At 32.7% G+C, this 117,129-nt stretch overlaps 8 protein-coding genes across 15 annotated transcripts; all 8 read left to right on the forward strand.

Annotated features, from left to right (window-relative positions):
• The first annotated feature begins 5,744 nt into the window (after window positions 1-5,744).
• Window positions 5,745-8,513, forward strand: LOC145328926 (uncharacterized). 6 transcript variants are annotated; one of them, XR_013882734.1, is made up of 4 exons: window positions 5,745-6,043; window positions 6,341-6,424; window positions 6,662-6,918; window positions 7,201-7,263. XR_013882734.1 is itself a non-coding variant. In XM_080172881.1 (4 exons), exons 1-4 carry the CDS (start codon window positions 5,778-5,780, stop codon window positions 7,503-7,505), a joined length of 435 nt encoding a protein of 144 aa, XP_080029007.1. In that variant the 5' UTR covers window positions 5,745-5,777; the 3' UTR covers window positions 7,506-8,513. The 6 variants fall into 6 exon arrangements, 2 of the variants coding, with proteins under 2 accessions (XP_080029007.1, XP_080029006.1); XR_013882735.1 differs by having other exon boundaries at window positions 7,237-7,263; XR_013882733.1 differs by having other exon boundaries at window positions 6,662-6,880; window positions 7,237-7,263.
• Window positions 8,514-9,831: 1,318 nt separating this feature from the next.
• LOC145328933 (uncharacterized) lies at window positions 9,832-37,560 on the forward strand. The gene is made up of 21 exons (XM_080172892.1): window positions 9,832-10,203; window positions 10,565-10,873; window positions 13,511-14,947; window positions 15,810-16,607; window positions 16,819-17,556; window positions 18,081-18,878; window positions 20,560-20,769; window positions 21,425-22,162; window positions 22,615-23,436; window positions 24,411-25,151; window positions 25,581-26,354; window positions 26,740-27,747; window positions 27,962-28,336; window positions 28,974-29,858; window positions 30,380-30,476; window positions 30,834-30,970; window positions 32,157-32,363; window positions 34,005-34,256; window positions 34,696-34,796; window positions 36,499-36,613; window positions 37,310-37,560. Exons 1-21 carry the CDS (start codon window positions 9,873-9,875, stop codon window positions 37,558-37,560), a joined length of 11,124 nt encoding a protein of 3,707 aa, XP_080029018.1. The 5' UTR covers window positions 9,832-9,872.
• A 221-nt stretch (window positions 37,561-37,781) lies between these two features.
• Window positions 37,782-51,246, forward strand: LOC145328937 (lanC-like protein 3 homolog). 3 transcript variants are annotated; one of them, XM_080172896.1, is made up of 13 exons: window positions 37,782-37,859; window positions 38,365-38,447; window positions 39,385-39,457; window positions 45,552-45,631; window positions 46,049-46,099; window positions 46,821-46,907; window positions 47,272-47,381; window positions 47,953-47,998; window positions 48,673-48,853; window positions 49,193-49,269; window positions 49,619-49,780; window positions 50,342-50,469; window positions 50,869-51,246. In XM_080172896.1, exons 2-13 carry the CDS (start codon window positions 38,391-38,393, stop codon window positions 51,032-51,034), a joined length of 1,218 nt encoding a protein of 405 aa, XP_080029022.1. In that variant the 5' UTR covers window positions 37,782-37,859; window positions 38,365-38,390; the 3' UTR covers window positions 51,035-51,246. The 3 variants fall into 3 exon arrangements, with proteins under 3 accessions (XP_080029022.1, XP_080029023.1, XP_080029025.1); XM_080172897.1 differs by having other exon boundaries at window positions 46,056-46,103; window positions 46,830-46,907; XM_080172899.1 differs by lacking the exons at window positions 37,782-37,859; window positions 38,365-38,447 and having other exon boundaries at window positions 39,398-39,457; window positions 46,049-46,103; window positions 46,830-46,907.
• On the forward strand, window positions 51,228-66,951 carry LOC145328934 (uncharacterized). Its single transcript, XM_080172893.1, has 21 exons — window positions 51,228-51,325; window positions 51,811-52,100; window positions 52,536-52,799; window positions 52,987-53,176; window positions 53,577-53,786; window positions 54,058-54,190; window positions 54,668-54,790; window positions 55,028-55,110; window positions 55,810-55,903; window positions 56,363-56,519; window positions 57,031-57,120; window positions 57,622-57,696; window positions 58,520-58,596; window positions 59,345-59,624; window positions 60,047-60,213; window positions 60,713-60,800; window positions 61,353-61,497; window positions 62,432-62,574; window positions 63,563-63,683; window positions 64,988-65,067; window positions 65,725-66,951. Exons 2-21 carry the CDS (start codon window positions 51,812-51,814, stop codon window positions 65,796-65,798), a joined length of 2,883 nt encoding a protein of 960 aa, XP_080029019.1. The 5' UTR covers window positions 51,228-51,325; window position 51,811; the 3' UTR covers window positions 65,799-66,951.
• A 4-nt stretch (window positions 66,952-66,955) lies between these two features.
• On the forward strand, window positions 66,956-77,000 carry LOC145328936 (uncharacterized). The gene is made up of 13 exons (XM_080172895.1): window positions 66,956-67,122; window positions 67,695-67,821; window positions 68,133-68,247; window positions 68,687-68,838; window positions 69,424-69,476; window positions 69,744-69,829; window positions 70,204-70,253; window positions 71,231-71,293; window positions 72,818-72,872; window positions 73,364-73,450; window positions 74,561-74,644; window positions 75,428-75,584; window positions 76,339-77,000. The coding sequence occupies exons 1-13, from the start codon at window positions 66,962-66,964 to the stop codon at window positions 76,457-76,459; spliced, it is 1,311 nt and encodes a 436-aa protein (XP_080029021.1). The 5' UTR covers window positions 66,956-66,961; the 3' UTR covers window positions 76,460-77,000.
• Window positions 76,994-88,310, forward strand: LOC145328935 (uncharacterized). Its single transcript, XM_080172894.1, has 16 exons — window positions 76,994-77,152; window positions 77,515-77,699; window positions 80,837-80,903; window positions 81,082-81,322; window positions 81,573-81,753; window positions 82,195-82,296; window positions 82,531-82,629; window positions 83,046-83,149; window positions 83,493-83,552; window positions 84,243-84,301; window positions 84,668-84,716; window positions 85,622-85,722; window positions 86,472-86,538; window positions 87,225-87,308; window positions 87,647-87,719; window positions 88,110-88,310. Exons 1-16 carry the CDS (start codon window positions 77,015-77,017, stop codon window positions 88,219-88,221), a joined length of 1,722 nt encoding a protein of 573 aa, XP_080029020.1. The 5' UTR covers window positions 76,994-77,014; the 3' UTR covers window positions 88,222-88,310.
• On the forward strand, window positions 88,305-93,676 carry LOC145328939 (uncharacterized). Its single transcript, XM_080172900.1, has 9 exons — window positions 88,305-88,355; window positions 89,245-89,323; window positions 89,728-89,802; window positions 90,119-90,335; window positions 90,720-91,018; window positions 91,582-91,680; window positions 91,989-92,040; window positions 92,443-92,502; window positions 93,448-93,676. The coding sequence occupies exons 2-9, from the start codon at window positions 89,246-89,248 to the stop codon at window positions 93,573-93,575; spliced, it is 1,008 nt and encodes a 335-aa protein (XP_080029026.1). The 5' UTR covers window positions 88,305-88,355; window position 89,245; the 3' UTR covers window positions 93,576-93,676.
• A 393-nt stretch (window positions 93,677-94,069) lies between these two features.
• On the forward strand, window positions 94,070-114,556 carry LOC145327540 (uncharacterized). The gene is made up of 21 exons (XM_080171085.1): window positions 94,070-94,361; window positions 95,262-95,349; window positions 95,518-95,605; window positions 96,289-96,349; window positions 96,666-96,795; window positions 97,020-97,173; window positions 97,980-98,023; window positions 99,352-99,525; window positions 100,237-100,315; window positions 101,022-101,267; window positions 101,833-101,968; window positions 102,499-102,562; window positions 102,920-103,014; window positions 103,421-103,515; window positions 105,736-105,833; window positions 107,230-107,283; window positions 108,576-108,660; window positions 109,813-110,018; window positions 110,385-110,563; window positions 111,441-111,492; window positions 113,266-114,556. The coding sequence occupies exons 2-21, from the start codon at window positions 95,338-95,340 to the stop codon at window positions 113,419-113,421; spliced, it is 2,208 nt and encodes a 735-aa protein (XP_080027211.1). The 5' UTR covers window positions 94,070-94,361; window positions 95,262-95,337; the 3' UTR covers window positions 113,422-114,556.
• The last annotated feature ends 2,573 nt before the right edge of the window (window positions 114,557-117,129 follow it).

Raw genomic sequence — 117,129 nt, forward strand, 5'->3', positions numbered from 1 at the left:
TGTTGTTTAATATGTATTTAGATCTTAACCGACAAACCATACAACTTAACCATTTTTCTCTGCTATTTTAACAATTTCTAGTAGAATCATCCCTTACACTTTTCCCTTTCCTACATTTTCACTTCTTCCCCTTTGTTCATGGTCTTTTATAATCAATAAAAAGATCACACTAATTGATTCCACCTTTTCTTCTTATATAATATAACCATAGAAGAATAGTTATAGAAATTTTTTATGTAAAACTTTTTTTTTAAGTATGGCATCTTATTTTTAACAGGGATCTAAAGTGATAAGACAATGACTGAGATTTGAAGTACATCCCAGATAATGATAAAGACAAAATTACCCCTCTGTAGGTTAAAATTAGTGGTTGAAACGTTTGAACACTTAACTTAATAAATCAACCAATCAAAATTCACTAAAGTCGCCAAAGTTGTTAATCCAACGAATAACAAAACGTTATTATAAAACTTTGGGAACTAGTTACTAAACAGCCCATTGTCCTCTCTCTCTGTTTTGAATTATTTTCAGTTTTTCACACATTTTTCGTAGATGCATAGCTTGTCAGAGATACAGGGATGGGACAATTGGCAATTAATTCAATTCAAGAGATTTCGCTACAAGGCCATGAAAACCAGATTTATTCAGAAAGTTTGAAGAAAATAGAAAAGCGTTAATGTTAATCTAATTTAGAAAACTCAAAAGTTAGAAAAGTTCTAAGATAAAAATCATTTACTTTAAAATTAGGTTACCAGTACATCACAATGAAGTAAAAATTCTGTAACTTATCATTAGAAAAATCCCCCTTAGAGCATGTTCATCCCTTCTTCTATATTATTAACCACCACCAAAATTCAATATAACACAAATTCAATATTAGGGTTCTTGGATTGTTTATTTTCTTGGTCTTGTTTACTGTGATAAATTATAAATTGAATTCCTACTCAGCCCCAGATTAATTTAATTATTTTGCCATTTTTTCATTTTATGTCACCCTAGCTGTACGTACATGCAGTCTTGTTTTTATCCTGTTTTATTGTAATCAGGGGCTGCTATTCAGCCAATTCATTCCATTTAAAATTGCCGACAATTGAATATTTTCACTGAGAATTGTTTGTTAGAATAACATTCCTTTGTTTCTGATATGTATGCACTGAATAAATAATAGCAATTATTCTAACAAATTTTTCTATGTTTTTATCACTATACAATTAAATTGTTACTAAAAAGTTTAGCTTATACAAGCAGCTTTCTTTCCCTAGCTGACACTCAAATTTTCTAAACTGAATGAAACAGAGCATTTTTCAAGTATTTGACACTTAAAAAGTACATATTATCTAGGACTTTCCTAAAATTATGTTTGTAATCTATTCATGTTTTAACAAATTAAATCCTATTTTCTAAAGTAGCTGAAATAATTAATGAGGGTGGATATATTCCTCTACACGCACTTCTTTTAAAGGGAAGGACTCCTAAGAGGGTTGTAGTACCTCCCAGAATTTTTATTTACGTGAAGTGTAACTTTTTTATGTGTGCTTCGCGCCAGAGAGAGGGGACAATGGACTGTTGATTACACTAGTCCCCAATGTTTTATAGTAACGTTTTCTTATTCGTTGGCTTTACAACTTTGGGTAATTAGTGAATTTTGCTTGGTTGTTTCATTAAGTTAAGTGTTCAAACGTTTCAACAACTAATTTTAATCTACCAAAGGGGTACATCATTGGGAGTGTACATCAATTTATCGGCCATTGTCTTATCCATTTAGATCCCAGATTTAGACGCCACTACTTCGCGTAACAAATGCTCTAGAAAACAGACTATCTACATAAAATATAGAGCGCATTAATTGTAAAGTGGCTTCACTACTGATTATGTACTTTTAAGTTTGAGAGTCTTTTTTATCTAATTTCAAATTAAGACGAAATTTTGTTAAAATCTGTTTTTAAAACTTGCAATTGACATTTATAGTTTAATTATTAATTTATTAATTGTTAAGATATTTAGAGAATTTTTTACAATCCCTTCAAACTCTAATGGACCTTTAGTGACGACCCCTTTCCTCCGCCTTCAAGGACTTGTTTGAAGTGAAATGAAGGGCAATTGGGAATTATATTCTTTAGAATGTCCAATACATCGATGATGCTATGTTTGCTTGAGGCCTGTAGGAAAAAAACTGTATGTGTGCATCAGGCTAAACCTCCCCCTCCCCTTTATTTCATGAAAAACAAGAGGTTGAGGCAACATTCAAAAATTGCCTACACCCACCCCTCTCTCCCCATCTCCATGTTACCATAAAAAGACGAAGCCCAATCTGTACCGATTTTGCACCACTTTTGATTCCTGTTACGTCATATAAATGAGGGAGATGAGAGGAGCAGTGGAAAAAAACCTAAAAAAAAATGGAATCCCTCATTTTTATTACGTAACAGGAATCAAAAGTGGTGCAAAAGTGGAACAGATTGGGCTTCGTCCCAAAAATTTTTTTTGGAAGGGTTGGTGTACTTTTTTTTATCTTCCCCTCACCAAAAAAGCTTAGAAATCCTTGTGGGGTGGGGGGATGAAGGTACTCATCTACCTCTATATGTGTATTGATTTTAATACTATACAAAAAAAATTGTAAAATAATGTTTTAAAAGCGGCGTGTACAAAATTAGATTTTCTAAAGCCTATCTTTTATTAGAATATTTAATTTAAAACACTTTTACTGTTGAGTTAACTATTCCTGCAATATAAAACTATACACTTTTGATAAATTTACTGCTATAAAATTTATTTATTATTTATTAATATTTATTTGAAATATATTTCAGTCTAAATAACATAAATCATATTAATTTGACTTACATTTTGAAAGACTAAAAGATTAAAATTAAAAAATTATAAATATATTAAGTTTAGCTGGATGTTAACTGAAAACTAAAGTGAATTTTTTTTGTGAATAGACAAAAATTTTAGGGGGGGGGGGGATGGGAAATTAAAAATTTAGTAATATACTTGCATGAATTTTAATATTTTAACATTTTTTATAAAAAATATCATCATTTTAACTAAAACATCGTATACAAGTAAAGTCTTCTTTTATAAAAAAAAATGAAATATTCTTCAAACATTAATTAATAAGGTAATTTTTCTAAGGCAAAGATCCCTGTAACGACCAATCTATAATCTTTAATAAATAGCCTAAAACTATCAACCGGCCTATATAGAGTTTCGAAAAAAATTATAGCTTCTTCGGAATAGTGGTATGTGAGATCTTAACGGTCAAACCAAAAAAACTTTCTACCTTTATATAGTAGGATATCTTATTTCATAATCATAACATGAAAAACGACGACCTTAAACAATCATATAATTTTACGGGGCATTCTCGCATTGTTATTGTTTATACGCCAATTTTTAAAAATAAAAAACATAATAACTAATTATTATTTATATTTACCTTAATAGTGATATAAAATTAATTAAAAATAATTAATCACAAAATTTATCTAATTTTCTAACGCGTTCGTTGCCCTTTTATTTAATATTCACTTAATAAATCAACAAATTATACCTCGCTAGGTCAACTTTCAAAATTAAGCTAGTTTTAATATTTATATATAAAACTCTGTTTTTAATTTTAATATGTATTTACCAATAAGAACATACTGATATTGAATTTTATTTAGATTTTATAATCAGTTTTTAAGAGCTCTCCCTCGCATCTAATAACACCGTAACTTAGACTGTTACCTTTTCTCAAATGAAAAATCAAACATCACACAAATGCTATAGAGTTCTAAAGTCACTTAGTGTCAAATTATCACAGAACATTTGTATATGAATTAATTGTAATCGTGTTGTTAACTGTACACATTTACATGTACTGGGAATACGCGTGAATGCCGCGTAAGAATATTGTCAAAACAGAGTTGCCACTTTGAAACTTTTGAATATTTTCATAAATATTTCAATATTTTTTCACATGTGGTTTCGTCCTCCTTTCTTAGACTTTGGAATATATATATATTTTTTAAATTCACCCCCCCCCCCCAAAAAAAAAAAAATATTTAAATGTTTTTTTAAATCCTAATGTTACAGATTCCTTCTTTATAATATTCAAATGAAGATAAATTTAAAAAAATAATATAAAAATAAAATTACAAATAAAAAATAGCTTGGACGTCATTGCCTCTATGTTATAAAGATTACCCCCAAAGTTTTAATTTACAATTCCACCCCCCCCCCCATAAAAAAATGAAAAAGCTTGGATGTCCATGTATAAGTCTGTTTTAAGAGCACTTTAACTTATTTCTAAAGCACAAATTAAAACTTTAAATATGACTGTGTAAATCCATGTCTGACCATAAGATATCAAGCTATACTACGTGCGGTAGTGGTTAGTACCGTCTTACCCGTAATTTCAGCCTTCCTTCTTAGCTCAAAGCAATGGATTGGTTTCTACTTTAGGCTTGCTTATCTCAGTTATACTTGGGTCCAACTAGGACATTGATTTTACTTGCTTAGCCTTAAAGTTTTACAAAATTGTCTGATTAAGTAAGAACAAGCAAAATTTTTTGGGGGGATAAACAGTTTTCGGCGGCAACAGCAGTTTTGCAGCCATTTCTTCACAATTTCAATACTTTTTGTAGGGAGTTGGGGTCAAAAACGAAAGTGTACAAAACAGGGTGTAGGAAGGTATATCAATCCCCTGGCAAATTTCGATATGAAAATTTGATATAAGGGGTGGTTTCAATAAAATTTCTTCACAGTTCAACATTTTACCATATTAGAGCAACTTCCATGCCAAGTTTTAGTGTTCTATTCATGTTTTAAAGTCTTGAAGAACACATACCTTATGGAAAATAATTACATAAATGACCCCCTTTTTAAAAAGTGTTAAGATAATTGGTTTTAGTTTTCAGAATGAAAAGAAATTGCTAGGGTATATTTAAAAATGTATTTTCTTTTAAATATTTTCAAAATAATGAGTGTAAAAGCTCTATTTTAAAGATTATCAGACTTTAAAATTCTTAAACTTTAGTCGTCATTTTTGAGAAATTTTATGTATAAAGCAGTTAATTTAAGAATTAATATAAATAAATAAACTAGTTTTCTTTATCTTAAGCTATAATTTAACTTCAAAAATTGTTTTATTACATGTAAAAAATCACTATAAACTTTGGGAAAATATATCGACAAAATGTGGCAACCCTGATTTTTATTGGATAAATTTCTTACATAGCAGAAATCCAATTAGTAGTGATTTAACTCGCCGTGATAATGAAAATGCAAATTAAGATGGCGATTATTATTAACTCTATAATCTGTTATTTTGCATTTTCCTTAATTTTATTAACTTTCCATTGCTTATTACATGTAGCAAGATATTATTATAAAGTAAATGTGGAGCAACAAGACATTTTTTAACAAATTATTAAATATATACACAGATAGATTTAGGGAGGGGTCATCGGACTTGTATTAATGTTTACAATTAAATATTTCAACATTATTTTATATGATATATAAAAAGGTATAACTTTTTTAATCGTAACAATATAACCATTGTCTTATCCCTTAAGATCCCTGAGTATCAAGCAGGTTAAGTCATTTTTGTGTGTGAATGTGATTTTAGCTGTCTTAGGGGGGGGGGGGGGGGCAACACAAAGTACAATTGACGACCCTATTATCTACCCCTCCAAATATTATTTTAATTTTATTTCGCTTTTTGGCTGTAACTTATTCCTTAGTTAAATAATTTTTTCATTATTTCGCTTCGTTTTACAGAATTCATAATGTCTGGCAATGAGGAACCACAAATTTTATCTGGAGAAGAAAGTGCGTACTCAAGTTCTGACGGAAGTTTCGGAGAAAGTTCTGGGACAGACAACATGATGAGCAAACACGAATTTAAAACGTTGCAACAGATATGGACGACTATGAAAAACAGAGGGGAACGATTATACGCCAACTATTTACTAAAGATTGAAGGATTGGTTAAATCGGATAGAATGCATGATGAAATTGCAAAGAAAACGAAAGCAGCAATCGAGGAATCAAGGTAAAAAATAAAAATTAGTAAAAAACTAGGCCAGGAAGGTTACGGATTATTTAAGTAATATTTTAGATACCCATCTAGTTAAAAATAGAGTACATTGGTATGTCATTTGTCTCTCTTATTCCCATTCTAGTTATAAAATGTGACATATGGTTAGGTGACTAGGTCAATGGGTATCTAAAAAAAATTATCTTTTAAAACTTAGAATGTCTTGAACTGTTACAATTAGATCTCTGTCTTTAAGTAAACAACGTTAACAATCACCTAATGTTCCGCAATTTATAATATAATTATGTTAAGGTTTGTATCATACTTTCATGGGTGTACAGAAGCCGAATTAGAATGGGCAGAGCCGGACAGGAGCGATGATCCTAGTCAAATTAGGCAAGGATAATGGTCTTAGATTAGATAAAATAAGTCAGTTATAAATGACAAAAATGAAAAAAGGATACAACTTACGTTTCCTGAAAACATTAAAACCAAATTCAGAGATAAATCTTGAAATAGTTTATGATTTAAACAACCTAGGTAATTTTCTACATTTTGTGTTTTAAATCTTTAAATTGATTTGTAACAATTTGAGTTCCTAAATATTACTTTAACCTTTATCCATAAAATAAGGCGCAAGTTACAATGTTTGGAGGAAGCACTTAATGATTTCGAGGATTATTTGAACCAGAAATCTCCGCCGAGGTCTCAAAACTTCACAACTTACCCGAAACTGGATTAAGAGAGTACAGTTCTGTTATCTTTAGATAAATAGTTACCAATCGACACAAGTAACACTGTTTCAAAATCACCGTAAGATGTTATTTAAAATGTACAATACATATTCCAAGAGTATGTGTTTATTTTCAACATAATTTGAAAAGTACATGGTCAGGGGTGTATATTCTGCACGTGCACATGATTAATTTTTTTCCACTGCTGCAATTTTTAAAAAAAATTCCAGAACTCTTTATTTTATTCATATTATCCCCCCTCCTACATATTCTTTTAGTTTTTTTTCACCAAGGAGGGGAGAAAAATGGAAAAAAGTTCAGTTCTCTGAATTTTTACATTTCCCCCCCCCCTCCCCCCAGCCATATATATTTTTATCCCCCTCCCCCTAAGTAGGGTCAACCCTGCAGAATCTAATACTACACCCCTGTACATGATAGTAGATTATGTTTAAAAAATATTCTCTACTTTAATAGGTATAATTCTTTTAAATGAAAAGTTACCTACCAAAAATACAATTCTCAGATGATTTATATTTGTGATGAAAGTAACTCCTTAAGTAATATATTTGACTATTATAAATATTTATGCTTCCAAATGTTCAATACCTGGTGAATGTGATTTTGTAATCGAAATTTCCAATGCTGTTTTTTTACATTTTTATAAAAATTTACATTTTATATTAAAACTATTTAATTAAAAGTTTTGTATTTCAATGTTTTTTTTTTACAGAATTTATAATTAGAGCTTAAACGTGACGAAACTGGTGAATTGAACTTTTTTTATGTAAGTATCTATGTTTTCTGCTGTACTACATATATATTGGTAAAGAAGTGTTGATATACAATCATTTTTTTTACGTCTGCAATTTATACTTTTATACAGAGCTTGCATGATTACATGTGTTATTTTGTAAATTTTACAATGAACAAGAAAGATTACTCTTAAAAGTAGCGACGATTTCTCCGCTATTTGTTTTAACAATTTGAAAAACCTTAAACAATTTATGCCTAAAATTTGTATTTTGAATATTAAAAAACTTTTTACATTTATACAATGAATCTTTTACTATTAACAATTGATATAATTATAATGTTTTTTTGTACATCTGTTTTTGATACCATTTTATTTTACAATTTTAGATATTTTATACATACTTTTCTTTTATTTTTGAATTTCAATACATTATCTTGATGGCGTTTTGAAAATTTAAAGATTTTACCTAGGTATTAACTTTGTTATTATTTTAATCGGTTTTTAATTTCCTCCTTAATTCTTTTCTAGTCTATTAAAACAACTCCCAGTGCCATTTAATTCAAAGCTTTTGTTTAGAATGTATAGTTTATATTTTTTAAATTATCGTTGTATGTTTGTTGTTATTTGTTACCTAGGTACTATGGGCTACGCTAATAGAGGCCTCTAGGTGCCCTTAAGTTTGGGGCGGGGGAGAATGTCTTCTCCCCCACTTAAAATTGTTTTAATAGAAAAAGTTTCAGCACCTTTGTACGAAGGCAAGCCAAGTAAGTCATTCAATGGGCCCGCCTACCTGCACTTTAAAAGTTGGTGGTTTCATTCCCCAAAATAGCCATAAACATTTCCAGGACCTATGAGAAGCTGCATTGTTAAGGAGAACCATATCGGTTTAGCAGTTGTTGTGAGATCCCTCGGTACACACATAGAGAACATGCTACCTTTATATAATGATAAACTTTTAACAACTTTACAATGTAATAATACTTTTCAGAAACAAAAATGGAAGTAGATTATTTCCTACGCGTGAGTGATTCAGAGAGGGAAGAGATACGGGACAGATCCTGCAAAAGTTTAGAAATATTGAAAGAGGATCATAAATTCCCAAGACTAATTGCTGAAATTCTTGTTCAGATGCATCAAATAAAAGGAAAACTATTTGATTAAGGATAAAACATTACATAAAGTGTAATTTAATTAGATAGGGAGGGGACAATGAACAACAGCATATGCAGGTAACAAAAGTTTTATAACCACTTTATCTTTCTCGTAGGATTAAAACCTTTGGTTCTTATTTATAATAAAGGTTTTTTTTTTTTAATGCAACCATCTCGTAATCAATGCGCAAATTGCACTTAGAATCCGAATTTCGATATTAAACTTGGCATGAGTAATCCTTGGTTTGTCTATTTTCCCTAAATCCAATAAAAAGTTGTAAAATAAACGGCTAACCGCTGCCGGCTCAGCCGTTCAGCCTTTTTTGGGCTTTTGCTAGGGCAAAATTATCGATAGTAAAACAAATAAACTTTTTACAAATTTCTAGTACCAGCTGTTTAACAGCTAGAACCGACTAAATTCGGCTGGTAGAAGCTATAAAATGCCAAGAGTAGCATTTTATTAAAAAATAATGTACAAATATCATTCAAAAGTTGATTCCTACGTAATCACTGATGGATTTGCTCTGAAAATATCCAAAAAACTGCTAAAATTCTGAGCCGCCAGCCGTTACTTTTCCAACTTTTTATTCGATTTAGGGAAAATAGACCTACCAAGGATTACTCATTCCAAATTCCATCCTGAAATTCGGATTCAAAGTACCATTTGCGCATTGATTACTAGATGGTTACATTACCCCCCACCCCTTTTGAATAGCTGTTTCCAAAGTTGTAATTTCCAAACTTTTCAACCAATTAATATTATATTTGTTTCTCATCATTGTGGGTATTTATCAATTTATCTTCCATTGTCTCATCCCGGGAATGGAGTGGTTATCTTTGGTTTTTCACAACTTTAGATCATGTTAGGTTTTGTTATATTGGGGAGAGGGTAGCCCCGAAGGGTTAGGCATATTAGGAAAACTACCCCCACTGTTATGTAGCAAATAGATTTATTTAGAAAATAAGAGGGAGGGGGGTGGGGGGGCGATTCATTAGTGCTCAATAGGCGTTTTGTGGGAAACCGCCAAAATATATCTGGTGGTGTGCTTCCTTCTAACCTGATATCAGATTCTATTTTTGAATAATCCAACTAAGTTCTTATTTTTATTATTAAAATATAAATAAAATAAACCCTTTTCTCCAAATCAAAAAGTGTTAAAAAAATAGATCACTATGAAGACGGGATCATTGTTTATGACAAAATCATGGATGGATTGAATGTAGAAATGCTATCAAAACTGAAAATAGACAATCTAACAGTTGAAAAAGGCCTTCTCTCATTATTTGACGGCCTTGGGTCGTTAGTGAATGTTATGATACGTATGTTAAAAGAATACGGCGGTGGAATAGAAGCTTGCCATTTATTTTATAATCAAAGTTTGGAAACTATTATTCCGCGAGAAAAATTGTTAAGATTCAAAGGTGAAAAAAATGCACAGGATAATGAGTTAAATGAACAAATTGACGAAGAAGCAAATGATATTCAAGATAATGAAATAAGTGAAAATGTTGATGAGGGAGATGATTTCAATTTAGGTAAAGCCATAATTTATGAGGGCTTGGCAGCCGACGTATATTTGTTAGCCGCGGGGAAAACCACGCTATATAACGCTGACGGCGGCTGTCAAGCAAAGCTATTTATATATCTTTGTATAAAAAAAGTATTAATCTTTTATATTTTCGAGTTGTAATATGAAGTAGTATGATGTCGAAGTTGATAGAAGAGTGTCTTTTTGTCCAGATGACAGACATTTGTCGTACTCATTGAATTTTTCTTGTGAAAGGGCTTGGGGTGGTTTTAGGCTTTTTTTACCTCTCCAGCCTTGCCCTCTTCTAGAGTCTAGGGGCCAAGCAATAAGTTTTGAAGTAAAAAATATTGAAAGATTTTTTTATTTAGAGGATGATCCTATGGTTGAATTTGACAGTTTGGATAATGATGATCTTATGTCAGATTGTTCATCTACTGTTGATATCAAAGATAATATTATTGAAGAATATAACAATGCCCATAATGTCAATGACACAGCAATTGTTCAAAATTCGCTAGAGCTCAATAATACGGCCAGTAACAAGACTAATGAAAATGGTTTTGATATTCAGAATAAAAACAACACAACTAATGTTTCAAACACTTCAGAAGATCTGCCAAAAGATGCCAAAGAAACAGAAAGTGAAAAAATAAATGAGACACCTTCTACAATTGACGGTAATATTTTGTTTATCATAAAAATCAGGGTAACAGGGATGGATCAATTAATGATAAATTAATTTTCCTGTCCCTAAAAGTATATTTTTTGGTGTTCATTTCATTCATTTGTAGCCAGTTATTATTGAGATAAAGAAATGGTTGCTGTATAATTTATTACCACTATCTTCTCCCTCTTATTTATTAATACAGATATTTGCATGAGAAATAGGAATTTTCTATGGATACTTAGTTTAACTTGACTATAATCTGCTCTACATATTTTATACTTATTACTAAACTATGAACAAAAAAAATAGGCAAATCTGAATTTTCAGTATAGCAGCTTTATTATTCATTTGAGATGAGTTTACTGTAAATATAAAATGTAGATGCATCTTTTGTTTACAAGTTTCAACTGTTAAATTTTTATAAATCAGCACCATTGAAGCACAAGATCTCAAAAGGGATTTATGCAATAAAGGGATTTATGCATTAAGGGGGGGGGGGGTTTAATGCAACCATCTCGTAATCAGTTTTTATAAATCAGCACCATTGAAGCACAAGATCTCAAAAACAGCATTAAGGGAAATTCTGGTGAACCAAAAAGATATGCAAATCCAAAACAAATCAATGGAAAAACGATTTTTTGGCACTTTTCTTCTCTTTTAAAGATTGATTCTGATAAATTAACAATTTTGTAAGGGATTTATGCATTAAATATTATGAAATATAGTATAAAGTAGAAATTAATGATTTTTCTAAATAAGAAATATTTGGAAAAAAAAAATTCGACCCCTATCACTTTAGAGGACAGCTGCTGACCCCTAGTCTTATGGATGTAGCTAAATACATGTTAAAGATAAAAATTATCCTTAAAAGTTTACAAAAATGTGTTTTGATGTGTTAAAAAAATCCATTTTAAAATCTTGATTTTGAGGATGGTGACCTTTATGATGCTCCTACTGGTGGTGATGGTAAGCCAAATGTTATCCAAGTACATGCCCATGTTGACAACATGTCTATTAACCTATGTACCATTTTTTGTAGTAATAGCAGCCTCCAATGGAGCCTTCCGACACAAAATATAACCCGCATCTAAAATCTACTTTATTTACCTTATGAATTGGAGTAATTAAAATTGCTTTTTTTTTCTTTTTCAATACTGCTTGGCTGGAGGCAGCTATGACTACAAAAATAGGACTATAGTTTGATATATAAGTTGTCCTCATGGGCATGCATTTGATAACATTTGGCTCACAATCACCAACAGTAGGAGCATTTTAAAGGCCATCATCCTCAAAATCAAGATTTGAAAATGGATTTTTTTAACACATCAAAAAATATTTTTGTAAACTTTTGAGGGTAATTTTTATCTTTAACATGTATTTAGCTACATCTATAAGACTAGGGGTCAGCAGCTGTCCTCTAAAGTAATAGGGGTCGAATTTTTTTTTTTTAAATATTTCTTATTAAGAAAAATCATTAATTTCTACTTTATACCTACTATATTTCATAATAAGGGGGGGGGGGGGGGGGGTTAATGCAACCATCTCGTAATCAGTGAGCAAATGGCACTTAGAATTCGAATTTCCATCTGAAATTTTACATGAGTAATCCTTGGTAGGTATATTTTCCCTAAATCAAACAAAAAGTTGGAAAAGTAACGGCTAACGGCTGGAGGCTTAGCTGTTTTTCCATTTTTTGGATATCTATAGTACAAATTAGTCACGAAACCTATCTCCACACAAAACTTGTTTTCATTCCAAAACTCTATTAAACGGTTCTAGACGGTAGCTGTTGGTACTAGAAGTTTCAAAAATGGTTATTGCTATCATTTAACATGAATTAAACCAAAAATATGTTTTAAAAAGTTGATTCCTACGTAATTGATGATGGATTTACTCTGAAAATAGGCAAAAAACGGCTAAACGGCTGAGCCGCCAGCCATTACTTTTCCAACTTTTTGTTCGATTTAGGGAAAATAGACCTATCAAGGATTACTCATGCAAAAGTTTAGATCGAAATTCGAATTCTAAGTGCCATTTGCTCACTGATTACGAGATGGTTGCATTAACCCCCCCCCCCCCCCCCCTTTAATGCATAAATCCCTTTTGAGATCTTGTGCTTCAATGGTGCTGATTTATAAAAATTTATCAGTTGAAACTTGTAAACAAAAGATGCATCTACATTTTATATTTACAGTAAACTCATCTCAAATGATAAATAAAGCTGCTATACTGAAAATTCTGATTTGCCTATTTTTTTGGTTCACAGTTTAATAATAATTTAATGCTATGTTTGTTATGAACTAGGAAATACTTAATTTAAAGAAAACTGTTATTTCAAAATTTAAGAAGTTTTTTTTCTTACCTATCATTCTTTGCTGACATTAGGCTGTTTATTGCACTAGTTCACAAAGTTCTATTATTATTTGTTTGCTTAACAACTTTGTGGACTTTTATTGAATTTTGATTGGTTGAATCATTAATTTGAGTGAACAAGCGTTTCAACCACTAATTGTAATCAACAGGAAGGGTAATTTTGTGTATCTGGTTGATATGCTCTTTGCCTAAATTTTTGACCGCATTGCTCTTATTTTCAAAATGAAGCTCTATTCTATCTCCTGATAACAAACTCTAATATTTATGCTTTTAGGTTCAAATGAGAAGTCACAAGATTCTGAAGGATGGCATGTTGTCAAACAGACTGACAAAATAAATTGTTCACATTGTAAAAAGACTTTCAAACAAGAGAAAAGATACTTGGAACACCATGACAAAGAACACAAAATGAAAGCATATATTTGTTACATATGTGATGTTCAAATCAGAGGAAAGAAAAAGTTTTTAGACCATAGGCAGAAAAGTCAGTGTCATCTATTTGTCTGCAATTCATGTGATTTTAAAACAAATAAGTTTTTGTTAATATCAAATCATGTCAAAAGAACAATTCATCTGGTTCGAAATCAACATAAAAATGATCAAGAATTAAACACTTCAAACCAAAGCCATGAAAAAGATACATCACTAGATCCAAATGATTCAACAATTCATCTGGTTCCAAATCAACATAAAGATGTTCAAGAATCTTCCACTTCCAACCAAGGCCATGAAAAGGATACATCAGTAGAACCAAATGATTCAAATGTTAAAGATTTACCTGAAAGTGTAGCTAGTGATATAAATGCAGTTGAAACATCTGATAAGAACCAGTTCAATATTGGAAAGGAAGACCCGAAAAATCTAGGGAGATCATCTAATAAGGATAATGAAAATCCTCTAAATACACCTAGTCCAAAAGAACCAGAGAATTTACCCCATAAAAATCAGGAAGGTGATACCACAGAAACAAAAACCAGTACCAAACCTAGTAAAAAATCTTCTAAATACAGCCAAAAAAATCTTCAATCCAAAAATCCCAATGAGGTGAGTGACAAAGAATGTGCTAATGACAAAAGTGATATTATTGATAACAATAAGAAATTAATTAGTGAAAAAGATATTCCAACAGGTGAATATCAAGGCAAAAATTATTCCATTCATGATTTCTGTGTTAACATTGAAAAAGTAAATATAAAATCTCTTTCAAGTAGTAAACTTTTGGAAAATAACACTACAAGTACACCTATAAAGAGTAAAAGATCTACAACAAAAAATAAAGTTCACATTGAAGATATTTCATATATACACGAAAGAGCTGAAGATGAAACAGTTAATAGTGAAAGCGTTGAAGCCAAAGAACCTTCAGTACAAGAAGCTAACCTCAAGGACGGATTTTTAAATAAATTCACTGATTTTATCAAGAATATCAACAATGATAGAAACATGGAAGACGAAAATTGTGTTGACAACAGTTTAGTTTCTGAAATTAATGATTCAACCTTGAATGAGTCAACAGAAAATCCAGGAAAGAAAAGAAAAAGAAGAAAATCTTTGGAAATGTTGCAAGTTTCAGCTACCAACATTTTATACAATAAGCGATTTAGAATTGAAAGAAAATCTATGGAAAGCAAGTCTTCACATGAAGATAATGGTTTTGATGATAGTGCAAGCATTGATAATGGTGGAGATTTGAATCAGTCTGATAATTCAGGTAAGATAAAGATTGATATTTTTGTCATTAGTGTTACACTATAAATCTTTAATAGTGATTCATTTGTTGGGATAATATTGCAAAACTTTTCACAAATAGTCCACAATATGATTTTTTATCCTAGCTGGTAATATAACCTTAACAACTACCAAAAAGGCATTTTGTGCATACTCAGATTTTATAATCCATAAACCTATTTTTCATAATTTAAATCTTAATATTCTTCATTCAGTTTAACTTTGTTTTAAGATTAAAGCCTATTTTGAACTCTTGGTTTTCGATCGGCATTATCATATTGCACTATAAAACAAACTAAAATTCATACAATTTGTTGTGTTAGCGGGAAAAGAGAATGTTCTTATTAGGCTATAGGATAAACAGGGATTGAAAATATAGGAAAATATAATTCTTAAAAATAATTGAAAAACTTTAAAACAGGAGTAGAACTCTAAATTTGGCATGGCAGTTTCTTTGATGGGGTATAACGAGAATTTGTGAAATAACGGCGGCCGAACCGCCGACAACCATCTAAATTTTGTTAGCTTTTTCTCGCCAAATTTCAATAATTAATTTTCACATAAACCTTTTTTGGGTAGAGTTGGTACATGTTTTTGATATTAATTTTAAAAAAGTGCCAAGAGCTAATTTTATTTAGCTAGAAAAATAAAAGAATTTGCTGGTTATACAGGTTTTGTCGCCGTTTTTTAACTTTTTTTATCTTATACCATATTAAAGCAACTGTCATGCCTGTTTTAAAGTCTGAGAACTCATCCCTCTACGAAAATACACGCAAAAATGACCCCCTTTTCAATTTCTGTTTTAAAAATGATTAAGAATACCTACCTACCATTGTTTTTTTCAGATACGGACAACAAAAAATCTGTGAGCGAGGATAAAGGATGGCATAAGATGGTTTACAGTCATAAGGTCAAATGTGTTATTTGCAAAAAAGTATTAAAAAATGAATCTGCACACACTAAACACCATAGAAACAAACACCAGGGAGAGCCTTATACTTGTCAATTATGTGATAAGTCATTTTCTGAAAGAGATGGGTATTACAGGCACAAAATACAAAGCCATAACAAACCTTTTGGTTGCAACACATGTGACTATACAGCTTCTAAAGTAATAATGATGAAAAATCATATTCAGAGAATTCACATTGATAAAGTCCAAAAATGGGCTAGAAATAAATCAAACTCTGTAATTGAAATTACTCCAATGGGCTCAAATGAGATTGAAAAAGTTAATGAAACCTCAATTTCAAATAACAAAGCAGATAGGGAAAGTGGAGATAATTCAGGACAACAAATTGAGACAAAAAATTTAGCAGAATCAATTAAAAAATCGCCCAAAAAGTTAATGGTTAATATCAAGCCTTTGAGACTATCTGAATTGGTTGATAAAGAAGATATCTCATTCTGTAATCTTAACAATACTGTTGCAGAAACTGAACAGGCTGACAATGAAAAAGAGTGCAATATCAAAGAAAACAACACTGTATCTAAAGAGACAGACACGAATGAAGACATTGATGAACATGAAAATAGAACTCAGAGTGATATTGAAGACGATAATTACTGTGATATGGACAATACTGATAATGGAGCTAATGATGATGGACTAGATGACAATACAAGCCCTCTTGATCCTTCAGGTAAGAATAGTGAAAAATAAAGTAGCACAGCACTTTTTAAAGAGGTTATGTCACCCTCTGTGTCCCTGGCAATATTTAACAGTCTCTCTCTGTCTTTCCAACTGTCTGTCTTGTTGTCAAACTGTCTATCAATCATCTATCTTATTAACAAATCACTATCTTTTATAATCAAACTCAGAGTTTAATATTTTATAAAATGTTTTTATTTCAGAAATGAAGGAGAAAATTTTGAATGAAAGACTTGGTTGGCATAAAGCAGTTTACAAAGAGAAGGTGAAATGTTTCCAGTGTAATGAGATGTTCAAGGATGAAACTGCTCACAATGTTCATCATGAAGAAAATCATCCAGGAGAACCATACTATTGTCAATTGTGTGATGCTGTCTTTAAAGACAGGAATTTTTATTACAGACATAAGTGGAATAAACACAATAAGCCCTATGCCTGCGACTCCTGCAATTTTACTACCTGCAAATTACCACAAATAACAATCCATGTATTTTCTAAGCACATGCGCAAAACTAAAAGATCTTCCAAATCCAAGTACAATTCTATAAATTCTGATAGTAAAAAGAGAGCTAGTAGAAGAAGGTATGATTCTAATAGCCTTAAACCATCAGAAGCCAACAAGAAAAGTAATGAAAATGGTGATCTAGTACCTCTAGACGTTGAAGTTACTAAAAGTATAGCTGATGATAGACTTAACTTAAGTGATGATGTAGAAAATGAAAAGATTGTAGATCAAAATCAAACAAGTAAAAAAACTGATTTAGCAACTTCTGAAAATATGGTAAATAGAAATCAAACAAAGGATGAAATAAAGAATGTAGATGATATGTCAACGGGTATAGAAAACGAAAACTCAGAGATGAAGAATGCTGATCAAACCAATCTTGATGCATCTATTGAAGATCTGGTTTCTAATGATAATGAACAACATTCAATGCAAGGTAAATGCTAATGTTTGTTCTTTACCTTATTATTTTGTATTGTTGATTATTTTTCTTAATTTAATTCAAATTTTCCTGTAGTTTCCTTATATCCTTGTCTGATCCCTCACATCATCAATTATTTTTGAAGCAAAGCTACTTTTAAACCTACTTTGTTCCTCTGACTATTAAGCATCTGATCTACAACTTTGTGCATTAGTCTGTCAATTTTTGGACTTCTACAATGGAATTTTAAGTTTATAAAAATTGTTTGCATTAAAGATGGATTGCTAAAAATTAGTGGAAAGATTAATTTGAACAAGGAGCATACCTATATTTTTTTGTCCGACCAGTAAGTTTACAATAAATAAATTTTTGAAAATAATTTCTATGGTGGAAGTGCAGTTTTCTCCTCTGTTATTGAGATAAAAAACTCATAGTTGGTGAACATGCTATAGATCTATAGTTTTCTACTAAAAAAATATTTTGTAGTTCTTTTTTATATTTGTGCTTTGCTATTTTAATTTCTCTCTCCCTTTATTTAGATTCTGAGACACAAGATACTGATAATAATCCTGTTTGGCATAAAGTAAAAGAAAAAATCAAAGTTGCATGTGTCTTTTGTGATGAGAGTTTTGATAGTGAACATCTTCATACTATTCATCATGAATCAGATCACCCTGGAAAACCGTATATTTGTCAGTTTTGCAATAAAAAACAAGTAAACAAAAAGCGATATATAATACATAAATGGCAACAGCACATTAAACCTTATGCATGTAACTTTTGTAATTATAGATCTTACAAAATATCTCAAGTTAAAAATCATGTTATTTCAAAGCATACTAGCAAATCAAAAATAACTAAAAACAATGCAAAATCTAAGAACTCCAATAAGTTAAAAGAAAATTCAAAGAAAACTGGCAAAGTGTATAATCTTGAGTTGAAAGAAATTAATGAAGTCTTTAAGGATGACAGTGAAAAAATTACAAAAAATGAGATTAAAGATTATGTAAATTCAGAAAATGAATTAGTTGTCACTACAAGAAATACTGATGAGACATTCAAGATAATAACTTCTGATTTTGAAGAAGAGCTTAATAAAAATCAAACGGATAACAGACAAGCAGTTTTAACTCATTCAATTTTTGATACAACTAGCAAAGAAGATGATGGAACAACAAATAGGAAGGAAGAAAACAAAGAGAAAATATCTGCAAGTTGTGAGGAAAATAATAAGGAGGATGTTAACACTACAGGGGAAGACAATTTTAATGCTTCTCTTGAAAACTTGGATTCATTTGGTGATGGCTTTGATGAATATGACCAGCATTCAGACGAAGGTGAATACTTTCAATTTAAAGAAGGGGGGGGGGGGGGGGAAATTGTTGTGTTTCGTCACATGAATATGAATATTATTTTTGGTGCTACTTCCTTAGGTAGTTTTATTGATAATTGGCTAAAATCTTTTTGGATGTCAGGGATGTATATTTTCTGATAATTTCCTACCTCATTAAGCAGAGAAATTGACTGACAGTTCTTAAGCTCTTATCAGGCAGAATCGTGACATATTCTATATTATTTGAGTAATAGTGGGTGTGAAAAAACTGTTCCAATCCTGAGCTTTAAGAATCCGACATTATTGGTAATTATCTGATTGTATGAGACTTTCATAAATAGAGAAAAATTATAGGGGGCGGTATGCTCAGGAACAATTTATGAGGGCTTGCTTTGCTTCTCATGGGTGTGCCTCTAGTCATCTAAAATCAGAAGATTTATATTGTACATATAGGTACAGTTTTTTTGAATTTGGCAAATCTGGATCTCTATCTGTCAAAGTGGTAGGATTTATGCATTTATGTTAAATCGTCCTGCCCTGTTAAATTTTGTTAAAATTTTGGCCCCCAGCCAAAATATGGTTGCTTTATGCAAAAAAATGACTTATACAAAATAATTTTTCTGTAAGGCAAAAATTGCAACCACACAAGCACTGCAAAGTTTTTATAATACGCAAAAATACCTGTTTTTAAAGCTTTTGTGTAATCTCAATTTTAAAGATTTTAAAAAAATTTGAATTCTAGTGTGTCGATATAAATCTGAAATTTACCAAAAAAAATGGGGGCAGCCTCAAATATAACATATGAAGGTGTAGCAAGTATTCTTCCAATGTCAAAATTGCATACTTATTAAATATATAATAGGGTTGGGCTGGATAATTTTTTGGCTGGATACCGGATATCCAGCTGATTTCAAATACTGGATGTCTGGTATCCGGCAAATTACCGGATATTTGCCCGATATCCGGCCCAACCCTATTATGTATGTATGCAATTTTGACAATTTTGACTTTAGAAGATTACTTGCTACAACTTCATCTATAATACAAAGTAGAACGATGTCTGTCCGTCTGTCTGGCCGTCTGTCCGTCTGTCTGGCCGTCTGTCCATCTGTCTGTCCGTCTGAAGCTTAAGATCTCAGTAACCACTGAACCGATTGGGCTCTACTCTTCAGGGAATATACCTACTGGTCCTGTGATGGTTTTAAGCTATTTTTTGGGGGGGTGGGACACCCCCAACCCCAAAAAATAAAAAATACCCTCCCCCCCAAAAAAATGTTTTTTTTACTTTTTCTTTTTAAATCTAAAATACGAAAAATTAGGTTGATCAAACCTCTTGGGGCAAAGGACCTAGAGGCTAGGGGCGAAGCCGCTAGTATATTATAATTGAGACTGCCCCCATTTTTTAGTAAATTTCAGGTTTATTTCTACAATTGAAATTTTGTAAAAATCTTAAAACTTGGGATCACTCAAAACCTTAAAAAACAGTTTTATTCAGATTTAAAAACTTTGTAGTGCTTGTATAGTCGCAATTTTTGCATTACAGAAAAAATATTTTGCATACCTAAGTCATTCTTTTTCATAAAATAACCATATTTGGCTGGTTAATATCAAGCCTTTGAGACTATCTGAATTGGTTGATAAAGGTCAAGATATCTCATTCTGTAATCTTAACAATACTGTTGCAGAAACTGAACAGGCTGACAATGAAAAAGAGTGCAATATCAAAGAAAACAACACTGTATCTCCAGAGACAGACATGAAAGAAAACATTGATGAACATGAAAATAAAACTCCGAGTGATATTGAAGATGATAATTACTGTGATATGGACAATACTGATAATGGAGCTAATGATGATGGACTAGATGACAATGCAAGCCCTCTTGATCCTTCAGGTAAGAACAGTGAAAAATAAAGTAGCACAGCACTTTTTAAAGAAGTTATGTCACCCTCTGTGTCCCTGGCAATATTTACAAATATTATCTTTATTATTGTCTCTCTCTGTCTTTCTATCTGTCTAACTGTCTATCAATCATTTATCTTATTAACAAATCACTTTCTATTATGATCAAACTCAGAGAAGGGGCGTCGTAGCTCAGTGGTAACGCACTGAGTTACGGTGATGAGAGTTCGAGTTCTAGTCCCCATGTGGAAACTCAAATTTCTCAGTTAAATACATTTACGCAACTTCCCCTGGTTGTGTAAGAAGGGGATTATTGAGTAAGTTTGGATACTTAATAGTCAAGTACATAATATCAGTACTACCCTTATCCCAAGCTCCTCTTAGGAGAGCGTCATTCATTACGGTGACTTAATTTGGGACACCTGCCATACTCGGCGAGGGTGAGGTAATAATGAGTAGCTCTCATGAGATAGCGGGTCAAGTCATAATGTGCTTGTACGTGGAGCTTGATAGCCCTAGTGGCTATACAAAAGTGTCTCAGCCTACTCCATGGCTACTTAGGTCCAAACCCTAAGAGACTATGGCTAATCAATCAATCAATCAATCAAACTCAGAGTTAAATATTTTATAAAATGTTTTTATTTCAGAAATGAAGGAGAAAATTTTGAATGAAAGACTTGGTTGGCATAAAGCAGTTTACAAAGAGAAGGTGAAATGTTTCCAGTGTGATGAGATGTTCAAGGATGAAACTGCTCACAATGTTCATCATGAAGAAAAGCATCCAGGAGAACCATACTATTGTCAATTGTGTGATGTTGTCTTTAAAGACAGGAATTTTTATTACAGACATAAGTGGAATAAACACAATAAGCCCTATGCCTGCGACTCCTGCAATTTTACTACCTGCAAATTACCACAAATAACAGTCCATGTATTTTCTAAGCATATGCGCAAAACTAAAAGATCTTCCAAATCCAAGTACAATTCTATAAATTCTGATAGTAAAAAGAGAGCTAGTAGAAGAAGTTTTGATTCTAATAGCCTTAAACCATCAGAAGCCAACAAGAAAGGTAATGAAAATGGTGATCTAGTACCTCTAGACGTTAAAGTTACTAAAAGTATATCTGATGATAGACTTAACTTAAGTGATGATGTAGAAAATGAAAAGATTGTAGATCAAAATCAAACAAGTAAAAAAACTGATTTAGCAACTTCTGAAAATATGGTAAATAGAAATCAAACAAAGGATGAATTAAAGAATGTAGATGATATGTCAAGGGGTATACAAAATGAAAACTCAGAGATGAAGAATGCTGATCAAACAAATCTTGATGCATCTATTGAAGATTTGGTTTCTAATGATAATGAACAACATTCAATGCAAGGTAAAGGTAAATTTTTGAAGCAAAGCTACTTTTAAACCTACTTTGTTCCACTGACTATTAAGCATCTGATCTATAACTTTGTGCATTAGTCTGTCAATTTTTGGACTTCTACAATGGAATTTTAGTTTTTAAAAATTGTTTGCATTAAAGATGGATTGCTAAAAAATATTGGAAAGATTCATTTGAACAACGAGCATGCCTATACCTACTTTTTTGTCCGACCAGTAAGTTCACAACAAACAGATTTTTGAAATCAATTTCTATGGTGGAAGTGCAGTATTCTCCTCTGTTATTGAGATTAAAAAAACTCATAGTTTGTGAACATTCTATAGATCCACAGTTTTCTACTAAAAAAAATATATTGTAGTTTTTTTTTATTTGTTTTTTGCTATTTTTGTGCGTTTTCATCTTTATTTTCTATTATATTTTAATTTCTCTCTCCCTTTATTTAGATTCTGAGAAACAAGATACTGATAATAATCCTGTTTGGCATAAAGTAAAAGAAAAAATCAAAGTTGCATGTGTCTTTTGTGATGAGAGTTTTAATAGTGAACATCTTCATACTATTCACCATGAATCAGATCACCCTGGAAAACCGTATATTTGTCAGTTTTGCAATAAAAAACAAATAAACAAAAAGCGATATATAATACATAAATGGCAACAGCACATTAAACCTTATGCATGTAACTTTTGTAATTATAGATCTTACAAAATATCTCAAGTTAAAAATCATGTTATTTCAAAGCATACTAGCAAATCAAAAATAACTAAAAACAATGCAAAATCTAAGAACTCCAATAAGTTAGAAGAAAATTTAAAGGAAACTGGCAAAGTGTATAATCTTGAGTTGAAAGAAATTAATGAAGGTAATGAAATAGTTGATCCAGAAGTCTTTAAGGGTGACAGTGAAAAAATTACAAAAAATGAGATTAAGGATTATGTAAATTCAGAAAATGAATTGATTGTCACTACAAGAAATACTGATGAGACATTTAAGTTAATAACTTCTGATTTTGAAGAAGAGCTTAATAAAAATCAAACGGATAACAGACAAGCAGTTTTAACTCATTCAATTTTTGATACAACTAGCAAAGAAGATGATGGAACAACAAATAGGAAGGAAGGAAACAAAGAGAAAATATCTGCAAGTTGTGAGGAAAATAATAAGGAGGATGTAAACACTACAGGGGAAGACAATTGTGATGCTTCTTTTGAAGACTTCGATTCATTTGGTGATGGCTTTGATGAATATGACCAGCATTCAGACGAAGGTGAATACTTTCAATTTAAAAGAGGGAGGGAAGGGGGGTGGGAGAGATTGTTGTGTTCCGTCACATGAATATGAATATTATTTTGGGTGCTACTTCCTTAGGTAGTTTTAGAGATAATTGGCTAAAATCTTTTTGGATGTGAGGGATGTATATTTTCTGATAATTTCTCACCTCATTTAGCAGAGAAATTGACTGACAGTTCTTAAGCTCTTATTAGACAGAATCGGGACATATTCTATATTATTTGAGTAATAGTGGGGGTAAAAAAACTGTTCCAATCCTGAGCTTTAAAAATCCGACATTATTGGTAATTATCTGAAAGTATGAGACTTTCAGTAATTGAGAAAAATTATAGGGGGGGGGGGGGGTATGCTTAGGAACAATTTATGAGGGCTTGCTTTGCTTCTCATGGGTGTGCCTCTAGTCATCTAAAATCAGAAGATTTATGATAATAATATTGTACATAGTTACAGTTTTTCTGAATTTGGCAAATCTGGATCTCTATCTGACAAAGTGGTAGGATGTATGCATGTATGTTAAATCGTCCTGCCCTGGTAAATTTTGTTAAAATTTTGCCCCCCATTTTTTAGTTAATTACAGGTTTATATCGACAATTGAAATTTTGTAAAAGTCTTAAAACTTGGGATCACCCAAAACCTTTAAAAACAGTTTTATTCAGATTTAAAAAAACTTTGTTGTGCTTGTAAAGTCGCAATTTTTGCATTACAGAAAAAATATTTTGCATAAGTCATTTTTTTTTCCAGGGCGGGACGATTTAATGTATGTCCATATGAACTATTTCATCAGATTTCATTTTTCTCCCTAAAAATATAAAAAAAATCCCAGATATTCTATTGTTCATAATTTTTTCATGAGAACTATTCATATTTAAAAGATTTTTCTTATTATTCTTCAAAAATGTAAAGAAGTGTTTTAAAGTATTTATTTATAATATATGTTTTATTGAAATTTAGACAATGGGATGACAATTTCTGATGAAAATCCTGGTTGGCACAAAGCTGTTTACAATGATAAAGTGAAATGTGTCAAGTGTGATGAAATTTTAGATGATGAACAAGAATTCAGAGAACATCATGAATCCAAACATCCAGGAGAACCAATCATTTGTCAATTATGTAATGCTGAGCTTAAGGACAGAGCTGCATATACCAAACATAAATGGACAAATCATAATAGACCTTATGCTTGTGACTATTGTAAGTTCACATCCTGCAAAATTCCTTTGGTAAAAAAACATATTCTCGCTAAGCATACACGAAAAGCCAAAAAGTCTTCCAAACAAAAAGCAAGAGCTGAAGATAAAAGCAACAAGTTTGCTGAAATTATTGACAAATCTATATTAAAAGAAGAGAAAGATAATGAAATAGATATTAACAAAAGTAAAGAAAATAAAAATAAACATTGTCCCAACAATAAAGAAACTCTTAACACCAATACTACTGAAAACAATTTAAGTAATCAAGAAAAAGATTGTGATGGGCAAACAGTTGATGCTGCTGCTTCTGATGATATTAATCACCATAGCGGTAAATACAGTGATGGTAACATTGATGAAAGAACAAATATTGTAAAGTCTGAAAATAAACCAAACTTAAGACCTAAATCTAGGAAGAGTATAATTGAAGACAATTCTGACAGTGAAGATGGACAGAATGATTCTAAAAGGGACAATGATCAACATTCAGACTATGAAGGTATTTTTTGTTTTAGAATAAGTTATGTTACTTTATTCATCCCTGCATCAAATAATATCTTACTTTCCAAAAGGCTTAGGTATAATTTTTGTCTTTTTCATCATATTTTTATGATTTCTTGTCACTTGTCTTCATAAAGTTTTTCAGTTCAACTTTTCTGAATTTGGCAAATCTTAGGTGATTTTAATAGCATTGCTATATTTTTTTGGCTTAAGAATTAAAATGATTTTCATTTGTTCTATGCAGTAATTTGGTCTCTATCTTACAAAGTGGTTGGATGTATGCTTGTACTTTTGTGTATTTTTGCCATAATTTCATTAGAGTTTAATTTTTCCCCTGAAAGTATCAGAAAAATTGTCAGATGTTCTACTGTTCATTATTATTCCATGAAAGTATCATTTATTTATTGTATGTTTTCCTAAAATTTAGACAATGTGATGAAAGTTTCGGATGAAAATCCTGGTTGGCACAAAGCTGTTTACAATGATAAAGTGAAATGTGTCAAGTGTGATGAAATTTTAGATGATGAACAAGAATTCAGAGATCATCATGAATCCAAACATCCAGGAGAACCATTCATTTGTCAATTATGTAATGCTGAGCTAAAGGACAGAGCTGCATACACCAAACATAAATGGACAAATCATAACAGACCTTATGCTTGTGACTATTGTAAGTTCACATCCTGCAAAATTCCTTTGGTAAAAAAACATGTAATCTTTAAGCATACAGGAAACGATAAAACATCTTTCAAACAAAAGGCAAGAGCTAAAGATAAAAGCAACAAGTTTGCTAAAATTAATGATAGTTGTGTGCTAAAAGAAGAGAAAGACAATGAAAGGAATGTTGCTGAAGTTTTGCATGTTGAAAAAGTGAAAGTAAGTGAAGCTGAGGACATAAAAAAGTCAAGCACTAAAACTAAATCTCTAAACAATGCACCTAATGCTGATACCAATGAAGAAAATATAGACGATTCTTTGTTAAATTCTGAGGTGGGAGATGGTGATGATGATGCTTCATTTGATGATATTGCTCATCATGAGGCTGGATTTAGTGAAGATGAAAGTACAACAAATGAAAAGTCAGAAACTAAATTGAACTTGAGACCTAAATCTAGTAAGAGTTTGATTGAATACAATTCTGATAATGATCGTGACCAAAAAGATGCTCGAAGTGACAATGTTAAACATTCAGAAATTAGAGGTAAACTTTGTTTTTTCCCACTAGATCAAAATTTGTGCAAGTTGTAAACAAGAAAATTCACTAAAATCATTATAGAATTTTAAATTTATTAAATGAAATTCTAAATATACTGATAGATAATAAGTTTACAACTTTTTTGAAGCTGTACAGAATACCCAATCTATTGCAGAAAAAGCAGAATTTTGAAATGCACCCAGCTTAGTTTTTAATTTTAGTTTATTTAAATATTTCAAAAGATTTTGCCTTACCCTGTACATAAGATTTAGATATCCATGTTTTTTAGTCTTACATATTTTTCGCAAAGTAGACTTCATTTATTTTTAAAAAGAATTTTAATGAATTTTATATTTTATTTGTCAAACATTTTAATTACTTCAATTTTTAGGCTCCAAGAAAAAGGAAAAAGATTTTGGAGAAATTCTAGGTTGGCACAAAGCAAAGTATAAAGACAAAGTGCAGTGTGTTCAATGTGAAGAGAATTTTCGCAATGAATCCTTACACAACAAACACCATGAAGATAAACATCGAGGAGAACCTTACATTTGTCAAGTATGTAAAGTAGAATTTAAGGACAACAGTGTTTATAGAAAACATAAATGGACAAATCATAACAAACCTTATGCTTGTGATTACTGTAAGTTTACCTCCACCAAAACTAAACTTATGAGAAATCATGTTTTGAAAAAACATAATGAAAAATTGAAAGTAAAAGAACAAGTTAACAAACAACATGCTTACAAGAAAATTACTGGAAAAAGTAATATCATAGAATCAGATAAAGAGAAAGAAAATGATGATCTAGAAGTTTTAAACGTTGTTACAAAAAGTGGAGACAAAAATATTGTTGAATCAACAGCACCCCCTCAAAATGAAACAGACAATCTAGAAAATCCAGTAAAATGTAAACTTTGCATTCATAGATTTGCCAATAACCATCAGCTAGTTCAGCACATGAAACAAAACCATATCCAGGCCCTGATACACGAACACATTGAGAATACAAAACTGGATGGGCCACGCCTTCAAGAAGAAGGCGCTGCAAATGTAGATCAAACTGAAGTTAAAGAGGAGAGTGCTGAACAAGAACATGAGAATGAGAATGATGATGATTTTTGGGACAATGATGTTGATGATTCTGACAACGACCCTGATTTTATTCCCGACAAAGACGAGTTGAACTCCACTACTAATGAATTAGACTCTTCTTTTAAAACAATAGTATCAAAATATCCGAAGGGGTCTATGAAATGCGCCAAATGTAATTTAGTATTAAGAAATAAAAAAACTCTGTATGTTCATCAGATAAAAGAGCATGGTTACATGGCGTTCAAGTGTCCCATATCTACATGTGATGGTCAGTTTACTTCAGAACTAAGGCTAAAGCAGCACATAGGTACGTTATTTATTTATTTAAAATGAAGCTTTTCTATGATTAGGGTCGGTCCGTCCAAAAACTATTGTTGCTACTTTAGGCATGTTATTATATGATATGAGAAACTGCCATAGAGGGAATAAGTATTATCTACTCTCTTAATATTGTTTTCATTATAGGCTAGAGGCAAATACAAAAATAATGAAACTTAGATTTAATAAATTCTTTTTAACAGGTAAGCACGAGAAGGAATCATTTCAATGCAACAAATGCAAGAAAATATTCCTCGGGAAAAGGCTTCTGAGAATGCACATTTGTAACATTGATGAACCTGCGGCTGTAGAAATAGTTTATAAGAAAACAAATCACGCTGAAAAGATGGAACAACTTCTTGCAGCCCATAAACCATCTGTTTCTGGAACACTCAGTAAGTCAGCTGATTTGAATGAAACAGGAATTGAAAATGCTTGTTGTGATTTGTTACAAAGTAATAGTGAAAATGGCGCAAATGCTGGAGGTTGTTTGTTGCATTCTTCGGCGGACAAAGCCACTGAAATTACAAATGCAAGTATTGATGACAATGTAATTGAAGAAAAATTAGAGAAAACAGGTATTTTTTCTAATTTGCCTATTAAGAATAGGTTTTTATAATATATCTATAATACAAAGTAGAATGATGTCCGTCCCTTAAGATCTCGGTAACCACTGAACCAATTGGATTCTACTCTTCAGGGAATATACCTAATGGTCCTGTGGTGGGTTTAGGCTATTTTCTTGGCGGGTGGGACACCCACAACCCCCCCCCCCAAAAAAAAAAAAAATAAAATCTCCCCACCATTTTTTTGGGCAGTTATTTTAAAATAAATGGTAGTACCAGAAATACTTATGTTTTTTTTTTTAAATTACCTATTGGGGAAAAAGCCCCTAGAGGCTAGGAGTGAAGCCGCTAGTTACCTCTGGGATGGGTGGGTTGGGGAGGGGGGGGGGGGTACTAACATTGTTGGTGTTAAATGTAAAAAATAACCTGATTTGTAAAAACTAAGGGCTTTAAACTAAGCGCCAAAATATCATTTGATACAGTAAATTAACGTGGTCTAGACTCAATTATAAACATTAGAATTAACTGTTTCAACGCTCCAATGCAATGATTGAAAAAGCACTGTTTAATTCTAATCAGATTTGCCTCATCCTAACTACATCAAAATTCTGATTGTCCAAAATTAAACCTTAATATTATTTTGTTGTAGAATTTGATGATGAAAAAGGTTGGCACAGAGTTACTCATGCCAAATCCACCAAATGTTCTCACTGCCAAGAGGAATTCACAAATAAACGGAAGTTTGACGAACACCATGCAGAGAAACACCCTGGTCAACCCTGGATTTGTCAAATTTGCAATAAAGAGATACAAGATAAAAAGACTTATTACAGACATCTCTATACAAGTCATGGTAAACCTTTTGCTTGCAACAAATGTTATTATAAAACGGATCAAACATCAAAAATGAAAGATCATGTTAGATTAAATCATGAAATGTATAATGGTTATTCCATAATAAAGCTGAAAGAAAAGAATAAATGTCATCATTGCAATGAAAATGAAATTGCATTTGAAAATGAAATACAATATTTCGAGCATTATGCCCAAGCACATCCAGACCAGCTTTATATCTGTTGTGAAAACTCATTCTCATACAAAGACTATTATAAAAATCACAGGAGAAAATTTCACTCTAAGAATTTTGTGTGCGATGCTTGCAAATATACAACTCCTTTACAGGAAACAATTGAACAGCATGTTAGAGAAAACCATCCAGAAAACGAAAAAAATACATATGTACAGGGCTTTCACAAGGTTCGAGGTATTGGCGGAGTGAAATGTGGTTATTGCAATGAAATATTTAACTCAGAGTACAAAGCCAAATTGCACCATAGATCTAAACACAACGGCCTGCCAAATAAATGTTCAATATGCGAGAAAACCTTCGAAAAAAGAAAGAGTTTGATGAATCATATTTATACTGCCCATAAGAGGCCATTTGCTTGTAATATTTGTGACTATAGAGCATATAAAACGGTTAATATATTAAAGCATGTTGATAAACATAGGAGAGAAGGAGATAGCATCAAAGGCGAGAAATCTAATTTCTTTTAAGATACCCAAATAATACCTACCATATATTTCCTAGTTTTAAGAAGGTTTTATCAATGTAATCCCTTTAATTTACTAGTGGAGAACCCAGTATTACCCAGAGGGATATAAAGGGATAAGACATTGGCCGATAGATTGATGTACATCCCCAATGATGATACATAAAATTACCCCTTCTATAGATTAAAGTTATTGGTTGAAACGTTTGAACACTCAATTAACCATTGACCAACCAATCAAAATTTACTAAAGTCTCCAAAGTGGTTCTTCTTAGTGGCATAGCCAACGAATAAGAAAACGGGATAAGTGTAATAAACAGCCCATATCTCTGAATATGACTCCATGCTTTTCTTTATTTTAATGTTTTAAAATAACCTGTCCTTTCTTTAATAGCCAAACCCTTGCCTACTCTAAACTATTAATGGAGCGCAGCATCTCTATAAGTTTGTCTTCCCTCACTGACTGACTGACTATGTAATTATGATTTCTTGTGTTGTACAGAGAAGTGCGAGTGGTGTGAAAAGTTGTATGACAAGGGACCAGAATTTCCAACACATCTTTGTGATGAGATTAAAAAACAAACTTTTAAATGTGACAGGTAATTAAATTTTTTTTAGTTGCTCTGCTACTTTATAATAAAGTTACTTACATTCTTTCCAATGGTGAGTACATTTTTTTTGCAATGATGATCTATAATGGGTCCTAATTGTCTTATGATTATTACTATCATTAAACATGTAATTAGATGTTCTAATTTTTTTGGTCTTGCTGTAATACTACTAAAAAAATATTTTCTTTTAACATGAATATGAAGATCAATAGAAAATATACTTTTAAACACTTTTTTGACAATTAGTACCTAGACTTTTGAGCCCTATTTAAAACTCTCAAATCTAACATTATTGCTTGGTATGTCGAATGTCTACCTATTCTTTTTCTTATTTTACTTTTTTAGGGAGAAATGCGGGAAAATATTTTTAACAGCCGTGGAGCTTGAGTCTCACACAGAAACGCATGCAGGAGAAACTTACAATATGTGTGAGCAATGTGGAGAAAGCTTTGAAGATGTTCTTGTCTTTAAATCACACAAAGGTAAGTTTTTGGAAGTATGACTACCTATGATTGTAAGGTTGACTCAAACTTTGTGCATTTTTATCATCTTTTTTAATTCAGCAACCCTAGAAATCATTTTCCTTGAGTAAAGCAATAAATAACCTTGTGATTGCACGACCTTTTTCAGCTAGTCCTTTTGCAAATTTTTAGTGTTTTCCATTTATTTATGTTTATTTAGTGGCTGTGCCACTAGAGGCATATTGGGGCACTTGGGGTAGAGGTAGTGGGAAAGCGACCACTGCCCATTGATTTTCAATTTTAGTTTTAAAAAGAAAAGGTAAAATCGGGGGAGGGGGGGGGGGCATTTTCTAGGGGTTATTTTACTTGAGAGGGTGGTTGCATCCTGCTCTAAAATAGTTATAAACCTTACCTAGACTATGAGATACATTGTAAAGGAGAACCATATCGGTTCAGCGGGATCCTTCGGTAGACAGGAAGACATACATCATGTTACTTTTGTAAAAGGATGGATATTATCATCTTATATTTTTTTCTTTGTTTCTAACTTTTTGGGAAAAAATATTAATGTCAAGCGGACTAATAGTTTTTGTTAAAATGTTCCAGACCGTACTTTTACGCACCTAGCTATGAAACCTGTCTATCTATGTAATCAGCAATAATCTAGGATTCGAACCGTTGTCCACACATTTTCTATTATGAAAAACAAAACAAAAATTCCAATCCTCGATTAAGAAAACAAAACAACAATATAAAAATCTGCAATAAATAAAATACAATTCAAACATAAAATTATATTTTCTGGAATAGTCCCTTTCCTGGCAACGCCCCTTAAAGGGCGGTTCGTCGTATTTTTAAAATGGCTTTTAATAGGTTATTTTAGGTTAGGTTACATTGGGTTAGGTGATTGCCCTACAGGGTCAGGCAATTGGCCCTGCAGGGGCTAGAAATAGGAGAAAAAATACTTTGAAAACAACGAAGAATCGCCCCTTAAGGAGCGTTGCCACGAAAGGGACTATACCCAAACCCATATTTTTTTAATATCAATAATCAGAATCATACGAGAAATAGATACATATTTAATAATGGATAAACTATAAAACTTGAAGACATGTGGCTTTTCATTGTAGGGCTGGTTTAGGGTCATCTATGAATAGGACACTTAACATGTAATGTTAACAGTTTTATAATACAATATTTATTTTAGCTACTGCCCACCAAGAAACTACGACGAAACCCCAAAAGCGACAGCCTCCTAAAAAGACATACCAATGCGAAAGTTGTGATATGGCTTTCTCGAAACTTCATACGTTGAAAGTTCACAGGCTGGATCATTATGGAGTAACTCCATATTCCTGTGATAAATGTGAGATGAAGTTTAGTACAAAATCTAAATTGTTTGTACACAAAGCAGGTAAGACTTTATTTTTTGATGAAACTGTCTTATTAATGTTTTATTATATAGGTAATTTTAAAAATTTTATTCTATTATTTAAAGTAGTAAGGATTTTGTCTGAAGCTTTAGAAAAACTACTGAACTGATTGAGTTCTATTTAGATAAGCTTAACCTAGGCCCTGGGATGGTTTTAGGCTAATAGATTAAAGGCTTAAGATGGCTCTAGACTATTTTTCTTAAACCTTCTTGGTTATCCTTTTAAAGAGAAAGCCCTCATAGACTAGGGGCGTCGCCGTTAGTTTAAATATAGTTAGGTACTACTTAATTTAACGAAACAAGGATAGACGAGTTGCTTGAATATAATCTGGGTTATACTCATTTTAGTTGTATAATTTTCACATTTTTCACCAATGAAAACTTTTTGTTTTCAATGAATTCTCGTCATTTGAATGGCCCTTGGGTCCTCTAAAACAGTGGTCTGCAAAAAGTTTGCGTGTAATACTAGGTATTTTAAATTTTCATTGGATTTTTCATCTTGTAAGTTTCAAAAAATTATTTCTTTACGATCTATGGAGTTTGTATGTCTGTTTATAAAAGGACATTTATTTTTTTTCATTTAAAATATACAATACACGGTGTTTCAAAATAAACTGCGTTTTCCGGTTTTGAGAAACAACCAGAAGGAATATGAAAAAAAGGATTATAGGTCCATATTCTATGTAAAATTGTACATCGGATTTACTAAAGGTGTTTTTTGATATCTCTAAAAAAGCTGCTGTACTGATTGGTACATGTAGGGGAAAAATGCTTGATGTTGAATATGAGATATCAATTAGATTGAAATAACTTGTATATACTGCAACATATTGTCTCAAAAGTACAATATCAAAGTAGTAAAAGGTTGAATCAATGTCCCCCTATGAAATTTTTTACATATTTTCTTTTTTGGCTCCATGCAAAGACCTTTTTAGGTTCTTCAGAATTTAGTTTTTTTATTTCTCTATGGCAAAGTCATTTTTAGAAATATCTCTATTAATACTGTGTGCATTGACAAATAAAACAAGTCACTTTTTATTTCTTTTCAATATCTTTAGAAATAAGCAAGTTATCATGGTTTGAAATTGTTGGTAAAAAGTGCATTTTCTTTAATTACTCATGTTTTATAAGATAATCTCTTATAATCTGTCAATCAAAATTAAGAGATTAAGAGATTTAAGGGGGAGGGGCGAGGAATGAATATAAAGAATTTTAATACTAAGAACTAAAATCCAAGCAAAAAGAATATTGATTTTTTGTTTTAAAAAAGGCATTTTATATTAAGTTTAAATGTAATTATTAGACAATTTTGATGTTTATGTTATAATTTTGTTTTCAAGTAAAAAAAAAATTTAATTCAACGTTATAGCATAAAAGTCTTTAAGAATACAATAACACACACACCTTTTGAATTCTTTTTGCGCTGTTGTTTTAAAAGATTAAAAAAACACCTGTAACAAATTCGATGCATATTTTTACAGAGAATATGGACATATAATTATTTTTTTTGTACTCCTAATGATTGTTTCCCAAATCTGGAAAACGCAGTTTTCTCTGAAACACCCTGTACATAAGTCTTCAAGAAAATTAATGTTGTACCTAAAAGACTTAAAATTAACGTAGGTGTCCACAAAATTGAGGCATTCAAATGTTTTGAGTGCAACGCCGGCTTTTTGAAGAAAATTGATCGTGAAACCCACTTCAAAACTGTCCACGGATACAAGTGCAAGGAGTGTCCCGAAGAGTTCAAAAGCATGAATGATCTGAGAGTCCATGTGAAATCCGCCCACCGGTATGGATCATTTAAATGTGAAGAATGTGGGAAAGTGTTCAGTGATAGGAGAAAGATTAATGACCATAAAAGACTTCATACAGGCAGGATTAAAGGATTAATCGTAGGTTGTAAAAGTAAACAATATTGTAACACTAATAAGCCAAAATTATTATGATAATAACGTCTGAATATTAAATTATTATACTGTAAAATTAAGAAAATAGTAAATTAAATGTAGTGAATTAAAACAGAAAGCTATTTAAATAATAAAGTAAAAAGTAAAAAAATCAAGAATATAGATGTTCCTCTTTGATGTATTGTATAAGAAACGTTGGATGATAATTTTCCTGTACATTTGATATCCCTTTATAAGTCATTCCTTTCATAACATAAATTAGATATTTTGAAATATTCCGTTGAGGCTTTATAACGGCCACTTAGCGGAAGCAGAATTTTCTATGTTTTCAGCGGCTAGGTCAGGTTTCTCATTTTTTATCATTATGTTTATGAATATTCCTTTATCCCTGATTAACTACCTAGGCAAAATGAATAATATTTGTGACATCTGTGGGTATTGTTGCTATTATAAAAAATCTATGAGAGAACATATGCTCAACCACACTGGAGAACGACCTCACAAGGTAAATGCAAGCATAGTATCATCCAGTTGGATGCTTTCAGGTTGACCGATTTTTCTCGTATCGATGTCACTTTCGCCCTTCTGTTAGGAGGTCACGGGTGAGAGATAGACCATAAGTTCTTGAGAGTTTCCTCTTTGTTATGCCAATGGCTGTCTATAAATACCGTAACATCCAAGATTGGTCTACTGTAGCTCTCCTTGGTAAAGTCAAAACTTGGATTTAGCGTTCGGTCACCTATAAAGCCTCAAACTGTACTTATGTTCAGGGAGTAAGGGAGGGGACAATGGGCAATTAATTCAATATAAGAGTTATCAAAGAAAGGGCATGAAATCCAGTTTAATCCAATAAATTTGTAGGAAATTATAAAGGGATTGTTAATTGAATAATAGATTTCCATAGCGTCATGTAAAGTGAAATCACAACTTGTTTTTGATGAAATATATTGGGGTTTTTTAATGTGATTTTTATATTAAAAGATTATTGGACCCGACCAGCTGCTAGCAAGAATATGACTGCCCCTTTTTATTCTGTTTATTTCCCTTGCCACTTGCCCCCACCTCCCTTCTCCTTTCTCCCCGTCTGCTACATTCCAAACTAACACAACGAGTGTTTATTTCCCTTTCCCCCACTTCCCTTATCCCTTCTCCCCGTCTGCAATATTCAAAACATACATAACGAGTAGCGGCATTCTATGCGCAAGTCCCCAAACTCAGTCAGAAACTGCTAAATTCTTGCACATTCCCTTTAAGCCAGTCCCCAAAGTCTGAGACTCCTAAAAATTGAATATTCGATCCATTGTCCCCTCCCTTACTCCCTGACTTATGTTAGTATAGTGTAGTTATGGGATGAGCATCACTTTATCATATCCTATTTAACCTTAATCATTAGCAAACTCAGGGGTGAGTACTATGCTGGTGCCCTTTAAGCATCAAATAGAATCTTGTTGAAAAAGCTCAGGGGTTATTTTAAATAATCACTGCTTTTCTGATGTTTTATGTAATTGTACAGCTAGCGGCTACGCTTCTAGAGGTTTTTTTTGGGTGGGGGGGATTTTTTTTTTTCTAGGGGCGATTTCTCTTGGGAGTGTGGTGGTACCCTCCCTAGAAATAGTTATAAACCTTCCCAGAAACTATGAGATGCTACCGTACCCTGTAAAGTAAAACCTTATCGGTTCAGCAAGTAGCAAGATCCTTCGATACAAGCAAACAGGCAAACAAACAAAGAGACAGACAGACAGACAGACAGACAGACAGACAGACAGACAGACAGACAGACAGACAGACAGACAGACAGACAGACAGACAAACATACAGACAAACATACAGACAAACATACAGACAGACAAACAGACAGACAGACAAGCAGACAGACATACAGACAGACAAACAGACAGACGGACAAACACACAGACAAACAGACAGACGGACAAACACACAGACAAACACACAGACAAACACACAGACAAACACACAGACAAACAGACATACAAACAGACATACAATCAGACAGACAATCAGACAGACAAACAGACAGACAAACAGGCAGAGAAACAGCCAGCCAAACAGACAGACAGACAGGCAGATAAACAGACAGACAAACAAACAGTTAAACAAACAGACAGATAAACAGACAGACAGACAAACAGTTAAACAAACAGACAGACAAACAGACATCCTGTTTATTATAAGGATTTTTTTTCCAGTGCGATATATGTGGGGCAACTTTTAGAGTGGCTGATCTTTTGAAGAGACACAAACACCGTCATACTGGAGTGAAACCATTCAAATGTGACATCTGTGACAAGACTTTTGCATTCAAGGAAAGAAATTTATTGAGCACAATTATTAGGGGGAAGGGCAAATTTTGCTGTTTATTACACTAGTCCCCAAGGTTTTCTTATTCGTTGGCTTAACAACTTTGGGGACTTTGTTGAATTTTGATTGGTTGGTTTAATAAGGTAAGTCACGTGTCCAGACGTTTCAACCAATAATTGTTATCTACAAAAGGGGTAATTTTGTGTATTATCATTGGGGATGTAGTACATCAATTTATCGGCCATTGTCTTGTACTCTTAGATCCCTGTAAAACATTTAGACATTCATATTGATATACTTTTCTTTCGGTATAGTTCCTTTCGTGGCAACATCTCTTTATGGGCGTTTCTTCGTATTTTCACAGTAGTTTTTCTCCTATATCTAGCAGGCTTTAACCCTGCAGGGCAATCATCAACCTAATACAAAATAAACCTAACCTAAAATAAACTATCAAAAGCCATTGTGAAAATATGACAAAACACCCCTTAAGAGGCATTGTCATGAAAGGGACTATACACTTTTCTTGTTGTGTACAATAAGTTTATTTAACATATTTTCCAAAATATTATTAAAAGTCAAAGTAATATTTTTTTTACATTGAATTTAACTTTTTACTGTATTTGCATTAGGTATTACATATAACAAAAGAACAAAGAATAAAAGCTGTTATTTTGAGTTTATTAAATTCTTTTGTTCCACAGTTTGGTCTGGAGGATCATATCCGCACCCACACGGGTGAGAAGCCATACAGCTGTAAATTCTGTTCTAAAGCCTTCACCACTGCAAATGACAGAAATAAACATCAGAAAAGATGCCACCCCTCGTCGGATGTTATCAAGACGGAAGGTCGACCTTCTGCTAGGCCTAAGAGATCCCAAAGAAGTTTTGATGTTAAAGTTGATAATGATCAAATTGCAAGATTGTTGAATTATAATGAAGAATCTGATTAAAAATCTGTCAATTAATGATTTTTAATCCCCTATACAAATAACTTTCACAGAAATCCTTAGTTAGGATTGTGAAAAATAACTCGATTTCATATATTTGTATTCAAAAAATGTTTTTTAGTCCAGTCTATTTTGTGTTATGTTTTTTTTTTTATCTTATATTTAGAGCTTATTTTGTGATATTTCGATCAAAAATTTGTACATTTTTATAGGTAATTTGATATTTTACAGATAAAAAATGAGATTGATCATTATTTTGATAAAATGCAACTAGCACTTAAATGTACAAGTGAATATAGAAGGTAGGTATTTAAACACTAAATAATAATGATTGTGGCATTGATTGAAAGAATAATAAGATATCAGAATTCTGATTTACTAATGTTATTTGCGTAGCTACTGCATGATTAGTTGTTTTCTTTCCATTTAAGGGTTACATTTGATAGAGAATTTAAAAAAAACTAGATACTTTCAAATCAATTGTGAATGTTTTAAAATTCACACGTTGTAAGTAATTTAGGTATTCAATGCCCCGATAAGTACACCTGTTGAGCTCAATTTTAGATGGATTAACACGAAATCAAATTATTATCAAATATACCTACCTACCTACTAAAATTTAATTGAAGAAGAGACAGAATTTTTATGTACCAAATAAATGATAAGACTAGTAGCACATGTAAAACTCATTCCTATTAGCTATCATATGGTTATAATCTCCTTGTTAATGTTAATTTCATAATACAACAACAAAAAGCTACCTATCTAATCTGTTTAATATTTACTCAACTGTACTTTAACTTTCAGATACCTATTTGAAGTAATCACAAAAAATGCCAAAGAGATATTTTCTACACAATTACCCCAGCACTGGTGTACCTAAATGTGATACAGGAAAGAACTAAAGAAATTATAAATCATAATTATTTCAAAAATTTTAAAAGTTAAGGGGGGGGGGGGGGAAGTTTGTACAGTTATAGGAAATGAAAATTCGGTACCAAATTTTGCCCTGGCCGTTTGGGCTTGTTTTTATAGTTATCAACCTAATTCTTTTTGTAAGCTCTCTTATATGATTGGATCTACCTGTAAAATTTTGTAAATTGAATTTTGGGACTTTCCCTCTAGGGGTTAGTGGGGCAAAAGACCCCCCGAAACACTAAAATTTTAAGTTATGAGCTTATTTTTAAAGATATCGAGCTGATTTTTTAAATGGAACCTTTTATTACATAGATGAGTTGATTAGCAACCCCATATTTCATTTTTGCACTTTACTTCTAGGGTTTTTTGGAGTAAAACAACCCCCCCAAATACAAAATTTATAAGTTTTGTGCTTACATGCCCCTAGAGGTAAGGTGCAAAAATGAAATATGGGATGGCTAATCAACTCATTCATGCAATAATAGCTTCCATTTAAAAAATCAGCTCGATATCTTTAAAAATAAGCTCATAACTTAAAATTTTAGTGTTGGGGGGTCTTTTGCACCACTAGCCCCTAGAGGGAAAGTCCCAAAATTCAATTTTCAAAGTTTTACAGGTAGATCCAATCATATAAGAGAATTCACAAAAAGAATTAGGTTGATAACTATAAAAACAAGCCCAAACGGCCAGGCCAAAATTTGATACTGAATTTTCATTTCCTATAACTGTACAAACTCCCCCCCCCCCTTACTTTTATAGTTGTGCGCCAATGAATGGTAATTTGGTTATATAATTCCTATATCCGTATAAATATTACTTAGTGTTTAGATCAATTTAACTTGAAATTATCCTAAAGTAATAAGCAACCAGTTTTAAAACCTTTTAATTATATTTCTTTATTTTGTGGCAACAGGTTTCTGGAAGGACAGGTTGCAGGATGTAGTAAACGCCATCCTTGCTAATGAACAGAGAATTATCCAGGGTGATTAGAAATAAAAATCCGACTGATTCTCTCAAAGTTGCTATTCGAGCACAGGAACCCCTTCCACCTTAATTTGAAATAAATTAAAAATAGTAGGGGGGGGGGGGGGGGGGGTTGTACTTTGTCGTTTGTTTATATCTTATTTTTGGTCAGGTTAGGTTATATTGGTTAATGGCTAGCCCCGAAGGTCTGGGCTCTCCGCAGGCGTTAAGCATGCATAAATAAGACAAAAACTCAACTCACCCGGTCATTATAAAAAGCTTGTTCTGAAAGCAGCAACATATTTGAGATCTCCATAATACATCCATTATACATCCAATAGTCAAATAAGAGAAATAAGCGCCATCCTGATATGTAGGTATTGTGTGCTTCTTATTTGCAGATAGGCTTTGTGAGTCTTTGCAAAGGTTTCGTGACTTATTATTTTAATATCCATTTATTGATTGTTTGACTTTCACGAGGCCTTTGATAGTCAGTTGATGGTTCTTCTTGGTTATCTAAAACAAGAGAGCATTACTGATTAGCGTCTCCCTTCTTTTCAGGTGCAGGTACATTATTTTGTACAGAAATGACTTCTTGAAAGCTTGAAGAAAGTCTATCCAAGATAGAATTAAAAGTGTAGACTCTGTTTGTATCTAAATTTTCAGAATTAGCAGATAAATTTAGAGGTGGATGCATAAACGAGTTATCTGTAGAAGGTTGATGAAATATGTCTGAAGGATCTGGATCTGGGTGTTCTTGAGCATCAGAATAATCCCAGTCTAATGATGAGTCATCATCAGTTTCATCTTCATTACAATCTAATAAATCAAAAACCGTAGAGGAATGTCTTCTCTGTATAGGTTTTGATTCAGGACTTGTCTGTTTGGAGGATTCAGAACTAAATTCAGATTCTGACAGAATACCATCTACTTGGAGAATATCCTTTTTATTCTGTAAACATGCAGTTATTTTACTTTTTGCCGCTGTTTTTTGATATCGTGCGGGTCTCTCTGTTTGCACAATATTTTCAGGTTCCATTGGTTGATGAACAATGACATTTGTTTCTATTTGATATGATGAATTTGCAGATTTAAGTTGGTCAGAAGCCTTTTGTCGTTGTAATTCTAATCTTCTATCCAAATCTTGATAAATGTCTGGTCTGGTATTTGCTGTATTCTGTATCCTAATATGTGATTGGTATTCTTGATTTTTATTTCCATTCACACTTTTACAATTTTCGTTTTCATCTTCAGAATTTTCTTCAACATTTCTGATAGGATTCCAATTATTTATTTTCTTTGTTGTTACAGGTTTTTCTTGTGGAATATGATGAAAACTGTTTGTGACAAATACATGTTCACTGTTGGTTAGATACTGTTTTGAACGAATATTTGGGTTGTTGGAGTGTGGGTGAATAATTTTTTGAATCCTTACCTTTTCTTCTTCAGATTGTGATACAATATAGACATCTCTTGCTTTGTGCTTGTCAGATTTATTTTTTATTACTACAATATCACCTGGCTGGGGCTTGTGCTGTGGTTCTGGAACTTTTTCATTGTGTCTGGTATTATGTTTATCTCTTATCTGAATTTGATCTTTTCTTATCTTTTCATAATCCAAATTTAAATTTTCTCCCGTGTTCATATCACGGTTGAAATGAATCTCAAATGATGAAATTTGTCCTTGTCTGCGTAATTTATTATTCAGCCTGGATACTGTAATTTGAAGTGTTGTATTGTTTACTGGTCTCCCATCTGGTTCTATCCTTTTCAACTCCTGTTCAAGTTCTTGGCAACCCTTGTCTACTACGGCGTTGGCGTTTTTGTTAAAGACATCGGTTTGTATTACTTCAATTTGTAGTTTTTTTAAATCTGGGTCTCTATTATCAATTAATGGGCAAAATCCTTTAGCATTATCGACCGTTAATCTACATTTTCCTAATAGTTTGATAGGATTTATAGTTTCTATTATAGCAGATTTTAGTTCTTGGTGAGTTTCATTTTTGATAATTTTGGCTGCTGTTAAGCTAGAAAAATGATCACGAACTATAAAAATACACTGACCTTGTCTCCTTATTACATCTCCATGAAATTCGACTCCAGGGACTCTGACATGAGTTTCAGTTTTGTGGCTGGTTACTGTGGGTATTTTTTTCTGAGTAGAACAGAAGAAACATTCATTATATAACTTTTCTAGGGCCGGGGTTAATCCTACAGAGTAGAAAGATTTATCAAAATGAGCTTTGAGTTGAGACTTTGTAGGATGTTGTAAATGATTATGAATTTGCCATAAAACCGCCGGCAGATGTGATTGAGGTATAACAATCAGATCTTTAGTACTTGTGGAAAATTTGTTATGTTGAGAAGGTACAATTAACATATTGTCTTTATCTAATTTTGCCACAGAGCACAATCTTCGTATTTCAGAATAAATTTTACCTGACTGTTTAGTTGGGGTTTTACCAGACTTCAGGAGATATTTTGCATCTTTACATGCTTTCTGTTGGTCTTGTATGTTATTCCATGCTGTTCTGTTGTGTAATACAGATACTGGTTCCATATGATTTATAGCAGCAGGTATAATAACAGAGTCAGATTTTTCTGAAATAAACAAGCAAATAGAGCAGTGTTCAGCATTACATGAGCTTGGATGTCTTGACTGAAAATCACTACTTTGATTTTGACCGGACTTGCCACTTGCCAGTTGGACGACAATAGGTAATCTATTTATATTACTAATAAAACTTTGCATTCTTGGATTTGAACTGTAATGAACTTTTTTTATTAGTTTAACGGCATCTGCAACTGGTTTACTGTCGGGTGTTATAATAATGGGTTTAGTACATTCTTTTAATATGTTGTACTCCGAATTTATTGCTGTAGCAAATGCTAAACTTTCTAATTCACATGCCATCCATTTTGAATGATTAGGGCTCAATTTGGCACTATGAAATGCAACAGGTAGCTTTTTACCGTCTTTGATGCAATACAAAGTATGGCCTATACCTGGGGTTGATTTAGCAGCATCAACTTCTAGGAGCAGCTGGTCATCAGGATGAGGAAGGCACAGGGTCTGGAGCTTATCTACGGCTTCTGTTGCTAATCTAAATTGATTTATCAAGTTTCTATCCCATTCTATAACATCTTTAGAGTTTTTATCTGCCACTTCTAAGTCAAAAGGATTTAACATTAATGTGAGGTTTGGTGATGATGGGAGTAATGTTTTATATAATCCTAGCCAACTTCTTAGATCTTTAACAGTTTTTATGTCCTCATGTTTTGTATTTCTTAGGGCATTTACACGATGGGGGGATGGTGCTAAAAATCCACCTTGTTGCCATTTCCAACCTAATACATCTACACTACGAAGAAATACCTTGGTTTTTGACGGAGAAATCTTGATATTTGCAGCTTGAAATTTTTTTAGTATTTCCTTGTAGTTTTCCGCCGTTTCCATGGGGGTTCGTCCACCTACAATAATATCGTCAGCAATGCGGGCACATTTCCCAGCTTTCATCTCTGGACCTAATATTTTGCTCAGCATTTCATCCAGTTCTTCAGACTGACCTATGAGACCTTGACCTGACCTTTTCAAAAATCTAAGCCCACCAAAGGGTGTTGAAACTCCAAGCCACTGATAATCATCTGAACAGACATGATTTTGAATAAATCCTGAATGAAGGTCAGTAGTTATAATATAATTCCATTTACCCAATGTAATGAAAATATCTTTAGGTTTGGTGATTGTAGTAGGAATATTTTTTAAGTAATCATTGAGTTGTGTGATGAAGAATGTCTCATGATTGGGTTGAAATAATCACAGTGTACAAATTTTGCAACTATTGAAACAAATTGACGGAGGTCTCTACGCAGGTCTGGTAGGTCTTCTGCTTTATCCGGTGCTATAGCAGACAAAATTCTTTTTTCATTATTCTCGGCAGGTGTCCATTCAGAATATCTACCACCGGGAAGAAATTTTCTGAATTTTTCTTCTATTTCTAAAGAGACCTCAATGGTTTCTTTCCAGATTTCAAACTGGACATCCGTTATGTTTTCTTGAGGTAGAACATTCGGTGGATAAATCTTGATTGATGACATGTTGAGCTCAGATCTCTTATTTGTCTACCGGATGTATTATAGAGACCGAAAAGGGGGAGTTAAAAAGGGGGGGGGGGTAAAATTACATGTTTAAAATTAAGATTAATAAATAACTAAAAATCACTATATTTTTTTAAAATCACTTTAAAATTTGTCTAATTCCAAGCAAGAGGAAAAATGTTTATTTTTTTCCAAAGTTTATAGAGGAGAAATCTCCGATGGGGGTAGGAGGCTGTTCTGGTCAGAGGTGTGAGTTTGTCTCGGCTGCCACCACATAAATAAGACAAAAACTCAACTCACCCGGTCATTAGGGTAAAGCGGGGCGATCTCGGTTTTGAGGTGAAGTCGGTATTTTTTTGACCACCTTCATTAAATGACATTTTTCTCCATGTTCTAATCGACTGACAGAAAAAAACATAAAATCAAATATGTTCCTTATTAAATTGCCTACAAAAAAGTATAAAATGAAATTTTTGTGAGATGAATTTTTAGGGTACTTATTGGGTCTTAAAGTCGGACGACAAAAATTTTTTTTTTCGATTTTTTTGCTTCGGTCGGAAAAACGGTAAGTTGGACAAAAACTGGTAAGAGCTAGAGCTTAGACGTCTTCAGGGGACTTATTAAGAATCTAATAGGCTATCCATTTCCGTTTAAAACTTTAAAAAAGCTTGTATAGTTTTTTCTTAAATCGACTAAAAGTGAAGCGGGGCGAATTCGGTTTTTTCACTTTTTATACTAACTTTTTCAATTTTATATAAAAAAGTGAAATTTTCGAGAAAAAAAGTCAAATTTCTCGTACTTAGAAAAAATTTATTTTTTTTTGTAGAAAAAATTGTCCGATCTTCATAATTTTTTTTGTGAATGCTCTTTATTACATTTAGCAACTTTAACCTTTAGGGCATGCTGTAATTAAATCAATATGTCATAGGTTTTTTGAAGCTGGAAAATCGACCACAGATTTTGCCAAACTTTTCTCTTTTTTTCAACTTGATTTTTTTAGGAAATTTTGCTATTAGAACAAATTTTTTTTGGCCAAATCTATTCAAAATTGTCTGAATTTTAAGGATCAGGCCTTTAAAGTCATAAAAAGTTATTTTTTCTAGTAGTATTTTTATGTTTTTTATCAAAAAAATTTTCGAAAAAAAAAGTCAAATTTTGCGTACTTCGGAAAAATTATTTTTTTTGGTAGAAAAAATTGACCTATCTTAATAAAATTTTTTGTGCATACTCTTTATTACATTTAGCAACTTTTACCTTTTAGGCATGCTGTAATAAAATCAATACGTCATCGATTTTTCGAAGCTTGAAAATGCCCTACCGACTTCGCCTCAAGGCGGGGCGAAGTCGGTGCCGTTTTAGAGATCAATTTTGACAAACTTCCCAAAGTCCTAGGTTTACGTCCTTTTAGGACCTGATCGACTTTTCCGAGATCTTTCTACTGGTCTTGGTCCCATTTAAAAAAAATAATTTTTACGATTTGCAGGTTCAAAAAACCGAAAAAAACACCGAGTTCGCCCCGCTTTACCCTATAAAAAGCTTGTTCTGAAAGCAGCAACATATTTGAGATCTCCATAATACATCCATTATACATCCAATAGTCAAATAAGAGAAATAAGCGCCATCCTGATATGTAGGTATTGTGTGCTTCTTATTTGCAGATAGGCTTTGTGAGTCTTTGCAAAGGTTTCGTGACTTATTATTTTAATATCCATTTATTGATTGTTTGACTTTCACGAGGCCATGATAGTCAGTTGATGGTTCTTCTTGGTTATCTAAAACAAGAGAGCATTACTGATTAGCGATGGGAAAAAACCACAACTCTCATGTTTTCAAATTATTGAAAATATTGGCACAGGGAAAAAAAAAATATTTTTAAAATTTTTAAATTGATATTTCAAAATATGAAATATATTGTTTAACCATTTCCAAAAATAGTTTTAGCTTATTATAAAATTTACCTAGCCATTTTTTTGGATTTTAAAAATCTTATTATTTATTGCATCACCCTGTGTAAGATAATGATGGTGGTCTATATGTTGGACTTGGAGGAGTCGGTTATGCTCTGCGGTACATCAGTAAAATATTAAACAACAAGGCATTTAGATTTTAATCATCTGCAAGTTTGAAAAAATTGCATTTAACTTATTTCAAAGATATAATATTTTCTAAAATATAAAGTTTTGTTTCAGAAGATTTTTCAAATAATTTTAGTGATTCTCAGATTCTACCGCCGATAATATTTTTAATGATATCATTAGATTGGATATTCTTGAATCAAAGTGAAAGAAATAAACAATCGTTTTTTTTCTCATTTAAAAGTAACAGGATGTCGTCTGTAAGTATGTGTGTCCGAGTGTACCGAAGGATCACGCTAGCCGCTGAACCAATATGGTGTTCCTTTACACTTTAGCTTCTCAATTTAGGGCTCCAAGGGGTAGTAGAGGGGGGGGGGGGAGGGTGTTAGCTGCAAAATGAATAATAAACTATTTCTAAATTTAATCTAAATTGAAAGGATTTAGCTGGTAAAGCAGAGCAATATCTCGCTACAAATGCAGAATATTATAACAAGGAAGGGATAGAAACATGGTTTATAAAAAGACTAATGGAAAGGTGGGTTGCGGGCAAATTCCGTAAAGGTTGTGTGCTTTAAGTTGAAAACAGTAGTAGAACGATACAAATTTATGTTAACTTTTAAAAAAAAATTGTTGTCCATAGTTCTTTTCAATAAGAAATACACATATTTAGTGAATATTATCGTTCTACTACTATTTTTAAGCCTTAAAACACACACTTTTACGGATTTTACTCACAACCTTCCTTTCCCTTTTTAAAATTATTTTATAAAGTAGAATTAGGTAGGTAGGTATGTATACAAATTCTTATAAAAGTCAAGTTTATATAAAATATTCATAGTAAATAGGATTTGACAATTTATGTTTTAATTAAGCTTTTATTATTATTTATATTATTGTCACTCATCCCACAAACATTTAGTTGTTCTTGTTTTTAAATATAAAAGAAAATACCTACCTATGCAGCTTATAACAACAACGAATATTTTTTTGATCACGAAACTTATACGTGATCCTCAGCTGTCGTTGGGGGCCAACACTTAGTAAAACTGACGACCTTTTTTATCTGCCCCCTAAATATTATGTTCATTTCGCTTGTCGGCTTCCTGCTACCAATGTAATGAGGAAAAAACTTTTTTATCACTAAAATGTTTATTATGAATCTTCGTGGACCTTTAAAACAAACCTATCTTTCTTACTATCCTGTATGTAAACAAGGCTAGATTGCGGGCAGGCGACAGAGTTGGTTTTCTGTTGGGTAGCTCTGGTATTTCTGCGGTACAGGCTGTAGTTGCAAAGGTACATGTGTGTGAGTGTGAGTATGTGTGTGTGTGTGTGTGTGTGTGTGTGTGTGTGTGTGTGTGTGTGTGTGGGTGATTTGATTAGGTATATAAATTAAATTGACAACCTAACACTATTTGTTAATGCTTTTAAAAGAGAATATAATTAAAAGATACTAAGAAGTACCTAACGAAATAATCCGACACTATTTAAGATATTCTTTGTATGTTAAAGGAATTTCCAAAATCTTTAAAAAGCTATTATTTTAAATACACTTTTAATAAATGATAACGTGTTATTATTTATGGTTTTCTTGTAATAAAATTTTAAGGATATTGACCTTTACCTGTTGTTAATATATTATAAATATAGCCTATTTTAGGACAGTGGAAAAGACCCAAGTAAATACCTGGCTGACTTTGGTAGACATGTAGGTGAGCTGCTTCAACCTGATCCTCTTGGCTGTGGCAGCGATGAAGTTCTTGTTGGCAGGCAGACATACCAACTGCATTTTTACTTTCATAATTTTCATAAATTAAAAATCAATATATTTTTTAATTTTCAGCGCAGTTTATATCTCGAGTCCAGAATGTCGAAAAAGCAATCTTCTCATAAAATGTTTTAGTGTTATTTTATACATTTAATTTATAACTTTATACAATTAAAGTAAAATTTAATTATAAATAACTTTGGGATAGAAATACGGATGAATTCAGGGATGTATATTCTATACAAGATTCATTTTTCCCAGGATGCAAAACTTTTCATCCCCCCTCCCCATAGTTTTTTTTCGCCAACGAGGGGGGGGGGGGGTGATTGTTTTGAGTACCTAGTCTTTATTTTGCTCATTTTTTGTTACCCCTCCCACGTTTTTTTCCCCCACGGATGTTAAAAAATCTGGAAAAATATTTTCAGCACTGATAATTTTTTCATCTTTTTTTTATTCCCACCTAAGTTTTTTCTCCCCCCCCCCCCTGTAGTCGGGATCCCATTCAGAATATACAACCGCCTTGGATAAGTTAGATTTTTTATTTATTAAGTTGCTTATGGCCATTGATTTTAGAGCTGGCTATATTCTTGGAGCTTTATGGATTAAACAAACCATTCAGGTGTGTTTAAAGTTTGAAACTTAGTGATTTTTCAATGTGTTAAATACTATCCCTAAGTCTAAAGTACATAAATTTTCAATAATTGAGTAAAGGTGGATGAATCGTTCGTGCACAGGAGGGGGATAAGGTTTACTCGAGAACCATTAGGGCCCAGTTTTCTCCAAATTACGGAGTTGTAAGGGTTCGGTGAAATTTCTAAAAGTACCCTATAGAAGCTTAAGTCTGAAGTTAGCTCGCTCTAACTCTAAGGGTTGTCGAGTATTCCCCCCCCCCTTCCCAAACGATTAAACTACACATCTAAATAGAATTCATAGGTATCAGCAAAGAGTTAAAAAGAGTTTTAGAGTGGACCTATTTTTCATAATCTATGATGTAAGTTTCAAATAGTAGCCGAGTAAATAACATTTACTGATTGACGAACGGACGGTAAAAAGGTGGAACAAAGTAGCTTTGCAAAAAAACTAGGATTCTTGAAAGAAAACGAAGTAGTGGGTTTAGTCGTATTTTCACAGTAGCTTTTCCCTATTTGTAGCCCCTGCGGGGGTGTCTAACCCTGCGGGGCAATCATTAACATTTACCTTACCTAAAATAACGTAACTAAAGCATCTATGAAAATACGACGAAACCCACTACTTCGTTTTCTTTCCATGATTCAAAAACTGTTTTATCTGTAGATGGATGGTGTATCAATTCCACAACTATACCAGATGTGTGACACAATGCTTCAATCTGGACGCAATTATGCACAAAAGGTTAAATCTCCGTCTCCCCTGATGTACCAGTATTATAAAACAGAATATTTGGGCGCGGCTCATGGGGTAGCTGGCATCCTCCAAGCTTTCCTATCGGTTCCAGGTTTCATTTTTATACCTAATATTCTCAATGAAATTCCTGTACCTATACAGAATATTTAAGTTTTTTTATATTATCTCTCAAACCCTCTAATGGACTAACGAAAAATTGTTCGCTCATTTTCAATTTTACTGCGATGAGCTTTATCCCTTCTAACTAACCTAACCTAAATGGAGCTACAAAATATAGTTTTTTTCTTAAATGGTTTGTTTGTCATATACCTTAAAATTTGTCTTTATACACTTTTATAAAATTTTTTTAGTACTTGCAATTGATACCAGCTTTTTTGATTGCTTACCTACTTGCAATGTGGCCAATTTCTAAAATGTCTATAATTTTAAGGTTATTTTCAACACAATCCAAATGCAGAAAAAGAAGTTAAAGCTGCTGTAGATTTTTATCTTTCATTACAAAATGAGGTAAATTAAAAAATGATCACTAAAACTTGTAAAAGAAAAAAAATATTCCATACGTTATTTGTAAAAAATAAATAAAAAGCCATTATTGTTTCCGTTACTTATTATTATTACTAGCGACTACAACCCTAGGCTCTGTATTTGAATAAGAAATATGCAGAAATGTAGCCCTAAACCATCACTAGACTTAGATCTAAAAAAATATTGTTAAACCATCTCGGGATTTTTAAGAAGCTTTCCTTAAAATGAATACTTAATCAGTTCAGTAGTTATTGACATTTTAAGCTTGTGACAAAAAATCTTACTACTTTATATAATAGGATATGTTACGGCAAATGTTTATTTTTTTCAGGAGGGCAACTTTCCTTGTGCAATTGATGAACTTGGTCAGAACCGACGCCACCCTGACGATGATCTTGTCCACTGGTGTCATGGAGCACCCGGAGCTGTTTATTTGCTGGCAAGAGCTTACTTAGTCTGGAAAGAGGATAAATATCTACATGCAATAATGAAGGTAGGTCCTTATTTTTGTTCAACTTAAACTTCTTAATTCAAAGATGAATTGATGTCTTTCTTATAAATTAAAGTAGCTGATTGTATAGGATTTAGATGTAGAAAACCCCTATTCTTTAAAGTTGGCTTTTTATTGCTGCGCTGTCTATGAAATTTTTCTCTGTTCTAAGTATCTTTCAGGTGCTTTCCCTTAAGGGAACTGTCGAGGAATTAAAACACTCCCCTCCCCCTTATTTAAAAAAGATATAAATTGGAAAAAAGAGGTTTGGGGTAGTTTTTTCTTCCAATACCTAATCCCTGTGGGGGGAACCTAACCTAGGAAGCCTATGCATGCGGAGCCCTAACCTTGAGGGGCTACCAAGTACCCAATATAACCTTACTTTACTGGATCTAAAATAGTAATAATAACAAATGAAAAAACTACTCCCTCCTTCCCCTTATTTTCAATTAATTTTAAAAATAATAGGTAGGGGTTTCTTTGCCCAACAAGACACTCTGAGGGAAAATGCCATCTTTTTTAGCCGTAGTGAAGTTTTTTTTGTAAATCTTGTGTTAATTGTAGGCTGGTGAATGTGTATGGAAGAAAGGATTATTGTTGAAAGGTCCCGGGATCTGCCATGGTGTTGCAGGTTCAGGATATGTATTTCTACTTCTACACAGGCTTACTGGTGACAATAATCAGCTCTATAGGTAATTCAATATCATATGTTATAGTTATGTTTTCAATCAATGCCTTATCATAATATTTAAAACTCGCGATCTTGGCTCAACACGTAGCGCATCCGCTCGTCGCCGGGGAGGTGATAGGTTCGAATCTCGGGCCGACACCGCATCATAACTAAAGACGTTAAATATGGTTCCTACTGCTGGTATGGCAGGTACGCAACATAAATAGTAAGAGTAGGGGGAATGATCATGCCCTTACGAGATAATGGTAAAAATATTATTAAACTAGTAGTGTTTTTTTTGTTGTCTAATGCTAAAGATATCTGAAAAATTGCACTTTCCAAGGGAGCCTTAAATTTGAATAAAATAGAAACATTAATAATTTTTGCAGAGATTTCACTTAAATTTGCCCTTTTCTTTTAGAGCTGAGAAATTTGGTGAATTTTTGTTCAGCGAGGAATTCCGAGGAGCCCGTACTCCTGACTGTCCGTTCAGCCTGTACGAGGGCTGGGCTGGCACTGCTTGCTTCCTGGCGGATATAACCAACCCACAACAAGCTGCTTTTCCTTTCTCAGATGTTATTTTTTGATTTACAACGAACGGAGAGACTTTTCTATTGGAGAATATTATGCTTTTACCTTTTTTCATCAAAGTTACTTACGTTGGATTTATTGCATAAAACCCAGAAAAAAACTGCCTCTTTATAACATTTGAATCTAAATACTGATGACTTTAAACCTGTGCAATATAAATATTACCTATGAATTTCTTAAGTTATTGAAAATAAATATTTGTTTCAGATTAGAATATCTATATGAAGAACAATGTTAATTTTATGAAAATAAAAGACTACAGTTTATATGCCTTAAGAGATTATTGTGTAAGTATAATATTTCTAAAAAATTAAAGAGCTATGAAATTGTCTGAAACACTGATGAATAAAAAATTAGGTATCATCTATTAGCAGACGATTTTTATAAATTGTAAACTCAAATAAAGTCGGTGTGAAAACATTTTAATTCTCATAAAAGGGTGATTGTAACAATAAATTTGTCAAAAATATTTTTTTAAAGTTTCAATGTTGGCAACTATTTAAAAGCAGGAAGGGAGGGAACATTGGGCTGTTTATTATGCTAGTCCCTAAAGTATTATAATAACATTTTCAAACTTGTTGGCTCAACAGCTTTGGGGACATGTTATATTTTGATTGGTTGGTTCGAGTGTCCAAATGTTTCAACCACCAATTGTAATCTAATTCTACAAAACAGGTTATTTTGTGTATCATCATTGGGGATGTAGATCAATTTATCGGCCATTGTCTTTTCCCTTTAGATCCCTGATTTCAAAGCGGCCTTGTGTTTTTAGAATGGATGATTACGCCATGGACACAACAAGTCCTGGAACAGATGATCCTCTGACCGCTGCTGACACCAACAGGAGAATTCCAGTGGCTGACCACCATGCCCGCAGATACATGGACCCTTTTGCCCACCTGGCCCACAGGATGGTCGAATCTTCGGCGGGTATGGATCACGCCAGGCGGTTGGCGGAATGGCTTCCGACGGCTATGAACAGACAGGCAGCGGTTAATACTAATGTTTCTGTCGAAGAGCTGTATCCTGTGGATGCCAGAAGGTTTGGGGAACAGTTTCCAGGTAGCAAAATTTATTTCTATTAAATTATGAAATTTTCAGCTTTTAATTTTTTTATTGACCTTTTAGAAAATTTGCTGCTTTTCATTATTTAAAATAAATTGAAAATAAAGGGGAGGAGGGGGTGGGGGTATTTTGAGGCACCACCACTCACATTGAGGAAAACATTGAAAAAAAGTTTCCGATACCTATTAAAGTTTAAATATACTAGTGTCTATTATTGCTTAGTTTACTTTTACAAGATAATACTGAACTGTTTACCCTATTTGTTTAAATACATTTGTAAAGAATTGCTTTAGTATTAATTGATACATCGTTCTAACCTTTTCTTTTATCAATGAAGACATTAATTGATAACTAATCTTTTTAATGGATTTATGAAAGGTTTATGTTTGTGAAATAAAAGAAACCCGCAAAACTGTATTATATTTAAATTAGGGGTTACAGCCGCCTCTCCCGCGGCCAGCGCTGCTTTAGCTGCCAAAGACAGAAGATTTGTTGACCAAGCTGCCGCGTTTCAGCGTCAGTTTAGACAACCACAAGACCAACAACAAGCATTGCTCGCTTCCACAAACCCGAGATTTACTGAACAACTACATCAGGCTTCCACTGTTAACAGTACAAGATTTAATGAGAATCAAGCTGATACCGAGCAAGAGAAACTTGGCGATAAAGTAGAAAGGGCGCATTCGGTTGATTCTGGTAAGAAAATACTTAGTCGTTTTTAACAATGAAAAAAAAGTTTGAAAACACATTGGCTCATTGCAATAAGTCACTTACTTCAAGAAATTTCATCATTGAGCAATTGCGGAAAAAGAATGTTTACGGGCTAAAAATGATAAACCCGCTTGCATGGCTGAAAGATTTATTAAAGTTTTCCTAATTTTAGGTAAGACGACTTTAGAAACTGAAAGTAAAGAAATTTTTTCAAATACTCCTGGTGTCCCAGAAGTAAAGCCTCAAGTACCTGCTGCTGCTCCTCCATCTGGTGGCAATAATGACAATTCTCAACGACAAAATACAATAGAGTCACAAAACTACTCACTTGATTTTAAAAGTGGGACTTTTATTAAAAATACAGGAAATTCCTTTTTATAGTTGTTTTTGAATATAAGTAAATATATTAATAAAAACCTACATAGAAAAATATTGTAGTTAACATTTAAAACCTAAAAGAAAAATGGGAAAACTAGCGTAAATGAATGTGCGGTCTTTGGTCATCCCGCCGTTTTTCATGAAAGATACCGAAACCTGGGGTAATTATTGACTCAGCCAAAAATGATTTTACCCAATTATCTTTAAAACGAAGGGAGTAGCACCCAAAATAAAATTGCTGGTATATCGTGTTATAATTACGATATCAATGCCACAATCAACCCCCCCTTCCCCTTCTTTAATTTCTGAAGATTTTCTGTGAGATATTTCTTTTACCTTTTATTAACATGGGAGGTCGAAATAATATTAAAAGGAATAATACCTAGAACCCGAGGAGCCCCCAACGCCCCAACCACCATCACCCCCCAAAGCTGCACAGACAGAGCAGGATGTCGACAATCCTTTCACACCCAAAGTAGAGGATGTGGGCGAGGAGGACCAAGTGTACCCAAAACTAGAGGAGCCCCTGTGTTTGTTAGACACTAAGGTGGAGGAGCCATCCGGGGATTTGGAGGAAAGGGAATCCCGTGCCAGGTCAGATTTGCCGTTTGTTGAGGGTTGATAACAACATAGGGCCAAACTTTTTTGTAGGCCCTAAGGCACTCACATCCCAATTAATGCAGATAATCAACTCTATGATTGTACGACCCTTGAAGTCCAAACTAAGCCTTATGTGTTGCGTTTGCTGTTTGTTAAAGCTTTCCTCTACTATTAACTTTAATGTCTTCTTGTCCGATTTCTAATCCATGAGCTTCGCTACTTATGGATGTTGTCATCCTTGTATAATAATTTTTATTTTGTTCAGGATAAATTACAAAGAATCTTCAGAGGACGAGGAGATGCCATTATCAATACGGCGGACCAGTAAAAAACACAGAAAATTGAAAAATGACGTCACAAAAATAGAAAGCGAAGACTATGATGAATCTTCCTTACAGGTAAAGTTTATTTTACTTTGTATTATACAGTATGACCATTAGAAAAGGTTTTTTGGGGGGTTTGAAGTCCTTAATACTTGGTGTATTATCAAAAGTGGCATATATTCTTGTTCTCTATACATTTCAACACCTGAATATATAAGAAAGTTTTTTTCATAAATAAACAATAAAGATTTTAGAGCTGAAGAAACTGAGGAAAAAGTATTTATGTATTATGTTATTATGTATTTTTGTCTTAATTCCATTACTTTTATAAACCTTACATATAAAAATGTATCCCAGAAAATAATTTCTAGACTTTATGCGCCTTTTTAAATAGATTATTTTGCTGATGATAGGTAAATAGATTTACACATCAGTCTAAACCTTATTAACACATGTCATTAAAACCAGGATTTGAATCATACCTTATCATTAAAATTAGAGGATATTGGTTTGTCTATTTTTTATTAGTATCCATTAAACTTTTGATTTCAGGTTGATGCCTTTCTTGCCTTATCCCAGGAGGAAACGAGTATATTACGGACAGGCCAGAAAGAAAAGTATAATAATCTTAATAAATCCACTCATCTCAACAGTATTCTAGTTACCACTCTCCAGGTATGATTAATATTCTATTATAGTTAATATTATTTTAAAGAAGAATGTTAGGTATACATACTACATAGGTTTTTTTATTTATCTAAATATCTTTATCTCATACATATTAAGCACCTAACATTATTATCATCAGTCTATTTCTTAACCAATAAATATAGGTTTGTTTTATTAAGTGTTTTTTTTAACTTTTTTTAAACAAAAAAAATATTGTTCAATCATTCAAATTTTAATATCTAGGACCTACAAACAATGAAAGAAAGATATGAGGATGGAATTCTTGCCTTTAATAATTTTTACAATTATATTACGACTGGAAGCAGGTAATATTTTAAAATAAAATTTGAATTCAATGGGTCATTTTTTTGCGTTTTTTCCGTAAAGTTATGTGTCAAATGCGCTTATTAAGTCAAATTCTTCTTAATTATAACCAAATGTCTTTTTATAAAATGGTCATAATTATTAATTATGGACAGTTTGACTTAATAAGCGCATGTGACACACAACTTTACAGAAAATAGGCGATTAATATTACCCCCTTTGTTTGGATAAAAGAAGGGCTGTAGATTGAAACATCTTGTATAATCCTTAGGTACCCTTCCCGAAGAAAACTTAGATTGTCAACTTTTCTTTCCATAAAATGTAAAATTTTTGATTAATAAAAGTTTACAAAGAATTGAGTACATTATATTAAACTAGCGGCTACGCCCCTAGAGGCCTCTAATGGCACTTTAAATATTTGGTGTTTAAAAAAAAATACGATACTTTGCAATGTTACGAAGGAGTCTCTATTCGAGGGAAAAAAAATTCGATTTAATGTGATTTCTCTTGGGAGGGTGGTATGGTGGTACCTTACCCAAAAATAGTTATAAACCTTCCCGGGACCTATGAGAATATACCCTGTTACAGTTAAGGAGAACCCGATCGGTTCAGCGGTTAGCGAGATCCTTCGGTAAAAACAAACACACAAATTGACAAACAGACATCCTGTTACTTTAGTATAAGGATATTATATTTTTTAGTTCTGAAAATTGCCACACTCCAGAACAGTTGGAAGAATTAGAATCTGGTCTGGCCGCCATGTTTGAAGGATTAAAGAAGCATGTGGCACTTCAGGTATGTGTATAACATCATATTCATCATCATTGTCATTAAGTTCTTCTTTGTAGAGCATAGGCCAAGTACAATAGTTCTCTAATCGGGGATAGTCCCTTTCGTGACAACGCCTCCTAAGGAGCGTTTCGTCGTATTTTCACAGTAGCTTTTGATAGGTTATGTAGGTTAGGTTAGGTTAAGTTTGGTTAGGTGATTACCGCAGGATAAGGCAATTAGCCCTGCAGGATAAGAGCCCCCTGCAGGCTCTAGAAATACGAGAGAAGCTACTGTAAAAAAACGACGAAACGCCCCTTAAGAGGCGTTGTCACGAAATGGATTATCCCCTCTAATCTTCTTTGGATTTTCCCCGACTTAAGGCAAGATTAAATAGTTGTTTTCTCTAAGAACAGTTTTATTAACTTAGATTCAGAATACAAAATCCTAGTTAGCTACAAGATGAAAATTGAAATTATATTTTAGGATTTCATAATGTGTAGCTACGAAGGGAAGACCTACAACCCTCCCACCCTGGAAGTAATATCAAGTAAACCTGGTAGAAAATTAAGAAAAGGAACTAAACTAAAACAGAATAAGAAGAGATCTAAAGGAACATTAGATTTAGATGTCACTATTAATGATACAGGAAAACATGTATTAAAATTGAGAAATTGTGTTTACTCGCATGGCATAGCAAGAGAGATGATTTAAATTAACCCCTTTTTCGAACCCATACTAATCCGACATTCTCATTTTACCCTGAAGCAAAATTTTACGGAGGGTTATTTCTCAATGTTTTTCAGTCCGAAGAAATTTTTCTTGCAATGTTTTTGAAAGCATTGAAAAAACCTAGAGAAACATTGAAAAAATTTATAAAATTTTAAAAATTTAAAAATATTGAAACACCTTTAAACACTGCAAACTGAAAATCTTTCAAAAACAATAAAATCATCAAAAAATAAATTAAAATGAGAATCGCTAAAACTTTTTAGTGCTTTAAAATTGATCTTAAAATGTTTTTTTTTATTATTTGAAACATTTCCTCGTTTATTAAATAAATTACTATTTTTCCTATGAAATATACCTACAATACAAGCTACAAAAGAATGGACTTGAAAATTTGCAAAATATTTAATATATGAAAAATACCTATACAGAAAACAAAGTTGACAATGAAGACGTGGATGTCAAGGAAGAAAAGAATGAGGAAAATATTGATGATATTGAAGAAAAAGCTGAAGGCAGGGCTAAAGGCATAACTAAGGAGTAATTTAATCAGGGAGGGAGGGGACATTGGACTGATTATTATACTAGTATCCAAAGTTTTTAAATAAGGTTTGTAAAAGTTTAGTGTCCGAACGTTTCAATCACTAATTTTGTGGAGAATCATTGGGGATGTACATCAATTTATCGGCCATTAACTCATCCCTTTAGATCCCTGATATTTAATACTCATATCAAGATATATCCTTAAACTATCCCATGTCATGATATATCAAGTTTCGCTGAAAAATACCAGCTGTCTCTAAGATCTTAAGCTTCAGTCCAAAAATTACCTTACTACTTTATATTATAGGATTTGTGTTTATTGGACTTAATTAAAATGTTTGACAGCCGTAATTTTTCATCAATTACCAACCACCATTATTGTCTTTTGGGTTTAAAATTTAAAGGAACTAAGTTAAGTTATGACAATATCATTTAAAATTGATTGTAAATACCTTTATTGCTCCCTGTATCAGGAGTAGAACTTACTGACTCAGTTGAACATGATATCCATGATATTGATGACGGCTCCAATGATCAGACTGAATTTGGTAAGTCTTTTTTTTATTTGATAATATCGTGTAAATATTCTTTAATTTTAAGTGCATACTATATTGCCATTTTCTGATATTAAGAAATTAGTCATATTTTTAAAAGTGTAAAGGGGTAGTTAGTTGCACGAAGTGCATTTAAACTTGAATTTAGTAAACTGCATATTTTTTCAGTTCAATAGTTTATACTTTATCTATAGAACATGTATTTGAAAGAATTTCAATTTTCTATCAGGTAGTTTTAAAAATATTAAGACTTGAAAATCATATTTTTTGTAATTATGCAACATAAATGACTTTCCAGTTTTACCAAAAACTTCATGATGACTATTTTGATAGTGTCAAATTGATTGCCATATATTGTAATACAAAATGATATATGTTAGATGGTATTTTTGTAACATATGCTTGCAATCAAACTTGTTAAATGTACTTCGTTCAACTATCCCTTTAAATACGCAACCAAACCAAACCCCGTTTTGTCGTTTGAATTTTATTTTATTCCTCTTATATTTATCAGGGAGGAAGGGGGCAATATTATTTATCATCCTTGAGGATGAATTTATATAATTATCCATTGTCTTATCTCTTAAGATCCCTGGTATTTATATCCGGTCGATTAGAGCCGGTTCTTAGCCATACTGAAAATTTATGTATAGCATCGCATTATATCCAGTTGTCTACAAACATAAAAATGTACAATCATGTAATCACAACCAGTTGTTTTAGCCCAAGCCTTTAGCTGGGGCTAAAAAAACTGGTTTTAATCCTATGACTGTTTTTTATAATATGATGAGAAAAATACCTAACTATTTCTATTTAGATGATATATCTATACCTGTAACTGTGAAGATAGAAAACGGTGAAGAAGAGTCTGATTTTGACTATCGTCCTGACAAGGTTAGCATAGTTTTTTTTAGAAGCGTAGCTTTTCTGTAACTTATTTTGTCCGTACACAAAGATTTGGGAGAAATGTGATTTTCTCGGCAAATCTTTATTTTGGTCATGTTACAAAAGACATATACATTATTTTTGTAAAATGGTTCTGGAATTATCTTTTATTCTTTAATATGACCACTGAACAACTGGACTATAACACAATTTGTCCGTTTGTTCATCTATGATTATTTTGTGCTCTGCTGCATTTGGATGTTATCGTATGATCCTTAATTTTTGTGATTGTATAAATATTCAGTTAATAACAGTTGCGCTATATATTCAAAGTGGTAGGGAAAGGCAGAAGAATAGCTAAATAACATTAAAAGACTTAAATCTGAAAATAAAATAGTTTAAATCCATGCCAGGATCAATGTGATGTTTCCCTGAAAGGAGGGAGAACTCAAAAGTTTCAGTTGTTATCGAAATTTTAAGCTACATTAAAAAAAACCTTGCTGTAATTGGACTCCTTTCTTTTTCTTTTACCCAACAAACAAGTTTATTTTAGTATAAACGAATAGTTAAAGAAACAATACCTACTCGCTTCTCAGGCATTCAAAAAATCATATATAGTTATTTTAGGCCTCAAATGTTCAACAAAGATAAATTTTGAACAGAAAGTTTTCTAACATAATTTTTATTTATGTACATTAATTTTTGCAACTGTAATCGTTTTCTTCCTTTCCTTAAAATGTTGTTTTTTTTTATTTAGAAGGTCCCGAAGGAGAAAAAAGAATGTAAGGTGCGCAAAGAGCGAAAACTTAAGAAGACAAAACTCAAACTTAAGCCAAAAAGTAAAACAGAAGTGAAAGTCAAAGTTAAGGTCAAAAAAGAAAACGGCAGCACTGAATTAGAAGAGGGAGAAATAAAAGATCCACCCAAACGGCCGATACCACCGCCGCTACCGTTCGACCCGCCGAAGCCGCTAGATTCTTACGAGTACAAAGGTCCTCTTGGAAGAGGTCAGCGTCGAGAAGAAATGGTTAAAAGAGGTAAGGACTATGTTTTTTTTTATTTTTCTCTGTTATTTTCCGTATCGCTTTGAAACCGATTAATATCCGGTGGATTAGAACCGGTTCTCAGCCATAATGAAAAATAATTTCTTGCATCGTATTATATCCAGTTTTCTACAAATATTAAAAACTACAACCATAAGATTAGAACCAGTTTTGTTAGCCCGTGTCTTCGGCATCCGCGGGGCTAAAAAATGGTTTTATCTTATAATTTTACATTTCATATCCGCGGAAAACTGTTTTTTATTTTATTTTATTTTTATTCCATTTCATAATAATACTACCTACCTATTACTCACGTATTAATTGCATTTTTTACCTAAACCTGATCCTAAATACTTGAAAAATATTTGGGTCATATCACAAAGTTATTGAAATTAATATTAGAAATTAATATTTAGAAACTGGTGAAATCCACTATTGTCCATACTGCCCCAAAGCCTTCAAAATCAAACGCGGCCTTGACGGACATTTGCGCATCCACCGCGCCACCCAGCCTCTGGAGTGTGACGTGTGCGGGGAAACTTTCAAGAAGTTACGACTGCTAGAGGACCATAAAAGAATTCACAGGAAAAAAATCCATCAAAATCATTTCAACACTATTTCATCCTTATTTAAAATCAACAGGATGTCTGTCTGTCTGTCTGTACCAAAGAATCTCGATCACACCTGGACCGATATGGTTAACCTTTACAGTGAAGCTTCCCATAGGTCCTGGGAAGGTTTAGCACTATTTTTGGTGGGGATACCTTCTTCACCCATGGAATGATAATTTTATTTCTCTCAATTGAAGGAAGTTACACCTCCCTATAACCATTTAGAATGACTTATAGATGGACGTACGCACATACTATAATATAAGTTACTAGCGGCTGAGCCCATAGCCATCCGGGATCTGTATTGAGAAAGAAAAAAACTTAAAACCGCTAGTATAATTATATTTTAGGCTTTCTGAAAAGCTTAACTCAATAGGACCAGCCTCTTTTGCTTGAAACATAATATTGATTTAATATTGTCATCCCAATGTCTCCTCCCTCCCTACATTTTAATGGATAATGATTATGGGTAGTGATGAGACGCCATATGAATGTGAGTTATGCAATAAGAAATTTAGAACCAAGAGGTCTATTAATGATCACAGAAGAACACATACAGGTTAGAATTGAGTTGTTGTTTCTATGTTTTTTATCATGTTCTCATGTAGAGGTATGAGATACAATCATAGCAGGGCATTAATAATTTTGGCATACCTTTTTTTCTTTAATACAATGGAATATAAAATCATTCTAATTCTTATACTTATATTTTGTATATACTACTACTATTTGTTTTTAACTATACTAAATTACTAATGGATATATTATTACTTGGATCTTACACCAGACTTTCATGTTCTCTAATAAAGTGAAGTTCTCATCATGCTAAAATAACAATTTTCCCTTTCCATCCCCTTTATCCCATCCACTCTCCTCCTACTGGACGAACGAACTGACCAATAAATTTATCAATTATTGTTTATGAACATTTTTAGCGAATACAAATTAAAACAAAACATTGATAATATTTTTTAGTAGGGTTGGGCCGGATATTCGGTTTGGCCGGATACACGGCCATTTTAAATATTCGGCCGGATCCCGGATATCCGGCTGATTTGTAATGCCGGATATCGAACGTTGGCCAGATATCCAGCCCAACCATATTTTCTAGACGAGAGAAGATTCAAATGTGACCAGTGTTTCATGGCCTTCCGCCAGTTGGGACATCTTAATGTCCATCTCAAAATTCATTCTGGAGAGAAACCATATCAATGTGAAGATTGTGACAAAGCTTTTGTAACAAAGACGTCCTTGAGGTAAGTTCTTCAGTGGTTAAGTGGAAGAATTACCTTTGTCCAAATTATAAATATTATAAAAGAGTTAGGATAGATAAATTTATGGTTGGGCCGGATACGTTTTTGGCCGGATACCGGATATCCGGCTGATTTTTAATCGACCGGATATCCGACGATATAAACTTTATATTATACAACAAAAATGCGTGTTAACAAACAGCCCCAAGCATTATTTCTTAAATTCTTTGAACTAAATAGAAAATAGAAGTAAGTCAAATTGTAGCTTTAGATCATAAGATATGTTTTACCCTATTTCAAATAATCAAACACCATTTAATGAAGAAAACTTTTTGCTACCTCAATATACGGTTATTCGGCCAAATATGTATCCAGCCCAACCCTAACCTTTATTTTAAATTAGGGTTCGGCCGGATATCCGGCCGGATACCAGGTATTGGAACTATCCGGTTACCGGATGCTCGGCTTATTTTAAATGTCAGAGATGGGTTTTTATAAAAATGCCGCGTTTTTTCGACAATTCTTTAGACATTGATTGATTGAACGAAGACGATATCATTTCAACAGATGTACAACTTAAGAATTCAAAATTTTAAAATAATTATTTTTTTAGCCATTTGTATAATGTCTAATACAGCTCTAAAAAGATGCATTAATTAATATGCAGCAAAAATGGATTAAAGATGATTTGTTTTTCTTCTATGAAGGCCGTTGTATACTCTGTTGAGATTTCGCGAATGCCGCGCTTGTTTCGACATGTCTAAAAAATTGTCGAAAAAAAGCGGCATTTTTATAAAAACCCATCTCAGGTATCCGATTATCAGGCCAGATATCGGCCCATTTTCAATATCCGGTCGGATACTGGATATCCGACATTAGAGATCAGCCGGATATCCGGTATCCGGCCAAAAAATTATCTGGCCCATCCCTACTTTAGATACCACAAAATGGTGCACACTGGTGAGAAGCCATTAACATGTGACGAATGTGGGCAAGGATTCACCCACAGGGGTCAACTCAAGAATCACATGATGCACCATACGGGAGAGAGACCCTTCCAATGTGACCAGTGCTCGAAAGGTAATCTTCTCTGAAAAAATTTAAGACAATATTATAAAAAAAATGGACAATCTTTTCCGTTAGAAGCGCAACAGGAATAAGTGTACAGCATTTTTGGACTAAATTTTTGTTAATAACTGCAGGACATTGGTTAATTACTTTATACTAGAGGGCTCTTGGGACACTTTTTTTGGGGGGGGGGGGGGTAAGTTAATCCTAAACCCATTTTTTATTTAGATTTTTTTAAAGAAATTTTTTTTTGGGTGGGGAAATTTTTTTCTAGATGCGATTTCTCTTAGGAGGGTGGTGGTACCCTCACCCTAAATAGTTATAAACCTTTCCGGGACCTATGAGAAGCTACCCTGTTAAGGAGAACCCGATCAGTTCAGCGGTTAGCGAGACAGACAAAGAGACAAATACACATACAGACATTCTTTTACTTTATTATAAGGATTAATAACATTGCAAGTAAGCTTTAATGGCGTATAAACCCTGGATAAGAGAATCTACGTTAGTAAAATACGGTTTTTCTGTATAATTTTTTGTATAAAAAAGATTGGTTGTTGGCTGTAAATTTGCAATTTTGTCATCAAATTCTTTGTTAATGTCTAAAGTACAAAAATTATGTCAATTATTTACGTAATTGTAATCTATATATTATTTCTTGGATATTACACCGGTTTCTCACGTTGTCTGATATCCTATATCCATTATAATTTTAGACTAATTTCAAATGAATATTTTTTCAAGGAGAAATAGTCAGCTAAATTATACCAACAACAAAATATTTCGAACAAAAAATCACCAGTTGTCGTTAGGGGGTAAAAATGACGACCTTTACATCTGCCCCCTAAGTATCATATTAGATTTATTTCGCTTGTTGGTTACACCTTATTTCTGAGAAATAGTAGAAACTATATTTGATTTAATATTGGAAATTATAATATATTTAAAAATCTTATGATATGTATAGTAACTGTATAGTGAATGTAATGTTTATATAATTAAGGTTTTATCCGTAAGATGGAGTTAGTTCACCATATGAGGGTTCATACAGGAGAACGGCCATATAAATGTGACGTCTGCTTCAATGCTTTTACACATAAACACATTCTGGAAAACCACTACAGGTATTGCAAATCCAATTATAAAAAGTATTTAGTAAGTTTTTTTATCTGAAGCTTAAGATCTCATTAACTACTGAACTGATTGGGTTCACTATTTTAAGAAAGCTTCACATAGCTTCTTATTTTATTTATATTATAATAATAATAATAATAAGAAGAAGAACTTTTATTTAATAACTCTTTCAACCCTGTTATGAGATAATCACATAGACATTTTAATTATTACATTATAACATGACGATTATATTAATATATCAATATATTCATATTTATCTAATAATTATACAGTTTTAATTATTACGGGTGAACATTGCTGATTAATTTGGATAAACTAGGTGATTTCTCTTTGGCGGCCCAGGTGAGGCAGAGCCGCTGCTGGCTGGACTGTGGTTGGTGTTGGTACCACTTTCGCCTGCCGGTACCGCCAATTGGCGGATCAAATAAGTTATCCGCTGCGTGGTTCCACCGCCTTAAATCTGCTGCAAGCTCGCCTTCTCCGCTGCTTCTGCTACGCCTCCGCATCCGTGACTCTCCATAACAACCTTTACAACAATGTTAATACGTGGCCGATCAACGAATTGATCGGCTAGCGGTTATGTGATAATATAAAGCTTTTTTTCAAGCCTCTCTGCCCCTTTAAATACAGAGCCAATAGGAATAATCATAATAAAGTAAATGGATCTCTGTCTGTTTGTACCGAAGGATCTCGCTAACCGCTGAATTAATTTGGTTTTTCTTTACAGTTTAGCTTCTCACAGGTCCTGGGATTGTTTTAGGCTGTTTTATTTTTATGAATAATTCTGGATATGGTTTTAGGCTATTTTTCTGCTATTGAATATCCATTCTAATAAAGAGTCCTCAGACGCTCGCGGCACAGCCGCTAGTCCTTATAATAAAGTAAAAGGATCTCTGTTTGTCTGGGTTTCTGCCTGTCCCAAAGGATCTTGCTAACCAATGATATGGTTCTCCCTTACAGTTTAGCTTCTCATAGGTCCAAGAAAGGTTTATAGCTCTTTTGGGGGAGAATGCCTCCACTCTCCCAAGATAAATCGCCATAAATAAAAAAAAAATAACTAGCGCTATCTTGTAAATATTTTTTGTTAAACAGCTGATCTTAACATAGATTGAAAAGAAAACATTTTATGTGCCCCTAGAAGCCTCTAGGGGCGTAGAACTACCTACCTAGTAATTTTTATTTTGTTTAACCGTAATAGAACAAAAAAGATTGATTTTTTATGGTAGTTGCTTTCTCTCGATCGATCCATCTAGCTATATCTATCTATCTATCCATTTATCTGTCTATTTAGAATCCATACCGGAGCCAAGCCATATGAGTGTGACATTTGCGGTCACAAGTCACGACAGCGTGGTGACTCTCTCAAACACAAGGGACGGATTCTTAAATATTTTCTTATCCTAAACATTATATGGATGGTTGATTGAAGAATTGGCCTTGTCGCAAAGCTGTTTTATACCTATTTAACTTAACTAAAACTGGGAAAAGAAAGTAATAATATAGAATAAAATTTGAAAAAAGGAGAAATGTTATTTAAATACACGTACAATGCACTGTGGTTCATTCTATAAATTAGAGTATCGAAAAATGTAAAAATAGTAAAAATGTACATTTTATATCCGCGGAAAGCTGTTTGTAATACGATGCGAGAAATAACTATTTTTACATTTTTCAATACTCTATTTTATAGAATGAACGACAGTGCATTGAAAAATGTAAAATAGTTATTTCTTGCATTGTATTACTAACAGCTTTCCGCGGATATAAAATGCACAATTATAAGATTAAAACCAGTATTTTTAGCCCCGATTTGCCGGAGGCACGGGCTAAAAAAGCTGGTTTTAATCTTATGATTATACATTTTTATATTCGTAGAAAACTGGATGTAATACGATGCTAGACATAGTTTTTTCGAATGGATGAGGACTGGTTCTAATCCACTGGATATTAATCGGTTTCGAATGAATACGAGAAAAAATGTTACTGAGTACTTTAGGGTAGATTGAAAGTTATTGAAGAATCCTTAACAGGCTAAGATGCACAAAGACCATGTAGCCCAACCAACACAACCACAGAATTCTAATAGCAATAGTAATAGCTAGGCCAAGGCCGTCTTTATTAAGAAGTAGAAAACAAAACAAGACGTTATTTGTCAATCAGAGATATGATTAAAACCAGTTGGTCTGGCAAATAGTTGGAATGGCACTTAAGGCTTAGGACCTAAAACAAAACTAGGACATTTTTGCCCATAATTGGTAGGTACAGCAAGAAACTTTGAACTTTAATTGTCTTCTAGTTTCATTTATTATTTTTCAGTACAAGGTTTAAGTGTCCAAACTTTTACACCATTAACTTTAATCTACTAAAGGGGTAATTTGGTTTATCATAATTAGGGGGTTTGTTAATTTATTGTCAATTGTCCGATGCTTTCATTTTCCTGATCTTATTTACTTATTTTGTGTTTTATGAAAAGTTAATTTTTGCCATTAATTGCCTTCATAATATTGTACATCATGCATCATTAAATCAATTATTTTCAAAAAGATTTAAGTCTGTTGAATAATCTATCTAATTTTGTCATTTACCATAATCTCATAAACATCTTGTAATATAATAAAACCTCAATTATTCTTTTCTTTTCATTTTACATGTTAAATTTCATCTAGGTACCTTTTAGCAACAGCTCATATTTTTTATTATATTAATTTCTGATTTTTTTAGGAGCTTTCTTTAATACTAAAAAAATGTTTTGTGTACAATAAACTTTGATTATGCCTTATTGTCATGAGATTCTCATCGCCATTATAGCTCACAATAAATTTTTACTCATTGTTTTATCTGTAAATAATATACTTATTATAAAACTAAAGTAAGCTTTTTAAAGCTGTAGATAAAATGCTTAAAAATAATGCAAAACCTATATTTTATTTGTTTTAGGTTAATTAAAAGTGTGATTATAAATCACACATAAAATGACTTTTTTAATTACCTTCCAATCATTTTAATTTTATAATAAGAATTTATTTTGTTACAAAGAATTTCAAAAATATTTTTTTTTATATTTTAAACTTTTCAACAAAATGACAATATGAATAGGTATGAATGTAATACTTTTTTTAAAAAAGAATAAAATATTATTTTCTCAAGTAGGTATCTTTAACAGTATCTATAAAATGCCAATTTGAACAACTAATCAGTATTTAATACAGTGCCCTTTGAGGACAAAAACATCATATTATAATTTTTATATCAGAATTACGTAAAAATGAGTGAAGAGGAAGAAAAATTTCCCGCCTTTTTATCCTCAACAGCTGATTATCGTGAAAAATGGCGCGAAAATGCTGCAACAAAGTACAAATCTATGGAGAAATCTTCTGTTTTCTGTGATATCATTGTTCAAGTTTTACTGGATTTACAATTTATAAGGTAATACATATTTTTATAAGAGTATTAAAAGAGTTGATTAATGATGTGTTGGATAATATAATTGTTGAAATATAAGTTACATCAAATGATATATAAAGGACAAAGTACCTCATAGAAATGTATTATAATTAATATTATAGTTTCAATTTTTGTTATTTTCAAAAAAAATTTATAACGCAGCTTTAAAGTTTTTCAGTTTATTCAGCTAACAACGTTAATATAACTTCGATGTATTTTAAAAGGTTGAAAAATGAATAGCTCTAACTAAATCAAATGGAACATTAACATATTTAAGGAATAAATAACAAGCAAATAAAAAACTCCATTTTGTTCTGCAATTATTTCTATTGTCTGTTATTGTTGCACTATTTAAAGGGACTGAATATGTACAAATTTCTCATTGATTAACAAGCCTTAATAGTTTTAAAGCACCTTTAGCTATACGGATCAACCAAAAACGTCCTATTAACAAAAATATCAATGATATATGTCTTGATTTCATATAAGAATTTTTTTCATGCGTAGTCCCTTTAAGAACTCCCCTGTATTAAAATAGCCGTATTAATTTTTAGGGAAAGATATGAGGATGGTATTTTAATGCTGCATGACTTAGGCAATATAAAAGTAGCAGAGCTTAAAGATAAACTAGAAACTGGAATGAAGGAGCTTTATGAAGGATTAAGAAAACATATGCAGTTACAGGAATAAAATTAATACCTTATACTTTTGTTTTATTTGTCCAGCTACACTATAATGAAGAGCATGTTATTTTTCGTACGTCCGTCAGTCACTTTTAAATAACATTTTTGTATTCATCACTGCAGTTTTTACCCCCTGCTATGCGCTCTCTTTTTGGCACTGCTCTCTTTTCTCTCTTTTTTTTTCTCTATCTAATTCTCATAACGCATTTATAGTATAATTAGGTACCCAAAGTGTTAAATATTAGAATACATTTAAATTTATGTCAATCTCTTAAAATTTTAAAGTGAAAGGTATAAATTTGATAATTTCAGGACTATTTATTTTCTAAATACGAATATTTTCTGGAACCAAATGGCGAAGAGGTATTTTCTCAAGAATTAAAATCTATATTGGGTCCTTCTAAAGAAGAGAAACCTAGTAATGGTAAGATTTCATATCCTTTTCTTTGGGAACGTACTTCCTTGTTTCAACTAAAAGCAAAGACATAATATTTTCAAGGAGGGAGGGGACATTGGGCTGTTTATTCACTAGTTCCCATTGTTTAAAAAACCGGGTTTTTTTTCGTTGGCTTAACAACTTTGGGGACTTTTATTGAATTTGATTGGTTGGTTCATCAAGTTGAATGTTTAAACGTTTCAACCACTTGTAATCTATAGAAGGGGTGATTTTGTGCATCATCTTTGGGAATGTAAATAAAAAAATCGGCCATTGTCTTATCCCTTTAGATCCCTGCATTATTTAAGTAAAGATTAAAATAATTTTGAGATTTTTGTCCCAAAAACACATGATTAAAAATTATGGATTTCTATTATGTTCCAAAACCTTTATGGAACTGTCATTTTATAAGTAAACTTCCTTTTAGAATTAACAGTTAAGCTAGAAGAACAATTAGAAAATTCAACAAATGGCGTAGAAGAAAAGGATTTAGAAAATAATATTAATACTCAAAGTAATGAGGAAGTTGATGATGATTTTCCTGTTATTGATCAGTTGGAAGATATCAACGATAGTCAGGCATTTGTTAATAAGAATATCATGAAAAAGTATTTACTTAAAGTTTATTAGGATTGGTTGATCGTAAAAAAAGCAAACAGAGTTTAAAAATTTACTTTTGAATAGGTGAGTGCCTAGGTATAATGAATGTTTTATAAATTTTTTTTAATGCTTTTAAGTCATTAGGTACCTATTTATTTATATCCTTATAATAAAGTAACAGGATGTGTATTTGTCTGTTTGTTTGTACTGAAGGATCTCGATAATCGTTGAACAGATCCGGTTCTCCTTTACAGTTTAGCTTCTCATAGGTCCTGGGATTTTTTATAACTTTTTTGGGGGAGGGTACCACCACCCTCCAAAGAAAAATCGCAAAAAAAACATAACTAACCCCATCTAGTGACGAAAAAGTAGTTTTTGGTGAACAGCTGATCTTAACATAGATAGAAGAACATTTTATGTGCTTCTTCCTAGAGGCCCCTAGGGACGTAGCCGCTAGTTTGTATATAAAACTGTTTTTTCCAATATCAAAAACCTTAGCTTTGATACAAAATATTAAAACTGGTCTCAAATAATGTTTTTTTTTAACAAAAATGCCTATAAAAGGGTTTACTGGATGATTTTACTGAAGAGAAACCAGACGTTAAAGTTGAAGTAAAAGGAAAGTTATTTAGATAATGATGTTAAAGAGTATTCATGACAGGGGAGTTACTCCCCATTTGTCAAACTAATTGTTTTTTTTTTGGGGGGTGGGGGGGGTGGGGTAAGGGTGAGGTTACAGGAGCAAAAAAATTGATGACTTCGCCATGCTAAATTTTAACGAATGAGGAAACATTCAGGACAGGTTAACATCCCCCTCCCTTTTGATTGTCTATGGTTGGTATTAAACCCATAGAAGATTTAAATAAAACAAAATAACTTAATGCAGACGAAAAGAGACTGTATGAGTGTGATAAATGCCATTTATCATTTAAAGCAAGGAAACATTTAACAATACACAAAAGAATACATACAGGAATTCATGTTTTCCTTATACTTAACTAGCAGATACGTCCCTTTTGTATTTAATAAGGTAAATAAGTGGCAGTGAAATAGCGAGAACTAAATCAGTTTAGTAGTTATTAAAATCTTAAGATTCAGATTCAGAAAAAGCTTTTATATAGTAGGATTGAAAAGGAATGTTTTATGACTTGGAAATAGCAGATGTTATTGCAGAAGAATCTGTAATACAAAGTAGAACGATGTCTCTTCGTCTGGCTGTCCGGCTGTCTGACTATCTGTTTGTCCTTCTGTTTGTCTGTCTGAAGTTTAAGATCTCGGTAACTAATGAACCGATTGGGTTCTACTCTATTATGTTAAAAAATGTTATCAATGAAAACATTGATTCAGGAGAAACGCCTTACAAGTGTACAGCCTGTGACAAAAAGTTTAGACAGGTATAGTTATTAATGTTATTCACATTTAGATATTAGTACCTATTACATTCATTTTCTACTGTCTAAGATACTTTAGTGTTGCAAAATCATTCCAATAAGAAATAATCGCCTAGAATAAAAATTTAATAATAAGGGGGGGGGGGGGAAGTTTTGACACATTTGCGTAAACCTGGCACCTAGACTTTATCTTTGGACTGAGAGGATAGGTTATTTGTGATAAAATCATTCTTATATGATGAATTTCACGAAGTTTTAAGTTTTTTTGGATAGGCCTCCAGGTTCCGGAGCTTCAGGCCTCCAGGTGGTCTCTGTACAGGTAAAAATGAAAAAAAAAAGTTACAGGTCAACTTATAAAACAAAATATGCATCTTTTTTAATATTATTCACATATTAGAAGAAAAAAGATGCATATTTTGTTTTAGAAGTTGATTTGTAACTTTAAAAAAATTTTCTTTTTTCATTTTTACCTGTACAGAGACCACCTGGAGGCCTGGAGCTCCGAAACCTGGAGGCCTATCCAAAAAATCTTAAAACTTCGTGAAATTCATCATATAAGAATGATTTTATCATTAATAATCTATCCTCTCAGTCCAAAGATAAAGCCTAGGTGCCAGGTTTACGCAAATGTGTCAAAACTTCCCCCCCCCCCTTGTTGTGGAATAGTTTGACCAGCCATTAGATTTCTTTGTACTTAGCTTAATCTTACCATGTAACTTTCATAAACAGATCTTAATTAATTTTTTCGATGCAAAAATCCAGTTGCATCCTGATTTAAAATATATATAAAGGATAGGTATAACCCAATAGGAAGTTACTTTACAATATAATATTGCATTGATTAAATTTTTACGCATACTTACGTAGGTAATAAATGTAAACTGAAAAGCTTTATTAATTTTACTTATCTCTTAATCGTCTTTTATATTCTTCATGTGAATATACGAACAATGCCTAATGATAATATTATTTTACTTTAGCTAAATTCTCTGAATGTGCATAAACGAACACATACGGGCGAGAAACCTTTTCATTGTGAACAAGTAAGTTTATTTATCAATCTCAGGGATTTTAAGGGATAAGACAATTGATAATGATTTGATATACATCCTCCGAATAGATAATCAAAAATACCCCCACTATGGAATAAACTATAGGTTCAATTATTTTGAAACCAATCATCAAAATTCAAAATTGAGCAAAAGTACCCAAAAGTTTTTTTACTTTATACTGAATTAGTAACTTGTTTTACTGCTATAAAAGTTATTTATCTTTAACGGGGGGGGGGGGGGTGACATGTATTTTTTAAAACAATGACAAACACTTAGAAAAAAGGCCAAAAATGAGTTACAGCCGTAATTTTTTCACACAACTATCACTTTTATTTTGCTTGTTTTGGAACTGTGAAAAATTAACGTTGGAACCGCCGCCATCGCCGTTTGTCGCAGTTATATTTTTTTTGTGTGCTATCAAATGCTACTTTACACATTGCTAAAGTCAAACTTACATAAATTAAAATATTTCTCGCCTAACAAGACAACCATACCATTTATGACAGCATACTTTTAGTAAAACCACACTTCTCTTCTCCTGCATTAGCAGCCTTCGCCTTTCCTGTCGTTCCTTATATTTGCACTTGACACTAGCGATTTTTTTAATATTGACATGTTTGAAATATTTTAAGAGTCAGATGATTGAAAAGTGTCTGATTTGGCGAAAAAAGACAAATAAAAATTCGGCGGGAAACGGCGATTTTTGGCGGGAGCGGCGGTTCAACCGCCGTTTCTTAACAGTTCTAAATTGTATCTCTTTAAGTTAAAGGGTGAGCAAAAAAATGCGTACCTTTTTAAAATTGAAATTGCGCGGCTTGTGTTAATAGTAGAAAAATACTACGCATAACGTTAGAACCGCTAAGAAGTCTATTTTTAGGAAATATAAAAAAGTTTCCTGTGCTACGCATAGTTTAGGAGCTACGTGTTAAAATGTCCCAACTGACTTAAAACATGACTTGCGAGTAAATTTTGGGACATTTTACCATCTGGCTCCTAGATTATTTGTAGCACAGGAACCGTTCTTATATTTCCAAAAAATACAGTTCATAGCGGTTCTAACGGTATGCGTAACATTTTTCTACTATTAACACAAGCCGCGCAATTTGAAATTAAAAAATGTAGGCATTTCTTTTTGCAAAATATCTTCTCTAATTTTTAGTTATATTTTAAAATTTACTCGCAAATCAAGTTTTACATCAGTTGGGACATTTTAACATGTAGCTCCTAAACTATGCGTACCACAGGAATCGTTCTTATATTTCCAAAAAATAGACTTCTTAGCGGTTCTAACGGTATGCGTAACATTTTTCTACTATTAACACAAGCCGCGCAATTTAAATTTTAAAAAGGTACGCATTTTTTTTGCTCACCCTTTACAAAAAGTGTCTTTCCCCGTTTGCATAGAATAAAAATTGTAATTAGTTGTAAAATAATGTTATTGATAACTATAAACTAATACTTTTCCTTTGATATGAATTTTTTTTATCCTTTAAAACCTAAATTGTTTTATTGTAGTGCAACAAACAATACGGGTCAAGTGCCGAGCTAAAAGCACACAAAAGAACACATACAGGAATAACTTTGGTCAAAATTTATTATTTTCCACTTTTGCAGCATAAAAACTTTGTAACTTTTTACCTTAATACTTAAAGGGAAAAACAAGGATGACAATATCCATTAAAGCGAAGCTCAAAATATAGACGGTGGGACAAACGAACATCAACACTTGTAGAGATTGTCAGAACTGAATAAACAGGAAATAAAATCAAAAGTCCAAGCACACAATTGTATTTAAAATTTTTTCAAAATTAATTAATTAGGTACCTATAGGTTAATGTTAAGAACATATTTACATTTTAAGGACATGATTAGTGATTACTTAGTTGCAACGCATTCTAAAATTTCTAACTGGTACAGAAATCACTATGCCAAGTTTGAAATCAATGGCACAATTCTAACATTCCGAAATTAACGATAAGAGTAAAGTTACGGACTTAATGACAGACCCTAATTATAGAAAACTTTCGTTTTTAAAATAAATATACCTAAGTTTTGCATCACCAGGAGAAAAACCATTTCAATGCACAGAATGTCCCAAAGCTTTCACATTGCATACAAGCCTTAAACATCATAGGATGACTCATACAGGTGAGCAAATGGATAGTTTTTATTATTGTATTTGTATTTAGTACAGTAAAGCTAGTTATAACAATTTTGATTAGGTTAAGTCCCAGGGATGCAAATTTTTATCCAAGTTAAATTCTTTCCCCCAAACTCTATTTCTATCAAATTATGAAGTTAAGGTGATTCATTGATTTCCCTAAGGAGGAGGTTGGGGGGCCCGGGGGAGTAAAAATGATGATAGAAAGATGATTGTCTGTCTGTCCGTCCCTTAAGATCTCGGTAACCACTAAACCGATCGGATTCTACTCTTCAGGGAATATACCTACTGGTCCTGTGGTGGTTTTAGGCTATTTTCTTGGGGGGTGGGACACCCCCAACCCCCCGAAAAAACAAAAAATCCCCCCCCCCATTTTTTTTGTAGGATTTCCTTGGTCCTTTTACGTATTTCGCCCAATTTTTTTTAATCACCTCTTGGGGCAAAGCCCCTAGAGGCTAGGGGCGAACCCGCTAGTATTGTACAAAATACATGTATCATGTTCTTCAACGATGGATATAGAAAACGTGGATATTGTGAGAGTCTGAGAGATTCGCGCATACCTTGAAAAAATGTTTCTCCTAGCTGATCAATATAACGATACCTTAAAACACTCCTTATGACCTTACCCTATCCCTTTACGCATTGACCAATATCCGAGAACTATATTAGCAATCTAAATTAACGACAAAAATTCCCATGTCACAATATCCAGGTATTCTATATCCATTTCTTTAACTGTAGGTGAAAAGACACTTAAATGTTTCTTCCAGGTCATTATAACGATACCACCAAACACCCTTCATTACCTTATCCCATTCCCTTTTCTGATCAATATAAGAGGACTATAAAGCAACCTAGATTAAAGACAAAAATTCCCCTGTGACATTTTTTTTTGAAAGGGTGTGCAAAAAAAAGGCGGACATTTTTAAAATTGAAATTGCTCGGCTTGTATTAATAGTAGAAAAATGCCAGGCATATCGTTAGAACCACTATAAAGTCTATTTTTTGAAATAAAAGAACATTTTCTGTGCTAAGTATAATTCAGGAGCTACGTGGTAAAATTTTCAAACTGACTTAAAACTTGACTTTACCTGTAGGTGAAAAGCCATTTAAATGTGACCAATGTGGACAAGGATTCATTCACAGAGGTCAACTCAACACACACATGAGATGCCATACAGGTAACAGATAACTACCTCCCCCTTTTTTCCAAAGACCATTGTCGTCTACTAGCAAATTATTTTCTGCCACTTGACTGTGTTAATATTCCCAACACTTTTGGTTAGTTTTCAAAGACCCAATTAAAAGGTAGTACAGGATCCTTGGGATGGGGATATACAGTTATAAATTCATCATCTCCCAACTTTTATTTTCTGAAATTCAGCCTTGGGTAGTTCATAGATACCTATAAGAAAGGTGTCTTTATTAAGTTAATCATTGAATTATGCTCTCTCTCGCTGGAAAAAGAAAAAAAAATCAATTCAATATTAACTAGGTGGGGCAGGGTTCTCCTTCTATTTCAAGACATCTAGAGATCTCAAGATGATTATTATCATCCACTTGTATGGTATGCGATACTATAACACTATTTAAGGATGTTTCCTCATAAACCAAATCCTTTCATTGCACGACCTTTGGTCTGAAAGTTCTAGATGTTCATGTTAGTGAGTTTCGCCTGTTTAATTCTTTCTATTAGTGTCATTCGCCTGGAATGGCAGTAAAAGGTACCAATTTTAACGTCTCTTGTATGAAGTGGTATGGTCAAACCCGCCACCTTCCCGACAGCAATCAGGCATGCTTTCATTTATGTGAATGTCGAGGGTATACCTAGTTTATTCAATATAATCAATTTTTTAAATATTTTTTTTATGGAAGACAATTGTTTCACTACTAAATAAATCATCAGTTCCAATTCAGATGTATAAAATGAGGGTTTTAAAAAGATATGTCTTTTCTATTAAAAGGAGAGAAACCATATAAGTGCGACCAATGTGGACGTGGATTTACACGAAGTTTTGACCTGGGCACACACATGCGCACCCATACAGGAGAACGACCGTACAAGTGTAGTTTTTGTCCGAATGCTTTCGCCAAGAAACATACACTGGCTAATCATATAAGGTAAGTAAACTTATTTGGAAATAGATTCTTCTTGTTTGATACAAAGAATATTAAGACATAAGACATTGGGTGATAAATTGAAATACATATTACCTAAAGATGTTAAAAATATTGGTTGAAAGCTTAGACACGACATGTTTGGAATCAAAATTCAATTAATGTACCCAAAGTTTTGAACGGTCGTGAAACATTGGTTACCTGTGTAAACTAATTTACAGTATAATGGGATTTAGTCCCTTTCGTGGCAACGCCTCTTATGGGGTGCTTCGTCGTATTTTCACAGTAGCTTTTCCCCTATTTCTAACCTAACCTAAAATAACTTATCAAAAGCTAATTTGAAAATACGACGAAACGCCCTTTAAGAGGCGTTGCCAGGAAAGGGACTATACCCGTATAATGTTCCATACCTCCCTGATTGATACTCTTGGCCACGCTTAGCCAAACAATTAAAAAATTAGTCATAATAATTTTTTTCTTTGATAAAAATGATTTATTTTTTGGATGGGCCACAGAAGATTGTAGAGATCTATATTTCTAGGAATAGGATAGCTGACATTGCACTGCTGTAAACTCTTTTAAAATCCATGTTTTATTGGCAGCACTGGCAGTGGCTACGGCTACGACTACGACTACGACTATGACTACGGCCACGGCTACGACTACACATTTAAAGATCCAGCTCAGTTTTGTTATATTTTTTATTTTAATAGCCGTGGAAATCTGTTTATGTTATGATAACTTTAATTATATTTAGGATACATACAGGAGAAAAGCCATTTAAATGTGAATATTGTGAAAAAGAATTTCGACAACAAGGTGACATGGCGAAACACAGGAAGAAAAAACACAGCAGTATTGTTATGTTGATATCATAAGTAATTAAGTATTATAAGATATATTTTAAGTTAAGTTTGTCACATTGCCTTTTTAAAAAAATTATTGCACTTACAGTATGATTAGGTTATATCGGAATGTACGTCCGTTCAATGGTTACTTTAAAATAGTCCAATTATGATCTGTGTGGAATGTCTAGTGACATGACCGTCACCTCTTACACATTTTTTTCAGGGAGGGTGGGGACATCGTGCTTTTTATTACCTTAGTCCCCAAAGTTTTTAATAACGTTTTCTTAGTCTTTGGCTTATCAACTTTGGGGACTTTTCCTTTTATATTGTGCTATGATATTTACATCTGGCTTGATTTGCTGTCGTTAAAACATTAGATCACATCACAAGAGTTTATTTATATCAATCTACTGTACTACAGTTTGCTTATCTATTTTTAATTAAAGTATTGATATTTTTGATGTATTTTAAATCTGAAATGCTTATTTTACCATAAATTTTATAAATATATCAACATTTTGAGACATTACAAATATCTAAAAAGACAAGTAAAAAACACAAAATTTTCAGACCTAATGCATAAAAATGGACCCTGATTTGTTTCTACCCCCTTCTAAAATAAATCTTCCAAATATTGAAGCAAAAGAAAACTGTAATAATGAGAGTTACATTGAAAATAATTTTACTGAAGATGATCTTAAAAAATCAGTATCTAATAGAAAGGTAACTTATTTTTAACTTCTTGAATTTATGAAAATTTAATGGAATAGAATCATGCATTCCAAAAAATAAATTTAAACATATTATATTCCGAGAGAGAGGGTACAATTTGTTGTTTATTACACTAGTCCCCAAAGTTTTATAATAATGTTTTTTTATTCGTTGGTTTTACAACTTTAGGGATTTTTAATTAAGTTTTTTTGGTTGGTTTATTACGTTTAGTGTCCAAACTTTTCAACCACTAATTGTAATCTAAAGAAGGGGTAATATTGTGCATTAACATTGGGGAATGGGATGTACATTGTAATGTACATCAATTTATCGGCCATTGTCTAATCTCTTTATATCCCTGTATTATGTTTCAGATTAAACTAAAAGAAAACCCAACTTCTAAATCCAAAGAAGACAATCATGCATTAGAACATATAATACAACCTGAAAATAACTCAAATGAAAGATTATTTGGTCAAGACAAAAGTAACTATGAAGATGAATGGTTGCTACATAAACAGTTTCTGTACCTGTCAAAGTCAAGTCTGGCAAAAGCAAGGTTTGTTTATTTGATCGTTAATAAAAGAACTAGTAGCTTTGCCCCTAGCATTTAAGGGCTCTGCATTAGAAGGTGTAGGGATCAAAAACCAGAAAAATAGCCTTAATCCATCCCAAGACGTATTATCTAAAATTAAAATGGCTTAAAACCAATCTGGGACCATTGGTAAGCTTCCCTATATTTGAGAACTCAATAGCTGCAGTAATGAACGAAATTTTAAGCTTTAGGAAAAAACTTACTACTTGATATATAACAGGATTTTCTCACTGTAATTTTCAATTTAAGAGGTAGTAGGTATACTTACTTGGGTATACTTGTGTTCTTTATCTTCTAGCTCCTCATCTAGAGAAATGGTTGAAGATTTCTGCTCGTTTCAATGTTGATTCATCCAGGCAATTAGTTTTTTCTTGAATTTATCTGTTGAAGTAGAATGTTTTATTTCCGATGGTACAGAATTCCATGATTCGACAATCCTGTTGGTGAAGAAGTTCTTTCTAACCTCAAGTCTTGAATTTTGCTTTACTAAATTAAGTGGTTCACTTTGATTTCTGGTAATGTTTCTGGTTGTACTATCTTGCTGGAACTTTAAACTCAAACTTATTTCTCCAATGTTGTTTGCCACTTTAAACATTTGAACTAGGTCAAACATTTTTCTCCTTTTTTCTAAGCTCCACAAGTTTAGCTCGTTAAGCCTGTCAGGGTATTCATTTGAACTTAGGCCAGATATCATTTTTACAGCTTTTATTTGAACATTTTCTAAAGCATCTATGTCCGCTGTAGTCCATGGTGACCATACTGAACTGCTGAACTCTAAATGTGGCCTCACATACTGTTTATAGAGTTGTAAAAATACACGTCTATCCCTGTAATGAAAACATCTAGTTATTTTACCAAGGACTTCTCTAGCTTTCCCTACAGCTTCATTTACATGTTTAGATGGTTTTAAATTTTGTGTAATACAGATTCCAACATCTCTTTCAGCTTCCACTTCAGTTAATTCTTCTCCATTCATAGTATATTTGTATCCAGGATTATTTCTGCCTACATGCATGATTTTACACTTTTTAGTATTGAAGTCCATACTCCAAGTTTTACTCCAGTTAAAAAGGTTGTTTAAAGTATCTTGCATTTGATTGGCGTCATTTTGGCTTCTGATTTTTTTGGCTCCTTTTGTATCATCAGCAAACTTCTTGAGTACATTTAGATTTTCAACTTGCTCATCAAGGTCATTGATATAAATTATGAACAAAATAGGTCCTAATACACTTCCTTGAGGTACTCCAGATATAACAAAGATCATGTTTGATTCAGCTCCTTTGACAAAAACAAATTGTTTTCGGTCTTTCAGCCATTCTTTAATCCATCCAGCAACTTTTCCAGAAATACCATGAGCCTCAAGTTTGATTAAAAGCTTAGAGTGGGATATTTTATCGAATGCTTTACTGAAGTCCAAGTATACAATATCAACAGGTTCACCATTATCCACATATTCAGTTATCTTGTCCATAAATTCTAATAGATTTGTTTGACAAGATCGGTTTTTCATAAAGCCATGTTGGGTTTTGTTTAGGAGGTTATTATTGTTGAGGTGTTCTGATATTTTTTCTCTTATTATGCTTTCTAACATTTTACAAACAGAACTGGTTAGAGAGACAGGTCTATGATTTTCAGGTTTCCCTTTGGCTCCTTTTTTGAATATTGGTATGACTTTGGCATTTTTCCAATCTTCGGGTAGTGTACTTGTGTCCAAGGATTGTTGAAAGATTAGCATTAAGGGATACAAAAGAGCAGGTTTTAAATTTTTCAGCAAACTAGTATTTATATTATCAGGTCCAGGAGATTTGCCAGGTTTCAACTCATCTATTTTCCTTTCGATATCTTTCATAGTTATTTTGATATCATTGAGTTCACTGTTAACATTGGCTTTATTTATATTCGGTTTTGTTCCATCATCTTCAACAAAAACACTTCCAAAATAGTTGTTTAACATATCTGCCATAGCTTTTGGGTCAGTAACAGTATTTTTTTGGGTATCAATCAAGGGGCCAATGCCAGTGTTCTTACCAAGTTTTGATTTCAGGTAGGAATTGAACTTTCTCTTCCCATCATTTCCAGTTTTCTTAGCAATGTTGACTTCGATTTTTCTCTTAGCTCTTTGAATAGCTTTTTTTGTTTCTTTGGCTATGACGTCATATTTCTTACAGTCCTCATCTCTCCCAGTTTTTTTTTTAGCTTGTAATATCTTGTTTTTTTGTTTAGTAGACGTTTAATGTAACTATTAAACCAGATTGGTTTAGAAGGATTTCTGGTAGCATTTATTTTAGGAACATTTTTGTTTATAGATTGATTGATAGAAGTTTTTAATTCTTGCCAATTTTTTTCTATATTGCCATTCAGTTTTTCTGTCCAATTAACTTTTGAAAGTTCCTCGTTCATAGCTCTATAGTCTGCTTTTCTCCAGTCAAATTTTGTGTAGCTTGTTTCTTCTTCATCTAAACCATGATTAGTTGTAATTAGAAGCATGACGTGGTCACTGTTTCCTAGTGGGCCAAGATTTTCAACATTTAAAATGTTCTCATTATTTGATAACACAAGATCAAGTATATTATTTCTGGAGTGGGTAGCAAAGGTAACATATTGGTGGAAACCCTTGTCAAGACATGTATTTAAAAAGTCTTTACCTTGGCCTTCACAAGACAGGTTCTTCCAATCTATTGCAGGATAATTTATATCGCCAACAATCACACTATCAGTAGGGACATTTTTGATAATGTCTAAAAGTTTATCACAATTTTGTTTATTTGAGCTTGGTGGTCGATAGATTAAAATAACATTAGTAGTAAAATTGTTTGTCAAAACTTTAAAGTTAACAAATTGATTAAAATCACTTTTAGGTAATATTATTGTTGTTTGTATTAGTTGTTTAGAAAATTTAAAAATGGTTGGATTTTCCGTTTAATTTTAGAATGTTAAACTAAGATATCCATTAATTTTCAACTATTTTTTTTTTTGATTGAGCACCTTTGTGATCGGTTACAAAAAGTGGTTGATCCAAACACCTCCCCCCCCCCCTTTTTTTATTTTAGTAGATCAGATGACTATTATTTTTTACTTATTAATCTAAAAATCTTCTTTAGAATGTTTAACCTTGTGAAATATGAAAGTCTTTGCGATGAATCTTTAGAAGCTAAATTTTCAATTAAGGTAAACATTGTTTGAAGACTAATAATTCATTGCATTTGTAGTATGTCGACTAGTTAACCATAGGCTTTTCTTGCCTTTTAGTGGCTTAGAAAGTCATATAAATCTAGACTAGCATTATTCGGAACATATTATTTGACTTATAAGTTTTATGCTATTTTACCCAATCGTCATATCTTAGATATTACATCACCTTCAATGGATGAGAGAAAAATATGAAAACGGTGTGAAGTTACTCTATGAATATTTAATCCCTTACAATAAAACAGAAGAAACATTACTTGGATTTACCTCAATTTTTGAAGGCCTAGAAAGGCATACAAAGTTACAGATAGAAATACTCAATAGATGTGATGATAAACTGGATGTAGAGTTGCCAAATGAACCATCTAAAGAAGAAATTAAAGAAGAAAGTTTACAAGGTTTGTTATTTGATTTTTTAAATGCTAAATTGACTGGTCATTTAATCAGTTTTTGGGTCTATGAAGAATAAGAGAGGCCTAACTTGTTTTCTAAAATGCTATACAGTCTCAGATGTAACTTTCTCCCCTCCCTTTGCTCAAATAGGACATTAAAAATCAGCCTCATATTATTAATTTGTAATCTTTCATATCTAAAACAGTACCTTTTCACAATAATAAATTTTTTTTTGACAACTTCTAAACAATTAAGGAGAAACAAATGATGAAGCTACAATTGATGACCATTGTCCTCCTTCTGTTCTTGTAAAATTGGAAACTGATGGGGAAAAGGAGCTAAACACTATTGTTGAAGAAGATAATGAACTTGATAAAAACGATATTGTTGATTTTGCTGAGGTGTTTGACTTGGATGATAATCTTGAATATAACAGGTTACAAATTTTTTTAAAAATTATTAGAATAGTATCAGGGCTCCTAAGGTGTAAGACAATTGACGAGAAATTGATGTACTTTGTACAAACTAAAGATAATTAACAAAACTACTGTGTTCTTTCTAATATCTCCGCCCCCTCTCTCTTAAATAGCATACACTGAGCAAAGATTCATTTAATAAGAAGATTGGGGAAAATGGCTGTTTGTTTATTTAAACTACAGCTCTTCCTCTCGCCCTTTTTACAAAAGAAAATTTGAGGGATGATTCAATCATCCCTTATCCTTTCCTGCAAAGATAACAAATGAAATAGCAAATAAAATTTATAGGGAGTTAATTATGAGTTAAGTACAATATTCTTCGAACTTTGATATTTGTACATCACATTCCGAAAATGTGGTTGTTTGCATATCCTAGTTATAAGCATTATTTTTTCATTCAGTGAAATTGAAGAAGATTTATCATCCAAAAAGGGACAGAAGAAACGAAAGCGAGGGAGACCACCTGGAAGATCAAAAACAAATAAAACTTCCATTGATATTAAGTAAGTATATCTCATTGTATAATAAAACAGTTAAAATAATATGAGGGTTACATTTAGAACACGTTATCTTTGTTATTGTTAATTGTAGAAAAAAGTCAGGTAGAGTAAAATTAATCTACAACCCTTGCCTTAATATTTACTTTATAATAATATAGGATAAAGCTTTTGTAGAAAATTCAACTTTGAATTCATATGTGCTTTTCTTAAGTCTAAATTGTATATAAACATGTTTAGGCACATATCAGATGAAAATCAAGTTCTGGATAGTAAAGAAAATGTTAATGATGAATGGAAATGTGATCCTTGTAAATTAAAATTTGTCGATAAAGATAGGTAAATCATATGATTTTATTTTGATATATTAGAGATGGTTATTTATCTAAAATGGTATGATTAGTTATTTAGACCTCTATAACTGTTAAGCAGTGTGTCCTTCGGACCGACTGTCGTCTATTGTTTAATAGTTTCAATACTTTTCTGACTCTTCAGTTCAACAATCTATAAATACGCATTTACTTTTTAATACTTTAAATATACCTATGTTTTTTCTTTCTTTCTCTTTTTCATCTTCTCTGTTTCTTCTTTTATCTTTCTTTTCTCCCTTTTATTCTTTCTTCGCTCTTTCGCCCTTTTTTCTTTCTTTCACTTTCTTATATTGATTTCCCCTTATGTGTAGGTTTGGTTATAATTTTATGCAGCTTCGCTTTGATTGTATGAAATCATCCTTGTTTTCTATATTAAATATTAAGTTTGTTGGAGCATACCAAAATACACAAACCATATAAATGTGAAGAATGTAACAAAAGTTTTGCAGATAAGAATTATTACAAAGAGCACAAGAGAATTCATTCAGGTATACTAAAAAACGTTTATTGCTTTCCCTATAAGTACCTTGTGAGCAAGGAAACCCCTCCCTGACCCTAACAAATTTTAAAAGGAGTTGTTTTTTATGCTCTGGGGGAGGTTCTAATGCTGCGTTGCCTATACATGCGGAGCCCTAACCCTGCGGGACTATTCTTAACTCAATACTGACCTAAATTAATTTTTTTTAAATTCAAGAAAATGATCAGCTGTGATTTTACGAAAGATATTTATAAACATCGTTTTAAACTTTTGAATGTTGGAATGAAGGTCCTGTAATATGCATTTCAATACAAACCTGTTTTTTTTGTCTAAATTATTTTGTTTAATTTTAGGAGAATCTCTGTATGATTGTGATCAATGTGGAGATAGTTTTGGAAATAGACAAAGACTAAAGGAATCATTTTAAAAAACTAACTTTTAACTCAACCCCTATTTTCTTATAATAAAGTAACAGGATGACTGTTTGTACCAAAGGATATTGCTAATAGCTGAACCAATCGGGTTCTCCTTAACAGGGTACCACCACCCTAGAAAAAAATTACCAACCCCCCCCAAAAAAATAATTTTTGAATTAAAATAAAAATTGGGTTAGAGGGGGTGATGTTCGGACCTCCCCCCCCCCCCAAAAAAAAAAAAACTGTTTATGTTTATGCCTTCATTTCCCTTAAAATGCCCAGCGAGCCAAGAAACCCCTTACAGGTGTCATATCTTCTTCTGATTAGACACTTTGAGGAAAACCGCCTTTTTTACAAAGATAAGATCAAAGAAGTGCTGTTATTAATTTAGTGCTCTTGAAGCATATTTATTGTTTATTGATTGCATATTTCTTCTTTGTATTGCTCTCTAGAGAAACTAGCAAAGAAATTGAGAATTAAAAGACTTACACACGGCTAAAAATAACTTTTTGGATAGAAACAAGGATGATAACATAATTAGATGGACGTACATTACGAATTCCTTGCACAACATGTATGTTGATTCCTGGGGATTCCTAGCTGTTTTTATTAAAAAGACATGATTTGATTGATACACACGACTTTTTTTTTAACTAAAATTAGTTTGCTAAAATGATTAAACATAACAGAAACATTATATGAAACATACAGGAGAAAAACCTTACAAATGCGACCAATGTTTTAAGGTAATTCTAGTTTATAGTAATTTTATACTTCTAAAATATAAATATACAAGTGTCTGCTCCCCTAGCATCTAGAGGCTGAAGCTGTGCATTTTAAGGAAAAATAAGTGACAGAACAGTAGACTTAAACCATCTTAAAACTTTAATATTATGTGAAATATAGCCTAAAACCGCCCCGGGACCTATGTGAAGCTTTCCTAAAAAGGAGAACTCAATCAGTTCAGTAGTTATTGAAATTTTAAGCTACAGAAGAAAAAAATCATAATACTTTATATTGGACAAACTTAATTAAAACTGACATAAATCTTCTTTAAAAGAAAGAACACAATCCGTATATTAGCTATTAATAACCATTTTTTCGTCTTTTAGGCATTTAGAAGTGCTTCAAATTTAAAAGCTCATATTCGAATTCATACAGGTCAGAATTTATTTTCAATATTGATATTCCATATTTTGGACGATTCTTTTGAGATTTTTATTCGATAATTGTTATTTATCGCATCGTATTAAAGACAGCTTTCCGCGGATACTTAAAATGAAAAATTATAAGATATAAACCGATGGGCAAAAGGCCATGGCTTTTTTTTGTGGAAAATTGTCTTTTTAAGTTAAAATGGTTTTTTTAAAATATATTTTGATTTTCACAATTATGTTTAATTTATTTTGCTCTTGTTGGAGTGAATAAATCAATATAAGCTTGGATATTTGTCTTTAGTTGTGGAAGTTTGCTTATCAAAGCTATGAAAACTTTTAAAAAAAGAAAGAGAAAGAGATTTAAACGCTTAGAATATCTGTAACGTACTTACATTAATTGAATCAAAAATAAATATAAATCTAATTTATGCCTGTATTGTGATAATATTCAACAAAAACAGTAAATTCGTAAATCAAAACAATGTACAAATTTAATCTTAGTTAAATCTGAAAGATATAAATTATTATGGCTGTATTTAAAAACCAAATATTATCAACAATCACAGACAAATAAATATTACATAATATAAACCAACATAAACGTAAAAATATATTACAATCATAAAAATCACATCTACTTCCATTGAATTATAAATTAATAATGAAATTTTACCAGCAGTTAACATTCAGCTGACGATTTTCATACAGCATGATTTAGTGCAGATACCGCGTAAAATTATTTTGTTCGTTAAATGTCGTCTTTGTATTTTCTTTTTCTTTGTATTGCTGTGACCCAGTTCTAATCAAGCAGATATTTATCGGTTAGAAGCCATACTGGAAAGGGATTACAAAAATAAAGAATTTAAGTTCTGTTTTCTGGATTTTTGATAGACTTAAAATACTTTTTAGGCGAGAAACCATTTAAATGTGATTTGTGTAGTAAAAGTTTTCCACAGAAGGCTGGTTTAGATGCACACATTCTCAGTCATACGGGAGAGAAGAAATTTCAGGTTAGTACCAAGGGAGGAAGGGGAAATTGGGTTGTTTATTACACTAGTCCTTAAAGTTTTATAATAAGATTTTCTTATTTGTTGGCTCTACAACTTTGGGGGCTTTAGTGAATTTTAATTCTTTGATTTATTAAGCTAGGTGATCAAACTATTCATCCACGATTTGTAACCTACATAAGGGTTAATTTTTGTATATCATTATAAGGGATGCATATGCACATAAATTTATCGGCCATTGTCTTATCCTTTTAGATCCCTTATTAATTGTAAGGTTTCTAAAATTAAATGACTAATGACATAATATGTTGCGTTGCATATTAGATACACTATTTGCAGTACAAAATTAATGAAAATTTTGAATTTTTATGATATGTAACTGTTATGTATAATAGTTATTTCTCGCATCGTATTATAAACAGCTTTCCGTGGACATGCCGAAGGCACGGGCTAAAAAACTGGTTTTAATCTTATGATAATAGATTTTTATATTCGTAGAAAACTGGATATGATATGATACGATTCATGAGTTTTTTAGTATGGCTTAGAACCGTTTCTAATCCAGCGGATATTAATCGGTTTAGAAACCATACTGGAAAAATGTTTATTTGTCTACTTGATAGTTATGGCTATTTGATTGACAGGCTTATTTAATCAGGGATCTATAGAGATAAGATAATGCTCAATACATTGATGTATATCCTCAATGATATTACACAAAATTACCCCTTGTATAGATTACTTTATTTTAGTGTGACCAGTGCTGTAAATCTTATCAACAAAAACATTCTTTAGAAGAACACATGAGAAGTCATACCGGTTAGGTTTTTTTTTAAATTCAACCATATCAATGGAATTATTATTAAAGATATACCTCATTCCCCTCCTTTACCCCATCCCCTCCCCTTCTACTGGATAAAAAGGCCCGACTAATAAATGAAAGGGAACATTGCAACCTAAATAGACGACAATTTTCTTCCTGTCATAATATCCACGTATATTCCACATCCATTTACTATATCCTATATTTCAAGTAGCAAAGTCTTATTGTATGTCCGTTAAGATTTGGGAACCACTGAAGCGTTTCATGTAAGCTTAACAAAGGTTCCAGGGTGGGTATTGTTTTCAATTAAAGTTCGAGGCCATTTTTATAACCGTTGACTCAACCTTTCAACACACAGTCCCTAGTTTTGAGGGGTAAAGTCAATATTATAGTATTATGTTCAATTAATTTATTAACAGATCTATTCCTATTTAGTATAGATGTATATACAGATAACTACCTGCCTTCCTTTTCCAAGGCCCTTTTTGTCTGCTAGCAAAGAAATTGTTTTTTTGCTACTTGGTTGATTTTCAAAGACCCAATTGAGAGTCGTCACAATGTTCTTGGGATGGGGACATACAGTTACTTAACCCCTTCCCCCTCCGTATTTTACCCTAATCATTTATTAATCTGGAAATATTTATTTTCATATTGTTTAAAATGAAAACATGAATGATTTTAGGCGAAAAAAGATTTAAATGTGAGATCTGCTTTAAAGAGTTTCTCAATTATTCCACTCTTGTTCTACACATAAGAAGACACAAAGGTTAGACTTAGAAATTATGAATCATGGAATTCGGGCATATTCAAAGTAGCTTTTCTCCTATCTTTAGCCCCAGCGGGGCATTCATTAACATTTGCCTAACATACCCTAAAATATCCTATCAAAAGAGACTGAGAACATACTACCAAACCCGCTACTTCGTTTTCTCTCCATGATCCGAAAATATTATTTTTAAAAATTTAACATTTCTTAACTATTTATGCTATTGAACTAGATTGCTAATACTTGTATTGATTTTTGCTGTATATGTAAAAAAAATTGGCATTACTAATTTCGAGTCTCAATGCTAATTGTGGATTTATTACATTTAATTTTTACAGGAGAAACCGCTTACCCCTGCACCTTTTGTACAAAAAGTTATGTACGTAAGTCAGAGTTACAAGTTCATTTAAGGTTTGTTTGTTTCATTAATTCTTGATTCTCAATTTTGATATTATAATATGAAGGTAGTTATATTCCCTTTTTAATTAAGTTTGAGTTATTATCTTTAAACTTTTTATGTAAGATTCACTTTCAATTTATCAAAAAGAGGGGGAGGTGAAGGCGGGTGTGACACTTTATGAAACCAAAATTAAAAGTTAAAGCAACCCGTCTAAAAACGGAAATACAGCATGGCGGTAGATTTTAAGAGGTACAATGTGGATTCGTGGAACTATGAAGTAATGGCGGTGGACCTCTACTCTCGCCAAAAACCGCCATTTTCCGCCAAATATGTTTTGCCTTTTCTTGCCAAAATACCTAATCAATTTTGAATCATATCTTTGTCTAGTTAAAATTGTTTAGGTCTCATACTGGCGAGAAACCATTCAAATGTAATATTTGCTTCAAAGATTTCACCAGAAAAGATATCCTGAAGAGACACATAAACCAGCATCATAGCAATACTACTCTGTGATATTTATAAAATTTATACAGTATTTTATATCAGTATTATGCTCAAAAAATCTATTTATTTTTTTACAAGTTATTGTATATTTTCAGAAATACTATGCATTAATATTCGATGACTGAAAATATTGTTTAAAGCAGGTAGGTAATGTTAATAACATTTATACTTGTTTGTTTATTACTGTAGGTCAGTTTAGGTTAGGCTATAATGGGTAGCCTAATCTTCGCAGGTGTTAATCATTTAAAAAAACGACCATCCCCCCACCCTTCCATATTTTCAAAAAAGTATTAAAAAGGTGTGGAGGGGGGGGGGAGTTCATTGCTGGCAAGACACTGTGCGGGAAAGCACCAATTATTTAACAAAAAAAGATTACCAACATTTTCCTGAATTTGTGTTCCTTGAACAATACAAACTTTATACCTACTACTTACAAGTCTTGTGTCCAAACCCTATTAAACAAAATCTGATCATGACATTAAACTTTCCCAAACACGTAAAAACTTTTGTTATTATCCAATTAGGTACCTTCAATGACTTTTGTAAAAGCATGCTATAGTAAGAATAAGAACTCAGACATGTTTTCTATTATTAATTCACTTTAGTTGTCTTCTATTATAGCTTTTCTTATTGTTCACAGGAATAATTTATCCTTTTATTAAAGTAATAGTATCTCCGTCTGTCTGTGTGTACCGAACCGAATAGCTGAACTGATATAGTTCTCCTTTACGCTGTAGCTTTTCTTAGATCCTAGGAGAGGTTTACAGCTATTTTTGGGGAGGGTACCACCACCTTCCTAAGAGAAATCGCCAAAAATTAAATACCCAAAATATTTCTAAAATCCACCGTATGCAAGGTTGGCATATCGGGCGGGCGGTTTTAGACCGCCATTTATCGGTCCTTTTGGGCAGATTTGGAAACCCCTCGTTTTGGGGGGTCAAAAAAGGGAAGGGGGTGAAAAAAGGGGGTCGGCCTATATCATCGTTAATCCAAAATATGACCACTGACATTTTCAAATATTTTTTTTTCTAGAATGGAATATAAAGAGGAAAAGGGAAATTTATTTCTGTCTATGTCTCCTGAAGAATTAAATTTCTCTAGATCTGTTCAAAGGAAATACACCAATGGCTTTAAAAATAATTAAGAAATAGTTAATGTTTAGGAATAAGTTAAGATTTAACGAGATAGGCAATTTATGTTTTATTTCTATATATTTCATGAAGACGATTAAATTAATCTGTGCCCCTTTCTGCTCTTAATAAACAAAAGCTCCCAAAGCTGGAAAGATAGCAGTATTTTTAAGAAATTAAGAATAGTTATTTCTCGCATCGTATTAACAGCTTTCCGCGGATATAGAATGTACAATCATGTATACCATTGGATTACAGACAATTTTCCACAAATAAAAATAATAAATGAATACCAGTTTTACATTTTAATATCCGTTGAAAGCTGTCTATAATACGATGCGATAAATAACCATTTAATAAAATTGAAGCCATTGATTATTTGAACAGAAAAAGTTATAATGAGCTTTTTAAGAATTATTCCGGATCTGAACCCACCATCCTGTCTTTGAATGAACTTCAGGTTTGTTTATTTATTATTTAACAGTGAAGCCACCTTATAATTATATAATGTGGCTTCTATGTGGGCCTGACGATTTATAGATATAATAACGTTCAAAATATTGATATACATAATTTTTGTTATTTGTGGATGGTTTTAGGTTATTTTGATTTTAGCATTAGGATGGTTTCAGGCTTTATCTAACCCTTCGTACCCCCTTTAATGCACAGCCGCTGAATGCTAGGAGAGCAGCCGCTAGTAAATATATTAAATAACTGAACTACCTAGTCATATACAAGAAATGCACCCATAAGATATAATCCATATACATATTTAGAGTATTAAAGAAAAATATGAAGACGGATTGATATATTTTTACAACATCTACAAAACATTGAAAACTGAAGAACTTAAACATGGCTGTGATTTGTTATTTCTGGGGTTAAATCAGCTCATTCAACTACAAAACAGATTAACTGAAGAAATAAGTTTGAAAGAAAAAACTGAAAACACTCGGAAGGAAGTTTCCAAAAAAGAATTTTTTTTATTAGAAGGTAAACAGAATGATTGTTTTCTCTTTTTTTTTATTAACACGGTAAAGTAGAATATTTTTTATTTCGTCTGAAGCCAAAGATCTCAATATCTCTGAACTAATTGAGTTCTCTTTTTTAGGTAAGCTTCAAATAGGTTCAATGGTTTTATGCTAGTTCATTTTGAGATTTAGGTCTTAGGATTGTTTAAGCTAGTTCTACAGCAGCCCTTTTAAATACAGAGCCCCTAGAAGCTAGGGGCGCAACCGCCAATCTGCCAATATATTATAGAATTAGTTGTTGACTTAAAAATATGTACAATATTCAATGGCTGCATTTTTAAAAATAAAGGAGTTGTCATAGTGATGCTTTGCCGGCTGATTTTCATCTTATTAAGATTATTTTCAGATGAAACTTTAATCAAATTAGAAGGAGAACCCTTTTCAAACGAAGGACTTGAAGAAAAAACAATAAAATCAACAAAATCAGAGATAGACGAATATTCTGAAAGTTTTGATTGTGATGAAATTGATGATTGTAATAGTGATTATGAAGAAGTTATAAAATATGACTTTAAATCAAAATGCACTGAAGAAAATCCTTTAAAACACGAAGACAATCTTCCAAAAAGTAAAGAAGACAAAAATGCATCCAAGTTTCAATACAAAACAATAAAAAGGGATCATGCTTGTCCTTTATGCCCTAAGGTAAATATTTGAATTTGTTAAGTTGAGTTGCGTTTCTTTTTTCTCAATTATAATTGCAATTTTTCTGCCAGTCCAATATAACCCTTCCTTTCAAAATATTTTTTTTCCTTTGATATATCATTGACAGTAAATAGAGAATATTTTTGAAAAAATTCTAAGCAAATTTTTCTCCCAAATTCAAACATATTTCTCTAAATGAGGTACCTAGGTATATAATATTATCAACAATATATCTACTTTAATATTACATTAGCGGCTTCGCCACTAGCCTCTAGGGGCTTTGCCCCATGAGGTATTTTTTTTAAAAAAAATTATGGGCAGCACCAGAATTTGTTTTTTGGGGGGTGATGAATTTTCATTTTTGGGGGAGTTGGGGGTGTCCCACCCCCCAAGAAAATAGCCTAAAACCCCTATAGGACCAGTAGGTATATTCCCTGAAGAGTAGAATCCGATCGGTTCAGTGGTTACCGGGATCTTAAGGGACGAACGGACAGACAGACAGACGGACAGACATCAAGCTACTTTGTATTATAGATATAAAAATTAAGGATTTTTTTGTTTAGGTATTGAAATCAGCTGAATTCCTGAGAATACACCTAGAATTACATAATGTTACCTGTCCTATTTGTAAAAAAGAAATTAAAAATAAGAGAACTTTAAAGGTAAAAAAGGTTAATAAAGAATTGAATTGTGCACTTTTAAAATTATTGTAAGGCTCGGCATTTTCTCACTTTGCAACAGATTATTAAAAAAAGGTCAGTTTGATTGCTTTCCATTGCATTAGTGGCAGATAAAAACTTTTTAAAGAGATGCGGTTAACAAAATTAGCATGTTGATTTTTGGCATAAAGTACCTAGTTATTAAAGATTATCAAAATATGAGTATATTCGCATTTACAAGAGAATAATGTTAATATTGTTACATATAGAAGTTTTGTTGCAAATTAATCTTATTTTTTTGTTAATTTCAGATTCATATGAGAACACACACAGGAGAACGACCATATAAATGTGATGAGGATCAGGAAAGTTAAAACATTTACCTATAGCCTAGAAAAATTTACTTTTCTTTTTTATTTAAACTTTTTTTTAGTTAATTAAGGCTGCGCTTCTTAAGCATATTTTTATTTTAATATGGTATTTTCTAAATATGCCGGCAATTTACTTAAAGTGCCTAGTTCAACACAGAACCCTTCCCCCCTATATTGACCTAAATTGAAAGTAAGGTGGTCTATTGGTATTTCTTGTTACTTTAGGTTAGGTTATAAAGTGGTCATGGTAATCCCGCAGGAGTTTTTTGGGGGGCTTTATTCGCCTGTTTTTAAACGGACAGTTATCTTTTTAGTAAAGGGAATTACTACCTAAGATTTTAAGAAAACTATAAAATTCTTGTTAAAAATTTGTTTTTACTTGAACCAATGACATAGTGTTCTGCTGCATTTGCTCAACTATCAGGACTTCAAAAACATAAATTAATCCATTCAGGTAAGATTTGTTCTATAGTGACTGACTTAATTGGTCTCAAAGTTTTTATTAGCAAAGCTACTCTATAATTCTTTTGTCTGTCCGTCCGTAAAGGAGTAAGTCCTTAATGTTATGGGGGTAATGTGATGTTCTCGGCTGCTATTTCATGTGAAGAAACCCTAAACTTATGAGCATCCAGTGTACAATTCTCTTGTTTCGCCGGCCTATCAGTATAAGTCATTTGAATATGAATATTAAAACATAAGACATATGCAAAAAGTCTCTTGACCTATACACATCTGCTCTTTTAATAACTTTGTCCGTCCATCCATGATTTTTGTTCTTTGCTACTTATGGATATTGTCATCCTTGTTATCTATTAAATGAATTGTACGTTGTTTTGTAAAAAATTCGCAAAATTTTTTTTCTTATGTTGCACATCATTTACATAAATAAGGGGATTAAAACCACGCTAGATTACAATTTTTTGCAAGTAGATCTTGATTGGTTGGTACAAACTAGCATTTAATAACTAGTATTATCCGAACTTTACCTTTAATAAATATTAATAAACGAAGAGGGATAATTTTGTTCATTATAATTCATTAGGTTAATGTCCATTGTTTAATTAGATCCCAAGGTAAAACTTATTGTGCAAAACGAGTTTTTCAAGTAGGGCAAAAAAATATTATAACTAAATTATAAATATTGGGGTCATGGTAAGAAAACTAAGTTTCGGGTTTCGTCGCATTTTCACAGTTGCTTTTGAAAGTTTATGTTAGGTTAGGTAAGTGTTAGTGATTGCCCCGCAGGGTTATAAAATAGCCCCTGCAAGGGTTAGAGCCCCTCGCAGGGGCTAGATATAGTAGAACAGCTACTTTTAAAATAATACGGAACCCGAAACATATTTTTCCTTTCCATGATCCAAATATTGTGTTAACAACTTAATCCTGCTTAAATTTCTAGGTGAAAAACCATTTGTTTGTGACCACTGTGGCAAAGCTTTTGGCCGGAAAAAAAACCTGGAATACCACATCAACACCCACACAGGAGAAAAACCATTTCAGTGTGATCTCTGTCATGCCAAGGAATAATCTAATTTTAAAATTTTCGGATAAAACATTAATTTCCATTTAAAATTTTGTGTATAGCCACTAAAGGGACTATTCCCAAAACTTTTAATAAGCTGAATTTATACACAGGGACTTAAAAATTGGCATGATCTTAAACTTAAAAAATGTTAAAAGCTAAATGTTAGATTTGAATATTGTACATACTTTTAAGCAATTAAAAATGATAGCTATTGAATAAGTTAAAATTTGTCTTCCATCTGTACTTAATAGTAACAAAAGATTTATTACCCTAGATGATATGTTAGACACAATAATTCAAATAGGAATTTCTAGCTTTATCCTAAGAAATTCAACTATTTATAGACTGCAAATTAAATATGGATGAAAGGAAAAATAATTGCACTAGCAAAATGTGAACATGTTCTAACCAATAATATTGCTAAATTGTTCCTACACTGTGTTCTTATTGGTCTAAATTAGTGATTAGGGGTCTAGATCTTCCTATTTCCTATTATACATAGAAGGTAAGGTTTTTTGTCTGAAGTTTAAGAATTCTATCAGGACTTTAGGGACGCTTCACAGAGGCCATTGGATGGTTTAAGGGTGTTTTATTTTTAGATTTAAGCCTTGGGATGGTTTTAGGCTATTTTCATACCCATTTCTAACCCTTTTGAATACATGAAATCCCCTAGATGCTAAGGGCGTAACCGCTAGTGTTTATCATAGTAACTAAAACAGATTATAATTATGAATATAGTTTGGCGATTATTCTGGAGTGCGAAGTCACAAACAAGTACATCACAGCACAGGAGAGTGGAAGCATTCTTACGTAGCTTTTACAACAATTAATCTATAAATACAGACCTGGATTCCCCTGTTGGGAACCTTTTTCGTCTGCTAGCAAATTGCTTTCTGTCTTTGTAGCGTCTTGGCTGTGTTAATATTCGCGACGCAATCGGTTGATTTTAAAGGACCCAAAAGTCGGGGTTGGGACACACAGTTATTTTACCCCTTCCCCTCTATAGGTTTACTCCAATTTTATAACATTTTTATAGCAGATATAAGTTATTGTGTTGATTATAATGTTCTCATGTATTGGGAACAAATAAAGAAATATTTTGTTGCTATGATGGATAATTCACCAGTATACCTGGAGCTTAATCTTTGTTATCCAACCCTGGCCTTAATGATAATAGCAAGGCTTCATAAAGTTTCAATCATGATATCTTTTGTTACAGGACTCGAACCATCTATCCTTATAACCTTAAGTTAGTGCTCTTACCCCTCAAACTTTCAACCACTTGTTAAAAAAAAATAATGATTTGTGGGTCAATTGTTTTGTTGGTCGGTTCACGATCAAGTCGTGTTGTAGCTCATCTGGTGTGCTAAAAAGCAAATAATTTCTGTAAGGTATGAAATTCATTTTTTGATAAAAAAAAACGCACATACATCCACCAATTCCACCAATTAAAAAAAAATGGTATTGCTTTTTTGCAATTTGTATGGAGCTATATACCTCCAAAACAGGAATGTCCAAATGTGAATGAAACCATTATTATCGGATTTTAACATATTTTTCGGTTAAAACTTTAAAAGTAAAAGGAAATTAACCAAAGGAATGAAATATTTTTTTTCCAAAAGACTTCTTTTCATGAAAAATGTCTTTTTTTTTAAAAGTTAGATATGCTTAAACTCCACTATCTTTTTAGTCGAAGAAAAGATTATATTTAAATGTGATCAATGCTTCAAAGAATTTTCAACAAAGCCAACCCTAAACAGACACATGCGAATTCATACAGGAATAAATTGTATAATGACAAATAGAAAATCAAAAGATAAAATAAAAGATTGATTTCATGAAGGGAGAGGACCACACCGGTTAAATTAATCTTCCCCACTTTTTCTCCACCCTCCTTGAATAATGATTTTATTGAATATTATATTGGTATAATACAATTATGAAACAGGAGAAAAGCCTTACCAATGTAAACAATGCTCTAAAAGTTTCAACGATACCTCCTCCTTGGCTTATCATGTTAAAGTTCACAATGGTAATATTTTCATTTAGAAATTTAAAATATATTTTACATTTCATATTGCTGTTGTGTTGAAAAAAATTCTTGTGTATACAGATGAGATTCATCATAGAGGACAATGGAATAAGTTTTACATTTTGAGAGAATTAATCAATCATTAATTAATCATATGTTATAACACTCTATCGATAATTACTGATTATTGTTTTAACCATTTTTCTATTACGAAGAGTCCATCATAGATCTGTATTAATTAATAAAACCTATCAAAAAGGCACTTCAACCGCAGGTAGGGAGGGGACATTGGGCTGTTATTACTCTAGTTTCTTAGCTAAGTCTTTAACTTTTTCCTATTCGCTGGATAACAACCTTGGTTGGCTCATTTAGTTGTACCATCAACTATTACCTATTACCTAATTGAGGGGGATTTCTCCTTCGATTTCAAGTAATCATCTAGAGAACCCAATGGTATCTTCCGCTTGTAATGGGATGTAATACTCTATTGCCTACTGGTGGTTAATTAACATCCAACAGACAACCAACCCTTTGGTTGCACGACCTTTGTCTGAGAAGTCCTAACGGTGCAGTGCATGGTATTGAATTGCGCTTTTTATGGGCCAAGGAATTCCTCCTACTATTTATGTCGCGCACCTGATGATTTATTTTTTAATCCCAATGTTACATTATTTTATTTTCAGGAGAAAGAAACTACAAGTGCGACCAATGTACAAAAACATTCATAAAACAGTCAAGACTAAGGTATCATCGACATTCACTATTTATTTGCATTGACTTATTGACAACAATTACCTTAAATGTCTCTTAACTTTCGAAAATATCCAAATTGTTAATTTTTCATGTGAAATAAACAAGTTTAGTAGGTACCCACTTTTTTTATATTTTTTCATATTTCTATTATGCTTTGATCCAATTTTCATAGTTTTTGTTGTCATAAGTATAAAAATTTAATTTTTATATTTTAACCATCTACCTACAATTTATGTTTTAATCAATTTTTCAATATTTTGCTTTGCTAAGGACTTATGAATATTGTCATCCTTTTTTCTTTTTGCAGGGACCATCTTAGATCCAACCATACAGGAGAGAAGCCATTCAAATGTGAAATATGTGAAAAAGATTTTGCCAGAAATGATAGATTGAAAAAACACATAAAAGAGAAGCACAATGCTACTTTACAAGCTGATTAAAATAATTGTTTTTAATTTTATTTTTTAATAATTTAAGAACACTATCTAGCTGCTACTGTATATAATTTTTTCAAACCTAATAGTTATAATACCAAGTGATCAAATAATAAAATAGCCAAAAAATTGTCTCATTTTTTTCTTCCCGTATGCTCTAGTGTTCTTTTTCCCCATACTTTGTTATTGCTGTGCTATTTATAGGCTAAATTTTATATTTTATATAGTTTTATAAATTTCAGAATCTTGAACACCTCTCCACCCCCCTCCAGGGGTTTAATGCTAAAATGGAGGCCGACGAAACTTCGCAACATAAAATGTTTCTTGACATGAGCCCGGAGGCCCTAGCAGAGGCCAGACAGTATTATCAAACTAAATACAAGGAACATTAATGCTCGATCTAGGACAGTTTTAAGGATATTTTTTTATTACCTAGAATTTTTAAGAGAAAAATTTCTTTTTTAAACGACAGGGTGGCATCTTTTACTATAAATTTTCGTATTTTAGATTTAAAATAAAAAAGAAAAAGAAAATTTTTTTTTTTTTTGGGGGGGGGGGGTGGTAGTCGAACCCACTATTTTATTCTTAGTTTTAAAAAGAATTTTTTTTTTTTTTTTGGGGGGGGGGGTATTTTTCATTTTTGGGGGGTTGGGGGTGTCCCACCCTCCAAGAAAATAGTTATAAACCTTCCCGGGAACTATGAGAAGCTACCCTGTAAAGGAGAACCCGATCGGTTCAGCTGCTAGCGAGATCCTTCGCTACAAACAAACAGACAAACAAACAGACAGACATCGTTCTACTTTGTATTATAGATTAAGATTCCGGATTTCGGTGTTTTGTCCAAATATTAGCGAATTAATCCAAAAAAGAAAGATTCGAAAACTTGAAATATTGCCGTTTATTTGTTCATCTGTCTCTATTTATAGAATATTTTCTAATAAAAGATTTTAATACAATAATTTTATTTTAAGCCATGGATGGATGTAGGATATACGATGATATATTCATTTTTCGTTAATTTATTGGCCAGTTCGTTCATCCAGGAGAAATGGAGGGGATAGGGGTATCGTTATTGAAGCCGGCTGCGAGCATCAATTTTAGCAGAGTAGCAGAATGAAAATCTGTTGCAACATCCAAATAATAAATTTTTAAGCGTATAAAATTAAGATTGACTATTATGCTGTCGCAGGGTCTTGTCAGTTTTTCACCAGAGTCGGATTCTTTTATACAGGTAAAAACAAGATTTTTTGAACAAAAGGGGTAGTTGCACAAAATGCATTTAAACTTGAATTTAGTGAACCGCATATTTATTACTGTTCAGTGGTTTAAACTACATCTACCTAAAGGTCATATATTTGAAAGAATTTCAATTTTATACCACGTAGTTTTTAAAATATTATCGTTATATAATATTGAACCTTTATTATTTTTTTTTCTCGCAAAAACAGCATGGCTATTTTAGTCAGGATTAGAATATAAACCCCAAGTAAAAAACCCAAGTTGGGTGTTATTTTTTTAAATGTACCTTTTTTCGTAATTTTAACTCTATTTTGACTCATAAGTAGTAACATTTTCAAACAACTATTAGATAATATAAAAACATTTTATTTTCACTATTGTATAACTGCATTTTAACTGCTTATTTTTATATATAAGTAACGGAATGTCTGTCTATATGTACCAAAAAAACTCTTTAACCACTGAACCAATATGGTTCTCAATTACAATGTAGCTTCTCAAGGGTCCGTTGAAGGTTTTAAACTACATTGGGGGGGAGGGTACCGGTCCACTACCCTCTAAAAATAAATTGCTCATAGAAAAAATACCCTCCTAAAAATATGGAAATTTACACCGAAAATATTTTATACTAGCGGTTACGCCCCTAGAAGACTCTAGTGGCACTTGAGGAGGGAGGAGTTGAATTTGATAACCCAATTAAGATTTAAAAAGAAAAAAAAAATTTGAGAGGGGAGGAATATTTTTTTGGGGGGAATTTTCTAGGGACGATTTCTCTCAGGACGGTGGTGGTATCCTCCCCCAAAATAGTTATAAACCTTCCCTGGACCTATGAAAAGTTACTCTCTAAAGGAGAACAATACCGATTCAGTGGTTAGCGAGATCCTTAGGTACAGACAAACATCCTGTTACTTTATTATAAGGATTTATCCTTATATTTAAAAATCCTTAGGTAATACCTAATCTTTAGAAAACAATAAAACCCCCCCCAAAAAAATAATAAAACCCCCAAAACCCTGGGTTTTATTAATAAAACCCACTGGGTTGGGCTATTTTTGAAAAAAAAACGGGTTTTTACCAACCCTGATTTTAATTTTTCTTTGTCTAACCTATATTTAACGTATTTTACAAAAACATTTATAGGTTGACAACTTCTAGTACCAAAACTAGTTAAATGCACTTCATACAACTATCTCTTTAACATTGTTTTTCACAATATTTGTCAATTTCATGCTTGAGAATATTTTTACATATTTTCTACAAGATATTAAAAAATCCTCCAAAATATATCAACAATTATTCAAAACTTGTTTTAAAAACTAGGCACTACGAGATCTACAGTACATGAGAGAGGCGTATGAAAACGGGATCCTTGCAATTAACAAAGTTCGGTGTGGCAGCCCTGATAGTGGAAATATTAGTGACTCTGGTTTGACAACCCTGGATGATGGACTAGAGTTTCTGTTTAACGGTTTACATAAGCATATAGATCTGCAGGCATGTACATTTTGTTTAGTTTTCTTTTTAATTTTTTTAATATGAAGGATTTATGGATCATGACCAATTAAAAGTGTGCAAAAATGCGTATATTTTTAAAATTCAAATTGCGCGGCTTGTGTTAATAGTAGAAAAATGTCATGCATATCGTTAGAATCTTCATAAACTATAGTTTTTGGGTGTTTAAGAAATATTCCTGGGCTACGTATAGTTTAGGGGCTACGTGGTAAAATGTCCCAACTTAATTAAAACTTTTCAACCTTTCTCACATTTTCCAACGTAGCTTCTATACTACAAATAGCATAAATATGATACACATATTTCCAAAAACTAGAGTTTTTGACATTTCTAACAGTATGCGTAACATTTTTCTACTATTAACACAAGCCGCGCAATTTGATTTTCAAATATGCAAGCATTTTTTCACACTTTTTAAATTGGTCATGATCCAGAACTCTTCCAAAATTGGGTACTTTGGAAAAACCGGTTTTTAAGGCATAATTTGTTGAAAATCGCTAAATATTTTTTTCTTATAATTGCCCCATTTCAATAAAGAAATTAAGATATAGATTATTAATTTCTGTCAATGGCAAGTGGGTTATATTAAGCAATACTTTTGTACCTATAAACACCCTGTACCTATGCCCCTAGAATCCTAATTCATAAATCCAAACAATCTTTTTAAAAATATAGGAATTTATTTGTTTCCAGATTTATTTGTTTGAATCTTACGAGAAGAGTAAATCTTCATATTCTGCCAGTGCTGAGCTCAAACAAAAGGACAGACCAGGTAATTTTCATTGTGATGTAAGATCTTTGAAACGGTTGTCCACAAAATTTTTCAGTACCATGGAAAGAAAATGAATTAGCGGATTTCGCGTATTTTCACAGTAGTTTTTGATAGGTTATTTCAGGTTAGGTAAATGTTAATGATTGCCCCCACAGGGTTAGGAAATAGGTGCCGCAGGGTTACCCACAGGGGCTAGAAATAGGAGCAATCTACTGTGAAAATCCTTGGGACTTTTAATGAATTATTATTGGTTGGTTCATTTCGTGTCCAAACGTTTCAACCAATAATTGTAATCTACAGGAGGGGTGATTTTGCGTATAACCATTAAGGATGTAGATCAATTTATCGGCCTTATTCTTATCCCATTAGATCCTTAGTAACGAACATATATACTGGAATTTTTAAATATTAACAGAATTAATCAAATTAAAGTTAATGAAGTTATGTTTTTTATGCCTCTAAAAAAAGGTATTTAGTGTTCAGTTCTTCCACCAGTTCAATTCTCGTCATTTCTATAGCCTTGGGGACTTATTGTATCTAGGTAACCAAAAATTTTGTCGGTGGGTGTGTGGCGTGGATCATCATTACCAAAAAAAAGTTCATCATTTTTATGTTTAAAGTTTGTGTGTCTTTACATGAAAGGACAGAACTCTTTTTTTTCATAAAGGCATTAGTCTTCATGAAAACTATTCTTGTTTATTTATAGTTTTGGTTGGACCTGCCGAATTGAAAACTGTAAATCGTCTGACTGGAAAAGAAGTAGCACCATCACAACCACCTGATACATCTAGCGTGGTTGTCAAGCTGGAATCCGACACAACTGAAACTAAAGTTAATATTAGTAAGGATGACACAGATGATATTGCACATGTTGTTGATAAAACTGACAAGGAACAGAACAAGGAAAATGAGATTAGCACAAAGTGGAATGATGATAAAACTGAAGTTAAAGGTAATGCTTTTTCCAGTGCAGCTTCTAATCTGTTGAATTAGAACAGCTTCCAAAGCCATACTGAAAAATTATATATCGTAAATGCTTAGACAATTTTCTTCGAATGATAAAATAAAAATGATAATAATACAACGTAAGTAATGGATCGTACTGATTTTTGTTTTAAGGTTTTTTTGTTTAAAACAAAAAAAATGTGTAATTTTTGTAGCTTGAACTTCAACAACGCATTTGATACGTAACAAATATTAAATAATTTTATTTTATATTTCTAAGTGATCAACATTTCTGTGATGAAAACCACATAAATATTTAATACAAAACATTAAAAAAACAGTACACCTTTCTTTTGAAGTAACCAGGAGTCGGCTGCGGCTTAGTGTGGCTGCGAATTTGCCCCAATGCCCCAAAGCTTATTAATGCCACGCGACATTAAACAAATTGGTGGCTTCGCCTTTTATTATTGGTGCTTCCAGAAAAGGCCTGGAAGAGTAGAATCAGGAGCCTTTATCCGTTTCAAAATATCTCGTTCCTAGCCTGAGAAAATGATGATAATTATTTGATTTAGAAAAAGTGCGCTTGATAGGGTTAGAGAAGCCAAAGTCAACTAAACGGGTAAAAAAGAAGAAGCGCCGTCAATGTGAAATCTGTCTCGAGTTCTTCCCAAGTATTAGAAATCTTAACTCTCATATGAAAACACATACAGGAAAATTACAGACATATTTGCAACCAATTATTATTTGTTGGATTAGAACCGGTACTGAGCCTAAATGAACAATCATGAATCGTATCGTATATTATTAAATTTTTACAAATAGTAAAATAAAAATCATAAATTCAATATCGGTTTAGTTAGTTTAAATTTTTCATTTAACTGTCCGCGAAAAGCTGTCTACAACACAATGTAATATAATACGAAAGTAAAATCTAATCTTTTATCCAGTATCGTTAGTATCGTTGCTGCACTACTAAAAATTTTTGGACAACCGGATTACGGACAACTCATTTTCTATGTTGCATAAACCAACAAACCTATTCAATTAGAACAATTTTGAAAAAAGTAAATTCCCAATCATATTACCCCTTCTCTATATTAAAATTATTGATTAGAGTCAGAACTAACCTAATATAAATTTAATAAAAGTGTCTAAAGTTTTCAGCCAATGAATTAAGAAACTTTGGGAAAATAACAAACTTAAAATGAGAATATTTCTGTAACTAATATTTGAACATTAGGTGTTGATTTACATCCATGTGATCAGTGTCCCAGAGTATTTGCTACCAGTCATGTTCTTAAGGTGAGCATCATAACGTCAAGTGTAGAGTAGCGACGCGCAGAGCCGTCAATTAATTTTCAAACAGAGGTGTATGTATATTCTGCACAAGAATAATTGTCTCCCTCCCCCCATATAATTTTATCCCAAGAAGGGAGGAAAATGAAAAATGTTTTCAGTAGGTACCTACATACTCTTTATTTTATCCACTTATTTTTTTACCCCTATTTTTCTAGTTTTTTCCACCAAGGAGGGAGAAATGATGTAAAAAAGTTTTCATTACTCTTTATTTTTTCATATACACATTACCCCCCCCCCCCTAAATCCGGGGATCCCATGCAGTTCATAGCTGCTGCGTTACTTCAGGAAATATTTGTTCAGGTTCACTATCGAGTGCACACGGGGGAGAAGCCGTACAAGTGTGAGCACTGCCCGAAGGAGTTCAGCCAGAAGGGTATTCTTGACAGACATATCAGGTTAGGATATACCTACATTGTTGAGAATATACATTTATTGTCTAAAGGTGTTAAGTTATAAGGGATTTTTTAGATAGACCTTTAAAGTTTTGAAAAAGTAAATCTTCATTCAGAGGCGATTTACTGCGAGAAAATAAATCTGAGATGCACGACCTTTGTCTGAGAAGCCCCAACTGTGCATGGTAACAAGTTGGGCCTGTTTTGGGCCAAGGCATTCCCCCCACTCTAACTATTTACGTCGCGCGTCTGACTTAGTAGCAGTGGGAACCATTTTTAACGCTAATAGTTATGACGCGGTGTCGGACCGAGATTCGAACCTATCACCTTCCCGACGACGAGCGGATGCGCTACGTGTTGAGCCACGGTCGCGGGTTACATTCTACATAACTTCTTATCTACATTTTAGGATTCATACAGGGGAGAAGCCATATAAGTGTGACCAGTGCCTGCGCGCATTCTCTACAAGTCATTCTCTCAAGAATCATGTACAGACTCATACAGGTATAAAACAGTGTTATGACTTTTGAAGAAAAAGGCATCTAGTTTTCACTTCTTCTACCTAGTCAAAAAGAAAGGGGGGGGGGGGGGCGAAAGTGACACTTTTTGTAACCAAAACTAAAAGTCAACAAAGGAACTCAACTAAAAAAAGAGTTACAGGTCTGAGATTTTGCATGGCAGTTGCTTTATAGGGGTACAATATGGAACTGTGAAGAAACGGCGGCGAAACCGCCGAAAACCGCCGTTTCCCGCCGAAATTTTTTTTGCCTTTTCTCGGCGGTTTTCGGCGGTTGCGCCGCCGTTTTTTCACAGTTCCATATTGTACCCCTATAAAGCAACTGCCATGCAAAATGTCAGACCTGTAACTCTTTTTTTAGTTGAGTTCCTTTGACTTTTAGTTCTGGTTTCAAAAAGTGTCACTTTCGCCCCCCCCCCTTTCAATGCTTTCTCGTCATATGGCCTTTGGAACATCTAAAACGGTGGTCCTTAAAAAGTTTTTCTGTATTTCTGAATGTTTAAGGGTTTTTTATATCTTTACATAGAAGGATATTAACATTTTTTTTTATATCAAAGGGCATCAGTTTTCATGAAAAGTAATCATTTTAACATTTTAAAATTAACGCTTTGGGGTACTTTAAGGGGTCCTAGGACAAACGTATGAGTCCCAAACGTCGGAGTGGGAACTTAACCTATCCTAACCTACTTTAAACTATCTTATAGGTTTTTAAATGCCTAACCCCTGCGGAGGGCTTATTTGTATATTCATATCTTAACCTAACCTAACTTGTATAGAAATATACTTAATGAAATTAATATTTTAATTTAAATGTTTGTCCAATTTAATCGAAAGTGTGGGACTTCTTCTTTTGTCCTGGAACCTTTTAAAGATATTTCAACCTCGAAAAAAATATTCTTTACCTACAGAAAAAGATGTTGTAATTGTAATGTTGTAAACGTTTGGACATTCAACTTAATGAAACAACCAATCAAAATTAAACACAAGTTCCCAAAGTTGTTATGATTTATATATTACATCTTTAAAAGATATATATAGCTGTTTAGTGTTTATAGTGCCCTAGCAAAATGGGGATAGATATCAATGCTTTTGGCCTATCTATTCTATTGACGTCAGGAAATACCCTATACCCCATCTCTTTTCTAGGGGGTTTCTTTCCCTTTCTCTTTCCCTCTACTATTACGTCAATAGAACAGGTAGGCCAAAAGATGTTACATCTATCAGGGTTGGCATATCGGGCTTTTTTTTCGATAAAGGACCGCCCGATTCCCCAAAAGGGGTTTTGGGCACCCTTTTGGGCAAATGTCGTAAAAAACATATAAAAAGGTTATAAAATAGACTAAAACCATACCAAGACTTATTAGAAATAAAATAGCCTACACCATCTCAGGACTTATAAAAGGAAAACCATTTCGGTTCAGCGGTTAGCGAAATCCTTCTCTAGATTCAAAAAGCTTACTAATTTATACATATAACTAGCGGCTTCGCCCCTAGCCTCTAGGGGCTTTGCCCCAAGAGGTTATCAAAAAAAATTAAGGTGAAATTCGTAAAAGGACCAAGGAAATCTGCAAAAAAAAAATTGGGGGGGGATTTTTTGGGGGGTTGGGGGTGTCCTACCCCCCAAGAAAATATCTTAAAACCACCACAGGATCAGTAGGTACATTCCCTGAAGAGTAGAGCCCATTCGGTTCAGCGGTTACCGAGATCTTAAGCTTCAGACGGACAGACAGACGGACAGACAGACGGACAGACAGACAGACAGACATCGTTCTACTTTGTATTATAGATAGTTAATATCACCCAAAAAAAAGCCCGCCCCCCCCCCCCCTCTTTTTTCACCCCCTACCCTAAGGAGAAGGGGTGCCCAAATCTGCCTAAAAGTACCTATAAAGGGCAGCCCAAAACCGCCCACCCGATATGCCAACCCTGACATCTATCCCAATTTTTCCTATTGCTATAAACACAGCTACAAACATGAGTCCAACTTTCTAGTTTTAATACATCTGATATTTTTTTCATCTATTTATAAATTAAATGCATATGATGATAGTATGAAATAGGTAAAACTACTGGGTTTTATAAATTAAGATCAAATTCATTTCGAGTAAATGCCCTTTTGTATGGAACGGACTTGTTTGCTATGTAGCTGTTGAAATAGTCAGGGAAATGAAGGGGTAAGACAATGGAGGATAAATTCCATGTTTCAGGAGAGAAACCCTTTACCTGTGACGAATGTGGAATAAAGTTTGCCCACAGCAAGACTCTGGTTAACCACAAAAAGATGAAGCACAGCGAAGTACCTGTCAAGGAATATTATATTATACATACACTATTCACTTATTTGACACTAGCGGCTAAACCCCCTGAAGGCCTCTAGGGGCACTTTATGGATGGGGGTTGACCCAATCTTTTATTTTAGATTTAAAAATGAAAAGTAAAAAATTTCTAAGGACGATATCCCTTTCCGAGGACCTATGAGAAGCTACCCTATAATGGAGAACCATATCGGTACAAACAAACAAACATACAGACATCCTGTTACTTTATTTTAAGGATTTCATTATTATTCTATACATACAGAATTTTTCAAGAAACCCGCTGGAACATTTTTATTTTTTAAGATCCATTAAATTAAATATATCTGGCATTTTTCATACGTTAACAAGGATGACAATTGAGAGTATCCATAGCTTAGAAGCAAAGCTTAACAAATCATACGAACAGACATACGAACATTGACAAAGATAAAGTAACAGCGCATTTAGTATCCAACATTATTTATAGTCTAAATTTCGAATAAATCAATCCAAAAATTGAGGCTGCTTGGTACTGTCATACTTACATTTTTAGACTTTATTTTAGAGATGCTTCGCTTATGATATTATACTTAATTGTTCTAGTATTCCATTTTCAAAAAATCAAGAGAATAGAATAAGTTAAAAGCCAAAAAATCATCATTTTAAAAATTGATATGCAGACTTTTGGGTAATAATTATAAAGTTGCTACGCTCTCTAAATTTACCCACAGCCATCATCATGCGAATCTTGAAATCAGTATAGGACAAGTTACGGACGCATAGACGGACGGATCCCAAAATGTAAAAAAGCTATGTTTTCGAATCAAATTTAAAAAAAAAGGGGGGGGGGGAGTTAATGCATTCATCTCGTAATCAATGATTAAATGGAACTTCGAATTCGAATTTCGATCTGAAATTTTTCATGAGTAATCCTTTGTAGGTCTATTTTCCCTAAATCGAACAAAAAGTTGGAAAAGAAACGGCTGTTGGCTCAGACGTTTAGCCGTTTTTTGCCTATTTTCAGGGCAAATTCATCATTAATTACGTAGGAATCAACTTTTTAAAACATATTTTTGGTTTAATTCATATTAAAGGATAGCAATAACGATTTTTAAAACGTCTAGTACCAACAGCTACCGGCTGATAAGGTTTTTGAGCGACAAAAAGTAATATGTGGTGGAGATACGTTTCGTGACTAATTTGTTATTAAGATAGCCAAAAAATGGCAAAACATTTCCAACTTTTTGTTCGATTTAGGGAAAATAGACCTACAAAGGATTATTCTTCCAAAATTAGATCGAAATTCGAATACTAAGTGCCATTTAATCATTGATTACGGGATGGTTGCATTAACCCCCCCCCCCCCCCCTATATTTATAAGAGTGTATGATAATTGAAATGTAAAAGGTTGCTAAGCCATATAAATGTGACGTTTGTCCTAAAGCTTTTACTGCCCAGGTAAAAAAATCCAGTATTGCTTCAAAAACCGACTAATATCCGATGGATTCGAATCGGTTCTCTATACTGAAAATGTATCATATGTCTAGCATCGTATTATATCCAGTTTTTTTACGAATGAAATGTACGATCTTACTTTTAAAACCAGTTGGTTTAGCCATCTTCGGCATCTTGGGGCTTTAAAAACCGGTTTTAGTCTCATTATTATACATTTTCATATCCGCGGAAAGCTGTTTGTAATATGATGCGACTACTATTCTAAATTTGTTAAGGAATTTTCCCCCTTTTTTATAATTTATACACTTCACTAGCGGCTTCGCCCCTAGCCTCTAGAGGCTTTGCCCCATGAGGGATTAAAAAAAAAAAAATTCTGGTGCTGCCTATAATTTATGGGAAGAAATTTTCATTTTTGAGGGGGTTGGGGGTGTCCAACCCCCCAAGAAAATAGCTTAAAACCACAATAGGAATATACCCCGAAGAGTAGAAACCGACCGGTTCAGTGGTTACTGAGATCTTAAGGAACAGACAGACAGACGGACAGACATCAAGCTACTTTGTATTATAGATTATTAAACTTACGTTAAGATAAGACGCTTCTATACTAAAACTCTTTTGTTAATTGGCTGATTTTAGGTATAAAGCGTGAATTACTTCAACTTCATTGACCTATTTGACATGTCAATCACTATAAGCTTATATTTATATTTAGTCAAAAATATTTTGCTACGGTATTTATGGACAAGAACATAGTATATTCTAGTAGATCATTATAATGATGGCTAGTAATAAAATGTCGTTTCTCGCAGTCGTACGCGGCCATGAGTCATGTAGGAAGGGTTCACCGCCATTTTTACATTTCTCGCCGAATTAGGCGATTCGGAAGCATTTGAGGCAATGTTTTTTTTTTCCAAAACCTTTTTCCCTCATATCTAACCCTGAGTGAGGGACTTTTAATTCTTGTTTCTCATGGTATATCCTAAATTCAGTTCTTTGAAGATATAGGAACAAAATCTTTTATGGTGGGTCAATAAAAATTAATTAAAATAAAAACTGCGATTTGACCGCCCTTCAACGCCATTTTCTGCCGCCGCTCAATTTTTTTTTCTTCAAAAATTTTTCCCCTTATAACTAACCCTGCGGTTCTACTTAGTCATTTTTTATTGGTCATTTTTAGTTATAAGAGGAAATTTTTTCTTATGATTCCAAATCGCCTACTTCGGCGAGAAATGTAAAAAAATACGACCGGGAGAAACGGCATTTTATTACTGGTCATGAATTATTATTACTTTTAGGTGTATCTAACCATCCATATGCGAAGTCATACAGGGGAACGACCCTTTGAGTGTGGTCTCTGCTCTAAAGCTTTTACTAATAAGGGTAAGTAAATTTATTAATAACTAGCGGCTGCGCCCCTAGAGGCCTCTAGTGGCCCTTGAAAGGGGGGAGGGGGAAGCGTCGACCCACTCTAATCTAAATTTTAATTTAATTAAAATATTTTATTTGGTGGGGGGATAATTTTCCCTCTTCGGATGTTGGTGGTACGCTCCCCCAAAATAGTTTCAAAACCTTCCCTGGACCTATGAGAAGCTTCACTGTAAAGGAGAACCATATCAGTTTTGCGGTTAGCGAAATCCTACTCTACAGACAAAAAAAGCTTACTACTTTATATAATAGGATTAATCGGCTATATGTTGTGACAAAAAGCGAAGCTTTTCTAAAATAAGGGTCTCAGTGTCTAAAGCTCAAAACGTCAGCACAAGACAACATTTAGTAAATCAGTATTTTCTGGGCATTATATTAGATAGCTGAATATCTGATTAGGTAACATTTTGATAAATATTGGTATTTATTTTTTAGCTAAGAACTTGGAAGAAAATTTATTTGTGCTTTCATTAATCAAGACTACCTATTCAGAGCGACCACTGCACACTATTTATACTATATAGGATGAATTTGGATACTATATGATACTACTAGCGGCTACGCCATTAGAGGCCTTTAGGGGCACTTGAGGAGTGAGTCGAATTTAATAACCCAATTTCTTATCTTAGATTTTAAAAGAAAAAGTAAAAAAAAAAAATTTTGGTTGGGGCCGAAATTTTTTTTTTTTTTTTTTTTTTTTTGGGGGGGGGGGTAAGGGGGAAGTTTTGCCACTTTCGCTTACTCCGTAATTAGTAGGCTAGGTATTAATGTGAGACTATAGGTTATTTGGGATAAAAGTTTACTTTTGGATAGTAGTCCACTTATATATAATCATTTTTGGATAGGTGTCCAGGTTTAAAATTTCCCAAAAAGTTATTTGGGGGCCTAATCATAGTTTTAGCTCTGCAGTATGATTCTATTGGTGTCATAGTATATTTTTGATATACCTTTAAAATTAGGTTAAAAACAGTTTAACACCTTGGGATTTAAATATTCATTTTTGCTTAATTTTTATTAAATAACGATTAAAATACTGTTAAATACCTAAATACTTTATACCTTACCGAAATACATTATAATCTTTGCCAAAAACCATTAACTACTTAGGTACCTTGAACCATCACACAAAGCTTCACAAGGGGGAGAAGAACTTTAAGTGCGAGACTTGCAACAAGGCCTGGGTGCGTAAGAGTCGCCTGATCGCTCACATGCGTACACATACCGGGGAGAAGCCGTTTAAATGTGATGTATGCCAGAAAGATTTCTCCAGAAATGACCTCCTGAAGAAACACTTGAAAAGCCATCGGCTGCAGGTTGAATATTTTATTCCTAGACCAGCAGGTGCCTCCTAGAGGCCTCTAGGGGAACCTGATGAGGGGGTGGAAATTTTTTTCTTGGGGCGATTTATCTTGGGAGGATGATGTTATCCTCCCCTACAATAGTTTTAAACCTTCCTAGGACCTATAAGAAGCTTCTTTGTAAAGGAGAACCATATCGGTTCAGCAGTTAGCGAGATCTTGTTACTTTATTATAAGGATTAATTTTGTATTTTTAATTCTTATACTACCTACCTACTTATTAATTAACAATCACGATACACAAAAAGGTAAATAAAAGATTTTAGTGATAATTTTTTACACTACAACTAAACTTTTCTGTGGTAATATTTTTTTCCCAAGGCTACTGATGATGGCGGCAATTCAGCAGCAGCTTTGGCAGCTGCCGCTACTAGTTCACGTCAACACGAGCAGCTGTTCCGTGGCGGCCAAATGGTGGCCGCTGGTGGACACAGGATGGATGTAGAGCAACAACACAGGATGGAGGAACTTTATAGAGCAGGAGTAGCGCAACATCACAGGTAAATGGGTTTTTTAGAAAGGGAAATACTCAGGGAGGGAGGAGACATTAAGGCTTTTTATTAAACTCGTCCCCAAAGTTTTATGATAACTGGCCCAAAAACTTAAGGAATTTTATTGAATATTGATTGATTGACTCATTAAATTGAGTGTCCAAATGTTTTAATCAGTATGGGTCAATCAAGAAGGGTTAATCATCAATGGGATGTATATTTATTTATTGGCCAGTGTCATATCCCTTCAGATCACTGGAAATGCTACACAATTCTAACATTAATAAAAAAAAGATTGTACGTGAGAATCCTTTGAGATGATCATTGATCAATCTTAGATTGGTAAGTTGTGCGTTCAGCCCAGAGTCTTAACATCATGGGCAGGGATATAAAGTGATAATATAATAGCAGATAAATTAAGGTACAACTCCAATAATGATACACAATATTACCCTACTGCAGATTACAATTAGTGGTTGAAACGTGTGGACATACATCAATCATGGAAAGAAAACAAAGTAGCACGTTTCGTCGTATTTTTACAGTATCTGTCGGTAGGCTATTTTAGGTTAGGTTAGGTAAGTGTTAATGATCGCCCCCTGCATTAATGGGCAAGGAAATTGGCCTTGCATTGTTAGAGCCCCCGCAGGGGCTAGAAATAGAAGAAATGCTACCGTGAAAATACGACGAAACCTGCCACTTCGTTTTCTTACCATTATCTAAAGTGTCACGATTTACTTCATGACCACTCCAACACAATTTAGCAATCATAATCTCACAAATAACGACTTTACTTGTCCACCAAGTACTTGAACTCGGGGTTTTCACCACTTATATAAGACACCCTTAAATTAACTTCATACAATTACTGCATTTCTTGTTTTAGATTGGGAGGTAGCGCAGCTGATATGAACAGAATGATGGACGAAAGAATGCAGGTAATTTATATACCTGCAGAGGTGTATATTAAGATTCATTTTTTCCCTGGCTTCAAATATTTTACTTCCCTAAAGTATGGAAAAATATTTTTAGTACTCTATTTTATTCACTTTTGTTACCCTTTCCACATATTTTTCTGCTTTTTCCCCAAGTAAATGGGAAAATGTTTTTAGTACTCTTTATTTATTTTTTAATTCCCCCCCCCCCCCCCCACACCTTTAGCATGGGATACCATGCAGCACATACACCCCTGTCCAGCTGTAGTACTGTTTTCCATTTTACTCTTCTTTTTTTTATCTAACACACAGAAATTTATATTTTCCAATCAATTAAATTTCTTTCCCTCCCCCTTTTCCATTTCATTTCCTGATTTTTAAAAAGAAAATTATAATAAGTAGTTAAAGAGGGTCATTTTTTCGTGAAATTCCAAAAAGTGTCAAACTGATGCGTTTGTTTATAATTAAGAACAGTTTGACATAATAAGCGCTTTTGACTGGAAGCTTCCAACCAACTTTATGGAATTACGTGGGAAAAAAATGATGCTATTTATCCTTTGTTTTTGAATTTTTTCTCCTAGGAGTGGGGAAATAGGGAAAAAAAAAAACACAAAAACTGCCAAAATGTTATCTGTTTAAAAGCTTTTAAATTGACCAATGACCGTTCATAATACATCTAATATTTTATGAATTAATAAGTATAGATATACAATCCAGATACCTACTGGGATCCAGTGTTGGGGATCTTTTTCATCTGCTAGCAAATTGCTTTCTGCTCTTTTGTAGCAACTTGCCTTTGGTAATATTTGTGACGCTGTTGGCTGATATACAAAGACCCAATTGAAAGTCTGCACTTGGTCCAAGGGGTCGGGACATTCAATTTTATAATCCATTCCCCCGTTTATTGTCTTGCTTTAATATATGTAGTACTAGCGGCTACGCCCCTAGAAGCGTCTAGTGGCACTTTAAATGCTTTTTTTTATATTTAAAATATGTCTATGTTGCATTTGACGTTTATGTTAGTGTGGTAGCGGCCTCGGTTTATCAGCCGCTTCCCAAGTTCAGGATTACGGCAGTGCGAACAGACGTGGACACGTATAATTATAGAGAAGCTGGGCTTCTCTAGATATCACCAAATAACAAACAGAATTTAATGAGGTGTTACTTTATTCAGAGTCTAAAGGTTACTGATTTATAATACAACAAATAATCAATACACAGATTGGAATAATTAATACTAAATCAAAGGTTAATTATAGATATACATGCAATAAACAAAATGGACAACATTTATCCCCCATCCCTGGAAAGGGGTGGGGAACCAAGCAAATCAGATTAACCATAATGCGGCTGTCAAAACTATAATCAATTTTAAAGCATGGGGGAGGGGTCAGGTGTACCCATCCCCCCGTTACTCGGGGGAGGTCTCTCAGCCCTCCTACGAGTCGGGGTCAGGGTTGCCATGCAGCATGGCCCAGGGTTGTCGAATACCACATTAGCGTTGAACTCTCTTTCTAAAATCAAGAAACGTAAAAAAATTTTTTATTTTTTTGTGATTTCCCTTGGGAGGGTGGTGGTACCCTCCCCCAAAATAGTAAAAAAACCTTCCCGGGACCTATAAGAATATACCCTTGTTAAGAAGAGCCCGATCGGTTCAGCAGTTAGCGAGATCCTTCGGTACAGACAAACAGATAAACATCCTGTTACTTTAGTAAACAACGAACCCGTATTTCGACAAGAATGACATAAAGTATTTATGAATTAATATTTTTTTAGGAGAATCCATTATTCCGTGGAAATCGTGGAGTATTGGACAATAGACTATCAGAAGCCCAACTATTTAGAAATAATAGACATAACCATATGGAAGGAAATCTATCTGTCCTATCCTCAGAAGCCAACTTCCTATGTAAAAATGAATATGACCACTAAAGAAAATCAACGAATGATGAATTTAAAAATCTACAAAAAATTTTATTTTTGTAAACTTATTTCTCTAACTTTTACTTATATATATCTAGTTTTTTTTATGTTTTAGAATAAAATTTTAATAATTTTAAGGATCTGAAATTTATCAGTATTGAAATTTGTTACCTATACTTGAAATTATTAGTTCCTTTTATTAGTACATACTCTATAATTAGGGCATGTCTCTCGGATATTAAGAGATAATACAATGATCGGTATATTGCTATAGATTATAATTATCTGTTTATCTGATTAAAGTTAATCGTTGAAACGTTTGGACACTACCATTTTTAAACAAAACATTCAAAATTCAGTAAATGTACCCAAAGTTTGTGTACTAAAGATAAAGTGGTTATAAAACTTTGGGTACCAGTGTAATATACCATAGAGAGAGATTGGACAATGGGCTGTTTATTACACTAGTACTCAAAGATTTTTATTACGTTTTATTATAGATTGGCTAAAGAACTTTAGGAACTTTTAGCAAATTTTTATTGGTTAGTTTATTAGGATGATTGTTCAAACGTTTCAATCATTAATTGTAATCTTCAGAAGGGATAATTTTGTGTATAATAATGTTGGATGTACATCAATTTATCTGCCATTGTCTTATCCCTTTAAATCCCTGGTAATTAACAGTCTAATGTCACCTCTATGTCCTTTCATGCGCAAACCTTAGCTGCATGAATTTTTTATAGCATACCTACTAAGTACTTCCTGACCCTTTATTGCTGAAAACTTCACATTTACTGAATATGTAATTAGAAAATATCGCTAGCTTTTTGTTGCTACTCTAGTTTTCAATTTTAAAATGTTTAACTTACTTTTTAACAATCTTTTTTTTAAAGTTTTGTGAGTTTTATTTAAGTTTTAGTTATTATTTTTTTCTTCAAAAAACGATTATTACCTCATATATTTTTTGAGTAAGTAACCTTTACAAAAATTTATGGAAATTATTTTTTTATTGTTTTTATACATGAATTTTATACCTACCTAAAATTTGAAATGACTGAAAGTATTATATGTAATGGAAATTTTATAGACTTGATGTTATATTTTAACTTGTATGATAATTTTTTTTAATAGAGTTTTTTAGTAAGCTGTCTTTTTTCTTATAATGTTTAATGTGAAAATAAGGAACGAAAAAGTTAATTGGTACTTGCTTACATGTGGTAGACTGGAGCACCGAAACCCCCCCCCCCCCCCCCCGCTTAGTTTTGACAAAAATCAAAAATAAAGGGGGGGTAGTTTTTTAATGTCTGGAAAACGGCAAGGAGGAAAAGTGCTCAGCAAGGCAAAGACTTAACCCCCCCCTTAATTTTGAAGAAAATCAAAAATAAGGGGGGGGGGTAGTTTTTTCACTGTACAACACGCCAGAAAGTTGAGTGAGGTAAATCAAGAAAATCCAGTATATCAGAGGGGAAACCTTATTACAGGGATATTCATGTTTTGGGGCATAATTTCCTTATTTATTGACTTTGGCCAGTAAATAAGGAAATTATGCCCCAAAACATGAATATCCCTGTAATAAAGTTTCCCCTCTGGTATACTGGATTTACTTGATTTACCTCACTCAACTTTCTGGCGTGTTGTACAGTGAAAAAACTACCCCCCCCCCCTTATTTTTGAGTTTCTTCAAAATTAAGGGGGGGGGGTAAAAACTACCCCCCCCTTATTTTTGAGTTTCTTCAAAATTAAGGGGGGGGGTTAAAAACTACCCCCCCCTTATTTTTGATTTTTGTCAAAACTAAGCGGGGGGGGGGGGGTTTCGGTGCTCCGGTCTTCACATGTAAGCGCAAGCACCAGTTAATTTGTTAAACTTTGCAAGTAATTCGATTTTATGTATTCCCAAGTTTGGCGAATTGTCGGTTTAGTGCAATCGCCTCTTAAGGGGCATTTCGTTGTATTTTTACAGAAGCGTTTAATAGGTTATTTTACGTTAGGTTAGGATAGGTAAATGTTAATGTTTGACCCGAAGGGTCAGGCAATGGCCCCGCAGGAGCAAGAAATAGGAGATAAGCTAATGTGAAAATACGACGAAACGCCCCTTGAGAGACAATATCACGAAACCGACAATACCCAGAGTTTTTATATCAAAGACCTCTTGAATCTTTTATGTCTGTTATTTTACTTAAATAAGATTGGACCCTCAGCCTAACTCAAAATAATTTCCAATTTTGTCTAATTACCATATTCAAATTAAGTTGAATAGAATGAATCTGCAGTGTCAAAAATGGTCACCATACAGACGTACGGACATATGCTGAATTTAGAAAGCTTCGATTTAAAACAAAAAATCTTTAAAAATTTAAAAATAAAACAGATGTACATGATTACTTTAAGATGATACAATATTTTTTATACAATAAAAAGAAAAATCTTTGGTTATACCTTAAAATTAAATTAATTATAAATATACAATATTTTTATTTGGCATGCAACTGAAAGCTATGTTTCAAAATAAGTAAATAGAAATCTTAAAAGTAGTTGGCAAGTTGCTTTTAGACTCTAACCTATAGTGTTATTATTCATTATAAACATAATTTGACAATAAATAACATACATTTACATAATAAAATAATAATAAAAACACCTTAGAATGGGTCGTACAAAATATTTTGCATTAAATGTTTTATTCTTTTGTGCAATCCATATATAATAAAGTAACAGGATGTCTGTCTGTGTTTTTCTTTATGTTTAAACCGATATGGTTCTCCTTTACAGGCTAGATTGTCATAGGTCCTAGGAAGGTTTAAACACTTTTGAGGGAGAGTACCACCGCCCTCCTAAGAGAAATAGCCCCTAGAAAAAATACCCCCCCCCCCTTATTTTTGAGTTTCTTCAAAATTAAGGGGGGGGTTAAAAACTACCCCCCCCTTATTTTTGATTTTTGTCAAAACTAAGCGGGGGGGGGGGGGTTTCGGTGCTCCGGTCTTCACATGTAAGCGCAAGCACCAGTTAATTTGTTAAACTTTGCAAGTAATTCGATTTTATGTATTCCCAAGTTTGGCGAATTGTCGGTTTAGTGCAATCGCCTCTTAAGGGGCATTTCGTTGTATTTTTACAGAAGCGTTTAATAGGTTATTTTACGTTAGGTTAGGATAGGTAAATGTTAATGTTTGACCCGAAGGGTCAGGCAATGGCCCCGCAGGAGCAAGAAATAGGAGATAAGCTAATGTGAAAATACGACGAAACGCCCCTTGAGAGACAATATCACGAAACCGACAATACCCAAAGTTTTTATATCAAAGACCTCTTGAATCTTTTGTCTGTTATTTTCCTTAAATAAGATTGGACCCTCAGCCTAATTCAAAATAATTTCCAATTTTGTCTAATTACCATATTCAAATTAAGTTGAAATTAATTTAGTTGAATAGAATGAATCTGCAGTGTCAAAAATTGTCACCATACAGACGTACGGACATATGCTGAATGTAGAAAGCTTCGATTTAAAACAAAAAATCATCTTTTTAAAAATTTAAAAATAAAACAGATGTACATGTATTACTTTAAGATGATACAATATTTTTTATACAATAAAAAGAAAAATCTTTGGTTATACCTTAAAATTAAATTAATTAATATACAAAACAATATACAATATTTTTATTTGGCATTTAACTGAAAGCCATGTTTCAAAATAAGTAAATAGAAATCTTAAAAGTAGTTGGC

This window comes from Acartia tonsa, chromosome 9 (assembly GCF_053477335.1).
Source record: "Acartia tonsa isolate MP-2025a chromosome 9, ASM5347733v1, whole genome shotgun sequence".
NCBI lineage: Eukaryota > Metazoa > Arthropoda > Copepoda > Calanoida > Acartiidae > Acartia > Acartia tonsa.

Coding starts and splice junctions, on each gene's coding strand:
- LOC145328926 (XM_080172880.1), top strand. CDS start 5,778: ATGTCTGGCAATGAGGAACCACAAATTTTATCTGGAGAAGAAAGTGCG. Junction 6,044..6,340: donor GCAGCAATCGAGGAATCAAG/GTAAAAAATAAA, acceptor AATTATGTTAAG/GTTTGTATCATACTTTCATG. Junction 6,425..6,661: donor GATGATCCTAGTCAAATTAG/GCAAGGATAATG, acceptor CCATAAAATAAG/GCGCAAGTTACAATGTTTGG.
- LOC145328933 (XM_080172892.1), top strand. CDS start 9,873: ATGGATGGATTGAATGTAGAAATGCTATCAAAACTGAAAATAGACAAT. Junction 17,557..18,080: donor TGAACAACATTCAATGCAAG/GTAAATGCTAAT, acceptor CCCTTTATTTAG/ATTCTGAGACACAAGATACT. Junction 34,257..34,695: donor CCATAAAAGACTTCATACAG/GCAGGATTAAAG, acceptor TTAACTACCTAG/GCAAAATGAATAATATTTGT.
- LOC145328937 (XM_080172896.1), top strand. CDS start 38,391: ATGCCAAAGAGATATTTTCTACACAATTACCCCAGCACTGGTGTACCT. Junction 46,908..47,271: donor TACAGGCTGTAGTTGCAAAG/GTACATGTGTGT, acceptor AGCCTATTTTAG/GACAGTGGAAAAGACCCAAG. Junction 50,470..50,868: donor GACAATAATCAGCTCTATAG/GTAATTCAATAT, acceptor CTTTTCTTTTAG/AGCTGAGAAATTTGGTGAAT.
- LOC145328934 (XM_080172893.1), top strand. CDS start 51,812: ATGGATGATTACGCCATGGACACAACAAGTCCTGGAACAGATGATCCT. Junction 52,101..52,535: donor GTTTGGGGAACAGTTTCCAG/GTAGCAAAATTT, acceptor TATTTAAATTAG/GGGTTACAGCCGCCTCTCCC. Junction 59,625..60,046: donor AGAAGAAATGGTTAAAAGAG/GTAAGGACTATG, acceptor ATTAATATTTAG/AAACTGGTGAAATCCACTAT.
- LOC145328936 (XM_080172895.1), top strand. CDS start 66,962: ATGAGTGAAGAGGAAGAAAAATTTCCCGCCTTTTTATCCTCAACAGCT. Junction 69,477..69,743: donor GACGTTAAAGTTGAAGTAAA/AGGAAAGTTATT, acceptor ATAACTTAATGC/AGACGAAAAGAGACTGTATG. Junction 69,830..70,203: donor AATACACAAAAGAATACATA/CAGGAATTCATG, acceptor AAAACATTGATT/CAGGAGAAACGCCTTACAAG.
- LOC145328935 (XM_080172894.1), top strand. CDS start 77,015: ATGGACCCTGATTTGTTTCTACCCCCTTCTAAAATAAATCTTCCAAAT. Junction 80,904..81,081: donor AAGCTAAATTTTCAATTAAG/GTAAACATTGTT, acceptor GTCATATCTTAG/ATATTACATCACCTTCAATG. Junction 84,717..85,621: donor TCATATTCGAATTCATACAG/GTCAGAATTTAT, acceptor AATACTTTTTAG/GCGAGAAACCATTTAAATGT.
- LOC145328939 (XM_080172900.1), top strand. CDS start 89,246: ATGGAATATAAAGAGGAAAAGGGAAATTTATTTCTGTCTATGTCTCCT. Junction 90,336..90,719: donor AGAATTTTTTTTATTAGAAG/GTAAACAGAATG, acceptor GATTATTTTCAG/ATGAAACTTTAATCAAATTA. Junction 91,019..91,581: donor CTTGTCCTTTATGCCCTAAG/GTAAATATTTGA, acceptor TTTTTTGTTTAG/GTATTGAAATCAGCTGAATT.
- LOC145327540 (XM_080171085.1), top strand. Junction 101,268..101,832: donor TGATAAAACTGAAGTTAAAG/GTAATGCTTTTT, acceptor TATTTGATTTAG/AAAAAGTGCGCTTGATAGGG. Junction 110,019..110,384: donor TGAAAAGCCATCGGCTGCAG/GTTGAATATTTT, acceptor TTTTTTCCCAAG/GCTACTGATGATGGCGGCAA.